Here is a 144179-nt window from a genome sequence, read left to right on the forward strand (position 1 = left end):
CCATTGACCAAAAAAAAAAAATATTATATAATTCTGTTAGTAAGGTGGGCGGCGGTGGCCATTTTATGCAAGCACCAGCACTGCATCTGAGCATTTGGGACATTGCAAATCACAATTTTTTGGGCAATCTACAACATCTTGATTAGTCAGTGTGCAATTTAAGCTAGAAATACACCCATTATTTTCTGGGGTTTGCAAAACACACTTTTTTGACAAAAAACACTATTTTCAGGCCTTGCAGCATCAGCACGTGTGAAATTACAGGCCTATATACTGCTGTCAAATTCAGTTGTTAAACAAACACTCGTTTGGGCACAAAAAATTTAGTTGGCAGCCTTTGATGCAGATGTCATTGTGAGATACACCCTTAATACATTTGGGTTACATTCAGAGATTTTAAATACCGCCATTTGGTGCACCAATATTGAATTCAGGCCTACACTGGTTCAGGCCCTGTGAGATACTACCTTTACATACAGGGGTTTGATTTAGGGATTTGAAATACAGCCATTTTAAATACAGCCATTTTGTGCAAGATATATTTACTTCAGGCCTACACTGGTTCAGGCACTGTAAGATACTCACTCTACATACAGGGGTTTGAATCAGGCAATTGAAATACAGCCATTTTGTGCAAATAAATATTTACTTCAGGCCTACACTGGTTCAAGCCCTGTGAGATACTACCTCTACATACAGGGGTTTGAATCAGGCATTTGAAATACAGCCATTTTGTGCAAATAAATATTTACTTCAGGCCTACACTGGTTCAAGCCCTGTGAGATACTACCTCTACATACAGGGGTTTGAATCAGGCATTTGAAATACAGCCATTTAAAATACAGCCATTTTGTGCAAAGAAATTTTTACTTCAGGCCTACACTGGTTCAGACCGTGTGAAATACCTCCTCTACATACAGGGGTTTGAATCAGGCATTTTAAATACAGCCATTTAAAATACAGCTATTTTGTGCAAAGAAATATTTACTTCAGACCTATACTGGTTTAGACCGTGTGAGATACCCCCTCTACATACAGGGGTTTGAATCAGGCATTTGAAATACAGCCATTTAAAATACAGCAATTTTGTGCAAAGATATATTTACTTCAGGCCTACACTGGTTCAGACCATGTGAGATACCCCCTCTACATACAGGGGTTTGAATCAGGCATTTGAAATACAGCCATTTTGTGCAAATAAATATTTACTTCAGGCCTACACTGGTTCAGACCATGTGAGATACCCCCTCTACATAAAGGGGTTTGAATCAGGCATTTGAAATACAGCCATTTAGGGCAAATAAATATTTACTATAGGCCTACACTGGTTCAGGCCTTGTGAGATACTCCCTCTACATACAGGGGTTTGATTCAGGGATTTGAAATACAGCCATTTGAAATACAGCCATTTTGTGCAAAGATATATTTACTTCTGGTGTACACTAGTTCAGACTGTGTGAGATACCCCCTCTACATACAGGGGTTTGAATCAGGCAATTGAAATACAGCCATTTAAAATGCAGCCATTTTGTGCAAATAAATATTTACTTCAGGCCTACACTGGTTCAGACCGTGTGAGATACCCCCTCTACATACAGGGGTTTGAATCAGGCATTTGAAATACAGCCATTTGAAATACAGCCATTTAGGGCAAAGAAATATTTACTTCAGGCCTACACTGGTTCAGACCCTGGGAGATACTCCCTCTACATACAGGGGTTTGATTCAGGGATTTGAAATACAGCCATTTGAAATTCAGCCATTTTGTGCAAATATTTACTTCAGGCCTACACTGGTTCAGGCCCTGTGAGATACTTCCTCTACATACAGGGGTTTGAATCAGGCATTTGAAATACAGCCATTTAAAATACAGCCATTTTGGGCAAAGAAATATTTACTTCAGGCCTACACTGGTTCAGACAGTGTAAGATACTCCCTCTTCATACAGGGGTTTGATTCAGGGATTTGAAATACAGCCATTTGAAATACAGCCATTTTGTGCAAAGATATATTTACTTCAGACCTACACTGGTTCAAACCGTGAGAGATATTCCCTCTACATACAGGGGTTTGAATCAGGCATTTGAAATACAGCCATTTTGTGCAAAGATATAGTTACTTCAGGCCTACACTGGTTCAGACCGTGTGAGATACCCCCTCTACATACAGGGGTTTGAATCAGGCATTTGAAATACAGTCATTTTGTGCAAAGATATATTTACTTTAGGCCTACACTGGTTCAGACCTTGTGAGATACCCCCTCTACATACAGGGGTTTGATTCAGGCATTTGAAATACAGTCATTTTGTGCAAAGATATATTTACTTCAGGCCTACACTGGTTCAGACCGTGTGAGATACACCCTCTACATACAGGGGTTTGATTCAGGCATTTGAAATACAGCCATTTTTGGCAAAAAAATCTTTTATTGAGGCCTAGTCTGGTTCAGGCCCTGTGAGATACACCGTTTACATACTGTCGTTCTATTCTACTATTAATTAAACACCCATTTAGGGCAAGATCCTAAATTTGAAAAATATGAGGAGAGCGTCAAATAAGGAACGTGGCCCAGGTCGTGGTGCTGCTGGTGGAGCTTGGGAGAGTTATTGGTTGCAGGGAGAGGACGTGGTCGATCTGTGCCAGCTACACGCACAAGTGAAACCCCTTCCTCAGGTGCGAGTAGGCGACAAAACCTGCAGCGGTATTTGGTCGGGCCTAATGCGGCTCTCAGAATGGTGAGACCTGAACAAGTACAGGTGATAGTAGATTGGGTTGCTGACAGTGGATCCAGTTCCTTCACATTGTCTCCCACCGAGTCTTCTGCTAAAAGAACACAATTGGCACCTGCAGCCCAGTCTTTCACCTCACCCCCTTGCAAATCAGCCAAGCATTCTGAGCTCCAAGTCATGCAGCAGTCTCTTCTGCTTTTTGATGACTCTGTTAGCAGGGATTTCCAGGGCCATCCACCTAGTCCTGCACCAGAAGTGGAAGAGATTGAGTGCACCGATGCCCAACCACTTATCTTTCAAGATGAGTACATGGGAGGACCATCGCAGCACGTCTCGGATGATGATGAAACACAGGTGCCAACTGCTGAGGCTTTTGAAAGTGTGCAGACCAACAAGGAAGTTAGAGGTGAAGACTGGGTGGAAGATGATGTGGAGGACGATGAGGTCCTCGACCCCACATGGAATCAAGGTCATGTGAGTGACCTATGTAGTTCGGAGGAAGAGGCGGTGGTCGCACAGAGTCACCAGCACAGCAGAAGAGGGAGCAGGGTGCAAAAGCGGAGCGGCCATCCTCTAGACAGTACGCCTCCTACTGCCCACCGCAGCAAGGGACCAAGCACACCAAAGCCAGCTCCAAGGAGTTCCCTGGCGTGGCAGTTCTTCCGACAATGTGCAGACGACAAGACACGAGTGGTTTGCACGCTGTGCAATCAGAGCCTGAAGCGAGGCATAAACGTTCTCAACCTGAGCACAACCTGCATGACCAGGCATTTAAGTGCAAAGCATGAGGAGTAGACACCTCAAAAACCAAGAAAGGTCTCTGGCTCCTCCTGCTTCCTCTTCTGCTGCAGTCACGGCCTCTTCATCCACCTCTGGAGTGACAGTGCCACCTGGCACCCAACAAACAGAGGATCTGCCAGCAACACCAACACCTGGGTCACCAAGCATCTCCATAATGTCCCACGGAAGCGTTCAGCTCTCCATCTCCCAAACGCTGGAGAGAAAGAGGAAATACCCCCATACCCACCCGCGATCCCTAGCCCTGAATGCCAGCATTTCTAAATAACTACAAAGAAAAAATGTGGGGAATTGGGTCAGCACAACCTGTATGTGGTGCACATCACTATGGCGAAATACATATACAAACGAAAAATACAAATGTGATAGCACTCTACATCCAGCAATTTGCCTCCATGCTGGATGAGGCATTGGTGTACATTTTGGCCAAAGCGTAGTAAGCCACTGACCACGTCAAGGTCGCCTCTATTTGAGTGGTCCCTAACACTAGTTCCTACCTGTTTATGGGCCATGACAGCCACACAAAATCCAGGGAATGCAGGTCAGCGAGCACGCCAAGCACACTCTGCTTTTAACCCCGTCCGGTGCCATTACAGCTTTCATGGGATCCAGGGATGCAAGAACCAACATGCACGCTGAGCCCACCATATACTTCTCCTGGAGCCAAATGGCTACTGGTAGGCTCTATATAAGCAGACTCAGTTTTATACTGACTTTAAAACCAGCCTCCAGGACAGATTGACTGGTCAGGTGTGCATGACTCAAAGGAGATCGCCACGCCTCCAATATATACTGCAAAGAAAAAATGTGGGGAATTGGGTCAGCACAACCTGTATGTGGTGCACATCACTATGGCGAAATACATATACAAACGAAAAATACAAATGTGATAGCACTCTACATCCAGCAATTTGCCTCCATGCTGGATGAGGCATTGGTGTACATTTTGGCCAAAGCGTAGTAAGCCACTCACCACGTCAAGGTCGCCTCTATTTGAGTGGTCCCTAACACTAGTTCCTACCTGTTTATGGGCCATGACAGCCACACAAAATCCAGGGAATGCAGGTCAGCGAGCACGCCAAGCACACTCTGCTTTTAACCCCGTCCGGTGCCATCACAGCTTTCATCGGATCCAGTGATGCAAGTACTTGCATCCCTGGATCCGATGAAAGCTGTAATGGCACCGGACGGGGTTAAAAGCAGAGTGTGCTTGGCGTGCTCGCTGACCTGCATTCCCTGGATTTTGTGTGGCTGTCATGGCCCATAAACAGGTAGGAACTAGTGTTAGGGACCACTCAAATAGAGGCGACCTTGACGTGGTGAGTGGCTTACTACGCTTTGGCCAAAATGTACACCAATGCCTCATCCAGCATGGAGGCAAATTGCTGGATGTAGAGTCATAGGCGTGCGCACGGGGTGTGCCTGGGCACACCCTAATCACACCCCTGTGCTCCGCCTGCTTCATTAATAAAGTGGGAGGAGCATGCGCGTGTGGCGTGACGGAGTGAGTGACGTCACATTACGCTGCCGCCGGCTGCCAGTGCCTATTTTGAATGTTTGAAGAGCGGGAGCCTGCCTGCCCGCGCCCAGTGTGCCTAACTGCCCCAGTGAATGGATTCTGATCTGGTCTACAGTCTACAGTAAGTTAGTGAAGTGATAGATAATGATTATTAGATAGTAGTAATACTAGTACATACTTTGCACAAGTTTATTATTTACAACTTAAGCTCACTTACATAAGGAACGCGGGGTCCGTCTTACAATAGTTGCCGGCCTCCACCCCCTGTTGGGGGTCAGTCACTGTCAGGGACACTGTTATGGGGGGGGGGTAGATATCTGTGGATGATCATGACACATATAGCACAAGATGCTGGCGCTGCTATATATGTGTGTCATCCACAGATCCCCCCGGCCCCCCATAACAGTGTCATCCACAGATCCCCCCCCCCGCATCTGTGTCAGATTCCACACAAATGATCATGCCCTCATAACAGTGCCATCCACAGATATCCCCTTAACAGTCTATTAAGGGGATATCTGTGGATCACTGTTATGGGGGGATCTGTGGATGACGCACTGTTAATAACAAGGCATCATCCACAGATGCCCCCATAACCGTGTGTCATTCACTTATGCCCATAACCGTGCGTCATCCACAGATGCCCATAACAGTGCGTCATCCACAGATGCCCCCAGAACAGTGCGTCATCCATAGATGCCCCCATAATAGTGTCACCCACAGATGCCCATAACAGTTTGTCATCCACAGATGCCCCCATAATAGTGTCATCCACAGATGCCCCCATAACAGTGCGTCATCCATAGATGCCCCCATAATAGTGTCATCCACAGATGCCCATAACAGTGCGTCATCCACAGATGCCCCCATAATAGTGTCATCCACAGATGCCCCCATAATAGTGTCATCCACAGATGCTCATAACAGTGCATCATCCACAGATGCCCCATAATAGTGTCATCCACAGATGCCCCCCCCCCCGCATCTGTGTCAGATTCCACACAAATGATCATGCCCTCATAACAGTGCCATCCACAGATATCCCCTTAACAGTCTATTAAGGGGATATCTGTGGATCACTGTTATGGGGGGATCTGTGGATGACGAACTGTTAATAACAAGGCATCATCCACAGATGCCCCCATAACCGTGTGTCATTCACTTATGCCCATAACCGTGCGTCATCCACAGATGCCCATAACAGTGCGTCATCCACAGATGCCCCCAGAACAGTGCGTCATCCATAGATGCCCCCATAATAGTGTCACCCACAGATGCCCATAACAGTTTGTCATCCACAGATGCCCCCATAATAGTGTCATCCACAGATGCCCCCATAACAGTGCGTCATCCATAGATGCCCCCATAATAGTGTCATCCACAGATGCCCATAACAGTGCGTCATCCACAGATGCCCCCATAATAGTGTCATCCACAGATGCCCCCATAATAGTGTCATCCACAGATGCTCATAACAGTGCATCATCCACAGATGCCCCATAATAGTGTCATCCACAGATGCCCGCATAATAGTGTCATCCACAGAAGCCCATAACAGTGCATCATCCACAGATGCCCCCATAATAGTGTCATCCACAGATGCCCATAACAGTGCGTCATCCACAGATGCCCATAACAGTGCGTCATCCACAGATGCCCCCATAATAGTGTCATCCACAGATGCCCCCATAATAGTGTCATCCACAGATGCCCATAAAAGTGCATCATCCACAGATGCCCCCATAATAGTGTCATCCACAGATGCCCATAAAAGTGCATCATCCATAGATGCCCCCATAATAGTGTCATCCACAGATGCCCATAACAGTGCATCATCCACAGATGCCCCCATAATAGTGTCATCCACAGATGCCCATAAAAGTGCATCATCCACAGATGCCCCCATAATAGTGTCATCCACTGATGCCCATAACAGTGCGTCATCCACAGATGCCCATATGTCACGCCCTGCCCTGTGGGTGTTCTGAGACGATCTGTCAGAGTTGCTGCATGTGACTCGATCTGACTGTTTTGGGTTTGAACAGAATCCCACCTCCCATCAGGTGTGGTTCGTTGGGTAATTGGTGAGGCTATTTATTCCTCCCGCTCCCTATAGCCTTTGCGGGTTATAGTGCTGGAAGTTTTGGTGGATTGTCTGCGCCAGCTCATCTAAAGATAAGTCCTTTTTCCTTTTGTGTCTGTTTTTACTAGGCCCCTAGAGTGATGCTAGCTCCTTTGGTGGTTGAAGGAGCTGGTAGTCTTTTTCCCTTTTCCCTACTGCTGAGGGTTTGGTCCAGTGTGTTTCAGCTTAGGTATGTGGGCATGTACAGTATATGTGTGTGTATATATATATATATATATATACATACATACACGCACACGCGCGCGCGCGTGGGGCGTGTGTTAGTGCTTTAGGGTGCACACCCTAATGCAATAGGCTGCGCACGCCTATGTGTAGAGTGCTATCACATTTGTATTTTGCGTTTGTATATGTATTTCGCCATAGTGATGTGCACCACATACAGGTTGTGCTGACCCAATCCCCCACATTTTTTCTTTGTAGTATATATTGGAGGCGTCGCGATCTCCTTGGAGTCATTGCACACCTGACCAGTCAATCTGTCCTGGAGGCTGGTTTTAAAGTCAGTATAAAACTGAGTCTGCTTATATAGAGCCTACCAGTAGCCATTTGGCTCCAGGAGAAGTATATGGTGGGCTCAGCATGCATGTTGGTACTTGCATCCCTGGATCCGATGAAAGCTGTAATGGCACCGGACGGGGTTAAAAGCAGAGTGTGCTTGGCGTGTATGCTGCACCTGCATTCCCTGGACTTTGTGTGGCTGTCATGGCCCATAAACAGGTAGGAACTAGTGTTAGGGACCACTCAAATAGAGGCGACCTTGACGTGGTGAGTGGCTTACTACGCTTTGGCCAAAATGTACACCAATGCCTCATCCAGCATGGAGGCAAATTGCTGGATGTAGAGTGCTATCACATTTCTAAATAACTGGCCTTTGAAATGCTGTCAATCCGTCTAGTGGAGACGGAGAGTTTTAAAGGCCTTATGGCGGTGGCTGTCGCACAGTACGTCGTGCCCAGCCGCCACTACTTTTCAAGGCGAGCCATCCCTTCCCTGCACAACCAAGTGGGGGACAAAATCAGGTGTGCACTGCGCAACGCCATCTGTGGCAAGATGCACCTGACTACGGATACATGGACCAGTAAGCACGGTCAGTGCCGTTATATCTCCATAACAGCACACTGGGTAAATGCAGTGGCGGCTGGGCCTGAGGCGGATAGCAGTTTGGCGTATGTCCAGGGCGCTTCAGTTTGCCTCCTGTTGCTTCCTCCTCCTACTCTGCTTCCTCATCCTCTACCAGCTCCTCATCCGGTCAGCGTAACACCTTCAACCACCAACTTCAGCACAGCCCGGGGTAAACGACAGCAGGCAGTTTTAAAACTTATCTGTTTGGGGGACAAACCCCACACCGCGCAGGAGCTGTGGACGGGCCTTGAATAACAGACCGACGAGTGGTTGCTGCCGGTCAGCCTCAAGCCCGGCCTGGTGGTGTGCAATAATGGGCGAAATCTCGTAGCAGCTCTGGGACTAGCCGGTTTGACGCACATCCCTTGCCTGGTGCATGTGCTGAATTTGGTGGTGCAGAGATTCCTTAAAAATTACCCCTATATGTCAGAGCTGCTGCATAAAGTGCGGGCCGTCTGTGTGCGCTTTCGGCGTTCTCACCCTGCTGCTGCTCGCCTGTCAGCGCTGCAGTGTAACATCGGCCTTCCCGCTCACGGCCTCATATGCGAGGTGCGCACAAGGTGGAACTCCACCTTGCACATGCTGGACAGACTGTGCGAGCAGCAGCAGGCAATAGTGGAGTTTCAGCTGCAGCACGCACTGGTGAGTCGCTCGGCAGAACAGCACCACTTCACCACCAATGACTGGGCCTCCATGCGAGACCTGTGTTCCTTGTTGCGCTGTTTCGAGTACTCCACCAACATGGCCAGTGCCGATAACGCCGTTCTCAGCGTTACTATCCCACTTCTATGCCTCCTTAAAAAAAACGCTCCTGGCGATGATGGAAGAGGATGTGGCACAGGAGGAGGAAGAGGAAGAGGGATCCTTTCGTAGGGTTTCCAGCCAGTCATTCCCAAGTGGCTCCGAGGGTGGGTTCCTGCACCCACAAACCCAAGGTACACAATTGTCCAGCCAGGGCACAGTTCTGGAGGATGAGGAGGTGGAGGATGAGGAGGAGGAGATGCAGGAGGAGGAACCATGTTCACAGCAGGGTGGCACCCAGACCAGCTCATGGCCATCACTGGTGCGTGGCTGGGGGGATACAGAGGACACAGACGATACACCTCCCACAGAGGACAGCTTTTCGTTGCCTCTGGGCAGCCTGGCACACATGAGTGATTACATGCTGCAGTGTCTCCCACATTTGCCCACATTCTAACTTGTGCTGATTACTGGGTGGCCACGCTGCTGGATCCCCGTTACAAGGACAACGTACCATCCTTAATTCCGTCACTGGAGCGTGATCGTAAGATGCGTGAGTACAAGTGCACGCTGGTAGACGCGCTGCTGGTGGCATTCCCACCTGATAGCGCGGGCACAGTGGAAGCACAAGGTGAAGGCAGAGGACGAGGGAGAGGTCGCCAACGCAGCTGGGGCACCACCAGCACCTCAGAAGGCAGGGTTAGCATGGCCCAAATGTGGAAAAGCGTTGTCAGCACGCCACAACAACCAGCACCACCAGCTGATATGGAACGTCTTAGCAGGAGGCAGCATTTCACCAACATGGTGGAGTAGTATGTGTGCACACGCCTACACGTACTGAATGGCGGGTCTGCCCCCTTAAACTTCTGGTTCTCCAAATTGGGCACATGGCCTGAGCTTGCCCTTTACGCCTCGGAGGTGCTGGCCTGCCCTGCAGCCAGTGTATTATCTGAACGTGTATTTAGCACGGCAGGGGGCGTCATCACAGACAAGCGCAGCCGCCTGTCCACAGCCAACGTGGACAAGCTCACATTCTTTAAAATGAACCAGGCATGGATCCCTCAGGACTTGTCCATACATTGTGCAGAAAAACGAACTTTTATTAATATGCAAATGAGCACTCGCAAGTGCCCATGGGCGGCGTTCACTGTGTTGGTGCCCAGGCTGCCCAGCCTTTTTTCATTGTTCCCCCGCCCCAGCCTCTGCATATGCCCGCCCTCCTATTCCATTGCGTCATCCTAAGGTCCGGCCGAGATCCCGCGACTGTGCACTGCCTTGCCGGCCCGGAATATGCGCACTGCGATGCCTATTGTTGGCACGGCATCGCTTTAACTACTGCGCATGCTCCGGCGAACGGCTGGTTTTGCAGTGCGCATGCTCTGGCCCGGCGAGGCAGTGCACAGTCGCGGGATCTCGGCCGGACCTTAGGATGACGCAATGGAATAGGAGGGCGGGCATATGCAGAGGCTGGGGCGGGGGAACAATGAAAAAAGGCCGGGCAGCCTGGGCACCAACACAGTGAACTCCGCCCCTGGGCACTTGCGAGTGCTCATTTGCATATCAATAAAAGTTAGTTTTTCCAGCTTCTGCAAATCTAAAGACAAAGACAAAGACAAAGGTACCATTATATTCAAGTATTGGTGTGCTATAGGGCAATGTAAGCACTGTATATGGCCATATGGAGGTGAAAGACTCCCTTTAAATACTTTTTAATGTTTTGTGGAGGACATTATGTTCCATAGTTATACAGTATGTAAAAAATGTGTGATTATATGCTTGCATCTTTATCCTGCAGCGTATGTTGGAGTGTGGCTACGACTGCACCCGTAAACATGCTGAGAAGCAGCGTATTGTGTTGGAGATCCGTTCCGACCTCAAAAGATTCTGTCATCAAAAAATGTTCGGATCTGAAGTGGAGGAACCCGAAGTTAATCCAAGAGATGTGAGACCGCACATGCCCAGGTACAATGCTTACATTACTTTCGTTCCATTAGTTTCTATTATTGAACTGACAGGAGTGGTACGGCTGATCTGCTTAAGTTTTGGGATTGCTAGAGGATCTATTTGAGGCCAGAGCACTTGATGGAAGACAGGTTTATTGGGAAAAATTCATTTTAAGTAGTTTGTTAAGCCAGCCTAAAAAATATGTGTTTTTAATGCATGTTTGAAGGTGTCGAATTTGTGAATTGACCTGATATTCCGGGTAGAGTATTCCATAGAGTAGGTGCAGCTCTAGAAAAGTCTTGAAGATGGGGGACAGAGATACGACTTAAGGAGGTTATGAATCTTCAGTCGCTAACAGAACGGAGAGCACGAGAGGGGTGGTAGATGGACATGGGGGAGGAGATGTTTGGAGGTGCAGGACTGTGGAGAACTTTGTGGGTGAGGGTGACAAGTTTGAACTGTATTCTCTGGCGGATGTGCAACCAGTGAAGTGACTGGCACAAATTAGTAGCATCAGTGTAGTGGTTGGATAGATAGATGAGCCTGGCTGCAGCATTTAGGACAGACTGAAGGGCGGAGAGTTTAGAAAGAGGGAAAGAGGGAGACTCATTTGTAATGCGTTGCAGTATTCCAGATGAGAAAGAATCAAGGCAGCAACGATAGTTTTTGTGGTTTCCACCATAAGAAAAGGGTGTATTCTGGCAAAATGTAAGGTGCAGACGACCAGATCGTGTAATTGATTGAATATGTTTAAGAAGGTTAATGTCAGAGTAAAATGCATCCCAAAGTCGGGCGGCATGTTGCACCACAGTTCTGCATGCCCAAATTGAAATATCAAGTTTAGATGGGTTAGGAGATGGGGGAAAGACAACAAGTTCAGATTTAGATACAGAGAGTACGTGGTGGTACAGCCCGTTGCCAGACAATTGCTGGTGTTGTGGAGTAAAGCAGGGGTGATGTCAGGGGATGAAGTGTATAGTTGGGTGTCGTCAGATTAGATATGTGTATATATATATATATATATAAACTGCAATCATCATTCTGTATTCCAGGAAAAGGGTACGTCCATCATTACATTAGATACATCACCCACTTAAAGGGGTTGTCCGGGTTCAGAGCTGAACCCGGACATACCTCCATTTTCACCCAGGCAGCCCCTCTGACTTGAGCATCGGAGCAGTTTATGAAATTATGGGTATGTCAGCTCTGAAAAATGTGTGATTACAGGGGTTCCCGTTCCATCAATATGCAGCAGGGCTTCCCTCAAGTGTCGGCAGGTGGTCGAGATCTCCGCCGAGGAGGAGGGAGAGCAGGCTGGACCCTCCCAGGAGCTGCGGCCTCAGGCGACAAACACACCTGATGTGGGCGAAGACAGTGGACCCTCCCAGCCACCACAAGAACCCCCCACCGCTCCTGATGATGACGATGAAAGGGAGGAGGAGGTTGTTACCAACCCCCGCCAAGAGGGTAAATATGTGCTCATAGCAATATAATTCTGTATCTATGCCACGTAATCTGAATTGCAAGTAAGTTTCATATATTTTTTAATCCTAACAGTACTGATGTCTTTGGAAAAAAATTTGCGAATGATTCAGCGGGAGAATGATGCCAGCATGAAAGAAATGTAGAGGCTGATGGCCAAGATGAAGGCGCAGCACCTTAAACAGACGAGGGACATGTTTAGAATTTATAACCAACTAAAAAAGTTGCCATAGAGGCATGTTTGTTAATAAATTAGTTTTTGGTTCTGTTGTAATGTCTGACTGCATTCTTTCATATTGTTCTGCATTCTTTCCTATTGAGTTTAGTGTAGGCTGTTTACTTACCTTAACCTGCTGCTGCTGCTGCTGTCTGTCCTGATCCAGATGACTTTGTCCCAGGACTTAAAGGGAACCTGTCATGTGGATATTTGATTATAATCTAACTAATTATATACAATCATTAACTACTAAAAAGTGCCTTAGATGTATTCACTTGCTGGTGTGACAGATGGTTACATCATAATATACACACAAAGATGCCGCATGCTAATGAGCTGATTGGAGTCCGGCGTGATGTCATTGAGTCCAGCGTATATTTAATTCAGAGCTATAGCCACTCCTCCGCCCACCTGCTGCTAATTCCTATGGAAACAAACTGTCATTTAGCAGCAGGTGGGCGGGGAGAGTCAGGAGCTCATAAATATTCATTACTCATCATTATCAGCTGGAGCTTTTCAATACAAGATGTTGGCAGATTGACTGGGTCAATTAAAGAAAGTGACCCAGCATTGTGCTAAGAGAATCAATCACTTATTTATGTTGCCCTTAGTTAGGACACCATAAAACTGGTGACAGGTTCCCTTTAAGGAACCTTCCTGCAACCTTATAACTTAAAATTGATGTATAAAATAACAATATCAAACATACGAGGGCAAACGTTTAAACGTAACAAAATATTTATTAACAATAACAAAGTAGTGCAAATAAAAAAAAAAGGCCACTAAGGCAAAGTGTGGAGTTCTTTCTGGATGTCCAGCACTTCCTTGTTCCAGTTCTTACACTGCTCCTCCAGGTTCATTACTTTTTTATCCAGCTTAGGGTACTTTCACACTAGCGGTTTTCTTTTCCGGCATAGAGTTCCGTCACAGGGGCTCTATACCGGAAAAGAACTGATCAGTTTTATCCCCATGCATTCTGAATGGAGAGTAATCCGTTCCGCATGCATCAGGATGTCTTCAGTTCAGTCGTTTTGACTGATCAGGCAAAAGATAATACCGCAGCATGCTACGGTTTTATCTCCGGCGAAAAAAACTGAAGACTTGCCTGAATGCCGGATCCGGCATTTTTTCCCATAGGAATGCATTAGTGCCGGATCCGGCATTCAGAATGCCGGAATGCCGGATCCGTCCTTCCGGTCTGCGCATGCGCAGACTGAAAAAAAGGTGAAAAAAATAAATGCCGGATCCGTTTTTCCGGATGACACCGGACGGATCCGGCAGTTCAATGCATATTTTCGACTGATCAGGCATTTTTAAGACTCATCAGGATCCTGATCAGTCTTACTAATGCCATCAGTTGGCATACGTTTTGCTTGATCCGGCAGGCAGTTCCGGCGACGGAACTGCTTGCCGGATCTCTCTGCCGCAAGTGTGAAAGTAGCCTTACGCTGCTGCTGGTGTAACCTCCGTAGAAGTACCCTTACTTCTTTTTGCTATTCTTTTATAGCCAGCATTGCCTTAGCTTCAGCATGTTGATGTTGTATGATTTTTCTTTTTAGTTTTCGAACAACTGTTAGGATAAAAAAATATTACAATGATTTTCGATTAAGATTAAGGCAGTTAGTGGTTTGTGTGGAGTTTTTGTTACAGTACTGACGATTTACCTAACAATAATTAGTTTTATTACATTTATGATAATTATATAATTGGTTAGTTAGTGATAGTTCAATATAGTATAATGTTATTTAGTTGGTTAGCTATTGCAAGTTCAGTAGAGTATAATAGTATTTAGTTGGTTTCTTTGAGATAAAAGAAGAATCTACACTTTCCTGTGGCTAAGCATTTCTGTTGGCCATGGACACTATGAAAAACATATGAAAGTTCTCATATTAAAAGATAACTTCAAATCCAAAAGAGCTAGATTTTTGGAATACAAATTTAAACCACTACTTGACACTTTGAATCCTGGACTGAATTTTTACCCGGGATTTATGACACACTACAAGATCTACTGTAAATAGTCTTCTATGACATGTCGTGGCACCAGGTCTCGGAGATAACATCAATTTAAAGACCATAAAACTTACTCAGCCCCTTATCTGTAAGATAATTACAGACTTATTATGATGGTCTTTAATATGCTTTTATCTTATATTTCAAATGCCCATTCCTTCCCCCATGTCTCAGTTTTTATTATTCGTCTTGGAAGCTCGCTATGTGACATAAAATTATTTTTTTGCCATTTAAAAGGTATCAAGCCGGCAAAACTCTTATTTTGTATCTCTTAATGAGAGCACTGATTTACTTTGTTATAGTTATATAAAGTATAATGTGATTTAGTTGGTTACTTTATGGTTTTAATGTAGATTACATAGATATGGTGTTTTTATTGTTTTTTTTTTTTCTATTTCTGTAGTGTTAGTTTTTTAAAATCATTTTTGGCCCTTTTTTTCTAAACATCTTATGGATATTTAATTATATTGCTGTGTGCACATATTTATCCTCCTGGCGGGGGGTGGTGATAACCTCCTCCTCCTTGTCTTCTTCCTCATCAGGAGCTGCTGGGGGGGAAATGCGCCTGGTGACCAGTCTCTTCGGCCACTACCTCAACATTTTCCCCAACATCTGGTGGTGGTGGTGGAGCATCTACATGCTGGGAGGGTCCAGCCTGCTCTCTGTCATCGTCTCCTCATCTGCTGAGACCACCTGAATGTCCAATTCTTTCGTGGCCCGGCGGCGCACAGAGGGAAGTGGCACCCCTGTAATTACACAATGTTCATAATTTGTTAACCATTTGTAAAGAGTAGAAATTCTAATTTTCATAACTGTATATATAACATTACTGCATGTTGGCGAGAGATACAAAAGTAATTTAAGCATTGTACCAGGGCACAATCTATCACGGATCTCTTTGATGATATTCGAATGCTGTCTTTTGAGATCCGACTATTTCTTCATCATGGCACTCCTGTCATGTTCCATGTTAAATTTCTCTTTTATCTCGGACATGACCTCCGCCAATATGCTTTGTTTCTCCGCCATGAGCCGGGTACGGTCGTAGCCCCGCTCCAACATCCGCTGCTGGAAAAAGACACACACATATAATCCAAATTTTTTATAATGCAAGTATCGAAAAACATGTTGACAAGAAAAAAAGTATTGAACTTTTTGCAGGGAAAATATTCGATTCAATGTTTCCGTTATAAGATGGGATTGTATTGCGATTGTATGTGTGTGTGGTCTGAGCAATCAGATATTGGCAAGCTGAGCAGTGATGAACCTGTCTAGTGAAGTTCAAGTAACGGTACAGTATGGGGTGTAAAGCTGGTTCGCCTCCCCGTGGTGCACCCTGGATAACTCTAAATCAACAGGCAGATACTGGTGGTAATACAAATAAAGCTTCAGTCCCAACCAACATGACACAAACTCTAATCTATACACTGTGTGTATGTGTGGGGAGGTAGGGAGGTATGTAGTGTGCGGCAGGAAAATGGATGTGCAATGTGCATATAAGATGTTTTTCTGATGTCCATACATACCTGCTACTGACATTGTGCTGTGATGTCAGAACAATACTTATTTCAACAATCAGTAATATCTACTTAGACCAGATTAAATATGATTTTTTTTGTTTGCAAAAAGAATTTCGAATCAAAAAAGTGATTTTCGCAATTGCGAACATTTTCTAACACTCTATCTGCATATAAACGGAATGTTCGACATGCATGTGACATGTTATCAAATACAATCCTGTCAAATTACTTACATGGATCATTAGTTCTTCCTTGGCGTAGTGAAAGTTGTTTTCCACTATCTCTAACGCTCTTTTCAACCTTCGATTTGTTCGGATTAACGCCATGCCTTATTATGCCTTACGCAATACACCCGCGCTTTATGCAAAAGTTCTTTCCAGATTTTTAAATACAAGAAAATTTCACGAATATAGCGAATTTACAATATATATCCATCCATATATTCGTGAAATATTGCAAATTCGAATATTGCCCATGATGCTCATCACTACTCCTCGATGGCTTGATCAATGATACGACGCAATGCACGCTCCAGAAAGAAGGCGCAAGGTACGATGTCACTGATAGCGCCCTTGCTGTGACTGACCATTTTGGTGATCTCATCAAATGGCCGCAGAAGTCTGCATGGGTCGTGCATTAGCAGCTACTGGCGCGGTGAAAAAAAACCAAGCTTCCCAGAACCTGTCCTGCTGCAGAGTTTGTACAGGTAGTCATTAACGGCACGTTGCTGCTAAAGCAGCCTATCAAGCATATACAAGGTAGAGTTCCAGCGCGTCGGGCTGTCACAAATCAGACGTCTGACGGGCAAGTGGTGTTGCCGCAGAAAGTCAGCAAGGCAAGCCATGGTCGTGTAAGATCTTCTAAAATGGCCAGAGATTTGCCTGGCCTGCCGCGAGACATCCTGGACCCCGGGATATTTGATAACGAATCGCTGCACGACTAAGTTCAGGACGTGTGTCATTTTGCCTTGTTTCAGTGCGCTCAGCAGATTGGCACCGTTGTAGCACACCACTTTACCAACTGTCAAATTGAGCGGGGTTAGCCACTGATCAGCCTGTGACTGCAGATCTGAAAGCAGTGCAGGACCGGTGTGTCTCTTGGCTTCCAGGCACAATAGCCACAGCTCAGCATGGCAACGTCTCACCTGGCACGTCGAATAGGTTCTGGGGAGCTTGGGGGGTGCAGCGGAAGAGGCGGTAGCAGTGGAAAAGGAGGAGTCAGCCATGGAGGATGGAGTAGGAGGAGGAGAAGAAGAGGCAGGCCTGCATGCAATCCTTGGCGGTAACACCAAATCCACACGGGAGCCACGGCTACATGCTTGACGACCGTCAGAAGGTTCACCCACTGGGCAGTAAAAGTGATGTATCTTGGCACTGAAACTGTGTGCCAGAGATATATTCACTTGCCGCTGAACGTGGCCATATAGCTCTGGGATGCCCTTCTGGGAGAAATATTTCCTTACGGGGACCTTTCATTGTGGTGTGCCAATGGCCACTAATTTTCTAAAGTCTTCTGAGTCCACCAGTTTATATGGCAGTAGTTAGCGGGCTAGCAGGTCCGACAAGCCAGCGGTCAGCCGTTGGGCAAAAGGGTTATCCGGTGTCATCAACTTTTTGCGCTCGAACATTTGGGCCACGGAAGCCTGCCTTCTGCAAGATGCACGCGACGACAGCACGGTGGAAGGTGGAGTGGAGGACAAATGGGAGGAAGAACCAGAGAATGCCCTGGAGGGAAAAACTGGTGCACCCTTCCCGTCACTGCATGCCGGCTCAGGGAGCTTCAGGAAACCGTGAGTACGACTACTGCACCCATCCTGCCACCTGCACTCACGTGCGCCCCTGCGGCCCAGTTGCTCTTTCTCTCTCTCTCTCTCTCTCTCTATATATATATATATATATATATATATATATATTGTAACACAGTGAGAGGTTTTGTCTGGGAAAACTGTTATTTTCCTCACAGCATGTGCTGCTGGACTGATTTACAGCCAGGTGAGGTCAAATACCGGACCGGATTTTAAGTGCCAGTCCGGGTTTTGGCAGGACCTGGCTGTCCTTAAATAGGCAGCTGGACTCAGAAGCCGTGTCTCTGTGTTGGGATCTGGGAGCCTTGTGTCTGGATGAAGGCTTGCTACCTGTTTGGTGTGAAAACAGGTTGGTGCTGCTATGCTCAAGGACTCTTTGAGGCAGAATTGCTGCATGGTGTGAATTACCACCAACACCGCAAGGTGACTTTTTGCTTGTTTATGACTGCTTGTTTTGCCTAAAGTGTGAATAAAACACTGAACTGTTTGATCCAAAGAACTTGTTGTTGTCTCTATACTGCGTCTGCTTATCCTGTCTACCAGAGCGAAACCCCACAAAATATATATATATATATATATATATATATATATACACTGCTCAAAAAAATAAAGGGAACACAAAAATAACACATCCTAGATCTGAGTTAATTAAATATTCTTCTGAAATACTTTGTTCTTTACATAGTTGAATGTGCTGACAACAAAATCACACAAAAATTAAAAAATGGAAATCAAATTTTTCAACCCATGGAGGTCTGGATTTGGAGTCACATTCAAAATTAAAGTGGAAAAACACACTACAGGCTGATCCAGCTTTGATGTAATGTCCTTAAAACAAGTCAAAATGAGGCTCAGTAGTGTGTGTGGCCTCCATGTGCCTGTATGACCTCCCTACAACGCCTGTGCATGCTCCTGATGAGGTGGCGGAGGGTCTCCTGAGGGATCTCCTCCCAGACCTGGACTAAAGCATCTGCCAACTCCTGGACAGTCTGTGGTGCAACGTGACGTTGGTGGATAGAGCGAGACATGATGTCCCAGATGTGCTCAATTGGATTCAGGTCTGGGGAACAGGCGGGCCAGTCCATAGCATCAATGCCTTCGTCTTGCAGGAACTGCTGACATACTCCAGCCACATGAGGTCTAGCATTGTCTTGCATTAGGAGGAACCCAGGGCCAACTGCACCAGCATATGGTCTCACAAGAGGTCTGAGGATCTCATCTCGGGACCTAATGGCAGTCAGGCTACCTCTGGCGAGCACATGGAGGGCTGTGCAGGCCCTCCAAAGAAATGCCACCCCACACCATTACTGACCCAATGCCAAACCGGTCATGTTGGAGGATGTTGCAGGCAGCAGAATGTTCTCCACGGCGTCTCCAGACTCTGTCACGTCTGTCACATGTGCTCAGTGTGAACCTGCTTTCATCTGTGAAGAGCACAGGGCGCCAGTGGCGAATTTGCCAATCTTGGTGTTCTCTGGCAAATGGCAAACGTCCTGCACAGTGTTGGGCTGTAAGCACAACCCCCACCTGTGGACGTCGGGCCCTCATATCACCCTCATGGAGTCTGTTTCTGACTGTTTGAGCAGACACATGCACATTTGTGGCCTGCTGGAGGTCATTTTGCAGGGCTCTGGCAGTGCTCCTCCTGTTCCTCCTTGCACAAAGGCGGAGGTAGGGGTCCTGCTGCTGGGTTGTTACCCTCCTACGGCCTCCTCCACGTCTCCTGGTGTACTGGCCTGTCTCCTGGTAGCGCCTCCATGCTCTGGACACTACGCTGACAGACACAGCAAACCTTCTTGCCACAGCTCGCATTGATGTGCCATCCTGGATAAGCTGCACTACCTGAGTCACTTGTGTGGGTTGTAGACTCCGTCTCATGCTACCACTAGAGTGAAAGCACCGCCAGCATTCAAAAGTGACCAAAACATCAGCCAGGAAGCATAGGAACTGAGAAGTGATCTGTGTTCACCACTTGCAGAACCACTCCCTTATTGGGGGTGTCTTGCTAATTGCCTATAATTTCCACCTGTTGTCTATCCCATTTGCACAACAGCATGTGAAATTGATTGTCACTCAGTGTTGCTTCCTAAGTGGACAGTTTTATTTCACAGAAGTGTGATTGACTTGGAGTTACATTGTGTTGTTTAAGTGTTCCCTTAATTTTTTTGAGCAGTGTATATAAACACAATATACTGTCCTGTAGTATATATACAGTATACTGTCCTCTGTAGTATGTGTGTGTGTGTGTGTATATATATATATATATTACAGTATACTGGTATATGGTGACCCCTCCAGTACTGACCCCTTTGGTACCCCACTAGTAACATTGACTCCTCTAATTCTGGACCCCACTAAGTGATGGTGACCCATTAATAACAGTCTTCTGCTTTTTATCGCTGAACCAGTTACTTAAGATGGGTTTCATAACTATCATCTTCTAATGTGTCTGAAAATAACCAAGTAAGACAAGTTTGATGGGGGGTGGGGGGCAGCTTTTATCCAAACACTCACTCAACTGACACAATGAATTATCTTATTCAGTCATGTAAGTGGTTCTCATGGAAGCAAGAGTGTAGACACCATAAAAACAGTCCATGCAGCTGCTACAGGGCCTGTCAAGAGAGATGTCCCATCCCTGTTTTGGCCCATAGGTGGTGTGAAGAGGACCAAGACCTTCTTCTTCCCAAGGAGGAATTGCATTAGTAGAAAGAAAAAGAGTGGGGAATTGGCCCAAGCATCATAGAAATGGATGGAGGGGGAAACAAACACTAAGGTTTTGTCTTTCAGGACAGAAGAACCAACACCATGCTGGGGGGGAGGGTGTTTGGTCATTGATATCAGGCCTCCTATCTCTGTGCACAGAGTATATCTAAAAGGTTTGTCACTTTCTAAATGTTATTTCCTCTCATCAGATTCTATGGACGTCACAATACACTGCCAGCCTGACTTGACTTATGACCATTAATCCAACTTGGTCCATCACTCTTCTTCTTGCCCAACAACTTGGGGCTACAAAGCAGCTCCATCGGACTATTAAAATCCCATTATGGAGAAGACATGAGGTTACCATATACTCTCTGCCCTTGTGGCATAAGCAGGCAGGATCCGTGAGCCAGCTACCTCTGAATTCCTTGTCCTTTCACCATCTTTATTTTGTCTTCTGCAAATAGCAATGTTCCCGTCATATCTCCCCAAAGATATGAAATACACGGAGTAATGTCATTGGAAATGACTTAATCATATTACAGCGTTCTCTTGAGGAAACTGATGACAGATATTACAAATAGAATAAATATAATGCAAGCTTTACCTAATTACACAGATTTTCCTGTATATCTATGAAATATCCTCATTCACTTCTCGCATGTCGAGTGGTACAGGACAGGAAATGAAAGGTATTGTCCTTATCACGTCAGAGATGGAATAGAATGGGGTCATTGTCCTCTTGGGATTATTTCACTGCATGTATTGTTCTGTGTTTTTTTTTTTTATCATATAGGGACAATTGTCTGATATCATAGGCTGGAAATTGTATATCAGTTGTCATTACTTACTATAAAGTCACAGCCACATCCAATGGATCATTCATTCCCGATGACTATTCCATGAATGTCTAAGACTTGCCCAGAGGTTATAGGGTGAAAACTAGGATAGTGCCGGAATAATGCCATTAGGGTTAGCCCTACACCAACCTGGTTAGTTGGCACAGTGGGTCCTCACTTGCGGATCCGTAAGACTTCCCCATACTTGGCCAAGCATGCATGTTTTCTCAATGGTGAGAGAGGAGTAAGCCACTTGCAGACACCTCTGGTAGCAGCTTAACTCCAGGGAAAACAAAAGGATTTGGAATGGTGAATTTCAACTGTCCAATCTTTCTTCCTCAAATCGACGATTATGGAGCAGATTCAATGGTTGGCAGCGTTCAGTTGTCTTTGCTCTAATGTGTATGTCCAGCTTTAGTATAGGGGGCACTATATAGAAATTACGTTCTGCCTGTCACCTAGTCAGAAGTCCCAGGAAATGTCCTATGTAGGCATTCCCAACCATTTGAAGTGATTTGCCCTTTAGGGACCATTTACTAGGGTCTGCTCATTAAGGACATAAAAGCACAATTATACATTTTTTCTATGCAAATTGCCACCTTATCTTTACATTTTTCTCACAGACTTTTGTTTTCATTGAAATCAAGCATTCATGTGGGCTGTCACGTGGATTTTAGCTTGTAAGTTCTATATTGTCTATGTAAAAGATGGATAATGGGGAATCAAATCTCCCCCCCCCCCCCAATCAAGTGTCTCCAGTGTACCAGGGTGTTGGCTCCTCTTTTGGGTGGCAGCACTAACCGTTCTCATTACCATTACCGTATGCATCGCGCTCATCAACATGGTGGGTGGCAGGTGCTTATACATCAGCCCCTCCTTTCTATTTCAGAGAGGTGACGCTGGCCACCATGTCACAGCTTGCATCATCAAGGAAAGTAGTGACGAGCAGGGCTGCATATCTAGAAGGAGGCCAAACTTGTCTCTCCACTCATTGAATGCCAGAGTGGTGGCATCTCGCTGCACTTTAAGGGGCTATGCTGCCAGGCAGCAAAAGGAGCTGCAGTGCCCTTCCAGACTTTCAGGGAACTGTTGTACCCCAACCTTATAAGAGTTACAGAAGACATCCTTCCATACTGTCCAAGACTAAAGTTCACTTTAAGAAATTTCCGGGAAATTTCTGTGTTTTAATAGCCTTTGTCAATCTTTTCCTTTGTGAAACCTTCAATGGAAATATCTGTATTATATTCTATAAAAGGGACATTTTATTGGGAATTTAAATAAACCACTCAAACTGTATTTAATGGGATCACTATACAATTTGATGTCGTTTCTATTAAAAAGTCTTTTGGACATATAAATGTCTCCTTTTGTCCTACTTAATCCTTTCGTCTTTTTTTCTTTTACGGGAGAAGGACGTTTTAATTTTTGTTCTCTGTTCTCTTTCGACAAGGCAATTTTTTTGTACTTTATCATTTGAAATTTTAACTTCGAAATGAATACCCAAAAAAGTCAACATTGTAAACTCTGGAGACAACTGACAGCTAATTACCCAAACCGCTAATCATTTAATTAAAGCATGTTTCAGAAGTCAATGGCCAGAACAGTCAGTCTTTATTCCTGGAAAATTCAGAGAAAGAGACAACTGGATGGAACTATTTCTACTACAGACATGTTCACCCTTACCTTTCTGCAAATTATATTAAGGTCTCTAATTTCTCACGCTATAAATTCAATGTGTTAACTTGGCGTCCTGGCAAAAGCCTTTGCTGCAAGGCTGCAATTTTCATCACAACCACTAGGTGACCACATTTAGACACACACACACATAGCATAAACAACTCCCTACAGAGTATCCCAAAATAATGTTTCTTTTTTAAAGTTGGTCATCTTGCATAACACATCTTGGGATATGTTGGGCTAAGAGGAGTGATAAGAAAGGACAGGTCTGTATAGCACCTTCCCTTTTCATGACTTTAGTTAAGTTTGAGGTACTTGGCTACTCCAAGGACTTTACTATCCCTATGTGTAGAGAAAAGAGGATCCAGCACTCGTAGTCAAAGTTTTTCGGTCCCGGTCTTTATTCCACCAAAGGTATCATGTACAAACACAGTAGCACCTTCTCCCACTCTCCCCCGATTTACGCGTTTTGAACACTTCTGTTCTTACTCATGAGTAAGAACAGAAGTGTTCGAAGCGCGCAAATCGGGGGAGAGTGGGAGAAGGTGCTACTGTGTTTGTACATGATACCTTTGGTGGAATAAAGACCGAGACCGGAAAACTTTGACTACGAGTGCTGGATCCTCTTTTCTCTACACATACGTGATTATCTGGACTTGCTTGGGTCTGTTCCGTGCACCTATCCCCAGGATTGATATGGGTGAGCTGGATAATATTCAATTTCTATTTACTATCCCTAGTTGTTTTGGTTTTTGATCCTCTGACTAATGTCTAGCAGGAGGGTAATCAGACCATGGAGCAACAACATAAGCTATGGGTAATGACACGAACAAAGGTCAATAGGAACATGCCTTGAAAGGTAGCAGTTTTATTGGTAATCAGTAACAGAGATCTGTCAGGTTTGGTATATGATACGGAAATAAAATGTAAGCTTAGTCCCACAAGTCAGGGGAAAGGGAGAAGAGTTCAAACAGAGCCAGGTATGTTGTGCCATGTACCACGAGTAGAGAGTAGGCTGACAAGCAATGGTTCAGATAATGGGGGTCAGGCAGAGCCAAGGTTGGCAGTACTGGAGGGCAGCCAAAAAAGGAAGGCAGGGTCACAAAAATAAAGTTCAAATAAAGAAAAAAAAGCAATACCGAACTAAGGTAACATGTAAAAAAGAAATTTTCCATTACTAACAACTCCCTAATGGCAACTTTTTTTTTTCAAAGTTAGTCATCTTGTGCCACTCGTCTTGGAATATCTCAAGCCAAGAGGAAAGATAAAGAAGGACTCCTGCAAGAAAAGCGGAAAAGTAAGGTAGGACAAATCTGTGTCCATTGCCCAGTTCATTTAAATAAGCTGATTTCTCTGTGCCGAACATCCCTGCCAGCCGCCTACCGGAAAACTGTCAGGAGGCAACGGGAAAGTGGAAAAGACAGAGCATGGCAATTTAAGTACATTACAATAAATAACAGTATGGGTGTCACGACAGAGGGGGGATAAGTGCTTCCCTAAACTCCACCCCACCTCTGTCCCTGCCTACTTGCACGTCCTATCCTAACCAACGGCGTACAACTTGGCGGAAGTCCCTCGCTTAGATACGTGCAGGGGCCTAAGAAGGTAAGAGTTATACCGTAACAGAGTCAGGCAAGCCAAAGTCAAAGCTAGGAGGTCATGCGGGTACACAAGGAGCAAAACAATAATGAGGTCAAAACACAATCTGGAGTCAGAAGCCAAGAGGTCACGTCAAATCCAAGGAGGTCACAAGGTCGAGGTCAAACACAGTGCTGAGGTAAAAAACACACAGAGTACACAATATACACAATGCTGGTGAGGTTAGCAAGACCAATCACAGGCAACCTGTGGCCAGCAGGTTACCTGTTTAAATAGGTCCTCCTGTTGGGTCATATGACGTGGCCAGTATCACATGACCCGCCCCCCGCAACTCAGAACAGCTGAGCGCCGACTCATCAATATGGACGCTCAGTTCCCCACCTGCTCGTTGCCTAGGGGATGGAAGAAGCCGGCTACGCCGAGGAAGAGTGTTCGGCCGGGTCCTCTCCGCTCTCTGGTCGCTATGGAGATGAGGACGCGTCCTCACTCCTCTTCACTACCGGGATGCCAGCGGCGCTGCAGAGGGGAAGCGCGTCGCCAGCTCCCCGCTACAATGGGACCCATAGATCATATATTTTAAATATGGAAAACATCATAAATGTCAAGGATATTAGGATTACAAATGGTTAGTAATTTTAGTGAAGGTGCATTTCCAACATTGGGTAGGTTACAGTCTAATGAAAATTAGGAGAAACTGGATTAGAAACACAGTTACATTAGATAAAAATTGATAAAATATCTAGAGAAAAACAGGAGGCAGATTGGTATGGATCATATTGACCCATGAACCCAATCTGAGTATCATAGTCACTCATATGAGGGACAAAACTAATTCAGTCTAGTAAAAAAGAGTCAAAAAAGTTCTGAGAACAGGGTCTGAAATCACCCATTATGCTTTGGACCCAGATGATCCATGACAGGTATGCAAAATAAATCTGCAATAGGATTACATAGTGTCCGGGGCTAGCTGGTGGTAGAAGTCCATGCCCAAAAAAAAATAATTATTCAATTTACCTTTTCTGCAGCATATGATCACTTCTGTAAAAGCTCCATTCAAAGCTGTGCTCCACAATCAATGGTTAGCTCCTTGCAACTTCACAGTTTTGAGGAGCATTGGTCTAAGTTGGTTTCTTACTTCTTCAACTGTATTCCAGATCTCACGTACCTTATTTAGGAAAAATTATGAAGCTAAAAATTGGAGGTGTTGCACCAAGGATACACCATGGGCTTCAGTACAGCCTATGGAGAAGCATGGAGCCTTATGAAGAATGGTGGAGTTGGAAACCATTTACTATGTAGATGGTTATGGGAGCTCTGGAGCAAAAGTTTATTTATTTTTAAAATTTATACCTCTTGACGTGTCCCAAATAGAAGTCTTGTGGCCAAAAATAAATCATCTATCCCTTTGTTCTTGTAAATCAATGACAATGAGATCTGTTGAAGCTCAGTTCAAGAGAAATAAAGGAGAATAGCCGTCTACAGGGGCCAGAGGCTTGACATACGGCAACAGCTCAAAGGGAGTTTTATCCTTTAAAGAAAACAATAGTGGAAGGTGCTCAGAATATTTTATATCACCAGAACAAATCTTACGCTATGTGTATGCTTCTTTTCAGAGTAGTCGTTTATTATATTTTATGTTTCCCTTGCACACAAATATCCCTGGGTCATCAACTAGTCAAAGGCAAAAAGTCTTAATTCTGTTGAATCAGTCTTTGCTGTACTGAAGTGTTTGTGGCACCTAAAGCTCAAACAGAACCTGCATGCCTGGCTCACACCAGGGAAGATGACTAAATAGCCCACAAGTGGTATACGTGCCTCCCAACTCAAGGATGATGAAGAGAAATGGTCAGCCACAAGAACAGTGGCTTTCACTAGTCTCATTTGAGGCAACTAGCTTTCAGCTACAGTCTCATGAGGGGAAACAAAGTTATGGTTAAATAAGTTTCTCAATGAGGTGCACAGTCTTAGTCAGTGGCAACAGGGTTGGTGAATATACACTTTCTTTAAGTGGCAACAGGCCCTCCTCAGGCATTGCACCCAACTTTATAGCAATGAAGATTGCTTTGTGGCTTTACAGTCCATGGCAACTCCTCTCATGGCACAAACCACACACTCTACATCGGCGTCTTTACAGGTCGTGGTACCTCTGTCCCACACATTAACGCACACTTTGCACAGGCATAAGTCATGATATCTCTTCTCCTCTTGATGCACTTAACACACACAATCCACGTGCCACTATTTACACATGCATTGCACTTGTCACAAACTGTCTGTATCTTCTGACCTGGCTTTTATCACAGGTCACCTGCTGTTTCAGGGTGAGAATGTTAGGAAGGTCAAGTCGGCTACCTCTGCTCAAGGCTACCCTACTCTGCTGCGGGTGTTCAGCTGCTTCTGCTGCCCTAACTAGGCTTTGAGGTGGTGCATCAATTAGTAACCTTCTATGAAGGTTTGGATGACACATCCTATACTCCACTCCAGCACCTCCTTGCCACTATGTATTCTGCCTATGCCTCCTCTTGAGGTCTGGAGGACACTGCTGAGCACATATAGGGCATTCCACCCACATAGTGTGATAACATCTGTGAAGGTTCTCATTCATCAAGGACATGGTATATCAGTAGTAATAAGTCAGAGCAAGTGGCCTTTTACTTTCTCTTGAAAATATTTGGCTAGTCATCTGACTTTCTCAATCAGAATGACTTGTACAAGGAATCTCTGGCATTAAATACTGGTGATTCATGCTTCAGTCAGCAAATTCTGTTAATGACAATGAACATGAGGTCAAGCACATCATGGAGGTAAGATGTTGATTCCAATTTATATGACTGAAGTTATTAGGTTTGATTGAATTGCCTTGGGAGAGTTGTTGGAACAGCATTGTAAGTGCCAATCAATATCTGTCACGGAACCATGAACCAGACGTACAACAAGAGATAAGTGAAAATAAGAAGGCTTTATTGAAAATAAAGCTGTAAAGCAAAAGTCCAAACGGATGGTGAAACCGAAGCAGAGTCTTTGAGAGGCCAGGGGTCAGGAACCAGAAGGGTAGTCAGACGAAGCCAGGATCAGGAACCAGCAGGGTAGTCAGACGAAGCCAGGATCAGGAACCAGAAGCAGCAGCAGTCTTAGAAGCATGTGAACACAGGGGGACCAAGCAAGGAACTGAAGCCACAGACCTCCTATATATATGAGCTAGGCATCCAGCTCCTCCCAGTGGGAAGGAGGAGCCGCAGGGTGGAAGGCTACAAGAAACCCAGAAACCAAGATGGCCGCCAGCACATGTCAAACGAAGGAGAACAGCAAGAAGGTAAGACCATGACAATATCTTGGGGGGAAATTATCTTAAGGGGAATATTTGAAGTCAGTTTTGCGTGAGCCTACATTGGTTTACCTTGTGTCACATTTAGTAAATGTATCATGTTTGATAAATTTGTCTTATCCTTAAACCTAACACTTTTGTGCAAAAAAAAAGTTACTCCAGTTACTCTACTTCACCGTACTGTTGGAGTGAGACTTTTTAAGAAAAGTCTCACTGATAAATCTGGAGTGAAACTCATTAACATAGCTAACCACACCCACTTTTCCACCCACATTACAAAACTGGAGTGAGTGGTGTAGAAATTCAAAAAGTCACAAAATTTTGTGCAAGCCGTTTGCAAAAAGTCACAAAAGTCCTATTTTTGCGACTTTATGATGCCAACATTCTAGAGTGAAGGTATGATAAATTATGGCCCTTAACTCTTTCAGCTCCTAAACCTCATATTACAATAAACAGATTTTGCTGACTGAAGCATGTGTCACCATCGTTAATGCCGGATATTCCTTCCTTTGACAAGTCACGCTAATTGAGAAAGTCAGTCCGATTACTAGTGAAACACCCAGTTTCTTTGACCTATTACTACCGATATAATGCAATTGCATCTCACTAATTCTTTTGCGTCTTACAGAAGCGTAAGGCACATAAGAGCATATTATATGGCGCATGTCATCACATACATGGCACACTTAGGTGCTGGGAGAAATCATGAGGGTACCTAACAGTTACACATGTGGTAATGCTGCCGAAACAGTGTGAAGAATAACCCATAGCAATAGACATAAGTGCAACCTTTGTTATTCCTGCTATCAGCCAATCTGTACTTGTTTTTTTTATACATGCTGTCTAAGCAGTTGCACCTGTGACATGCTGGACTTTATGACTTATATAAAAGTCTATACACCATCAGCTAGAAAACCCTGATCTATTACATTTTATCAGCTATTTTCTACCTCTGCAGAAATAGGCACTGACAAAAGAAAATAAATAATTGCTTCGAAGAACTGTGTTTCAAAATGTGGCTTTTCTTTTGATCCAGTGATTAGTACTACAATTGACTCTCAGATACTTTTTCTATAGTTCTGTGACAGGCCACAGCGATTATATCCACAACTGAGACTGAAATCCCCGCAAGTTCCAGCTTAAAAGATTACCAAAAAAAATGGAAAATGGAACAGCAAAAACACCTCCTATTGTTTGAGGTCTTCACAAGCCTGGATCTATGTGATACATTGTATCTAACACCACGCAGTGAGGAGACCCGGCAATGAGAGAGGTTTGGCTGCTGACAATACCTTGTAACATTCTCTAAAAAATGTTTCCCGTATTTTCCTTTACATCATGTTCCCCACATCCCAAGCCTGTGATGATTCAAACGTTCAATGCTGCTCTGTGCGGGCGCCAGTCCAGATTGCGAGGGACGTGTATTTAATCATACGTGTTCATGCTGGCATCAGAGCCCTTTTTTGCCAAACTAGAATTCCCATGCTATCGTTCACGAGATGAGAATGGATTACAGCCTCGAAAATCCTCAAGTAAAACCAATTGCCTGTAAAGCGACAAACAAGGAACAATTAGCGAGTTGCCAAAAATAACTGTAATTATGAGGAAAGTTTATGATTAGGGCAAAATGTTTTTGAAGATATGTTAAGAAAAGCATAGCCAATAACTTGGAATGCTGTGGACTATTAAGGTGGACTATCGAAAATTTTAAGGTATCGGAAGAGTTTTCAGAATATTCTACACAGATAATGAGTTAGCCACCAGGACGATGTATTTGCTGCTTTCCAACAGGTTGAAGTAGGTGGTTCCTGTGTGTTACAACAGTGGGTGTTGGACCACTGTGTCAACCAACTGGATTGACTTTAGGCTAAACCTAAGTGCATTATCCTTGCTGTCCCCTAGTATTCCCTGTACAGGGATCTGGACTTCACTGCAGGGGAGCCACCAGGCCACTAGAGAGGAGGGGAGTGGTAGTGAAGGCAAAAATGGAGGTGGTAGTTGTTCAATAAGTAATGATCCTAATAGACACAGCAAAGCAGAGACATGCACAAGCCACCGATATAAGACTGTGGCATCATGTATATCTTATGGGCAGGTTAGCAAAATTTACAGACTTTGGGATATCAGATTAAAAGACTTTCACCGGAATGACGTGCTGATGCCAGTCAAAACTGCTGGGTCTAAATAGACATGGATCATATCTGATTGTAACTAATATGCCAATATCGGGGGTATAAAGTTGAAATTGGAGGCATACTAGAAGTATAGCTATAGGGGGTACAAAGATAGCAGTTGCCCCTGGGTTCTGCTACTCGAGGGTGTCCAAAGTCCAAATCAGTTCAAAAGTAGCAAATATGCAGTAATAACAACCTAATACACTAACATGACCCAAGGATCCTTTTGTTCAGTAAAGGTTGAACGGTTCAAGGCAGGAATAAATATTTTGAAGTCACATAATAAGAACACAAGATCCATCAACAGCAGCTTGCTAAATGTTTCCAGAGCTAAATAAAAATCCCTTTAACATTAGAATGCTAATGTAAAAAATAACATCATAGAGGAAGGTCTTTAGCTCATGACCCTGTCTATGAACCAGGACAGAAAAAGTGTAAGCACACTGGACTAGGTTGCTTCTATAACAGACTATTCTAAGCTAGAATTTACAATTCGTCTTGTCAGATCTGAGCATATGACTAGAATCCTAGAACTTTTCCACATAGACAAGCATCTTCTCATTGAAATCTCTCAGCTCCAATAAAACTCTTTCCATCTTGGCTGCTATAGATTCCTACATAAAAATGTAAAGCAAATCTATAATTAGGATCTGCATTCTTTATTCTGTTCTTGTGTGCCGTGACTCTTGATGTAAACGGCTTATTGTTTTTGCCATAAAAAAGAAAGTGCCGAGATATTTTATCATACAAAATTGAAGCACAATTTCATTAACTGCTGTAAATGATGTCTCTTTATGTAGGGCTAATAAAATAAATATAATAAACAGATAGATATACACTGCACTTGTTGGCATTGGGTTTGTTCCGCTGCTGTTAGTAGCATTCATTTTTAAGAGCAATGAAGGCTTTTCATAAATTGTATGTGCCGGGTAGGACAAGCAGTCTGGGTCATAGTCGTCTATAAATCTGGAAATCTCTATACAGAGGAGCAAATGAATTTGCAGAATTTGAGGGTTTGTTTTTGTAAAGATAACTCATTGTGCACCCTGAACAAATTGCCTAGACCTGAGGTGGACAGAGTTAAATTCTCATGCTGTAGTCAAACGTTCCTATTGGGGATCGGAAAATGCAGTATGAGAATCTGTGATAGAACTAATGGTTCCTCTAGCTGTCTGATTAGTTATCTTGAGAAGGTGAGAAATAGACTTTCTAGTGGAATGATAATTGTAAAAAATGCCATGGTTTCCCCAGGTCATTCTCACACTGCCCCTTTGCTTGATAGGAGAGTGAGAATGGCCTGCTAAATCTACTCGTTTCTTTTTCTTATCCCCTGATTACCTTAGTTATCTTAAGAATGTGAGGAACTGATATACTGGCTAAATAAGCAATGAAAACATGATAGAGTTAAACCAGGTCATTGTCAAATTGATCCATTGATTGATAGGAGAATAGGAATAGCCTCTTATATCTTCTTAATTCTTCTTACTTTCTAATCATCTTACCTATCTTGATCATGTGAGAAACTAACTTTCTAACTCAAGGAACAGTGTAATGTCAAAGTTTTCCCAGGTCATAGAAGAGTGAGAATGATCTGTAGTATCTACTTGACCACCTTCTGATGACCTATCTTGATAGTATGGGTAGTTGACATTCTGTCTAAATTAATAATGTTACAAATATAACTCCAGGCCATTCCCATATTGATCCACTGATTGCTGGAAGAGGGAGAATGACCTGTTATTTCTACTTGGTTGTCTTGGTTTTCTTTACCATTTGATTAGCTGAACCATCTTAATAGAGTGGAAAACTGAGGTTCTGGATGAAAATGTGCAGAGTAAAACATGATTGGGTTACCTCAATTCATTCTCACATTGCTGTATTGATTGATAAAACAGTAGAAAACACATGCTGTTTCTACTTGGTTATTTTCACCTTCTGATCAGCTACTGGCAGAATAGGAATCTGATATTCTTTCTGAATGAGCAGTTATAAATGTATATGGTACCCAAAGCAATTTGCATATTGATCCACTGATTGACAGGAGCGTGAGAATGACCTATTGTATCTACTTGGTTCTCTTGGTTCCTCCACCTTCTGATCAGCTACCTTGACAATATGCCATTCTGTCTGAATGAGCAGTGTTAGAAATATCACTCCAGGTCATTCTCTCATTCATCCATTGACTAATAGAAGGATGAGAAGGACTTGTTTTATCTATTTGGTTCTCTTGGGTCGTACTATTATCTGATCAGCTTAGCTATCTTACTGTAACAAAGTTGGAAGCTGCCTGAATGAGCAGTGGTACATTTTAAATTGCTGAACTAATTGACTGTGGAGTGAGAATGACCTGTGGTATGTATTAATTATTCAATTAAAAATTTTTAAAGCTACATAAAGGGTTTCTTAAAATTGGAAATATGAATGTCTTTGTACCTTGTATGCATTATAAATATATTACTCTGTGGTAATAACCACTTGTGGATCCATCTTAGAGGACCTAACACATTGAAAAAATCTGTAACAGGGCCTTCAACCTTTAAAGTACCGGCTACAATACAAGTGCCAGAAGGGTTTCAACTAGTGATGATCGAGCATACTCGGCCGAACACCAGTTCGGCTCGAGCATTGCGATGCTCGGCACATTGTGATGTTCGGCCGAATACTGCATGTGCTCGAGCGCCATGCTCGCGTCTCCTCCCCGCACGTTTATTGGCTGTGCAGGTAAGTACTGCCACTCACTGTAATGCCGTAGCCATGTTGGTTACTGGCATTACAGTGATTGGCTGGCCGGAACACGTGGTTCGGCCAGTCTTAGTCAGGGAGAGCTGTGATGTAGAAGGGACAGATAGTGTAGGGAATTGATAAAATTTTTTGGTTAGGCAGGGTTGGTGTTAGAGACCCAAAGTCAGTTTAAGGACTATTGTTGTATCTGGCAGCAATATATATTATTAGCGCAACCTGCGCTAAATAGCTTGCAATTGTTTGGCCGCTGCAGACAGCGACATTATCTGCGCTGCATCTCCTGTTTAACGTGTGCGCATACTAAAAATATCTGTGGCATCCAATGTACTTTTTACATAGACGGTGTCCGCTGCGGACAGTTACATTACCTGCGCTACATCTCCTGTATAACATTTGCGCATCCTAAATATCAGTGACATTCAGTTTAATTTATTTGCGCATACACTTACAAAACCTGCGCTACTGTATGTGTGACATATTTGCAAGCATATATACCATTTAATATGCAAAAGGCGAGCAGTAAGGGACGAGGAAGTGGCCGTGCTGCTGAAGGTGCACGCAGAGGCCGTGCCCCTGAGCGCTGTGAAACTGTGCCTGCTGCCAGAGCACAAGAAACACACTCATCCACTATACCTAGCTTCATGTCCCAGTTTGCAGGGCGGCACAGGACACCACTCTCGAAGTCACACCAGTGCGACCAAGTGGTGGGTTGGATTGCAGCAGATAATGCTTCCAGTCGGTTAAGCACCGCCCTGTCTTCCACAAAGTCCATTCTCACTAGCCAAGAGTCTGGTCAATAGAATCCTCACCCTGATCCTCCTTCCTCCCACCATGGACAGTTTTGGCAAACACTCTGAGATATTCCGAGAAGCTCTTTTCATCGCCATTCCTTGATTTGGGCCTCTCGCCAAGCCAGCTTGAAGAGGGACATGAGGAGATTGTGTGCACTGATGCCCAAACTCTTGAGCATCCACAGTCACAAGAAGATGACGGTGGGGAACGGCAATTAGTGTTTCACGAGGTAGATGATGATGATAAGACACAGTTGCCAATAAGTCAACAGCAATTAGTGTCTCAAGAGGTTGATGATGAGGATAAGACACAGTTGTCAATCAGTGAGGTTTTTGTTAGGTGAACAAGTCATGAGGATGACCAGAGTGAGGAAGTGGAAGAGGAGGTGGTGGACGATGAAATCACTGACCCAACCTGGGAAAGTGGCAAGCCGAGCGAGGAAAGCAGTACAGAGGGGGAGGAATCTGCAGCACCGCAACAGGCTGGAAGAGGCAGTGGGGTGGAAAAAGGGAGAAGGCGGGCCACACCAAACAGGCCCGCAACTGTTCCCCAGAGCACCCCTTTGCGGCAATTTCCCTCGCCAAGGGCTAGGTGTTCCGCAGTCTGGCGCATAACTTAGTGGTTCAGCGGTTTCTCAAAACCTACCCCATTTTACCTGAGCTACTGGTGAAGGTGCGCCGCATGTGTGCCCATTTCTGAAAGTCATCTACAGCTGCCGCCGGTCTGTCAACGCTGCAGCAGCGCTTGAAATTGCCAGCTCACCAACTGTTGTGTGACGTGAGCACGCGCTGGAACTCCACGTTCCACATGTTGGCCAGGCTTTGTGAGCAGCAGAGGGCAGTAATGGAATACCAGCTGCAACATGGTCATTGCCTTTCCAGTCAGCTTCTGCTCTTCACAAGCGACGAGTGGTGAGCTGTGATGCTGGTATTATCAGCGTAACCATCCCACTTCTGTGTTTACTGAAATGCTCGCTGCTCACAAAAAAGGAGGACGCTTTGCATGTGGAAGAGGTGTAAGACAGTACACAGGATGATAGCCAGACCACCCTATGTTCGTCTTCTCAGCGTGAATTGGATAATGAGGAGGATGAGGAGGAGACGGTTGCCTCCGCTACAGAGGGTAGTACCCACAGCAGGTTTATTCCATCTGTTAAGCGTAGATGGGCTGAAAAGGAGGAAGAGGATGAGGAGATTGAGAGTCATCCTCCTGATGAGGACAGCGAAGTCTCGTCTGTTGGGACTCTGGCACACATGGCTGACTATGTTATGCTGCCTTTCCTGTGACCCTCGCGTTTTACACATTTTGGCCAACACGATTACTGGTTGTTCACCCTTCTCGACCCCCGCTACAAAGAGAACTTCTTATCTTTCATTCCTGTGGTGGAGAGGACTAGCAAAATGGTGCAATACCAGAAGGTCCTTGTGGAAAAATTGCTCCAAAAATATCCAGCTGACAACGCTTGCAGCAGAGTACGTAGTTCCTTGGGCAACAGAGGAGGGGAGACGAGGGGAACACACAGCAGTTCCAGCAGAGGCAGGGCAACACTCTCCAAGGCCTGGGACAGTTTCATGACACCCCACCAGCCCCCTCACCCTGATGCGCGGCCTAGTGTCACAAGGAGAGAAAAGTTTTGGAAGATGGTGAAGGAGTACGTAGTAGACCGTGTCAGCGTCCTCAATGATCCCTCTGTGCCTTACAACTATTGGGTGTCCAAGCTGCACACGTGACACGAACTGGCACTCTACGCCTTGGAGGTGCTGGCCTGCCCTGCCCTTTTTCAGAGCGGGAATTTTGTACTGCTGGGGGATAATAACTGATATGTGCATCTGACTGTCAACTGAAAATGCTGACAGGTAGTGATGGCCTTGCGGTTCGCCCGGTGGTTTGTTCGTGGCAAACTTTGTGCGTTTGCGATCCGCCGAACATGCGAACATATGGCGATGTCCGCGCGCGCCAAATTCTTTTGCATTGTGCCGAACTTTGACCCATGACACATCCATCAGGTGGGACAGGACAGCCAGTTGAGACGTTTCAGCACATGGACACACCCCCACCCTATAACAGATCCCGATCTGGCAGCCATTTCACATTCTTTGTTTTGTAGGGAGAGGTTGCATTTTGGAGCTGGGACAGGCTGTTAGGAACTTAGGGACACCAAACGCTAGCTAATAGGGCCACAAAAGTCCTTTTAAGGACTGGTAACGTTGTGCTATCGATAGGTGTGATATAAAGGGGTGTGATATACTTATAATATACTTTCTAACATAGAAAGTATATTATAGTGCATTTGTATGCTTCCAGAAAATACTGATTGAGGCCTGCCATATAGCAGCTTCCACAAAATAGTGATAGAGGTTTTCCATATACCCGTGTCCACAAAATTACTGCTTGAGGATGATATACCAGCTTCAACTAACAGCTGATTGAGGCCTGCCATATATCAGCTTCCACAAATACTGCTCTTCTCTAGGGACTTTGGCACAGGGTCATTTTGAAAATGACAGGCAGAGGAAGAGGCAGGCCATTCCGCAGGGGTGGTAGGGGTCAGGCAGGTGCACTAGGCCGGAGCCTAAGTGGGAAGTTGGAAAAGGTGCGTGCGATTACGTCAAAGGACGCACCAGAGTTGGTTGAGTGGCTCACTCAGCCTTCCGCTTCTGCACCCTCCTCATCCTCTCTATCTGCACCCTCCTCACTCTCTGCTGTGTGCACCCCCAAAGACACCACCACCACCATAGCCCCTCCAATCGAGTTAGAGGAATTATTTTCCCATCCATTCCCAGACCTTACTGATGCGCAGCAATTCTTGTCATCGGATGAGGCAGAGGAGGTAGCAACGGCCGTCACCCAGCGGTCTGACGACAGTACCCAGATCAGCCCAAGGAGGGTGGTCCCTGCTTTTGCTGCCGACTCCGAGATCTCTAGTGTCAGTGGTGGTGAAGGTGACGATGATAACGTGTCTATGGACGTCACATGGGTGCCCACAAGAGAGGAAGAGAGTTCAGAGGGAGAGACGGAGCAGCAGATAGAGAGGAGAAGGAGGAGAAGCAGGCAGAACTTGCAGTGCACAGAAGGCAAAAAGCAGACTGCAAATGTATCTGGAGTGAGCCATCCACCATACACAGTCACATCTTGCGCTCCCAGGACGCCGGCACATGGCTCCACAGTGCCCGCGGCTTTTTTTAACGTGTCAGCTGCTGACAATAGTGTTGCCATCTGTAGCCTGTGCTGTCAACGCATAAGTCACGGTAAGCCCAACACTCACCTAGGGACGACCGTCTTAAGAAGGCACCTGGCCTGCCATCACCGAGCCTAGTGGGAGCAACGCTGTCAGAACCCACAAAGCCACACTCCCAGTGGTCCACATCCTGCCTCTTCTCCTTCTCTTCCCATTTGTCCTCCACTCCACCTTCCACCGTGCCATCGTCGCGTTCATCTGACACAAGGCAAGCTTCTGTGGCCCAAATGTACGAGTGTATGTGCTGCGGCTGTTGTACCTGGAAGCCAAGAGCCACACCGGTCCTGCACTGCTTTCAGCTCTGCGGTCACAGGCCGATCAGTGGCTAACCCCACTCAATTTGACAGTTGGTAAAGTGGTGTGCGACAACGGTGCCATTCTGCTGAGCGCGCTGAAACAGGGCAAAATGACACACGTCCAGAACTTAGTCGTGCAGCGATTTGTTGCCAAAAATGCGGCAGGCCATTTTAGATCTTACACGGCCATGATTCACCTTGCTTATGTTCAGCGGCGACACCAATTGCCCGTCAGACGTCTGATTTGTGACTGCCCGACGCGCTGGAACTCCACCTTGTATATGCTTGATAGGGTGCTCTAGTGGCCATTTGATGAGATCACCAAACTGGTCAGTCGCAGCCAGGGTGCCATCAGTGACATCGTACCTTACGCCTTCTTTCTGGTGTGTGCATTGCGTTGTGTCATTGATCAAGCTGTCCAGGAGCAGGAGCTGGAAGATGATGACGTCTTAATGCTAAATGAATGCCCAGGGGGGCTACTCCATCTGAGACACGTCAGCAGGAGTCTGAAGAGGAGTCAAAGGAGGATGGTGGCTGGGGGGAGTTGGAGGAGGTGGAGGAGCAATAAGTGCAGGCTTTAAACTTTTCGAGGATCCCTGGTGTTGTCCGTGGCTGGGGAGAGGAGACCGAGGACGACATTCTCCTTGGTGATGAGCAGGAGCCAGAGCGCTCCACCGCTTCCTATTTAGTGAAAATGGGGGCCTTCATGCTCCAGTATTTGAAGAGAAACCCCCATATAAAAAGCATAAAGGTCAAGGACCTGTACTGGGTGGCAATGTACTTAGACCCCCGGTACAAACACAAAATGGCGGACATGTTACCAGCATCACAGAGGGCTGTCAGAATTCAGCATTTCCAGGCCTTGCAGCAAGAGATGCTGCATTCTGCTGTTGCAGGCTTTAGCAGAGGAATTTCCACCCACAGCGAAACAGGTGCGGGTACCAATCCTACAGCGCATACAAGAAAAGGGCAGTTTGAAGATGTGTTGGTCACTTCGGATATGAGATCAATCTTGCAGCCAACCCATCGACAGCTTCCCTCTCTCTGGGAAGTGAGGAACCCCTTGACTACTGGGTGTGCAGGCTTGAACTGTGGCCAGAGCTGGCATAATTTGCTATGGAACTCTTGGCTTGCCCCTCGTCAAGTGTCCTGTCCGAAAGGACTTTCAGCGCAGCAGGGGGGATCGTGACCGATAAGCGCACTTGCCTAGCTCACGACGTGTGTGGGCTACCTCACATTTTTAAAAATGAATGAGGCATGGATTTCGGAGGAATTCAACACCTGTGATGACCACGTGTAATTGAAGTTTATCATGCCAGCCCACACATATCCGCCACCACCCAGAACAAAGAATGGTCCTTGCCTTATGTACAGTCGTGGTCAAAAATTTTGAGAATTACATAAATATTGGAAATTGGAAAAGTTGCTGCTTAAGTTTTTATAATAGCAATTTGCATATACTCCAGAATGTTATGAAGAGTGATCAGATGAATTGCATAGTCCTTCTTTGCCATGAAAATTAACTTAATCCCAAAAAAACCTCTCCACTGCATTTCATTGCTGTAATTAAAGGACCTGCTGAGATCATTTCAGTAATCGTCTTGTTAACTCAGGTGAGAATGTTGACGAGCACAAGGCTGGAGATCATTATGTCAGGCTGATTGGGTTAAAATGGCAGACTTGACATGTTAAAAGGAGGGTGATGCTTGAAATTATTGTTCTTCCATTGTTAACCATGGTGACCTGCAAAGAAACGCGTGCAGCCATCATTGCGTTGCATAAAAATGGCTTCACAGGCAAGGATATTGTGGCTACTAAGATTGCACCTCAATCAACAATTTATAGGATCATCAAGAACTTCAAGGAAAGAGGTTCAATTCTTGTTAAGAAGGCTTCAGGGCGTCCAAGAAAGTCCAGCAAGCGCCAGGATCGTCTCCTAAAGAGTATTCAGCTGCGGGATCGCAGTGCCACCAGTGCAGAGCTTGCTCAGGATTGGCAGCAGGCAGGTGTGAGCGCATCTGCACGCACAGTGAGGCGAAGACTTTTGGAAGATGGCCTGGTGTCAAGAAGGGCAGCAAAGAAGCCACTTCTCTCCAAAAAAACATTAGGAACAGATTGATCTTCTGCAGAAAGTATGGTGAATGGACTGCTGAGGACTGGGGCAAAGTCATATTCTCCGATGAAACCTCTTTCCGATTGTTTGGGGAATCTGGAAAAAGGCTTGTCCGGAGAAGAAAAGGTGAGCGCTACCATCAGTCCTGTGTCATGCCAACAGTAAAGCATCCTGAGACCATTCATGTGTGGGGTTGCTTCTCATCCAAGGGAGTGGGCTCACTCACAATTTTGCGCAAAAACACAGCCATGAATAAAGAATGGTACCAAAACACCCTCCAACAGCAACTTCTTCCAACAATCCAACAACAGTTTGGTGAAGAACAATGCATTTTTCAGCACGATGGAGCACCGTGCCATAAGGCAAAAGTGATAACTAAGTGGCCCGGGGACCAAAACGTTGAAATTTTGGGTCCATGGCCTGGAAACTCCCCAGATCTCAATCCCATTGAGAACTTGTGGTCAATCCTCAATAGGCGGGTGGACAAACAAAAACCCACTAATTCTGACAAACTCCAAGAAGTGATTATGAAAGAATGGGTTGTTATCAGTCAGGAATTGGCCCAGAAGTTGATTGAGAGCATGTCCAGTCGGATTGCAGAGGTCCTGAAAAAGAAGGACTGACTCTTTGCATAAATGTCATGTATTTGTCGATAAAAGCCTTTGAAACGTATGAAGTGCATGTAATTATATTTCACTACATCACAGAAACAACTGAAACAAAGATCTAAAAGCAGTTTAGCAGCAAACTTTGTGAAAACTAATATTTGTGTCATTCTCAAAACTTTTGGCCACGACTGTATATATAGCGGCATAAAAGGCCTTTTATGTCAGGTGAATGCCTAATTTTTGGGGCTTGTACTGGCTGACAGTTACATATTTATCCTGTGACCGCCTAATCTACTTCCAGCCACAGAATGCCTATTGGCTAATTTTTGGGGCCTGTACTGGCCGACAGTTACATTTTTTTATCTTTAGCCACATAATCACACCCTTGTCTCACTCCTCTGCCTCTCATTATGGTGGCGTATGAACCGCATTCGCCATAAGGACCTTTTAATGTCACAGGGTCTTGTGACTGTGCCCCTCACCCTGTGCTGTGCCCCCTTATACCCTGCATTGTGCCCTCTTACCACACCCTGTGCAGTGCCCTTAGTCATTCCCTGTACTGTGCCCTCTTATACTCTTTTTTCCAGTCATGGTATGGCGGTGTTATCCGGTCACGGTATGGCGGTGTTATCCGGTCACTGTACAGAGGTGTTATCTGGTCAATGTATGCCAGTGGTATCCAATAACTGGATGGCCATAACTGTATCCCTGCCCACGCCATCCTTTTTTAGACCTGGCATGAGCGGGAAAAATATGCAGATTGCGGTGATAAGGACCTTTGCGCCACAATCTGTGTCAGAAATACGCCTAACATAGATGCTTTTCTATATAATAAATGACTACCTCATTGTATTATTATTCAGGGGTAGGGCTAATATCTTTATATTATATAGATTCTAGTGTATTATACTGTGCCCTGTATTTCCCAGTAGAAAATGATCCTTGGGAAGCACAGTCCTCATCCCTGACCACCAGGACCAGGTAGCGCTCTGTCAGTACATGGCGGCCTCCCCTCTCCGCCACGCTGCTCCGCTGTGTAGTGGTGCTTATTCTGACACTAGGGTTTGGTTCACATTCTATTTTTGCCATCCATTTAATGCATACCAAAAATGTATGCGTTAACAGATGCCTCAGACTGATGCTGTACAGTGGCGTCCGTTCACCATACAGTTCCATGGTAGAAAAAATTTAAGTTAACGTATGCATTTTTTTATGGACTCTGCAGGATACAAAAACGTGGAGTGCTGCACATTCATCAAACCGATAGGAAATAAAAAATTTCTAGGCTCCAGCCGGGCACATTTTTGAGAGTTTCCCTTTAAGACGCATAAAAATGACCCCTGATTAATTACATATTTTTTGTTGGAATTTTTGCCAATGACCCCCCTCTGGTATATTACTGTCCATGTTGTGGGACTATTTGTGTACTTCTAGTAAGTGTCTGCTGGCTGCAAATATGACCTGAAGGTTTTTCAGGTTTGCTTGCCATTACAGTGAATGGGGTCCGCCGCAAACGCGTTCGCGAATCGTCCCGGCCGATGTTCGTCCACCACTACTGACAGATTGACTCTTATCAAAATGACCAAGGCCTGGATTGCCCCTGGCTTCTCTACTCCACCAGAGGAAAGCGGCTGAAAATAAAGGCACTTGAAATGTGGCTTTTATGGTGTATTGAATACACTGTATTCCCATGCACCCCTTCCACCACAAAAAAGGGTATATGGTTCAATCTCCCTTTTCTCGTCGTCCTCCTCCATCATATCAACATGCTTATTAGGCTGCCCTCGCTCCTAATGTTTTAGAGGGTCAGCTCAGCAGGAGACCCTCACCCCTAATGATTTAGATGGTAGGATCAGCAGCAGACCCTCACCCCTAATGTTTTTGAGGCTCACCAGCAGGCCATCAGTCATAATTTTTCAAGGCTGTGTATGATGCCCTCCTTTATGTGTAACAAAGGGTGTATTGTAGTGCCGGTTCCTTGTAATTTTTGGCAGCACTTTCACTTAGTGCATAGGCTTTATGAGTGTAGGAGTCCCACCACCTGAACAATTGTACCACAATGTGAATGAGGCCCTCCTTTATGTGATATACAGGTTGTATCGGAGTGCCTCTTCCTTGCAATTTTTGGCATCACTTGCACTTTATATTCAAGTAAATATACAGGAAAGAATGATTCCTAACAATTTTCCTCTAAAATCGATTTTATCTTCGGTTTTGTGCGTATTATTGTCCATCTGTAAAAGTGGCGTACTACTCGGACAACATCGTTCTCAGCAGCGACCTGGGAGTCCAAGATGCATCCAGACATCCTCCCCATTATGTTCCCGAACCATTTCTTTCGTGTTTCCATCAATTTCTGACCTTTTCCTATGAACCAGACACCCTCCCCTCTTCAGAGCAGGGGGCGCCTGGTTTAATGCTCGGGTTCTCCCATTGACTTCCATTGTGCTCGGGTGCTCAGTAGAGCACCCGAGTATCCCGAGGTGTTCGACCCGAGCACCCGAGCACTTTGGTGCTCGATCAACACTAGTCTCAACTGTTGATCACAAAGTTATTGTCTTTTTTACCTCCTGGTGAAGGAGGAACCCTTCTGTATTCTGCCTTTGACTAGGTTCACACCATGTTTTTCATCCTGTTAAAATGTACTATATCTGGAGGACAATAGATGTTAGCAGAAATATACATGAAATACATTTAAAATAATTGCATGATCATTGGATATGGTGTACGGTGATTATGAAAGCTATATATGCCCAATATGGACCAGTTGTATATTATGAATCATTTATTAAAAGAGTTGTCCCACGAGCACATATCCCCTATCCACAGGACAGTATAAGATAGAGGATAAGTGTTTGATCTGAGGAGGCACCAGAGTTTGGTCCCTCACTTATCAAACACTTATCCCCGATATCAACTCTATAGGACTACCAAAAACCATGGACCAGGGGTGGACATCCATGACCATCCACTACTTTCAAACAGGACAACATAAGTCCCCTGTTCTCATGATGGGCAGGGGCCCCATAGCTAGACTCCCCACGCTAACCCCTATTCTGTCCTATCCTGTGGACAAAGGATACATGGGACCACCACTATAGGTCTTATTACCATTTACCAAATGGTGGCATATAAGTGGTGTCCAACATCCACCAATCCTTAAAATAAATGGGCCAATGAGTCCCCTTCTAAAGTTATCCTGTACAGAAGCATCTTTGCCACTAGGCTGTGCAGGGAACAGAATGGGACAGGGGTTCCCTGCACAGTGGGTGGCCAGGGTGTTGCTCTGCAGAGAAGAAGGTGCAGCACTATCCTACTGTCACGGTACCTTCTGTGACAGAGGTTAGAAGATCGGAGAGACTGACTGCATGTGAGGTTAACTGACAGTCTCTTGATTCTCAGTGTTGTGGTTTGGTAATGACCACACCTCTTGTCAGGTGCAGCCCGTGGTCATTACTGCATTCCCTACTTAGTTTGGTCTCACACTTTATACCATGCGGTTGATATTCTCTGCTTGGATTTGGAAGAATTGGTGTGTGGACCTTACCTGTGTTCCTACTCATCCATTTTCTATATGATAAGTTGTACTGCTCTTTGTATTTAGTTGTTTCCCCTGTGCTTGTTGTTACTAGGCCTCAGGGAGACGCTGGTTCGTTTACCTGGGAAGGAACCAGTAGTCTCATTCCCTGCCACTACCTAGGGCATCTCAGGCATCCTAGGGTCTAGGTTCCGGCGTATGTATTTTCCCACCTTCAGGGTCTATACATACTGACAGGAGTCAGGGAAAGGTTTAGGGGCTTCCTAGGAGGTGACCTTTTCCCTCTCCCTAGCCTTGAGGCCTATTTCTGTGTCCCTCCCCTCCACTGTATTCGTGACATTAATAACCGCCCAAAACTGCCATTTTGTTCGGATCAGTACAGCTATGAATCCTATGTCTGCACTGGTCGGACAGCTGCAGGGTCTGTCTTTGGAGGTAGCTGACCTCCACGCGACCGTCTTGCAGATTCAGAGACCACAGGCGGCTGGGTCCGGTGGTGAGTACCTGGCCTGCCCTAACCCATGGGTTACCCTACCGGACAGATTTTCCGTGGGTATCGACAATTTCCTTTGGTTCAGGGAGTCATGTAAACTATACTTTAGGCTGCATCCATACTCTTCTGGGGATGAGAGTCAACGTGTGGGTATGTTTATTTCTTTGCTTAAAGATGATGCTCAGCCTTGGGCTTTTTCTCTGCCGACTGGATCACAGTCCCTCCAGTCGGTAGATTAATTTTTTAGAGCCTTGGGTCTTATTTACGATGACCCGGATCGGATCTCTCAGGCCGAGACCAAATTATGTGGTTTACGGCAGGGAGAGCGCTCCATGGAGACCTAATGCTCTGAATTTAGGAGATGGTCTAAGGATACAGAGTAGAATGATCCTGCTCTCCGTAGCCAATTCTGTCAGGGGCTCTCTGAGAAGCTGAAGGATGCGTTGGCCTTTCATGAAAATCCTGAGTCACTGGAAGCAGCTATGTCTCTTGCTGTACGTCTTGATAGATGCCTGAGAGAGAGATCTAGGGATCCTCACCCTGAGGACGTACTGTCGAATAATGTGGCTGCTTCCTTTGACACTTATGGTGGAGAGACACCTGTGGTTACGCCTTGTGAGGAGCCTATGCAGTTAGGAGGAGCTACTCCTGGAACTGCTGGCAAGAGCTTTGGTTATATGAAGGGAGTCTGTTTTTGTTGTAGAAAGAAGGGACATTTTGTGAACATATGTCCGTACGTTCAGCGTCAAGGTGAAAACAAAAAAAAAATGTTTAATCCCCAACTTACTATTGGTGGTGTGGGTGGGGAGACAGAAAACTTACTTTTTTCATTTACTGGTAGTACCCGATTTCTCCTGTCGGCCGAGGTGGCGCTAGACTCCAAAACTGTAGGAATTGAGGTGTTTATTGACAGTGGGGAAGGGGTTAACCTAGTTGATGGTCAGTTTGTTCGTATGCATGGTTTGACAACAAATGCATTAGACAAAAATATTTCAGTGTTTGCAATTGATTCCGCTCCACTCACTCAAAAATGGTTATCACAACTTGTGCAGGACATCTGTTTAAAAGTGGGTAATTTTCATCAAGAATCCATCTCGTGTTTTGTGCTGGAGGGTCTGCCTGCTCCGGTGGTGCTAGGTTTACCATGGTTAAGTAAACATAATCCTACCATCGATTGGCAAGCTAGACAGATTCTTGATTGGAGTGATTATTGCATAGACAACTGTCTTAGCACATCGCTTTCTGTTGTAACCACTAAATCTGTACCTTCCTTTATTTCTGATTTTGATGATGTATTCTCTGAAAGTGGAGACCAGGAGTTACCCCCACATCGAGAGTATGATTGCCCTATCAACCTTATTCCCAGAGCTAAATTGCCCAAATCTCGGTTGTATAATCTTTCTGAACCTGAAAGAGCAGCCATGCGAGAGTATATCACCGAGGGTTTGCCTAAGGGACATATTAGACAGTCCAAATACCCAGTGGATTCAGGGTTTTTCTTTGTTAAGAAATAGGAAGGAACTTGTCTGGATTTCTGTGAGCTTAATCGCATTACTGTCCGTGATCCCTATCTCCTTCCTTTGATCCCAGATTTGTTCAATCAGATTGTCGGTGCCAAAGTGTTCTCTAAGTTGGATTTTAGGGGGGAATATAATCTGGTAAGGGTCAAGGTGGGGGAAGACGGCCTTTAATTCCCCTGAAGGTCATTTTGAGAATTTGGTCATGCCTTTTGGGTTGACCAATGCTCCTGCTGTTTTTCAACATTTCATCAATGACATCTTTCATCATCTGGTAGGCAGATTTGTGGTGGTGTTTCTGGATGATATTTAAATGTATTCCCCCGACATGCAGAAGCATCAGGATCACGTGAGACAGGTCTTACAGATCCTAAGGGAGAATAAATTGTATGCTAAGATGGAGAAGTGTGTATTTGCTGTCCCGAAAGTGCAATTCCTGGGCTATCTACTCTCATCTTCGGGTTTTCGAATGGATCCGGAAAAGGTCCACGCTGTCTTAGACTGGAATCGACCCAAATATCTGAAAATGCTCATGTGATTTTTGGGGTTCACCAACTACTACCGTAAACGTATTACTCGACTGTTGTTAAACCATTAAAATTTATGACTAAGAAAGGTTCGGATGTCTCAGTCTGGTCTGATGAGGCATTACAAGCGTTTTCAGCGGTAAAGGAATGTTTTGCTTCTGCTCCTATACTGGTGCAGCTGGATGTGTCACAGCCATTTATTGTGGCGGTTGACGCATCCGAGGTAGGGGTAGGAGCAGTCTTGTCGCAGGGTCCTTCACCTAGTAAATGGCGCCCATGTGCTTTCTTCTCTAAGAAACTCTCGGCTGCTGAAAGAAATTATGACCTAGGGAGGCAATAGAGAGTTTCTAGCCATTAAGTTGGCTTTTGAGGAATGGCGTCATTGGTTGGAAGGAGCGGTTCATCCTATTACGGTAATTACCAATCACAAAAATCTGGCTTACCTGGAGTCGGCTAAACGTCTGAACCCAAGGCAGGCCAGATGGTCGTTGTTTTTTTACCAGATTTAATTTCATTGTCACCTATTGCCCTGGGATTAAGAACGTCAAGGCGGATGCCTTGTCGTGTAGCTTTTTCCTGGGGGAGGGGGGTGATTTGGAAGAAGCTGGTCCTATCTTGTCTGAAGGGGTAGTAATATCTGCTCTTTATCTCGACCTTGAGGCAGAGGTGTTGGAGGCCCAGGGAGATGCACCGGATTTTTGTCCTCCGGGAAAGTTGTTTGTTCTTTCTAAATTACGGCACAAAGTGTTTGAGGAACATCACCGTACGGTTCTCACAGGACACCCTGGGAGCAGACCCACTGTCGATCTCATCTCTCGTAGATTCTGGTGGCCGGGGTTGCGTAAATGTTTGGAGGGCTATGTGTCAGCCTGTAGTACTTGTGCACAAGCTAAGGTGACACATACTCTGCCTTCAGGATCTCTACTTCAGTTGTCCATCCCGTCCAGACCTTGGACTCATTTGTCCATTGACTTTATCACAGATTTGCCTAATTCCTCAGGAAAAACTGTGATTCTGGTGGTTGTTGATCGCTTCAGTAATGCACTTTATAGCATTACCAGGGCTACCTAATGATAAAACTCTCGCACAAGTGTTTTTTGACAACATCGTGAAACTACATGGTATTCCCTCTGATGTGGTGTCTGATAGGGGGACTCAGTTTGTTTCCAGATTCTGGAAGGCCTTTTGCACAGACAGACTAAGCGCACTAACCAGAATCTGGAGACTTATCTGAGATGTTTTGTCTCAGAGAATCAGGAAGAGTGGTCTTCTTTTTTGTCTTTGGCCGAGTTTGCCATAAATATCCATGGGCAGGAGTCCACTGATAAGTCGCCGTTTTTTGTGGCATATGGGTTCCATCCGCAGTTTGGCACATTTTCTGGTACTGAGATTTTCCTCTTCTTTGTCAACTATTTGGTGGAAAATTCAAAATAATCAGAAAAAGATGGGCAAGAAGTATAAACGAATGGCTAACAAGAGGCGTATGAGTGGTCCGGACCTAAGAGTGGGTGATTCTGTGTGGCTGTCCACAAGAAACATTAAGTTGAAATGACCTTCGTGGAAGTTGGGCCCAAAGTTTATTGGTCCATATAAGATCTCTGCCATTATTAACCCGGTAGCCTTTCGTCTTGACCTCCCGCAGGCTTTAAATATTCATAATGTTTTCCACAAATCATTACTTAAGAGATATGTCGAACCTGCTGAACCGTCCTCTCTGCCACCTCCTCCTGTCATGGTGGACAGTAATCTTGAATTTCAGATCGCCAGGATAGTGGACTCCCAAATTTTCCGTAGATCCCTCCAGTATCTCGTTTACTGGAAGGGTTACGGTCCAGAGGAGAGAATATGGGTTCCAGCGGCCGACGTTAATGCCAGTCGCTTTGTGAAAGCCTTTCACAGAGCTAATCCGGATAAGATTGGTCCTGGGTGTCCAGAGGTCACCCGTAGAAGGGTGGGTACTGTCATGGTACCTTCTGTGACAGAGGTTAGAAGATCGGAGAGACTGACTACACTTGAGGTTAACTGACAGTCTCTTGATTCTCAGTGTTGTGGTTTGGTAATGACCACACCTCTTGCCAGGTGCAGCCCGTGGTCATTACTGCATTCCCTACTTAGTTTGGTCTCACACTTCATACCATGTGGTTGATATTTTCTGCTTAGATTTGGAAGAATTGGTGTGTGGACCTTACCTGTGTTCCTGCTCATCCATTTTCTATAAGATAAGTTGCACTGCTCTTTGTATTTGGTTGTTTCCCCTGTTCTTGTTGTTACTAGGCCTCAGGGAGACGCTGGTTCGTTCACTTGGGAAGGAACCAGTAGTCTCATTCCCTGCCACTACCTAGGGCATTTCAGGGTTCCTAGGGTCTATACATACTGACAGGAGTCAGGGCCAGGTTTAGGGGCTTCCTAGGAGGTGACCTTTTCCCTCTCCCTAGCCTTGAGGCCTATTTCTGTGTCCCTCCCCTCCACTGTATTCGTGACAACTACCCCATTATTCTAAGGATCGGTGAGTGTCCAGAGGTTGGATCTCCTCCCATCATAGAGCAGTGCCATATCCTATTGATATTCTGCCCCTTTATAAGATAGGGATACCCCTTAAAGCATAAGGCCTAGTTCACACTGGCAATATATTTATCAGAATAATCCAATGAGTATTTTGCCAGTTGAACCCGCTGCAGAAAGCTGAGATTGAGACTTAAGGTTTCTCCCGTGGGTTTGGGTATGCATGCTGATTATCCCCTTATAAATAATGGGCTGGTCAGTGTTTGGCCACCACGGTCACAATCTCAGAGCTTGTTCCGGCATGGAAACCGCAGCAAAATAGGGCAGGATGCTTCTTTTTTCATTACGCACGGTTTCTGTGTGTTAACTAGCCCTAACAATATACGAAAACGAATTTCGTCTCCTTACCAAATTGCAGAAAAAGAAACATTGCATTCCTTCTTGGTTTGAGATCAATTGTTTACAACCACCATGATGACTGTGATTGGGTGTGATTGTCTAATCTTTGTCCAGCTCAGCAGTTTTTTCATACTAAATATATAATGAGATATGATATAAACCTCAAACAGTAGAGACTGACACACAATAACCCCATAAAGCCTGTGATAAAGTAGTGTTGTGCGTGACTCAAACATTTTCTGTTCCTTTTAAATACAATGTAAGTAGATGTCTGTAGAAGAAACGGAATGGTGAGTAATGCAGATTCCAGAAGACACAATGTTCTCTGTAATGAAATACATTTTATGGTGAAAAATTTGACTCATTTTGCAGCACATAAAAGTCCGATCATTTAAAAATGACTTTTCTTATTTTTCATCATTCTGTTATTCAAACAGTATTTTAGGCTTTGATCATGTTTGTGCGTGCGGTCTACGGAGGCGTCGGCAAATAAGCTGTTTGTGGAAAAGGAGATCGTGAGTTTAGCTCGTCCACATCTGCCTTTCGATCAGTGCTGTGCATCCCTCCAGCTCTTGTAAGACTACAACTTCTAGCATGCCCTAATAGCTGCAGGCTGTCCTGGCATACTGGAAGGGCCAAAGGGCCAAAGGTTGGGCGTCCCTACTGTAGAGAATATATAGTCAAAAACCCTGTTGGAATTCAGGACTTTCATTAATTAGGAAAATGGCACAACAGTGTCCACCCCTGGAGGCACTGTGTGTGGTACAATGGACACTATGTAATGGTTAATTTCACCTGTGGTGGTGTTGTGTAGAAATACTAGACACTTGCACTTGGTGTAGCTGGCCAGCTAAGACCTGTCCTAGGTTGCTAATATAGCTTATACACTCACCTAAAGAATTATTAGGAACACCATACTAATACGGTGTTGGACCCCCTTTTGCCTTCAGAACTGCCTTAATTCTACGTGGCATTGATTCAACAAGGTGCTGATAGCATTCTTTAGAAATGTTGGCCCATATTGATAGGATAGCATCTTGCAGTTGATGGAGATTTGAGGGATGCACATCCAGGGCACGAAGCTCCCGTTCCACCACATCCCAAAGATGCTCTATTGGGTTGAGATCTGGTGACTGTGGGGGCCATTTTAGGACAGTGAACTCATTGTCATGTTCAAGAAACCAATTTGAAATTATTCGAGCTTTGTGACATGGTGCATTATCCTGCTGGAAGTAGCCATCAGAGGATGGATACATGTTCTCATTCTGTTTACGCCAAATTCGGACTCTACCATTTGAATGTCTCAACAGAAATCGAGACTCATCAGACCAGGTAACATTTTCCAGTCTTCAACAGTCCAATTTTGGTGAGCTCGTGTAAATTGTAGCCTCTTTTTCCTATTTGTAGTGGAGATGAGTGGTACCCGGTGGGGTCTTCTGCTGTTGTAGCCCATCCGCCTCAAGGTTGTGCGTGTTGTGGCTTCACAAATGCTTTGCTGCATACCTCGGTTGTAACGAGTGGTTATTTCAATTAACGTTGCTCTTCTATCAGCTTGAATCAGTCGGCCCATTCTCCTCTGACCTCTAGCATCCACAAGGCATTTTTGCCCACAGGACTGCCGCATACTGGAAGTTTTTCCCTTTTCACACCATTCTTTGTAAACCCTAGAAATGGTTGTGCGTGAAAATCCCAGTAACTAAGCAGATTGTGAAATACTCAGACCGGCCCGTCTGGCACCAACAACCATGCCACGCTCAAAATTGCTTAAATCACCTTTCTTTCCCATTCTGACATTCAGTTTGGAGTTCAGGAGATTGTCTTGACCAGGACCACACCCCTAAATGCATTGAAGCAACTGCCATGTGATTGGTTGACTAGATAATTGCATTAATGAGAAATAGAACAGGTGTTCCTAATAATTCTTTAGGTGAGTGTAGTAGCTAATTAGATGATGATGCCACCAGAGGGAGGTTTTTTTCTCCCAGGCTGTGAGCTGTGCGCTGCGATTGGCCAGCGCTGCAGCCTAGGAGAAGGAGACGCCCACAGGACAAGGGAAGACCCGCCTACTATAACTTAAAAAGCAAAGGTACCAGAGCCTATAACGGGAGAACGGAGCGGCGCCCGGGGATAATAGTAAGTGCAGTGAGATCCCCGGGCGCCGCTCTATATGGCAGCATACTCGGTTCACATAGTTTATACAGGTGAAAGGTCCTCTTTAAGATTGATTATATGGATGTGAGGTAAGCTCAATGACACAGCAGAAACAACAGAAAGCATTGAGTCTTGACCAATCACAGCCAGCCTCACACACAGCAGGAGTTTTGACCAATCACAGCCAGCCTCACACACAGCCTGTGTGGGAAATCCCCCTAGCAGGAGCTGCTGGAATTATTCACCAAAGGAGAGAAGCTGAACAGACATTCACTCCAATAAGAGCTTTGTTTTATGGAAGCAGAGAGGCCACAATAGGTATTTAAAACAGTTATATAATGTTCCTACTGTTAATATAGTGATTAGAACTGTGTACTGAACCAGTTATATATGTGTTTACTTACAGTTCCACTAATTGCAAACTACAAAGTTCACAATCCAAATTCATAATTCCATATTGCAATCCAAATTGTACAACCATACCAGATCATACTCCACCAATCTGCAAATAGTTACTGCTAACTGCATACTGCAAATTGCGGCCAAATTCAGCAAGTAGAACTATTAGTTAGACCTCAGATATACCTCTCAGAGAGATCATAAAGTGCTTAAATAACTTAAAGTGAGAGTACAGATACTCAAGAGAGAAATATATCCACCATTTTATGTTGAATGGCATGTTTGAACAGTTGAACCACCATCTTATGCATACCGCCATTTTGTGATATCTTTTCAACACATGTTTTGTACATGGACTATCTTCTGCGGAGGCGGCAGTGTTATATATGAAGAAAAGTTGAAGTTAATAAAGAAGTTATTTCAAGCATTTGGTGTGCTCTTTAAACCTACTGCTTCCATAGAACGGTGCTAGAGGAGTAACAGACAGTCTGGTTAGACTAAAAGTTAGAGATACCAAAATTCTTCTAATGCCACAGCGCAAAAGGCACTTCATAGTACTGCGCCTGCCACACTTGGCATATGCAACCTCATTTGCATATGTCAAAAAAGATTTTTTTCTTCAATTTTCAGTCCACTACCCAGCACTGTAATTAGTTTAATGGGAAAGGAATAGACATTGTGAACTGTGTAATGCTTCATTTGACCTTCAGGGGTGCTGCAGGAAAATTGAACACTTGCTTGGTTTCCAAACAGAATAAAGCAGATCACTAGACGTCCCAGCACAGTGACATACCGTGATCAGCTTAGTGTTGATGGACCAAAGTACAAAACCTTCTAATGAACATTTTGATGGAGGGGTCAACTGTTCTACCATTCGAAGGAATAAACATCAACTGTGCAACCAGTCATATGAGGGAATAGACATCTAAAAGTTACTAGATATTATGTAAGCCACTCCATCCAGAGTTTTAGGATAAGAAATTGGAAGCAAAACAGTTATATAATGGACAGAATGGAGAGGGACTGTTGAGGAACAATTTGGGAGAAGAAGAGGAGGAGGTCTATGTTGGTGGATCATGTTGTCAGATTCAGATATGTCTATAACGGATGTCCTTATAACCAATATACCAGGAGATCTTAAAAAAACATTCTCTACTTCATTATTTAGACTTGGCAAACACTAAGCAAAAAAGGCATAGAAATTAAGATATAAATGTAAAGCATTGCACAAACCTTTATCTTCTGAATGTCCAACTTTTAAACATTCTCAATTCTTCTCCTTTGTTACAGATTTCACACCAACATGAGACTATTCTACAAATACTTTAGCAATGGGTCTTGTTCAAGTTGCAGACACAAAATATTACTTAAAGATGACAACTAGTGATAAACGAACATCGGCAGGGACGAATCGCGAATGCGATCAAATTTTCGTGAACCTCAAGTTCGCGGCGGACCCCATTCACTTTAATGGTAAGCGAACCTGAAAAACCTTCAGGTCATATTTGCAGCCACCAAATACTTACTAGAAGTGCAGAAATCGTCCCACAACATGGACAGTGACTTACCAGATGTATTATGCGAATTTGCGATCTCCATTCATTATTTTTTTCAGTGCAAAATATTGGCAATGTAATTTCCACGTATGCACAAAATAGGCATGGCCTACTACAGCAACTGGTTTCCACCAACCCGAAGTTGGATGAAATCAGAAAAGATGGTTGGCATCAATTTTCGCGACGTTGAGGAAGAACTCCTGATCACTGTAAGTAATTTGACATCAAAGCAGTGTATTTGATTACATTCCACATGCTTGTCAGACCAATCGCTTTACATGCAGATAGTGTGTTTACAAAAAATGCGCCATTGTGAAAATCCCTAATGATGCGATTTTTTTTTTTTTTTGCAGTAGACAGAACTTCACATTTTATCAGGTCTCCTGGTATCAAATGGCCACCAACTAATGCAATGAGAGTCCACCTTATACCTCTCCTGGTGCCAAAAGGCTTCCAGTGAGTAAGGGAGAGCAGGCTGGTCAGGAGTGCGCACCTGCGCATTGGGGAGGTGTGGAGTGGGCTTGGCATGCATGTTGGTACCTGCATTCCCTGGATTTAATGGAGGTTATTTTGGCACCAAAGATGACAAAAATTAAGGTGGGCCCAGCATGCATGTGGAACTTACACTCCCTGAATTGTATGGTAGTCGTCATGGCACATAACAGGTGGAATTTAGTGTTAGGTTCCCGTCTAACAGAGATCGCCTTGACGTGTGGCAGACGGGCCCAAATATTTTGTACAAAATGTATTTGCCAAGCATCTCTACTTTACATAATAAGCATAGCATTAGCATTAGAATACAATTTTTGTACTTTATTTGGTTTGCAGAGTGCTGTTGCATTGTATTTTTTACTTTGTGTTTTCAGCCACGGCAACGTGCACCTACGCATTGGGATGTGCTGACTGACCCTCTTTTTTTCTTTGCAGATTGAACATCCATTGTATTGCAACCCTCAATCAGTATTTGGTGGAAGAAGGTATATAGCAATAGCACCCCTCAATCAATATTTGGCGGAAACAGGTATATAGCACCCCTCAATCTGTATTTTGTGGAAGTAGGTGTATTGCAGCGCTCAATCAGTATTTTGTGGAAGAAGGTATTTGTCACTGGGCTCGGCGCATGCCCAGTGACACATTTGAAGCTATTGCCCTCAGGAGCTTCTACATCGCGCAGGCAGTCCGCGGTACTGCGCCTGCATGAGATTTCACATAGCGGAGGGGGGCGGCGGCAAAGAGTTCGGGTGTGGGCAGTTACTTATGCTGGAAGAGGTGTGCTTGGGAAGGTGGGACACTGTACGGGGGAGTTCCTGGACTCCAGAGAAGGATAATAACGCCCCTCTTGGCATCTTGGACACTCATTTGCATAACATAAAAAGTGGATTTTATCACTAATGAAACCACGAAACACAAAATGAAGACTACAGCAAGAAATAAGGTATCGTATTGTACATGGCAGTAGTAACACCTTAATATGCTCAAACCAGGTCACAGATTCCCTTTAAGATTAGGTGTTAATAGCAATAAGACTGTTCTTCAACCCACTGGTTGAAACATATGAACGTTTTAGCAAGATTTACACATAATGACACCAGAAATTGAGATATTGGTAAAGAATTTCTATGTGGTCATCAGTGGTAACCAGGGTGAAGAATATGGTCATGATAGATTTACATGATTCTGGCAACTTTCATAGAATAAACTACAGTATTTACAACAATCCAATACCATTGAGTTTGGGGCTACAATTATGGGTAAGTGACCTTAGCAGTTAGACAGGAGGTAGTTCAAGACCCCATATAGCAAGGAATTAGGGCTCTTTCACACTTGCGTTCTTTTCTTCTGGCATAGAGTTCCATCGTCGGGGCTCTATGCCGGAAGAATCCTCTATGCCGGTAGATCAGGATTATCCCCATGTATTCTGAATGGAGAGAAATCCGTTCAGGATGCATCAGGATGTCTTCAGTTCCGGACCGGAACGCTTTTTGGCCGGAGAAAATACCGCAGCATGCTGCGCTTTTTGCTACGGTCAAAAATCCTGAACACTTGCCGCAAGGCCGGATCCGGAATTAATGCCCATTGAAAGGCATTAATCCGGATCCGGCCTTAAGCTAAACGTCGTTTCGGCGCATTACCGGATCCAACGTTTAGCTTTTTCTGAATGGTTACCATGGCTGCCAGGACGCTAAAGTCCTGTTTGCCATGGTAAAGTGTAGTGGGGAGCGGGGGAGCAGTATACTTACCGTCCGTGCGGCTCCCCAGCGCTCCAGAGTGATGTCAGGGCGCCCCACGCGCATGGATGACGTGATCGCATGGATCACGTCATCCATGCACATGGGGCGCTCTGACATCATTCTGGAGCGCCCCGGGAGCTGCACGGACGGTAAGTATACTGCTCCCCCGCTCCCCACTACTACTACGACGGATCAGTCTTCAAATGCTTTCAGTTCACTTGCGGTGTTACGGATCCGGTGGGCACCTCCGGCAAATGGAGTACACGACGGATCCAGACAACGCAAGTGTGAAAGAGGCCTTAACAGTCCAATCGACTACCCAAATATCAATATATCCTATACCCAACATGTCAAATTCATATATACACTACTTACAGAAAGTTTGGGATATTTGGCTTTCATGTGAAATTTATGGAAAATGTAAAAAGTTCCCAGTACAGTAATATTATATCATGAAAATCGGGCATTTAAGTAGAAGCAGCCGTAGTGATTTCCTCATCTCAAACAATTTATTGAAACAAAAGCCAACACCAGTGCTGGGTATGCCCCCACAAAATGTCAGTGTCTCAAAAAGTTGTTATGTGGTCTTGAGCATCAATTACAGCTTGACAATGCCGTCTCCTGCTTTTCACAAGTCGATTTGTCCGCTGAGGCATGGCATCCCACTTTTCTTGAAAGGTGGTCCTCAGGTCATTGAGGTTCTGGGGTACAGAGTTACCAGCCTCTACACGGCGACTCAGCTGATCTTATCGGTTTTCAATGGGATTCAGGTCTGGTGAAAATGCAGGCCACTCCATTAGAGGTCCCCCAGTCTCCAGCAGCAGTTTCCTAATGATATGACGTTGATGAGCTGACGCATTGTCATCCATGAAGATGAAATTAGGCCTGTGTTGGTCATGCAGAGGCACAATGACTGGATTAATGATGTTCTTCAGGTAGTACAGGCTTTTCACTGGACCATTCACAAAGTGTAGGGCAGTTATGTATTGACTAGACACACCTGCCCACATTATAACATCACCACCACCAAAGGCTTGTCTGGTGAAACAGTGGCTGATGCATAATGCTCTCTTTGACGTCTCCAACATCGTTGGCGGACATCATTTCTGCTCAGCGTGAATTGACTTGTCCTTCGTAGATGATCCCTGGCCCGTGCAATATGATGACGCCTGTGCCTGGTGGTGTGGTCAGGTACCCTTCCAGGTCATCTAGCACACAGACCACGCTGATGTAAATGGTTTTGAATGGTCTGACGTGATACTTGGGTGCCTCTGACCTCCCTTAAATGTGCCTGGAGTTGTGTGGCATTCATCATCATCTGGTTCCACAGGGCATTGTTCACAATGAAGTGATCAGTGTGGTATGTGGCCAAAGGACGTCCACTTCTATGCCTTTCTGTGACTCTTCCAGTCTCTCTGTATCTGATACAACCTGCTGATGACACTGTGACACTCTAAGCTCAGTGGCCACTTCCATATGAGAACATCCTGCTTGAGGCTTCACAATGGTACTGTTGATCAGTTGCTAGGTGTTGTCTTGGTCTCGTGATGTCAAGATGTGAACAGCATGATGAGGAGGGCTGTTTCAATTCTTATTGAACTAGGAAATGTATTGGGCGTTCATTGATCAAACACCTGGTGTGAATTTTGCTGTTAAAGGGATTCTGTCATCAGGCCTTCACGCCCGCCTGTGAAAGAGCCCAGCACCGCCTATGTCCTCCGAATCTCCTCCTTTCATCACCGATAGATTGCCGTAATCTCGCGATGCACGAGCTCGCGCATGCGCAGTGCCAGTATAGTGTTCCTTCCCTGTGCTGGCATCAGCCTCAGGGAAAGAACTGCGCATGCGCAAGCTCGCGCATCGCGAGATTACGGCTATCTATCGTTGATGAAAGGAGGAGACATAGGCAGTGCTGGGCTCCATCACAGGCGGGCGTGGCTGGGCACAGCTGGGCACAACTAAGGTTAGTGCAGCCTCTTGGACACATTCAACACTCATTTACATATCTATAAAATCCTTTTTTAAAGAAATTAAATCCACACAGCCCTATAGGACCGGTATATTGCAGACATGCTAGCGGCGATCTAGCCGTGCATGTCCGTATCTCTATAGCCCCAAACCTGATGACAAAATCCCTTTAAGCTTCTTGTTAGAGAACAGCAAGTTGTGCAAAAAGTACTGTTGCACATGTGCATTCAAAAGTTTAGAGAAGGTCAAATTAAGTTCACCTGTAATGATTAGAGTGCATTTTAGGTTCACAAGCCAAATATCCCTAACTTTTTGTTGTGTATGTATTTGCGTGGCATAGTGGTTTTCCTTTACGTGGGTTGCCAGGCAGAGGTCTCCTCTTTGCATTTACAATCCTTTTGGAATTTCTTTGAAGGGTGATCGTGTCTTCTCTATTCACATAGAATATGTATGCAATATCTACAATGTCTGCACTAAATTAATGAGACAGTCTGCTCTTTTACATCACTTTGAGCAGTGCGATGCCTTTAGTCTCTGGAAATGTTCTTCAGAAGGAAATTCTTTTTGTGTTTCAGATCTTATGATAATAAAAAAAATCTGAAAGATGTCTAGAGGGGTTCAAAACATCTAAAAATCAAGTAAAAAGTTTATAGATTGGCAAATAAATGACATATCAAACTAAAGCTACTCAATTTACATCCTAGTGCAGAAGTCATCCTGCCTGGTAGGGTTGAACCTTTAGATTAAAATGATACTTGCCTTGTGGAAATTGGTTGTGATGTTCCCAAGAAAACAAGCTTTTTATTCTTTACTCAAATAAGGGCTTCACCTTTCCAGGTTTTCATTGCTGGCCAAGCCACTTGGTGAACCTCTGTTCCAGAGCTTTCCAGTGCTGGCCACACCTTTCGGTGCAGCTCAACTCCAGAGCTTTCTAGTGATGATCACACCATTCGATGCACCTACCACTCTGGAGCTTTCCAGTGCTGGCTACTACCCTTGGTGCAACTCATTCCAGAGCTATCCAGTGCTGGCTACTACCCTTGGTGCAACTCATTCCAGAGCTTTCCATTGCTGGCCACGCCCTTCAGTGCACCTCAACTCTAGAGCTTTCCAGTGCTGGCCACTCCCTTCGGTGCACCTCTGCTCCGGAGCTTTCTAGTGCTGGCCATGCCCTTCGGTGCACATCAGCTCCGGAGCTTTCCAGTGGTGGCCATGCCCTTTGGTGCACTAAATCCCTGATCTACATAAAGAATAAAAGTATTTTTTCTCAGGAACACCACAAACTGATTTTTTACAAGACCGGTATAATATTTATCAGCAATATCAACCATACCAAACAGTATGTCTGGTGTAGTAGGGCTGATCCTGCTGACTAGTGGTCTTTAAAGGATTAAAATTAGCAATCTTGTCTGGTAGCGAAGGAGTTCTAGGTTAAAATCCAACAGGCAACTATCGTATGGAGTTTGTAGATTCTTCCTGTGTTTGTTCCTCCTCCAATGCTTTTCAAAATGTTCTGATCTGTAACTTTGTAACTTAGATTGTGAGCTCCATTGGAGCCAAAGAATGATGTCAGTGATGACAATCTATGTACAGTGCTAAGGAATATGTTGGTGCTATATAACTGTTCAATAAAATTCTTGAAAAGATTGTGGGAAATAAAAATTGCATATATAAATTTGGAAATTGTGACAATTACTTTGTAACAGTTGTCATCCCTAATAAAAAAAAAATAGAACATTTACAGTTTAAATTGATGAATTCTCCAAAGATCCAGGAAGGATTTTTCCATCTTGCAGCCAGCGTTCTACCAGGCGACTCCTTAAAAGCTCTGAGGCATCATATCTCTCTTCCATGATATGCGGTGTCTCGGTGGATTACTTACCACGTTAGCAACACTTTTGGGGATAAGTGGGTAAGTGGCATTTTGTGTCCGACACTGAAATACCAAAGGGAGTTCAACCTGTGTCAGAGCTCATACACCCTGGTATAACTCAAACAATTATACAGGAAGACGGCAACAGATTTTAGATTTTCTTTTTACATTTTTCCACTTTTGTAATTTTAATATCTGGTTGTTGTTTTCCCTTTCATTAGGTCTTTTATATTTCATTTCTAAATTTAACAGATCATTGAGATTTCTTTTATGTTTGTTGAACCGGATTTTCTGTTTAAGGATTGACACACATACAACATAGAAAATGAACAGTAATTGAAAAAGCAAGTCCGCCTTTGAACAAGATTTTGTTTTTAGTTCCAACATACTGTACTGATTATATATAATATCTTTATAGTGACCAGAGCTCCATTTCCTGATACGCACATAACTCCAAATCCTCTGCATTCATACGATGCAATTCTGTCAGTAGTTACCACTAGGGGGAGCTCAGGAGATTACAACATACCGATATATACAGCCACCACTAGGTAGAGCTAAGAACATTACTGCATACAGCTATAAGCAGCCACCACTAGGGGGCGATAAAAAAAATCACTGCATACAGATGTATACAGCTGCCACTAGAAGGGAGCTCAGGAGATTACTGCATACAGATATATGCAACCACCACTAGAGGGAGCTCAGGAGATTACTGCATACAGATATATACAACCATCACTACAGGGAGCTCAGGAGATTACTGCATACAGATATATACAGCCACCACTAGAGGGAGCTCAGGAGATTACTTCATACAGATATATACAACCATCACTAGAGGGAGCTCAGGATATTACTTCATACAGATGTATACAACGAACACTAGAGGGAGCTAGGGAGATTACTACATACATATATATACAGCCACCACTAGAGGGAGATCAGGAGATTACTACATACAGATATATACAGCCACCACTAGGGGAGCTCAGGAGCTTCCTGCATAAAGATATCTACAGTCACTACAAGAGGGAGCTCAGGAGATTACTGCATACAGATATATACAGCCACCACTAGAGGGAGCTCAGGAGATTACTGCATACAGATATATACAACCATCACTACAGGGAGCTCAGGAGATTACTGCATACAGATATATACAGCCGCCACTAGAGGGAGCTCAGGAGATTACTTCATACAGATATATACAACCATCACTAGAGGGAGCTCAGGATATTACTTCATACAGATGTATACAACGAACACTAGAGGGAGCTAGGGAGATTACTACATACATATATATACAGCCACCACTAGAGGGAGATCAGGAGATTACTACATACAGATATATACAGCCACCACTAGGGGAGCTCAGGAGCTTCCTGCATAAAGATATCTACAGTCACTACAAGAGGGAGCTCAGGAGATTACTGCATACAGATATATACAGCCACCACTAGGGGAGCTCAGGAGATTACTGCATACAGATATATACAGCCACCACTAGGTAGAGCTCAGAACATTACTGCATACAGCTATAAACAGCCACCACTAGAGGGAGCTCAGGAGATTACTGCATACAGATATATACAGCCACCACTAGGTAGAGCTCAGAACATTACTGCATACAGCTATAAACAGCCACCACTAGAGGGAGCTCAGGAGATTACTACATACAGATATATACAGCCACCACTAGAGGGAGCTCAGGAGATTGCTACATACAGATATATACAGCCACCACTAGAGGGAGCTCAGGATATTACTGCATACAGATGTATACGACCAACACTAGAGGGAGCTCAGGAGCTTTCTGCATAGAGATATCTACAGCCACTACTAAAGGGAGCTTAAGAGATTACTTCATACAGATATATACAACCACCACTAGAGGGAGCTCAGGAGATTACTACATACAGATATATACAGTCACCACTAGAGCGAGCTCAGGAGATTACTGCATACAGATATATACAGTCACCACTAGAGGGAGCTCAGGAGATTACTACATACATATATATACAGTCACCACTAGAGGGAGCTCTGGAGATTACTGTATACTGTACATACAGTTACCACTAGAGGGAGCTCAGGAGCTTACTGCATACAGATATATATAGCCACCACTAAAGGGAGCTCAAGAGATTACCACATACAGATATGTATATATATATATATATATATATATATATATATATATATATCTCAAAAAGGAACTGGGCACTCTCAGGATATCTGTACCATAAGGGATTTATTAACACATGGATTAATTTCAGTTTTTTGGGGTAGCTTACTTACTATATAAGAAAGGATTCTATGAGGGGTCTGATAGCTACTGAGGAAGGGGTGACTTGATACCCCAAAACGCGTCTAGCTAGGACAGAACCCCCAAGTTTGTGACCACCTATGAAACGTGAATAGCCTGCCGGATTCGCATAAAGGCATCGTCCGCCGCGCGAATGGTAGTTTGAAATATAGAGCGCAAGACCGGTAACCAAAGTGAGAGTCTAGCTGCACGTGCCAAACAAATACCAGCGTGGGAGAGTTAGGACGAATAACGCTCGCATAAAATTGGTCTTTGCAGTCACAGGACCATCTAGTAGAGTGACTTTGGGATGCAAAAGTGATGCGGTAAGACTGTTTTAAACTTTTCCGGCAGGATCTTCATCATGATCACAGTGGAAATATTTCAGTGGGACGCCGCTGATATTTGCATATAGAGGGACGCCGCTATCTCTTGTTTGCACACATTGCTTCTACTGTGACACATAGGAACATTTGATGGTATTTTTACCAGTGTATCTCATTGGCCTCATCACAGGACATTGTAAATATTGCTGCTACTATAGATCTTTGGGACTATTTGGCATTGGAGCCTATGAACTTGATTTATTAATTGATACCATATCCACCAGGTTTTGATATCCACCTTCTTTATATACTGTATTTTATACATCATTATGTGTTGAGTATTTTAGTTTACCATTATTATATTAGGGTGCCATTTTATCTTACAGGTTGTGCTCATTATTATTATTTATTTATATTTTATATGTGTTAATAAATCCGTTATGGTACAGATATCCTGGGATTGCCCAGTTCCTTTTTGCTATACGTTTTTACATTTAGGTGGACAGGGTGAGTACCCTTTACTGAGTGCACCTCAACTGGTCAATAGTCACTCCTGTGCGCCAAAGCCACCTTTTTATTATATATATATATATATATATATATATATATATATACAGTTGCAAGAAAAAGTATGTGAATCCTTTGGAATTATATGGATTTCTGCACAAATTGGTCATAAAATGTGATCTGATCTTCATCTAAGTCACAACAATAGACAATCACAGTCTGCTTAAAATAATAACACACAAAGAATTAAATGTTACCATGTTTTTATTGAACACACCATGTAAACATTCACAGTGCAGGTGGAAAAAGTATGTGAACCCTTGGATTTAATAACTGGTTGAACCTTCTTTGGCAGCAATAACTTCAACCAAACGTTTCCTGTAGTTGCAGATCAGAAGTGCACAACGGTCAGGAGTAATTCTTGACCATTTCTCTTTACAGAACTGTTTCAGTTCAGCAATATTCTTGGGATGTCTGGTGTGAATCGCTTTATTGAGGTCATGCCACAGGATCTCAATCGGGTTGAGGTCAGGACTCTGACTGGGCCACTCCAGAAGGCGTATTTTCTTCTGTTTAAGCCATTCTGTTGTTTACTTCTATGCTTTGGGTCGTTGTCCTGTTGCAACACCCATCTTCTGTTGAGCTTCAGCTGGTGGACAGATGGGCTTAAGTTCTCCTGAAAAATGTCTTGATAAACTTGGGAATTCATTTTTCCTTTGATGATAGCAATTCGTCCAGGCCCTGAAGAAGCAAAGCAGCCCCAAACCATGATGCCCCCACCACCATACTTCACAGTTGGGATGAGGTTTTGATGTTGATGTGCTGTGCCCTTTTTCTCCACACATAGTGTTGTGTGTTTCTTCCAAACAACTCAACTTTGGTTTCATCTGTCCACAGAATATTTTGCCAGTTCTGCTGTGGAACATCCAGGTGCTCTTGTGCAAACTGTAAACGTGCGGCAATGTTTTTTTGGACAGCAGTGGCTTCCTCTGTGGTATCCTCCCATGAAATCCATTCTTGTTTAGTGTTTTACGTATCGTAGATTCGCTAACAGGGATGTCAGCATATGCCAGAGACTTTTGTAAGTCTTTAGCTGACACGCTAGGATTCTTCTTCACCTCATTGAGCAGTCTGCACTGTGCTCTTGCAGTCATCTTTACAGGACGGCCACTCCTAGGGAGAGTAGCAGCAGTGCTGAACTTTCTCCATTTATAGTCAATTTGTCTTACCGTGGACTGATGAACAGCAAGGCTTTTGGAGATACTTTTATAACCCTTTCCAGCTTTATGCAAGTCAACAATTCTTAATCGTAGGTCTTCTGAGAGCTCTTTTGCACAAGCCATCATTCACATCAGGCAATGCTTCTTGTGGAAAGCAAACCCAGAACTGGTGTGTGTTTTTTATAGTGCAGGGCAGCTGTAACCAACACCTCCAATCTTATCTCATTGATTGGACTCCAGTTGGCTGACACCTCACTCCAATTAGCTCTTGGAGATGTCATTAGTCTAGGGGTTCACATACTTTTTAGGGCATAAGATATATACAGCCACCTTTAGAGGTAGCTCAGGAGCTCACTGCATATAGTTATCTACACCCACCACTAAAGAGAGCTCAGGAGCTTTCTACATACAGGAGGACGTTACTGGAGAGTAGTCAGATGGAGCCAGTAGTCAGAACAAGAAGGATGTTACTGGAGCGTGGTCAAGAGGACTCAGGTACAAGTCAAAAGCCATAACCAGGAGATCACAGTCCAGCAACAGTACAGGGTTCCAAGACTTAGAAGTTATGGAACTGCTAGAAGTCAGTAACAGGAACACAGTGATCAGATGAAGCAAAAGCACAGCCAAGACATAAAAGAACCAACATTTTTTAGGCTAGTAGACAGGGACAGAGCAAGATGGACTGGAATGGAGCATGGTCGGATAGAGTAATGAACCAGAGCCAGGAGGACTGAAGTGTGGTCAGATGAAGCAAGTGGTCAGAGCCAGAAGGATGTTAGTGGAGCATGTTCAGGAGTCATAAACAGTAGACCAGAGTCCAGGAACAGAATATGAGTCAGTACCAAATACCCAAGGTTCACAAATCAAAACCAGGAACATGGCAACCAAGTGAGGCAACAGCAGAGTCAAAGCTGAAACCAGGAGACAAGGAACCAGGAACTAGAGAGTTTGAGGCAGAGTCAAAGGAACAGCGGCAGATGGGGGACCATAACATATCCTGGCTGTAGTCGTCCCGCAGCAGTTTTGGAAGCTCTGTAGTTCTGTTCATTAATCAGGAAAGATCAGGATAGAGGCCCTATTCACACAAATCTGCAATTGAATTGTGTGTACACAGATTTAAATTTGATTTCAGTAAGCAAGGGTGCATCTACCTGCATGGCAGCTGCTCAGGGGCTGGCAGCAGAGGATGCCCGCCTTTAAAAGTCCTCAGAGGGGTGGGCCTATTAATGACTGTGGGTTCAGTAGAGGGAGAGTGGATGTGCTGTACAATAGAGAGTCAAAGTTATAGACAATGACGTGCAGAGCACTGGAGGCCGTAAAAGAGGACAAGCACGGAGTAATGAACACACATTTACATTTTCTAACTCATTCACTTGCTGCTAAAGTTGTCATAGGAAGCGGGGCCCTGGGGTGAGTCATTATGGGGACCATAGTCGCTTCTCATGCTCCTGATCATCTGTAGGCAGTACTGCAAGTGTTATTACATTCTATGGTGCCTGGTGACCTAGTTCTTCCATTAATGGGGGTCTTTCAGCTGTAAATGTTTATGACATACCCTCTGGATATGCAATAAACGTCTGGGAGGTTAGGGTCATCAACCAGTTTCCAGACTGGGGGTGCCTTTACCACTGGTCCAGCATGTGACGGCCACTGCTCCTGCAGTATCTGGGTAAAGACTGAATTTTAAAGGATCTCACAACTGCATTAGTCCCAGATACTGGATTGTAAGCAGACGTATATGACATATCTCACAGCTATCCTGTAAATGCTTGAGATATGAGCATCTCCTGCTAATCATTGTCAACTTGACTTCATTATGCGGCTGCTTTACAAATGTGAAATTAGTATTTTGTCTAGTGTATGTGTATGTGTGTATGATTGTATGTGTTACAATGGCAGTCCATGGCTGCCACTGTCCTGTGCACATTAGGGCTTGTATTCATTGTCTTCAGCACTGCTAGGGTTAATCTCCTTGTGCTCTGTGAGCTGCTGCATGGCTGTGTCCAATTGCTGATCAGCTGCTCCTATATACTGTACATACCTGGCTGTTTGTGTCAGTCCTGGCCTGTGCAATTGGTGTCTACAGATCTTCTTAGGTCTCTATAGCTTGCTAGAGTCCGTGAAAGGGCTTTAATCTGTTTGCCTGCCTATGTACCTGACTTGTGCTTGTTCACTGTACTGATCCTGTATTTGCACAAACTTTGTCAGCCCTGACCTCGGCCTGTTACCTGACTGGATGTATTGCATGTTCAATCATGCCACGCCCCAGTGTCTCTGACCCCCATGACTATTCCAGGAGGTAGCGGCCTGGGGGTTATCCTGCGGAAAAGCCCAGATCCCTGTACAGGAGTTAAAGGGATTCTGTCACCTCGTTTTCGGTTATAGAACTGCGGACATGCACGGGTAGATCGCCGCTAGCATGTCCGCAATATACCGGTCTTATAGGGCTGTGTCCTTTTATTTTGTTTAAAAAATGATTTTAGAGATATGTAAATGAGCCTTGTAAGGTGCCCAAGGGGCTGTACGAACCTTCCTGGTGCCCATCCACGCCCGTCTGTGAAGGAGCCCAGCACCGCCTATGTCCTCCGAATCTCCTCCTTTAGTCACAGTCAGATTGCTGTAATCTCGCAATGCGCGAGTGCAGTTCCTTCCCTGAGGCTGATGCCAGCACTGTATGTACATACAGTATATGTATGTTGGCACATGTGTGTATGTATTTGAATATCTTTGTATGTATGTGTGTATATGTGTGCATGTGTGTATGTATGTGTGTGCACATGTGTGTATGTATGTGTGTGCACATGTGTGTATGTATGCATGCAAGTACATGCGTGTGCTTCAGTGTGTATATATATATATATATATATACTGTGGGGATTCGCTCTGGTAGACAGGACAAGCGGACGCAGTATAGAGGCAAAGACCAGTTTGTAATTCAAAAACTTCAGTGTTTTATTCACACTTATGGCAACAAAACAGTATGGCAGTCCATTTGCAGTTTTGGTGTTCATTCACACCTAGACAGTTCATACAGCAAAAGAGTCACCTGTTATCCTGGGTGTTAGTTCACACCCGATCGGCATTGCTCAGGACAGAGCAGACCTCCCAAACTCAGGCCTCCAGCCTTGCACACGGCTCAGATCCCAATCCAGCGATTGCCAGAACTCCTCTGTCAGAGAGAGAGGTAATTACCACCAGCTGACACTGCTGGCTGGGTTTTTTATATAGGCTAGTCAAGACCCGGCTTGAAACGTGGGGAGTATCACCCACCCAGCACTTTGACTACTCCCTGTAAGAGCCATCCAGGATCAGCTATTACAGCTATACTAAATAGCAAGGTGTCAAACAGCAACTGCTGCTGACACATGAAAACTGGCTCTTAGGCCTCATGCACACGACCGTTTTTTTTTGCGGTCCGCAAAAACGGGTTCAGTTTTTCCGTGATCCGTGACCGTTTTTTCGTCCGTGGGTCTTCCTTGATTTTTGTAGGATCCACGGACATGAAAAAAAAGTCGTTTTGGTGTCCGCCTGGCCGTGCGGAGCCAAACGGATCCGTCCTGAATTACAATGCAAGTGTCACGAGGGTGTCTAGAACCACGCCTGACTCCGTTATACCCGGGGTCAGGAAGTCGCAGCGGTTGGCTGCGCGCTCTATGTAAGATAGGGCTGTAAGATAGGGCTGTTTCCTTATGGTAACTTTCTGGGTTTGCTTTGCAAACCCTTTTGGCTCACTCAGGGATCCGTAGATCCTTCTCCTCAGCTGTTCCTTGTCCAGCACTCCCAAACCTCCTTATATTCCCCTCTCACACTTCTCTGGTTGCCAGATATAGAGCTTCCTGCCTGGACTTCCATACTGACCCTCTGGAGCTGTGTTGCTGCGTTCTCTGGTAGTTGGTCCAGAACGCTACCCTCCGGATCCCTGTTGGACCTTTGTGGTCTGCTGTGGTCGCCCACCTGGGTGTATGTGTTTGTCTGTATTGTCTGTCCTCTCCCTGGTGTTTCCCTCTTAGTGTCAGTGGTGCGGACTAGCGATCCCACCGGCCCGTTCACTATCTAGGGCTCATTTTAGGGAAAGCCAGGGTTTAGGCACGTGATCACCGCACGGGGGAGGAACCCATCTAGGGACGTCAGGGCAGTCAGGTGCCAGCCGCAAGGTGAGTCAGTGGTCACCACCTTTCCCTCTCCCTTGGGCAGGGCTTTCCCTTTTCCCTCCCTGTGCGTGTCGCCGGTCATTACATTATATCTGGCCCTTATTTTGTGTAGGTAAAAAAAGAAATATATATTTTTTTTTTTACCTACTTAGAATCCAGTATGGATCAAATTGCTGCTCTGTCCAAACAGTTTCATGGCCTGTCTTTGGAGGTGGCAGGATTGAAGGCGTTGGTCCTCCAGCAACAGCAGCAATTGCAACAGACCGCAAGTCCAGTGGTTGCTACAGGTAACCAGGTTGTTGCGGAACCCAAGGTCTCTCTTCCTGACAGATTTTCTGGGGGAAGGGACAAATTTGTGACGTTCCGTGAGGCCTGTAAATTATATTTTAAACTGCGCCCTTACTCCTCTGGTAATGAAGAACAGCGGGTGGGGGTTGTTATTTCCCTGCTGCAGGGGGACCCGCAGTCCTGGGCGTTCTCTTTACCTACTGATTCCCAGGCTCTTCGGTCAGTGGATGAGTTTTTCGGGGCCTTGGGTCTCATATATGACGACCCTGACCGAGTCGCACTGGCTGAATCAAGATTACGGAGACTCCTACAAGGAGAGCGGCCAGTAGAGGAGTATTGCTCTGACTTCCGTAGGTGGGCTACGGATACCCAATGGAACGACCCGGCTCTGGGTTATCCGAAAGGGTTAAGGATACGCTTGCATTATATGAGACCCCCTTTTCCCTTGATGGGGTTATGTCCCTTTCAATCCGAATAGACGGACGCCTTAGGGACAGGTTGAAAAAACCGGAGCCATTGGTAACCCCTCCCAAACAGCAGTTAGTCTGTACGGACTTAGACGAGCCTATGCAGCTAGGAGGAACTACTCGTCAGGTCCGTCCTCCTGAGGCTCGCCGTAGGCGTGGGGTTTGTTTTTCTTGTGGGGAGAGGGGTCATTTCATTAATGTCTGTCCTTCTTTCCTCAGAAACAAAATACCGTCGGAAAACTACTAACCCCAGGCTGTGTGGAGGATGTCAGCCGGGGATTATACGTTTCCTCCATACGTACAGTACAGACCAAAAGTTTGGACACACCTTCTCATTCAAAGAATTTTCTTTATTTTCATGACTATGAAGGCATCAAAACTATGAATTAACACATGTGGAATTATATACATAACAAACAAGTGTGAAACAACTGAAAATATGTCATATTCTAGGTTCTTCAAAGTAGCCACCTTTTGCTTTGATTACTGCTTTGCACACTCTTGGCATTCTCTTGATGAGCTTCAAGAGGTCGTCCCCTGAAATGGTCTTCACTTCACAGGTGTGCCCTGTCAGGTTTAATAAGTGGGATTTCTTGCCTTATAAATAGAGTTGGGACCATCAGTGGCGTTGAGGAGAAGTCAGGTGGATACACAGCTGATAGTCCTACTGAATAGACTGTTAGAATTTGTATTATGGCAAGAAAAAAACAGCTAAGTAAAGAAAAACGAGTGGCCATCATTACTTTAAGAAATTAAGGTCAGTCAGTCAGCCGAAAAATTGGGAAAACTTTGAAAGTAAGGGCTATTTGACCATGAAGGAGAGTGATGGGTTGCTGCGCCAGATGACCTGGCCTCCACAGTCACCGGACCTGAACCCAATCGAGATGATTTGGGGTGAGCTGGACCGCAGAGTGAAGGCAAAAGGGCCAACAAGTGCTAAGCATCTCTGGGAACTCCCTCAAGACTGTTGGAAGACCATTTCAGGGGACTACCTCTTGAAGCTCATCAAGAGAATGCCAAGAGTGTGCAAAGCAGTAATCAAAGCAAAAGGTGGCTACTTTGAAGAACCTAGAATATGACATATTTTCAGTTGTTTCACACTTGTTTGTTATGTATATAATTCCACATGTGTTAATTCATAGTTTTGATGCCTTCATAGTCATGAAAATAAAGAAAACTCTTTGAATGAGTAGGTGTGTCCAAACTTTTGGTCTGTACTGTACATCGCAATTTGTGTTGCCAGCGGTTATTGTTTTTGGTGATAAGACGGAGACTATTTCTTTCTTTCTAGACAGTGGAGCAGGGGGAAATTTGATAGATGCCCATTTTGCCCGCACTATGTGTTTGTCTCTCTGTACGCTACGGAGACCTATTCCCGTATTCGCTATTGATTCTGCTCCTCTGTCTCAGAGAAACCTCACCCACATTGTTCATAATTTACACCTTTGGGTAGGCGACCACCATAACGAGATGCTTTCATGTTATGTTCTGAAGGGGCTTCCCACTCCGGTAGTGCTGGGTCTTCCCTGCTTGGTAGCGTACAATCCAGTGGTGGATTGGCAGGCCAGGGAGATATTGGAGTGGAGTGAGCAGTGCAGAGAAAATTGCTTAAATAGCAATTGCTTAGTCGCCTCCATAACTACCCTACCTACATTTATTTCGGATTTTGAGGACGTTTTTTCTGAAAAGGGTTGTCAGAAGTTACCACCTCATCGTCCTTATGATTGCCCGGTTAACCTTATTCCCGGCGCAAAATTACCCAAGACCAGGTTATATAATATTTCGGGTCCAGAGAGACAAGCCATGAAAGATTATATCTCCGAGAGCTTGGCTAAGGGACACATCAGACCCTCTTTTTCACCCATGGCTGCAGGGTTTTTCTTCGTTAAAAAGAAAGATGGGGGCCTGCGTCCTTGCCTAGATTTTCACGAATTAAATCGGATAACCATCCGAGACCAATGCCCTCTTCCTCTCATTCCTGACCTGTTTAACCAGATTGCGGGTGCTAGGTGGTTCTCCAAACTTGATCTTAGGGGGGCCTACAATCTGATTCATATTAAGGAGGGGGATGAGTGGAAGACAGCTTTTAACACCCCTGAGGGGCATTATGAAAATCTTGTTATGCCTTTCGGTCTGACCAATGCTCCTGCCGTCTTTCAACATTTCGTTAATGACATTTTTAGTCATCTAATCGGCAGGTTTGTGGTAATATACCTAGATGATATTTTAATTTATTCGTCTGATCTGAGAACACATGAGGTGCATGTCAGACAAGTACTGCAGGTCCTACGGACGAATAAATTATATGCTAAAATTGAAAAATGTGTCTTCGCCGTTCAGGAGATACAATTCCTAGGTTATTTTTTATCTGCTTCAGGTTTCCGTATGGATCCTAGGAAGGTCCAGGCAATTTTAGATTGGGATCTTCCTGAGAACCTCAAAGCACTGCAACGGTTCTTGGGCTTCGCGAATTTCTATAGGAAATTCATTAAAAATTATTCACTTATTGTAAAACCCCTTACTGACATGACTAGGAAGGGGACTGATTTTTCTAAATGGTCTGACGCCGCTAAAGTTGCTTTTTCCTCTCTAAAAGAGAGGTTTACCTCAGCACCTGTACTAGTCCAACCTGATGTCTCTCAGCCTTTTATTGTTGAGGTCGATGCGTCAGAGGTGGGAGTGGGGGCGGTGCTGTCTCAGGGTCCGTCTCCTGGCAAATGGCGTCCTTGTGCTTTCTTTTCTAAAAAACTATCTGCAGCAGAAAAGAACTATGATATTGGCAATAGGGAACTATTAGCTATTAAACTAGCGTTTGAAGAATGGCGTCACTTTTTAGAGGGGGCACTCGTTGTTTCCCTGGAGGGGGTAATGTGAGTGATCCGGTACCCATTCTACAAAGAGGAGTGGTTGTCTCTGTGGTACACTCTGTTCTGGAGGGGAAGGTGTTAGAGGCCCAGGGGGACGCCCCGGTCTCTTGCCCCTCAGTGAAATAGTTTGTACCGTTGAACCTGCGTTTCGAATTATTAAAGGAACATCATAATTCGGCACTTGCTGGGCACCTGGGTAGTAAAGCAACCTTGGAGCTATTGTCTCGTCGTTTTTGGTGGCCAAGGTTGTGTCAGGATGTATTGGATTTTGTGTCTTCTTGTTCTACCTGTGCGCGCGCAAAAGTTTCACATACACGTCCTGCAGGGTCTCTATTACCACTCGTCATTCCCAATAGACCATGGACACATCTGTCAATGGATTTTATCACTGACTTACCTTTGTCTGCAGGTAAAACAGTTATTTTGGTAGTAGTGGACAGGTTTAGCAAAATGGTACACTTCATTGCGTTACCCGCACTACCTAATGACTCTTGCTCAGGTATTCGTCAGTGAAATCGTGAAGCTTCACGGGGTCCCCTCCGATGTTGTTTCGGATCGGGGTACCCAGTTTATTTCTAAATTTTGGAAAGCTTTTTGTTTCCGTTTGGGGGTACACTTGTCCTTTTCCTCAGCTTTCCATCCTCAGTCGAATGGACAGACTGAGCGTACCAACCAAAACCTGGAGACATATCTAAGATGTTTTGTGTCTAAAAACCAAGAGTTGTGGTCATCATATTTATCGTTAGCTGAGTTTGCCATAAATAATCGTCGTCAGGAATCCACTGGCAAGTCACCATTTCTTGGTGCATATGGTTTTCATCCCCAATTCTGTACTTTCAAAGAGGGGGGGTCTTCTGGGGTTCCCGAAGAGGAACGGTTTTCGTCATCTCTTTCATCGGTATGGCAGAAGGTGCAAGCTAACTTGAAAAATATGGGAGGTAAATACAAATGCATGGCTGATAAGAGACGGTCGCCAGGTCCGGACCTAGGAGTGAATGACTATGTGTGGTTGTCTACTAGGAATATTAAATTGAAGGTTCCCTCTTGGAAACTGGGTCCTAGGTTTATTGGTCCTTACAAAATTATAGCCATCGTCAACCCCGTGGCTTTTCGCCTGGAGTTACCTCAGACTTTTAAAATCCATAATGTCTTTCATAAGTCGTTACTCAAGAAATATGTTCCACCTCTAGAACCGTCACCACTGCCACCCCCTCCTGTTGTTGTGGATGGTAATCTAGAATTTCAGATATCCAAAATTGTTAATTCTCTTCGGGTCCGCCGCTCTCTTCAATATCTGGTGCATTGGAGAGGTTACGGTCCCGAGGAAAGAATGTGGGTTCCTGCGTCTGAGATAAACGCCGACAGGCTAGTTCGGGTTTTTCATGCCTCTCATCCTGAGAGACCTGGTCCTGAGTGTCCGGAGGCCCCTTGTAGAGAGGGGGGTACTGTCACGAGGGTGTCTAGAACCATGCCTGACTCTGTTATACCCGGGGTCAGGAAGTCGCAGCGGTTGGCTGCGCGCTCTATGTAAGATAGGGCTGTTTCCTTATGGTAGCTTTCTGGGTTTGCTTTGCAAACCCTTTTGGCTCACTCAGGGATCCGTAGCTCCTTCTCCTCAGCTGTTCCTTGTCCAGCACTCCCAACCTCCTTATATCCCCCTCTCACACTTCTCTGGTTGCCAGATATAGAGCTTCCTGCCTGGACATCTATTCTGATCCTCTGGAGCTGTGTTGCTGCGTTCTCTGGTTGTTGGTCCAGAACGCTACCCTCCGGATCCCTGTTGGACCTTTGTGGTCTGCTGTGGTCGCCCACCTGGGTGTATGTGTTTGTCTGTATTGTCTGTCCTCTCCCTGGTGTTTCCCTCTTAGTGTCAGTGGTGCGGACTAGCGATCCCACCGGCCCGTTCACTATCTAGGGCTCATTTCAGGGAAAGCCAGGGTTTAGGCACGTGATCGCCGCACGGGTGAGGAACCCGTCTAGGGACGTCAGGGCAGTCAGGTGCCAGCCGCAAGGTGAGTCAGGGGTCACCACCTTTCCCTCTCCATTGGGCAGGGCTTTCCCTTTTCCCTCCCTGTGCGTGTCGCCGGTCATTACAGCAAGTCAATGGGGACGGATCCGTTTGACGTTGACACAATATGGTGCAATTTCAAACGGATCCGTCCCCCATTGACTTTCAATGTAAAGTCAGGAGTTAATATACCATAGGATCGGAGTTTTCTCCAATCCGATGGTATATTTTAACTTGAAGCGTTCCCATCACCATGGGAACGCCTCTATGTTAGAATATACCATCGGATTTGAGTTACATCATGAAACTCAGATCCGACAGTATATTCTAACACAGAGGCGTTCCCATAGTGATATATATACTACGAACTGTGTACATGACTGCCCCCTGCTGCCTGGCAGCACCCGATTTTTACAGGGGGCTGTGATCAGCACAATTAACCCTTCAGGTGCCGCACCTGAAGGGGTTAATTGTGCGTATCATAGCCCCCTGTAAGAGATCAGGGGCTGCCAGGCAGCAGGGGGCAGACCCCCCTCCCCAGTTTAAATATCATTGGTGGCCAGTGTGCGGCCCCCCTCTATTGTAATATCATTGGTGGCCAGTGTGCAGCCCCCCCGGCCCCCCCTCTATTGTAATATCATTGGTGGCCAGTGTGCGGCCCCCCCCCCGCCCCCCCTCTATTGTAATATCATTGGTGGCCAGTGTGTGGCCTCCGTCGGCCCCCCTCTATTGTTATTTCATTGGTGGCCAGTGTGCGGCCTCCCCGCCCCCCCCCCTGCCCGATCATTGGTGGCAGCGGGGATTCCGATCGGAGTCCCAGTTTAATCGCTCTGGGGCTCCGGTCGGTAACCATAGCAACCAGGACGCTACTGCAGGCCTGGTTGCCATGGTTACTTAGCAATATTACAATATTAGAAGCATCATACTTACCTGCTGGCTGCTGCGCTGGCTGTGTCCGGCCGGGAGCTCCTCCTACTGGTAAGTGACAGATCATTAAGCAATGCGCCGCACAGACCTGTCACTTACCAGTAGGAGGAGCTCCCGGCCGGACACAGACAGCGCAGCAGCCAGCAGGTAAGTATGATGCTTCTAATATTGTAATATTGCTAAGTAACCATGGCAACCAGGCCTGCAGTAGCGTCCTGGTTGCCATGGTTACCGATCGGAGCCCCAGAGCGATTAAACTGGGACTCCGATCGGAATCTCCGCTGCCACCAATGATCGGGGGGGAGGCCGCACACTGGCCACCAATGATAATTCAATAGGGGGGGGCCGCACACTGGCCACCAATGATATTACAATAGAGGGAGGGGGGGCCGGGGGAGGCCGCACACTGGCCACCAATGATATTACAATGGGGGGGGCCGCACACTGGCCACCAATGATATTACAATAGAGGGAGGGGGGGCCGGGGGAGGCCGCACACTGGCCACCAATGATATTACAATAGGGGGGGGGGGGCCGCACACTGGTCACCAATGATATTCAAACTGGGGAGGGAGGGGGTCTGCCCCCTGCTGCCTGGCAGCCCCTGATCTCTTATAGGGGGCTATGATATGCACAATGAACCCCTCAGGTGCAGCACCTGAGGGGTTAATTGTGCGGATGACAGCCCCCTGTAAGAGATCGGGTGCTGCCAGGCAGCAGGGGGCAGTCATGTACACAGTTTGTAGTATATTCTAACTAGAAGCGTCCCCATCACTATGGGAACGCCTCTGTGTTAGAATATACTGTCGGATATGAGTTTTCACGAACTCATCTCTGAAAAAGCTTTTATGCAGACGTATCTTCGGATCCGTCTGTATGAAAGTAACCTACGGCCACGGATCACGGACGCGGATGCCAATCTTGTGTGCATCCGTGTTCTTTCACGGACCCATTGACTTGAATGGGTCCGTGAACCGTTGTCCGTCAAAAAAATAGGACAGGTCATATTTTTTTGACGGACAGGAAACGCGGATCACGGATGCGGCTGCAAAACGGAAAGTCAATGAAAGTCAATTGAAAGTCAATGGGTCCGCGAAAAAAAACGGAAAACGGCACAACGGCCACGGATGCACACAACGGTCGTGTGCAAGAGGCCTTACTCCGAGGCCAGGAACCTCGGTGACACATACCTTCCGTCAAGGACGGTCCCTTGCGTCTTCCTACAATATATATACAGTGCTGCCCATAATTATTCATACCCCAGGCAAATTTTGACTTAAAGTTACTTTTATTCAACCAGCAAGTAAGTTTTTGACGGGAAATGACATAGGTGTCTCTCAAAAGATAATAAGACGATGTACAAGAGGCATTATTGTGGAAAAAAATACATTTCTAAGCTTTTATTTACATTTGAGCAAAAAATATAAGATGTTCCGCACTGTGGAAAATCTCAAAGGACGTGGTCGGAAGCCAAACGTGACACCTGTGCTGGCCAGGAGGATAGTTAGAGAGGTGAAAAAGAATCCAAGTATCACCACCAAGGCCATCCTGGTGAATCTGGGCTCTGCTGGTGGCAATGTCTCAAGGCAGACAACCCAACGGACACTGCACACTGCTGGGTTCCACTTCTCCAGATAAGGCACACAAAAGCTCGCTTGGCCTTTACAAAAGCTCATCTGGACAAAGAAGAAGACTTCTGGTCTTCTGTGTTATGGTCAGATGAAACAAAAATTGTTTGGTCACAATGATGTTTCCTTCATTTGGCGTAAAAAATGAGAAGCCTTCAACCCAAAGAACACCATCCCCACTGTCAAACATGGTGGTGGGAACCTAATGCTTTGGGGGCGTTTATCAGCCAATGGACCAGGGAACCTAATTACAGTAAACGACACCATGAAAAAAGAGCAATACATGATGATTCTCAACGACAACATCAGGCAGTCTGCAGAGAAACTTGGCCTTGGGCACCAGTGGACATTTCAGCATGACAATGAGCCAAAACACAGCAAAAGTGGTGAAGAAATGGTTAGCAGACAACAACATTAACGTTTTGGAGTGGCCCAGCCAGAGTCCAGACTGGAATCCAATTGAGAATCTGTGGAGGGAGCTAAAGATCAGGGTGATGGCAAGAAGACCCTCCAACCTGAAAGATTTGGAGCTCATTGCTAAAGATGAATGGTCAAAAATACCTGTGGAGACCTGCAAAAAGATGGTCAGCAATTATAGGAAGTGTTTGATTGCTGTAATAGCCAGTAAAGGCTTTTCTATTGATTATTGAGAAGGGTATGAATAATTTTGGACTGGACACTTTTTGCTCAAATGTAAATAAAATCTGAGAAATGTTTTTTTTTCCACAATAATGCCTCTTGTCCATCGTCTTATTATCTTTTGGGAGACACCTATGTCATTTCCCGTCAAAAAAATTACTTGCTGGTTGAATAAAAGTAACTTTAAGTCAAAATTTGCCAGGGGTATGAATAATTATGGGCAGCACTGTATATATATATATATATATATATATATATATATATATACACAGTGGATATAAAAAGTCTACACACCCCTGTTAAAATGTCAGGTAGAGGGAAGAAAAAATATAAAAATAAAATAATATGGTTGCATAAGTGTGCACGCCCTTAAACTAATACTTTGTAGAAGCACCTTTTGATTTCATTACAGGACTCAGTCTTTTTGGGTATGAGTCTATCAGCATGGCACATTTTGACTTGGCAAGTTTTGCCCACTCTTCTTTGCAAAAACACCCCAAATCTGTCAGATTGCAAGGGCATCTCCTGTGCACAGCCCTCTTCAGATCACCCCACAGATTTTCAATCTTCTTCTGGTGAAGCCATTCCTTATTGATTTGGATGTATGCTTTGGGTCGTTGTCATGCTGAAAGAGGAAGTTCCTCTTCATGTTCAGCTTTCTAGCAGAAGCCTGAAGGTTTTGTGCCAATATTGACTGGTATTTGGAACTGTTCATAATTCCCTCTAGCTTAACTAAGGCCCCAGTTCCAGCTGAAGAATAACAGCCCCTTGGCATGATGCTGCCACCACCATGCTTCACTGTGGGGATGGTGTTCTTTTGGTGATGTGCAGTGTTGTTTTTTGGCCAAACATATCTTTTGGAATTATGGCCATAAAGTTCCACCTTGGTTTCATCAGACCATAACACCTTTTCCCACACGCTTTTGGGAGACGTCAGATGTGTTTTTTGCAAAATGTAGCCTGGCTTGGATGTTTTTCTTCGTAAGAAAAGGCTTTCGTGTTGCCACTCTACCCCATAGCCCAGACATATGAAGAATACGGGAGATTGTTGTCACATGTACCACACAGCCAGGACTTGCCAGATATTGCTGCAGCTCCTTTAATGTTGCTGTAGGCCTCTTGGTCGCCTCCCAGACCAGTTTTCTTCTCGTCTTTTCATCAATTTTGGAGGGACGTCCAGTTCTTGGTGATGTCACTGTTGTGCCATATTTTCTCCACTTGATTTTGACGGTCTCCACTGTGTTCCATGGTATACCTAATGCCTTGGAAATTCTTTTGTACCCTTCTCTTGACTGAAACCTTCTAACAATGAGATCCCTCTGATGCTTTGGAAGCTCTCTGTGGACCACGGCTTTGCTGCGGGATGCGACTAAGAAAATTTCAGGAAAGACCAACTAGAGCAGCTGAACTGTATTTGGGGTTAATCAGAGGCACTTTAAATGATGGCCGGTGTATGCTGACTCCTATTTAACCCCTTAAGGACATAGGACGTACCGGTACGCCCTATTTCCCGAGTCCTTAAGGACCAAGGACGTACCGGTACGTCCTGACTTAAAATCGGAATTCCGGCGCCGCGGGGGTTAATCGGAACGGGACGCCGGCTGAAATCATTCAGCCGGCATCCCGTAACAACGCAGGGGGGGGTCATTTGCCCCCCCCCCCCCGTATCGGACCTGCGGTTTTCTGCGTTTCCGGTCCATTCGGGTGTCCTGTGACCCGATGAACTGGAAAAAGACTGCGATCGGTGGCGTAATTATACACCACCTATCGCAGTCCGAGGATTTGGAGAGGCGGTGCTGGCCCTGGTGCTGAACGCCGCTGTCCAGGGTGCTGATTGGTGCAGGGGAGAGAGGCACGAGATTCAAACATCCTGCGCTCCTCTCTCCCCTCCTCTTCCTGTCCAGCACCCTGACCGTGCAGCATCGCCAGCACCAGCTCCTGCGTCCCCCTAATCGGCATTCATCCCCCTCCTGCACCCATCGCCACCCAGGTAGGTTAAGGTCAGTGAGGGAGAGGCACCGTTAGGCAGGGAAAGAAGGGAAAAGTAAGTTAGGAAAAAAAAAAAGAAAAAGTACTTTTATTCCAAACTTCCATCTATCCATCTAACCCTAACCCAGACCCCCCCTGCCACTTGCCACAGATTCCCACAGTGGGGTTTACTGAAATAGACTATTTTAGTTTTTTTTTTCAGTAACCCACTGGTGAATTTGATGGTGGAGCAGACGAATCTGTACGCCCAACAGTTCGTCGCTCAAAACCCGGGCTCATTTTTGGCTAGACCCGGTGGCTGGACGCCGGTCAGTGCAGCCGAAATGAGGACATTTTGGGGCCTCATGCTGCATATGGGTCTAGTCCAAAAACCCAGTGTCAGGCAATACTGGGGTGGGGACGTCCTATACCAGACCCCACTGTACAGTATGGTCATGACACGTACACGGTTTGAGGCCATCCGGAAATGTCTGCATTATTCCGATAATGCAGCATGTCCACCCCGAGGTGATCCTGCCTATGACCGTCTGTATAAGATACGGCCGGTCATCGATCACTTTGGGGCCAAATTCATGGAGGCCTACGTACCTGGAAGGGAGGTCGCGGTTGATGAGTCTCTCGTTGCGTTTAAGGGGAGACTCAGTTTCCGCCAATACATTCCCACAAAGCGGGCGAGGTATGGCGTGAAGCTATACAAAATTTGTGAGAGTACCTCAGGGTACACTTACAAATTTCGTGTGTACGAGGGGCGAGATTCCCGTATTCATCCCCCAGAATGTCCCCCCACTCTGGGTGTTAGCGGGAAACTCGTGTGGGACCTTATGTACCCACTGCTAGATAATGGTTACCACTTGTACGTGGATAACTTTTATACCAGCATTCCCTTGTTCAGGTCCCTTGCCGCCAGATCCACGTTCGCTTGTGGGACCGTGCGGAAAAATCAACGCGGCCTCCCTACCTACCCCCTCCAGGTACCTATCCCCAGGGGTGAGACCCGTGCCCTTACCAGTGGAAGCCTGTTGCTGGTCAGGTATAAGGACAAGAGGGATGTCCTTATGCTGTCCACAATCCACGGTAACGGCACCACCCCTGTCCCTGTGCGAGGTACCGCGGCAACGGTCCTCAAGCCCGATTGTATCGTCGACTACAATCGGTATATGGGAGGAGTTGATCTCTCTGATCAAGTCCTCACGCCATATAACGCCATGCGCAAAACCCGGGCATGGTACAAAAAAGTTGCGGTCTACTTGGTGCAGGTTGCCATGTACAACTCTTTTGTACTATCCCGAAGCGCTGGCAGCACAGGGACATTCCTCCAATTCTATGAGGCAGTCCTCAAGGACCTGATCTTTTCGGCCCCGGGAAAGAGCAGGCCGGAGTACCTCGGGAATTGGAGGCGCCCGGATCGTCCCTGGCCAACACTTTCCAGGTGTGGTCCCCCATACTGGAAAGAAGGGACGAACCCAAAAAAAGTGCAGAGTGTGTCGCAGGAGGGGGATACGGAAGGACACCACTACTCAATGTGACACTTGCCCCGATCATCCGGGCCTCTGCATTATCAATTGCTTCAGGGAGTATCACACTTCCATGGAGTACTAAATTTTTATAATCCCCAACAGTCCACTAGAGAACATAAAACACTATGGCTCTCAGACTTTGGAGACACGGAAACAATTTTTCTTTCCCCAAAAAATATTAGTTTTAGTGCAGGCATCCTCAAACTGCGGCCCTCCAGATGTTGTAAAACTATAACTCCCAGCATGCCCAGACAACCTACAGCCATCAGCAGGGCATGGTGGGAATTGTAGTTTTACAACATCTGGAGGGCCGCAGTTTTTAGGATGCCTGCTTAGTGTCTCCAAAGTCTGAGAGCCATACATATTGGGCATCGTCGCGTGCGTAAAAGTCGTCGCTATAAAAATAACTTTTGACCAAACGCCTCGGATGAACGGTGTTAAAAATATAAAATGAAAACTGTGCCAAAATACCCATTTTTGGGCAAAATTTCAATTTGAATCCATTTTGCCGGTAATAAAGCAAGGGTTAACAGCCAAACAAAACTAAATATTTATTGCCCCGATTCTGTAGTTTGCAGAAACACCCCATATGTGGTCGTAAATGGCTATATAGCCGCACGGCAGGGCATAGAACGAAGGGAACTCCATACGGTTTCTGGAAGGCAGATTTTGATGGACAGTTTTTTTTTTTACACCATGTCCCATTAGAAGCCCCCCCTGATGTAGCCTAGACTAGAAACTCCAAAAAAGTGACCCCATCAAAGAAACTACACCCCTCAAGGTATTCAAAAGTTACTTTACAAACTATGTTAACCCTTTAGGTGTTCCACAAAACTAAATAGCGAATGTAGAAACAATTTTAGAATTTCATTTTTTTGTTACATTGCCTCAAAAAAGAGTAAAATAGAGCAACCAAAAATCAAATTTACCCCAAAAATAGTCCCAAAACAACAACCACCTTATCCCGTAGTTTCCTAGATGGGGTCACTTTTATGGAGTTTCTACTCTAGGGGTGCATCAGGGGGCTTGAAAGGGTACATGGTGTAAATAAACCAGTCCAGCAAAATCTGCCTTCCAAAAACCATATGACGTTCCCCTCCTTCTATGTCCTGCCGTTTAGCCAAATAGTAGTTTACGACCACATATGGGGTGTTTCTGCAAACTACAGAATCGGGGCAACCCATTTTGAGTGTTGTTTGGCAGTTAACCCTTGTTTTACTCCTGGAAAAAATTGATTATATTGGAAAATTTTCCAAAAAATAGAAATTTCAAAATTGTTTCTCCATCTGCCATTAACTCTTGTGGAACACCTAAAGGGTTAACAAAGTTTGTAAACCCAGTTTTGAATACCTTGAGGGGTGTACTTTCTTAGATGGAGTCACTTTTTTGAAATTTTTATTCTAGGGGTGCAACAGGGGGCTTCAAATGGGACATGGTATAAACAAAACCAGTCCTGCCAAATCTGCCTTCCAAAACCCATATGGTGTTCCCCTCCTTCTATGTGCTACCGTTCGGCCAAACAGTAGTTTACGACCACATATGGGGTGTTTTTGCAAACTACAGAATCAGGGCAACCCATTTTGAGTATTGTTTGGCAGTTAACCCTTGTTTTACTCCTGGAAAAAAATGATTATATTGGAAAATTTTCCAAAAAATAGAAATTTCAAAATTGTTTCTCCATCTGCCATTAACTCTTGTAGAAGACCTAAAGGGTTAATAAAGTTTGAAAAAACAGTTTTAAATACCTTGAGGGGTGTAGTTTCTAGAATGGGGTCATTTTTGGGAGGTTTCTATTATCTAAGCCTCACAATATGACTTCAAACCTGAACTGGTCGATAAAAAGTGGGATTTTGAAGATTTCTGAAAATTTCAAAATTTGCTTCTAAACTTCTAAGCCTTGTAACATCCCCAAAAAATAAAATATCATTCCCAAAATGCTACAAACATGAAGTAGACATATGGGGAATGTAAAGTTATCACAATTTTTGGGGGTATTACTATGTATTACAGAAGTAGAAAAACTGAAACTTTGAAATTTGCTAATTTTTCCAATTTTTGGTAAAAATTGTATTTTTTTATGCAAAAAAATTTACTTTTTTGACCCAATTTTAGCAGTGACATGAAGTACAATATGTGACGAAAAAACAATCTCAGAACGGCCTGGGTAAGTCAAAGCGTTTTAAAGTTATGAGCACTTAAAGTGACACTGGTCAGATTTGCAAAAAATGGCCTGGTCCTTAAGGTGAAAATGAGCCCGGTCCTTAAGGGGTTAACATGATTGCGAATGTGATTGCTTAATTCTGAACACAGCTACATCCCCAGTTATAGGAGGGTGTGCACACTTATGCAACCACTTTATTTTATTTTTTTCTTCCCTCCACCTAAAAGATTTCAGTTTGTTTTTCAATTGCGTTGTACAGTTTATAGGTCACATTAAAGGTGGAAAAAGTTCTGAAATGATTTATTTTTGTCTCATTTTTTTTATAGCACAGAAACCTGACATTTTAACAGGGGTGTGTAGACTTTTTATATCCACTGTATATCTATTTGAATATATGTGGATATATGTATGTGCATGTAAGGCCGAATGCAGACGACTGTGTTCCACGGCCGTGAACGGTCCGTGGTATCCCGGCCTGGATTCCTGCTGACAGCAGGAGCGCATGGCGTCATTGGTTGCTATGACGCCGTACGCTTCATGCCGCCGCTGCACTACAGTAAGTATGATCTATACGAGTGTATTACTGTAGTGCAGCAGCGGCATGAAGCGCACGGCGTCATAGCAACCAATGACGCCGTGCGCTCCTGCTGTCAGCAGGAATCCAGGCCGGGATACCACGGACCATTCACAGCCGTGGAACACGGCCGTGTGCATTCGGCCTAAGTGTGTATGTACAGTATGTGTGTATATGTGGGCATATGTGTATGTATGTGTGCACATGTATGTAAGTGGTTATATGTGAGTGTGTTATTATGTGGGTATATGTATGTATGTGTGTGCATGTGTGTATGTATTGTGAGGCAGTGACAGGCCTTATATATGAAGGAAGGTATGTATCTCCCAGAATGGTGCAGGAAACCTATTAAGGAGATACATATTGTGGTTTTTCTGTGGTGCACCTGAGACGTGCCACGAAGCCAGAAGCCACTAAGATAGATAGTGGATGCTATTGTTACCTAGTATAGCTGGTAACAGCTTATCCGGGCCTGGCTTTTACTGGGAGTAAGCAAAGAGCTGGGTGGGTGCTTACTCCCCACGATCCACTCCGGAGTTTATACGTGGCCCATGTCCACTATTGCATTCAAAAGTCAGCAGCATGAGGCAGGGTGTGTCTGTTGTGTGAGATCACACCCTGCAAGGGGCGTGTGAAGCAAACACTGGCCTATGGACACTTCTAAAGGAGCCCCGAGACTGCAGGACTTTATTGTGGACGACACGAACCGATTACTTGTCCCGGCTGCGATCAAGCAATAAAATGTACTGAAGTAACTTTGTTGTGTCCCTGCCTGTCTGTAAAACTGGTCATAGGAGCCCACGGCATTACAGTATGTGTACGTGTGTGTATGTATATGTGTGTGTATGCGCATGTGTATACATATGTGGGTGTGTATGTGTGCATGTGGGCATATTTGTATGTCTGTGAGTACATGTACTGTATGTGCTTGTGTGTATGTATGTTGTATGTATGTGTGTATATCTGGGGGCATGTGTGTATGTATTTAGGTATATGTGTGTGCATGTGGGTATATGTGTAAGTATGTGGATATATGTGTGCATGTGGGTAAATGTGTATGTACTGTATATGGGTATATGTGTACATATGTGTACATATGTGGGGATTTGTATGTATGTGTGTGTACATATATGTGGGTGTATATATATGTGGGTATGGGTCACCCCATACATTGGCGGAGATAAGTACAGAGCCGGTGTAATGAGGTCCGGTCAGTGTCCATTCTGTGACAACAGACATTGCAGCGACACAGATTTTGTACAGAAAATCTTCTTTCGCAAACATTTGATGAGCGACACAATGTGACTGTGCGTTGTCATAGCAACATGAGGCAGAAAATAGCACACAGCTCGCTACCGCATCGCACGCAGCCACGGAAAGAGCGCGTTCCATCCCGGTGTTACAATGAGGTTAATTACAAAGATTATAGACATGACATTCTCTCCGAAGATTACAGTTATACAACATGCCGGGCGCAACAACTACAACTGACAACATGGGGGCACAACGACCGCAGCTGACACCAAGGGGGTGCAACAACTACATCTGACATCATGGGGGCACAACGACCGCAGCTGACACCAAGGGGGCGCAACAACTACATCTGACCTCATGGGGGAACAACGACCGCAGCTGACACCAAGGGGGCGCAACAACTACATCTGACAACATGGGGGCACAACGACCTCAGCTGACAACATGGGGGCACAACAACCTCAGCTGACACCAAGGGGGCGCAACAACTACATCTGACAACATGGGGGCACAACGACCTCAGCTGACACCAAGGGGGTGCAACAACTACATCTGACATCATGGGGGCACAACGACCGCAGCTGACACCAAGGGGGCGCAACAACTACATCTGACAACATGGGGGCACAACGACCTCAGCTGACAACATGGGGGCACAACAACCTCAGCTGACAACATAGGGGCACAACAACCGCAGCTGACAACATGGGGGGCACAATGACCGCAGCTGACAACATGGGGGGCACAACGACTGCAGCTGACAACCGCAGCTGACAACATGGGGGCACAACGACCATAGCTGACAACATGGGGGCACAACGACCATAGCTGACAACATAGGGGCACAACAACCGCAGCTGACAACATGGGGGCACAATGACCGCAGCTGACAACATGGGGGGCACAATGACTGCAGCTGACAACCGCAGCTAACAACATTGGGTACAACAACTACAGCTGACAACTGCAGCTGACAACATGGGAGCACAATGACCTCAGCTGACAACATGGGGGCACAACGACCATAGCTGACAACATGGGGGCACAACAGCTACAGCTGACAACATGGGGGTGCTACAGCTGACAACATGGGGGAACAACGACCACAGCTGACAACATGAGGGCACAACAACCACAGCTGAAAACATTGGGCACAACAACTACAGCTGACAACCACAGCTGACAACATGGGGGCACAATGACCTCAGCTGACAACATGGGGGCACAACGACCTACAGCTGACAACCACAGCTGACAACATGGGGGCACAACGACCATAGCTGACAATATGGGGGCACAACAGCTACAGCTGACAACCGCAGCTGACAACATGGGAGCACAACGACCATAGCTGACAACATGGGGGCGCTACAGCTGACAACATGGGGGCACAACAGCTACAGCTGACAACATGGGGGCACAACAACCACAGCTGACAACATGGGAGCACAATGACCTCAGCTGACAACATGGGGGCACAATGACCATGGCTGACAACATGGGGGCACAACAGCTACAGCTGACAACATGAGGGCAAAACAACCACAGCTGACAACATTGGGCACAACAACTACAGCTGACAACCGCAGCTGACAACATGGGGGCACAACGACCTCAGCTGACAACATCGGGGCACAACTGCTACAGCTGACAACATGGGGGCACAACAATCACAGCTGACAACATGGGGGCACAATGACCTCAGCTGAAACTGCTGCTTTATTTTTTTAAAAAGCAGAAGGGAAGGGAGAAGAAAAGGAAAGGGAAATTAAGGAAATAAATGGAAAACAAAAAGTGAAGGAAAAGAAGAAAAAAAGGAAGACAACAAATGGATAAAAGAAATAGAAAGTTAATGGAAGAAATAAATGACGCCATTAGTTGATTTAATTCTTAAGCTTAGATAATTTAGATCAAAAAGAGCAGAAAGCAATCCATAGTAATTTAGCATCAAGAACAGAGGTGTAAGTATAATTCATAGGGCCCCATAACAAAATAAGATGGGGCCCACACCCCCTAGTGTAAGCAATTTTAAAACAGCAGAATAAGTAAAGGTATGTATAATAGCACCATATATCAGAAAACCCACATTATAGCAAAAAGCCACCATATTGGTATTCCTCACAAAAAAGTACAATGTTCTTGACCAGATTGGGCCCCCTTGACTTCTGGGCCCCACAGCATGTGATATTTCTGCTATGGCTATAGTGACACCCATGATCAGGAAGACAAAGCATCTCACTTAGGGCTTTTGCACACGGCCGTAGCAGTTTTAGCGGTCCGCATATACATCTATGGGGCCATATTGTTTTTCTATATGCCACAAAGACGTTACTGGAAGCTCCCAGGTCCAATGCAAAATCTATAACAGATCCTCAAATACCATATGCCATTTATACTGGTGCAGAACCAATGGGCCACCACCAGCAACATGCAAGGCTTCTACTTCAGCACTCCTATGACGTGAGACCTCCAATTTCATATTGACCTACTCCATCGGACCCCGGACTGTCATACTATGCACTCCTGTGTATGGATCCATAGGGATTCCACATGCCTCCATAGAGGCTCTACAAACATGAGGTCAAACTCTCCGCTCAAAGAAGAATAAATCGGCAGAAAGAAGTTGTGAGATCACATTTAATTCTTATAAATGCATGACAGGGTACTGGTTACTTACACTCGACCCCTTCTTCAGGCTGCTTTCCACCCCATCCCTCCTCTACTTCACCTCCAACCTTCCCCCAAATAACACACCGACACCTGGATGGATAAATTGGCCACAGCAGCCTTTTATTAAACAAAACATACATATATAGTTGTCACATTAACCTAACCCAGGGGGAGGTCCTTGAAGCCCGGAAACCTTGGAAACCATGCCGGGGTGGCCAACCTTACCTCCAGCCGTTGCACCTTAGCTCGGAAGCACCACGGTTGACACACCCCAACAATCCCGCCACAGCCGCCAAGCAACCATGGGAGTCCAGCCCCCACCGTGGGGCCCTCCCATCCTCGTCCTCTGATAAACCCACCGACTCCAAGGACCTCCCACCGCCAAACTAAGCCGCCGCGACAATAACCTTCCTTCTTCTTCCTTCTTCATTCTTCGCCTTTTCTTCTTCCCTTCTTTATTCTTCCCCCTTTTCCATTTTTTTTTTTTTTTTTATTTAATTCTTTTTTTTTTTTTTTTTTTAAAGAACCCTCAATATGCAGACAGCACGCAACCCCAACCCATACCAACAGCTATTTCCAAAGGGGGGCCCAGCCCCCTCTCTCCCCCCCCCAAAACAAGGGTGGGTGGGCGGGGGTCAGTACGCACAAAATGGCCCCTGTCTCCTACCACGCGTCCCCTCTTAACCCCTTTGTTCCCCTCCCACCAACTCAAACCTACCAATCCCTAACCATGACCAGGGAGGGGTCTCCTTAAACCACCCCCTGTCATGTTCGCCTCCCCCTATGCTACGCCTTCAGTCCGGCTTCTTCTATTCTTGGAACGTCCAGAGCGTGTCTAGTGCCTCATTCAGCACAAATTAATTTTCAGCTTTGTGTCTGCAATTGGCCATTTTTGCTTGTTCATAAGTTAAATATTGAGCCCAGTGGACTCCGACTCTGTTCTTTTTGCAATGTACATTACGGTGCCTGAGGAGAGACTTTTCACGGCCTTAAAACAAACCAAGGCTAGGTTTCCTATTAGCCGTGATTTATTATAAGTAAATTAAAATCATTGATGTGGCCGCATCATCACGGCCGTTAATTGGAAAGCCACAAAAGCTCAGGATCTGATTTGCAAAATGTTTTTTTTTTGTTCACTGGGAGAAATAGCAAAATCACCTAGGCAGTTTCACCTATCATTGGTTCACATCGATTTCTGCAGGAGAACTCATTTTTCATTTCGGCTATGAGAAGTAGACAAGGCTCGCTGCTATTAAGCTATCAAGGGCCACATTGTGAAATATGTAAAGAAAGCCAACACTTTGCCTGAAACGAGCCGAGCGAGCATCGGTTACAGGTAATGAGCGGGTCTGCTGATGACTCAGAGTGTATCTAAACTTTATGTGTCTGATCTTTATGCCTCAAGAAGGTCCGGTTCACATGAGGACATGGAAGGTGGATAAAAAGACAGACAGGTATTGCATATAGCCTACAAAGCAAATGGGGAATGGTGTCAATTGTCGGCAAGTTGTCAGAGAGTTGTTATCAATACCCTCAATTATTGAATTGCGTAATTTGTTTGGAACGGACATGGTTTATCCAAGAGGAGATTGTGCAGTTGGTGTCCAAGGTTTGCTCCATTGCAAAAAGTAGGGCAAAAAAAGTGATGGATTAAGTAGCCCATTGGACATGGACTGTTCCTAAAGCCTGGTCCCCACCTTTACCCTGCCTCAGTGTGTCTATGGATATGATGAACACTGTGTGCTAGGATTGACAACTGACAGTGACCATTCTCCTTGTCAAATGGCTGTGTCCCTACACACCGACAGCACCCAATCATTATGTAGAGACTCATCCTCTCAACAAGGGAAATGATAATGTTCAGATGTCAATTGCCTGTTTACCACACAGGTGAAATCTCCTCTGATTGTGGACAGTTTCTATTCTTCTCCTCTCCATCTGGTTCAGGCTACCATGATAACTTCTCCTGATGACTATAGAGCTTTTTGCTAAGACACCCTTTTCCTCTCACCAGACTCTAAGACAACATGAATAAATTCAGACGCCAGACTGAAACCTTAGGAAGATGTTCTAAATGAATTAAGATCCCTGCCCCACTAAATTCAAACACAGGACCCCCTAAACTAAGGCAGACCCAAGACCAGAACTCATATACTTACTACTTTGAGCTCACAATCATCCTTCTGCTTCCATGATGCTCTCCTCAGTGGCTTGAGGACCTGTGGAGGTCAGGTGAAATGAATTCAGATCCTTTAAACAGACCCCAGACCCTCAGCCAATTGGCAACCCTAGCACACAGTGGTGGTGATATCTATAGACACATGGTGGCAGGGTAAATGTGCAGACCAAGTTTTACGAGCAGTCCATGTCCAATGGTCTACTAAATCCTTTTCTCTTTTTGCCCCAGAAGCCCTAAACTAATACAGATCCCAGACCAGACACCATATACTTACTACTTTGAGCTCGCATATTCATCCTCCTGCTTCCATACTGTTCTCCCCAGTGGCTTTAGGACCTGTGGAGGTTGAGTAAAATTTATTTAGATCCCTGAAACAGAACTCTAGATCCCAAGACACCCTAAACTAATATGAACCCCAGACCAGAGCCTATATAAATACTATTTTGAGTTTGCATACTTATCCCCTTTGCTTTCTTGCAGCTCTCCTTTGTGGCTTTAGGACCTCTATGGGTTATTATGAAATGAATCCACTTCTCAAATCCCAATATTAAGACACAAACACCCTAAACTAATACAGACCCCCATATACTTACTACTGTGAGATTGCATACTCATTCCCTTGCTTCCTTACTGCTCTCTCTTGTGGCTTCAGGACCTGTAGAGGTTATGTGACCTCACGCAGGTCCTTTTGCAGGTCCTTCAGATCACTGCCCAAATCAGTTTTGTCATAGGTAATTCAGCAAAAATAGTGATAAAACTGCAATGTGCATTATGCTTTTGGGCATTTTGAGTATCCGCCCAGACTGCCACTATTTTAGTACCTCATGGTGCACAAAAATTGTGTTTTTTATCTTAAACAATAAGATGGAGTGGTTGACTCTTCAATCGAGAAACTGCATCTCTAGTTAGGTGATGTCACCCCTTAAACTCAATTCCTATTCATGGTCAACTGTTGACATGATCAACCATGGAGAGTATGTATACTGTAAATGCATCACAAAACTTGTCTAGAAATTTCACTAATTTGTCATATAAGTTCAGAAGTTTCCAATATTTTAATGAAAGACACATCCTCTATGTTACTCATGGTTTTTCTAAAGTTACAGTCAGGTCCATAAATATTGGGACATCAACACAATTCCAACATTTTTGGCTCTATACACCACCACAATGGACTTGAAATCATGTGAACGGTGCAGGAATTACAACAGTTTGCATATGTGCCTCCCACTTGTTAATGGACCAAAATTAATGGGACAATTGGCTTTTCAGCAGTTCCATGGCCGGTGTGTGTTATTCCCTCATTATCCCAATTACAATGAGCAGATAAAAGGTCCAGAGGTCATTTCAAGTGTTCTATTTGCATTTGGAATCTGTTGCTGTCAACTCTCAAGATGAGTTCCAAAGAGCTGTCACTATCAGTGAAGCAAGCCATCATTAGGCTGAAAAAACACAACAAACCCATCAGAGAGAGAGCAAAAACATTAGGCGTGGCCAAAACAACTGTTTGGAACATTTTTAAAAAGAAGGAACGCTCCGGTGAGCTCAGCAACACCAAAAGAACCGGAAGACCACGGAAAACAATTGTGGTGGATGACCGAAGAATTCTTTCCCCGGTGAATAAAACACCCTTCACAACAGTTGGCCAGATCAAGAACACTCTCCAGGAGGTAGGTGTATGTTTGTCAAAGTCAACAATGAAGAGAAGACTTCACTAGAGTGAATACAGAGGGTTCACCACAAGATGTAAACCATTGGTGAGCCTCAAAAACAGGAAGGCCAGATTAGAGTTTGCCAAACGACATCTAAAAAAGCTTTCACAGTTCTGGAACAACATCCTATGGACAGATGAGACCAAGATCAACTTGTACCAGAGTGATGGGAAGAGAAGAGTATGGAGCAGGAAAGGAACTGCTCATGATCCTAAGCATACCACCTCATCAGTGAAGCATGGTGGTGGTAGTGTCATGACGTGGGCATGTATGGCTGCCAATGGAACTGGTTCTCTTGTATTTATTGATAATGTGACTGCTGACAAAAGCAGCAGGATGAATTCTGAAGTGTTTTGGGCAATATTATCTGCTCATATTCAGCCAAATGCTTCGGAACTTATTGGACGGCGCTTCACAGTGCAGATGGACAATGACCCAAAGCATACTGCAAAAGCAACCAAAGAGTTTTTTAAGGGAAGGAAGTGGAATGTTATGCAATGGCCAAGTCAATCACCGGACCTGAATCCGATTGAGCATGCATTTCACTTGGTGAAGACAAAACTGAAGGGAAAATGCCCCAAGAACAAGCAGGAACTGAAGACAGTTGCAGTAGAGGCCTGGCAGAGCATCACCAGGGATGAAACCCAGAGTCTGGTGATTTCTATGCGTTCCAGTCTTCAGGCTGTAATTGACTGCAAAGGATTTGCAACCAAGTATTAAAAAGTGAAAGTTTGATTTATGATTATTATTCTGTCCCATTACTTTTGGTTCCTTAACAAGTGGGAGGCACATATGCAAACTGTTGTAATTTCTGCACCGTTCACCTGATTTAGATGTAAATACCCTCAAATTAAAGCTGACAGTCTGCAGGTAAAGCACATCTTGTTCGTTTCATTTCAAATCCATTGTGGTGGTGTATAGAGCCAAAAATGTTAGAATTGTGTTGATGTCCCAATATTTATGGACCTGACTGTATATTCATTGGTCATATTCAGTATCTGCAGATATTCAAAGTCCATAATGTTCACTAGTAACCTCTACAAGAAACTACTAATGGACTAGTAATGGCTTATGATGCTGTAATAGGAGGAATTTGTAGGAATCTGACAAGAGAAACTGATGTGTCATAAACATAAATACAACTTTTTGTAATTGCAGTGTTGGTTTAGAACATATGGTTTTCAGCCAAGACATGACTTTCCCATATATGAGATAATCTGACTAATAAAACATATTTACAGCAATGAAAATTTAGTAGGTAATTTTCTTCTGACTGACAAGAAATTCTCATTAACCTGGTCCCCTCGGGAAACAAGTCCTCACTCTCATTATAAAGAATACAAATCTACAACGGCCTAATTATTATTGGAAAGTTTATGGTGTCAAGTTATCAACCAAGAAGAAACAATATAACAGCTTTAAAAGAGTGGTGCACAAGGCGCAATCAGAGGAAAAGTGATACATGGCAAGATGAGGTGAAGGTCAGATGTTTTATAATCTTGTAAAAAATCATGAGATTTAAAATGATGATGCTGAAAATAATCTTCATTCTCCTTCAATATCTTGGTCATAGTCGATATATTTTTTTACGTAGGAGACAGTATTATAGTAGTTACATTATTGTACATAGGAGCAGTATTATAGTAGTTATATTCTTGTACATAGGAGGCAGTATTATAGTAGTTATATTATTGTACATACTAGCAGTAATATAGTAGTTATATTCTTGTACATAGGAGCAGTATTATAGTAGCTATATTCTTGTACATAGGAGCAGTATTATAGTAGTTATATTCTTGTACATAGGAGCAGTATTATAGTAGTTATATTCTTGTACATAGGAGCAGTATTATGGTAGTTATATTCTTGTACATAGTAGCAGTATTATAGTAGTTATATTCTTGTACATAGGAGCAGTATTATAGTAGTTATATTCTTGTACATAGGAGCAGTATTATAGTAGTTCTATTCTTGTCCATAGGAGAGGATAGACGTGTGCTGTTGAGCTCCCTGCAGGGAGGGGGCATGGCTTCTGACCCAGGTGGAGGGGAGGGGAGCTGGGCTGATGATCCTGGGAAAGCCCAGAGCTTGGAGTGTGGCCTGCAGCATGGAGATCTTGGAAGCGATGATCTGGAAGTGGTGGCTGGTGAGTCAACTGAAACTTGTAGTGCTTCTGGATTTAGTACAACTGTGACAAAGACAAGTTTATTTAAACTGGAAAGGCGCATTTCTAAGTTGAGAGATGAGATAAAGACAGAGGCTGATCCCAAGAAAAAGCTGATGAAGTATGAATGCCTGGATGACTGCACACGTGAACTGGATATATTAAAAGATAAACTAGATAAAGGTAAAAACACAATACCTAAAGTGGAAAGCTGGGCAATGGAGAAAAAGAGGGAGGCCAGAGCCCAGAATGTGAAGATGAAAGAAATCATAGAAATAAAAAAGAAAGATTACAGCAATGTGCATAATATGGTGAAGCAAGGACACCCTCAGAGATGTGTGGGTGCAGCGCCTGGAGGGTCACTGCTTTCAGGGTCACTATGTATGGGGTCTGAGCAGTCAGTCTCTGAAAATGCTGGGAATACTATAGAGCAAAGTGAGCCATCCAACAAGGAGTTAATTGCAGTGGACTCAGCTTGTAACTCTGCTGAAGTGAATGAGAGCAGCAATCCTGTGTGTGAGCAGGAGACTGCTTCATGTATGGACATTGTGGATGGGACCCCGCTCAGTGCTGTGGAGGAGACCCCGCTCAGTGCTGTGGAGGAGACCCCGCTCAGAGCTGTGGGGGAGACCCTGCTCAGTGTGGTGGATGGGACCCCGCTCAGTGCTGTGGAGGGGACCCCGCTCAGTGCTGTGGGGGAGACCCTGCTCAGTGCTGTGGGGGAGACCCTGCTCAGTGCTGTGGGGGAGACCCTGCTCAGTGCTGTGGAGGAGACCCTGCTCAGTGCTGTGGAGGAGACCCTGCTCAGTGCTGTGGAGGAGACCCCGCTAGGTGCTGTGGAGGAGACCCCGCTCAGTGCTGTGATTGAGACCCCACTCAGTGCTGTGGATGAGACCCCGCTCGATCAGCTTTCAGAGGAGACGACTACACAGACTGGAGCAGACATGGAGGTCAGTATACAGGACCCTCAGCCGTCCGCAGTGTCAGGTGCACAGCAGTCTGGAGCAGACACAGGTGGATCTGCAGGACAATCTGGAGTCAGTAAGACTGTAGAGGAGAGGCCCAGCACTGATCCTCCTGCTGACCGTCCACAATTCAGGAGACTGTTCTCCAATGTTACAAGGCCGGCTAACCCTCCACCTCAGAGAAGGAATGCTGTACGGATTAAGTATACGGGTCCAGAAGATAGCCTCCCCTCCAGACTGTACATAGGGAAAGTTCTTCTGAAGGACTTTATGAAATTTAAGGCCTCTGAGGTGTACGCCCTGATCCATATCCCCTCCAGCAGGATCTATGACATCAGCTTTAAGCTTCAGTATGATCTGGACTTATTCTGGAACATATACAATGACACGAAGGAGCAGTCAATCTGGGAGCATCTACAGGTGATCCAGCTGTCCAAGCCTCAGGTAGTGAAGGCCACCATCTTGTTCCAGTCTGAGGTGGTGGCGCTGGCAGATCTGGAGCATTGGCTGAGCAGACAGTGTCTGGTGAAGAGTCATCCGGAAAAAATCTATGATGAGGAAGACATCTGGAATGGCGGATACACCGTGATGGTACAACTAGCGCAGAACAATGGTGTGACCAGACATCTGCCGCACTCCTTCTACCTGGGCTCAGAGAGAGGGATATGCTACTACCCCAGTCAGCCGCGACTGTGTCACAGATGTGGGGGCAGGCATCTCGCCATCAACTGCTCCCGTATAAAGTGCTCATTTTGTGGACAGTTTGGTCATTCAAAGGACGACTGTACAGGTCCGGTCATCTGTAACCTGTGTTTAGGATCTGGTCATACGTTCCGGGAATGTCCGCATGCAGATCATAATAAAGGCAGTGTTGAGATCTTCTCAGAGGCCATGGAGGAAGGTCAGGAGGATGTCACTGCAAGAGCAGATACAGCCCCAGAAACTGGTAATCGTCCTGCTGAAGTAATGCAAAGTACTAGTGACCCTGCTGTAGAGAGTGTTGACCCTGCTGATGCACTACAAGTACCGGCAGAGTTGGAGACTGATAGCCAAACTACTCCATTACAAGTACCAACATCTGCTGAACCACAAGTACCAGCTATTGAAAAGACTTTGAAATCCAGAAATCCTGCTGTGGAAGCTAAAGTACCATCTGTAGCACTACAAGTACCAGCCACTGAAGAGAATTCTCATCTGCAGAGTAAAGTGACCAGTAAACCAGTTGCCAAACCACCTAAAGAACTGCCCTCTACGTCTACAAAGCCTGATGGTCCAGCTGCAGGGCTCAGGAAGCTCAGGAGGTCCTCTGTGGATGAAGACGGGTTTCAGACTGTAAAAAGAAAGAACAGCGCTACAGCAAAGAAAACCCCGGATCCGCCAGTGCTGGCCATAACCTCCGGGCAGTATGGTGCGCTAGGGGAAGAAGAGTCAGAAGAAAAGATTGAAATGGACTATGTTTCTTCACATAACCCTGATGATGACCCTCTGGAAGATGAACCTGACCCTTCAGTGTCCACCAAAAGATGGGGTTCTAAAGGTCACAGTATTGGGAAGAGGAAAAAGAATAAGAAAACCTAAGTGTTCTGGATGAGGCTGAGAATCAGCTCTATAAATGTGAACAGTGTCAAGACTAAAAACAGGCGGCAGGCGATCTACCAGCGTCTGTCTCAGGAGAGATCTGATATCTTCTTCTTACAGGAGACTTATTTGAAGAGCAATGCTCAGGTGTTTGCAGCCAAGAGAGACTGGAGACATGGAGCATCTTTCTGGTCCTTCGGGCTGGAGAGAAATGACGGTGTGGCGATTCTCTTCAATAAGATAGAAGTTGAGGTGGAGAGAGTCCTGGAGATCTGTTCGGGCCGCTGCTTGATGCTGGATTTTATACTGGACACTGTGTACTATAGAGTCATTAATGTCTATGCTCCTCAGACTAGAAAGGAGAGGAGGGAATTATTCCAGCAGATGAAGCCATATTGTTTTACATCCAGGGTGTTTATAATGTGTGGGGATTTTAATAGTGTCTCCTGTAATGTGGACCGTTCCAGTAGTCATAAGCAACTGAGATATGATGAGAACTTCCTTAACAATATTGTCCAGCAGGCTCATTTAGTGGATCCTTATGGTTTGCGTGGCTCCAATAGAGCCTACACTTACCATAAGGCCGGTAACGCCAGTAGAATAGACCGGGTGTATATAAAACGAGAAGTGAGGAGCTCTGACTACAGGACGAGTCCCATAGAGTTCTCTGACCATTGTATGGTGAGTGTCACGTTGGATCTGGCCGGGGCCGTGGTCTGTGGTAGGGGCTACTGGAAGGTGAACAGCTCGGTGCTGCAAGATCCAGGGTTCAGAGAGGCCTTTACCACCTTCTATAATGACCGGAGGACCACCCAGTGTATGTGTGATGACGCAGCGGAGTGGTGGGAGTGTATGAAGGGTGATATCAAGCAGTTTCTGATACGTGCTGCGAGGAGGCATAGTAATGTGGAGTATATGAGGTATTCTGCACTGAGGCTGAAGTTAAGCAGGTTATATGGTAAGATCAATAGTGGTGAGAAGATAGATGGTAAGTACGTCAGCCAGATAAAGCAGGAGATGCGAGAGCTGCAGTATGACCGCCTCAAGTCTCTCAAAGCAGAGGGGCAGTTCGATAATTGGGGGGTTCACAACCCAGACCCCTATATTGCCTGTAAGAACAGGGTTAATAAGAAGCTTATGACCAGCCTGTTAGATGAGGAGGGGACAGAGCAGTCAGATCAAAGTAAACTGCACAAGATTATTGGAGATTATTACAAAAATCTGTTTAATGACCGTCAGATAAGTGGTGACAGTATCAGAACTTACCTGAAAGGTGTCAAACTCCCTAAACTAGATCATGCACAAGCAGATGGCTTGGCCGAGCCCATAACTGAGGAGGAGGTGAAGAGGAGCATTGACTCCTTAAAAACCAAGAAGAGCCCGGGCCTGGATGGTCTGACCAGTGAATTCTATAAGGAGTTCAGAGATATGTTAGCCCCAGACCTGGCGCAGGTCTATAATGATTGTCTCTCTGCCAGGGAACTTCTACAGTCACAGTATAAATCTGTTCTGGTTCTCCTGGCAAAGAAAGGAAATCTAAAAGACTTAAAAAATTGGCGTCCATTGTCTTTATTAAACACTGATTATAAAGTCTTGGCCAAGATCTTGTATCACAGGCTGAGTACGGTGGCAGATGACCTGATCATCTCCAACCAGACGTGTGGTGTGAAAGGCCGGACTATAGAGGACTCATTGCTGCTGGTGAGGGAAGCGGTGACCTACATCAGGCAGCACAGTGGAGGAGCATATGTGGTGGGGTTAGACCAGAGCAAGGCCTTTGACAGAGTCCATCATGACTACCTGTACCAGGTGTTGTTGGAGTACGGCCTTCCTGCACGCTTTGTACAATGGCTGCAGGTTCTCTATAAGGAGGCAGTAAGCCAGCCTCTGATTAATGGTCACTTGGCAGAGCCCTTTAGGATCATGTCTGGTGTAAGGCAGGGCTGCCCTCTAAGCCCATTATTGTACGTCTTCAGTCTGGATCCTTTTTTAAGAAAGTTGCAGGATAATAGAAATCTTTTGGGGTTGGAATGTCATCTACAGAGTAAAAGAGTGAACATAAAGTTCTGTGCTTATGCGGACGATGTGACGGTTCTGGTCTCGTCAAGTGAGGACTGTGTGGCCCTACAACAGGAGATAGCAGCTTTCTCTCTAGTGTCGAATTCTGCTGTGAATATGGATAAGAGCGAGGCGTTGTGGCTGGGGGGTGACCGTGGGGTCTTCTCAGTGCCCTTTAGAACAGTGCAGGGCAAGATAAAGATTTTGGGGGTTCATTTTGGAACTGTAGATGATGGGAAGGTGAACTGGGAGGAGAAGCTGGCGGTGTGTGAGCAGAAGGTGCAGTGCTGGAGGCACTGGAAGCTGACTTATCAGGAGAAGATCCGCCTGCTGAAAAGCTTCCTGCTCCCGCTATTCCTCTATGTCAGTGTGGTGTTCCCAGTGCCCGATAAGTTACTTACCAGACTGACCAATATCTTCTTCCACTTCTTGTGGGGTAATAGGGTGAATATAGTCAGGAGGAACATTGTCTATCTCCCCCAGAAGGAGGGCGGCCTGTCCATGCCCTGCCCAGAGCTGTTCTTTAACCTCATGTTTCTGATGAAGAATTTCTCATTTTGTAAGAGTTTAGAGGTGAAGCCGTGGAGTCGTCTGTTTAAGAACCAGATCCAGCAGTTTGTCTCTGTGTGGTCGGTAGGTGACCCCATTAAGAGGATCTCGGGGCGCATTAAGAATAACGTTTCTTGGCATGCGGTACAAGCAATTAGCAAGATCATTAAATGGAAAATCTTATATGGTGAGGTAAAGCAGTTCAGTAGGAAAGAGATGTATAAGAACCTGCTGATATCTCAGTTTAGTGCCCATATCCAGCTGAGGAATGCCCTGAACCTGGATGTAAAACAGGCTGTGAAAATCCTGGAGGACCCCAGAGTCCCCGCTCACATGAAGGATGTGTCATGGCTGGCATTTCATGGAAAAATGTATGTCAGGGAAAATCTAAAGTGTAGAAATGTGCCAGACAGATCCTGCCCTAGAGAGCAATGCCATCAGGTACTGGAGACCATGGAGCATCTTCTGCTGGACTGTCCGTTCAGTGTCCAGGTATGGGAGGCCGTGTCACTGTCCCTTCAGTTACCACATCTAGTGGGACAGCCGTATAAACAGCTCTTGTATGGAGACTTCCCCCCAGATCTCAGACAATACAGCAGAAGTTCCCTGTATGTAGTGAATGTGGTGACCATGTACCATCTGTGGTGTGCGCGGTGCTGCCTGGTCATCAACAGAGAGCTCCTGACCTGTGATAAAATCTTATATAATATCCTGGAAAGTCTGAAGACGATATATAAGAAAGACATGAAAAATAACCGCAATAACGTCTACTGGAGGAACATCCATGTGTCAGCAATTGTATAATGTGTTGTGATGTCACTTTATATTTATTCTTTTCTATGATTTTATTGTAAGTGTATTGTAATATTTTGTTGCCTGTTTTAAAATAAAAAGATCATTATGGTAGTTATATTCTTGTACATAGTAGCAGTATTATAGTAGTTATATTCTTGTACATAGGAGCAGTATTATAGTAGTTATATTCTTGTACATAGGAGCAGTATTATAGTAGCTATATTCTTGTACATAGGAGCAGTATTATAGTAGCTATATTCTTGTACATAGGAGCAGTATTATAGTAGTTATATTCTTGTACATAGGAGCAGTATTATAGTAGTTATATTCTTGTACATAGGAGCAGGATTATAGTAGTTATATTCTTGTACATAGGATAAGTATTATAGTAGTTATATTCTTGTACATAGGAGCAGTATTATAGTAGTTATATTCTTGTACATAGGAGCAGTATTATAGTAGTTATATTCTTGTACATAGGAGCAGTATTATAGTAGTTATATTCTTGTACATAGGAGCAGTATTATAGTAGTTATATTCTTGTACATAGTAGCAGTATTATAGTAGTTATATTCTGGTACATAGGAGCAGTATTATAGTAGTTATATCCTTGTACTTAGGAGCAGTAATATAGTAGTTATATTCTTGTACATAGGAGGCAGTATTATAGTAGTTATATTCTTGTACATAGTATCAGTATTATAGTAGATATATTCTTGTACATAGGAGCAGTATCAGGGGCGTAACTAGAAGTGACTGGGCCCCACAGCAAATATTTGTAAGGGCCCCCCCAGCGCGCTTCGCACCTCCCTCCTCCTGTGTAAACCCCACTCCTTTGGCACAGTGTAGCGGTATACTGTATATTGTGTGGCACAGAGTAGCGGTATACTGTATATTGTGTGGCACAGTGTAGGCTATATGTGTATAACATAAACATATTTCACATGAAAACTTACAGTTACTTGACTTGGCCCTTGGGGATCTCGGACACCACTTCAACACTTTGGCCGGGGGCTCGGCGGAGCTGATGTTGTGCTTTATCCTAATGAGAAAGATTTCATAATAAGGATTTGGAGAAGGGGATCATACCATGGGGAGTAATAAAGCCCACCATAATGCCCCCCCCCCAGTAGTAATAATTCTCCTTATAATGTGACAGTGCAAAAATACCCCCTTGTAATGCCCCCAGTTGAGCTAATGTTCCCATAGTGCCCCCATAATGTCCCAGTATAAAATACCCCTATATAGTGTCCCCCAGTAAATTCCCCCATAGTTCTCCTCTCCCCCCCCTTCCTGCTAGTGCCCCCCATAATGTACCAGCCCCATATATAGTGCCCCAGTAGATGCCCCTCAGTGTCCGGCCTCTGATAGGCTGCCGGCCTAGTGTCCCCCATAATGCCCCCCAATAAGGTGCCAGTAAGTGTCCCCATAAATGCCCCCCATCATGTGCCAGTATCAAGTGCCTCTCTCCTCCCCCCCACATGTCCCAGTATCATAGTGCCACCCCCCCCCCCACAAAAAAGTGCCAGTATCAAGTGCCTCTCCCCCCCCATGTGCCAGTATCAGGTGCCACCCCCCCCCCCCCCCCCAGGTGCCAGTATCAGGTGCCAACCCCTCTCCCCCCCATGTGCCAGTACCAGGTGCCTCTCTCCCCCCCATGTGCCAGTATCAGGTGCCAACCCCCCCTCCGCCCCAGGTGCCAGTATCAGGTGCCTCCCCCCATGTGCCAGTATCAGGTGCTCTCTCCCCCCCCCCCCATGTGCCAGTATCAGGTGCCAACCCCCCTCTCCCCCCAGGTGCCAGTATCAGGTGCCTCTCCCCCCCCATGTGCCAGTATCAGGTGCCAACCCCCCACCCCCCCCATGTGCCAGTATCAGGTGCCAACCCCCCCTCCCCCCCAGGTGCCAGTATCAGGTGCCTCCCCCCATGTGCCAGTATCAGGTGCCTCTTCCCCCCCCATGTGCCAGTATCAGGTGCCAACCCCCCCTCCCCCCCAGGTGCCAGTATCAGGTGCCTCCCCCCATGTGCCAGTATCAGGTGCCTCTCTCTCCCCCCCCCATGTGCCAGTATCAGGTGCCAACCCCCCCTCCCCCCCAGGTGCCAGTATCAGGTGCCTCCCCCCATGTGCCAGTATCAGGTGCCAACCCCCCCCCCCCTCCCCCCATGTGCCAGTATCAAGTGCCCCCCCGCTCCCCCCATGGCAGTAACAGTCGGGTATTAAAAAAAAAAATAATAAACACTTCTACTTACCTCCATGTCAGCGATGCGATGCAGCCTCTTCCTGTGTCCCGCCCTGTATGTCCATATATGGAGTCAGTGCTTGTATTTCAGAAAAGTTTCTGCTGGGATGCGAACCCACAACCTTCTGTATCAAAGGCAAAGCATTTAACCACAAGACCATAACAGCTACCTTGCTGCTGACTGAAAAAATATGAGACTTCTACTGTTCAGACACATCAGAAGACTTTAGGAGACAGTAAGATTAGATCACATTAGCGAGGGGGCCTGGTCAGCTGCTGCTGTGAAGGGGCCCTGAACCTTAAGACATCGATATTTAACTAACTTGAAAATAAACTGTCACACACGCAACCAGGACGCTGGGCCCCCTTGGTAGCCCGGGCCCCGAAGCAGCTGCTTCCCCTGCTTCCCCGGTAGTTACGCCACTGAGCAGTATTATAGCAGTTATATACTTGTACATAGGAGGCAGTATTATTGTAGTTATATTCTTTGTAGAAAGGCCCAAGAGTCCATTGTTGACGGAAGGTATGTGTCACCGAGGTTCCTGGCCTCAGTGAAGTAAGAGCCGGTTTTCTCAGGTGTCAGCAGCAGCTAATGCTGATTGACACTTGGCTATTTTAGTATGGCTGTATAGCTGATCCGGGAGGGCTCTTATTGGGAGTAGTCAAAATGCTGGGTGGGTGACTACTCCCCACGTTCCAGACCGGGTCTTGACTGGCCTATAAAAAACCCAGCCGGCAGTGTCAACTGGGAGAGATTAGCTCTCTCTGACAGAGGAGCTCTGGCAATCGCTGGTGTGGGAACTGAGCCTTGTGCTGGGCTGAAAAGCTGAGACCTCTGTGTTGGGAGAGCAGGCCACCTAAAGCCTGCATTTGGACTGCTGGAGGCAGAACTGCCGACAAGGTGATGTTTTTTTGTTATGCACGTACTTTCTACTCAGTGTGAACAAACACCAACCCTGCAAAGAGTGTTTTTTGTTTGACCTTATGGTTGCAGTGAGGCTGGCGTGAAGGCCGAAATATTTTTTGTTTTTCCGGGCACGGTTGTATGTCTTACATCAAACCAGCGAGATTGCAACCCGTGTCCCTCGACAAAATAGAAGCTGTCGTGAAAGCCCTCGTGGAAGCTAACCTGCTGTGACGGTAACGTACACGACACACAGGGGGGAGGATAGTGAACACTGCGCTCCACCCTCACCCCTGGCCCTGCCTACTTGCCTCGCAAGTCCTAATGACAGGGGACAACTAGACGGCAGTCCCTAACTTAGGATACATGCTGGGAAGACAGACAAGACAAATATCGGAATGTGAACGGACCGGGTCAATACCTAGAGAGCTACGCAGTACTAAGGAATGAGCAGAGAATAGTCAGGAAAAGCCGAGGTCAAATACCAGGAGAGAAACAAAGTACAACAGGAGTCTGCAAAGAATCGTCAGGTAGAAGCCGGGGTCAGGATACCAGGAGAGATGCGCAGTACAGGAGGAGCAGGCAGAGAATCGTCAGGGAACACAGGATCAGGTAAGTATGCAGGAACAAAACAATCACCAGATACCTAAAATTAACAGGCAACCTGTGGCCAGCAGGCTGCCTGTATTTATAGTGGGGAGTGAGGGTCATGTGACATGGCCAGCGTCACATGACCGACAGACAGACAAATCGAGCACCAAGTGATCAGCTCGGAACTCAAGGCAGACCTAGGAGCAGGGAGCCTCCCAGCTAGCAAAGCCGCCCTGGGAACGAGGCCAAACACAGATCCTCACTCCCGAAGCTAAGCAGCAGGTCTGCGGCTGATGGGAGACCGAGTGCGCCTTTGGCGCCCCGTGACAGTACCCCCCCTTTTACGAGGAGCCACCGGACCCAAGACTTCAGGCGATGGCCTTTCAGGGTGTTCTAAATGAAATTTTCGAACAAGTCTAGGAGCATGAACCTCCCTGGCAGGTACCCAAGATCTCTCTTTAGGTCCATATCACTTCCAGTGAATCAGGTACTGCAAGGAATTACGCACCTTCCTGACATCCACTATTTTAGACACCACATACTCAACAGCATCATTAACAAGAAAGTCAATGGGGGACGGATCCGTTTGCAATTGCACCATATTGTGTCAACGTCAAACGGATCCGTCCACATTGACTTGCATTGTAAGTCAGGACGGATCCGTTTGGCTCCGCACGGCCAGGCGGACACCAAAACTACTTTTTTTTTCATGTCTGTGGATCCTCCAAAAATCAAGGAAGACCCACGGACGAAAAAACGGTCACGGATCACGGAAAAACGGAACCCGTTTTTGCGGACTGCCAAAAAAAACGGTTGTGTGCATGAGGCCTAAGAGGGAACATTTCTCAGAGTGGCACACCCCCACAGTTAAAGAAATCTCTGAGGTACATGACCTCACCTTACCAGCTACCAGGGGAGTGGCGTCAATTGCCATGACATGGATAGGTGTAGGAAGAGAAAAAATTGGAATACCCAGTCTAATGGCGTACTCAGAGTCAATAAAGCTAGCCGCTGAACCAGAGTCAATAAAGGCCTTACCCGGCCATTTATTAACCCCCAGAGATATTGTTATAGGTACCAAAAGCTTACATTTCGTAATATCAGGGTGTACCTGGTCTTTAGGTTGCCTTGCCTTGGGAGACTTAACGGAGAAGGCCTTCTTAGGACACTGGTTGATCCAATGGTCAGGATCTCCGCAGTAAAAACACACTCCACGTCTGTGGCGCAGATTCCCTTGAGTCGTGCCGACCTGCATGGGTTCTTCGGTAGAGACCTCAGCGTTGTTTCTGGGATAGACTTCAGGCTGGACCACCATCTGAGAAGAGAACTGTCGTTCCTGTCGTCTCTCTCTAACCCGTCGGTCAAGTCGGACTACAAGGGTCATCATCTCCTCTAGAGTCTCTGGAAGCTAATAACTCACTAGAAGATCCTTTAAGTTATCAGACAGACCTGATCTGAACTGACTCTTAAGTGCTGGTTCATTCCATCCTGAGGGAACACACCACCATCTGAATTGGGTGCAATACTCCTCCTCAGGTAGATCGCCCTGAACCAGAACCTTTAGAGCAGTCTCGGCTACCAGTGTCCTGTCTGGTTCATCATACAGGGTACCCAGGGCCTGAAAAAACCCCTCCACTGATGTTAAACAACTGGCATCAGCAGGTAAAGAAAATGCCCAGTCCTGGGGATCACCCTGTAACCAGGAAATGTCAATGCCCACGCGTTGACTCTCAGGGCCAGAGGATACGGGGCGCAAACGGAAAAAAAGTTTACAATTTTCTTTAAAGGAAAGAAACTTCTTCCGATCTCCAGAAAAGGGCTCAGGAAGCTTAATCTGGGGCTCTAAATGTGGACTGGAGGCCTGAGGGATGGAAGTACCTTGTCCTAGCTCAAAAGAACAGAGTTTCTCCCCTAGCTCCTGCACCATCTGTGTCAGGTTAGAGACATGGTCAGTCAGGGTCACTAGAGGATTCATGATACAGTGGTTAGGTTAGGGCCTGTTAATCTGTGATGGTAACGTACACGACACACAGGGGGGAGGATAGTGACCACTGCGCTCCACCCTCACCCCTGGCCCTGCCTACTTGCCTCGCAAGTCCTAATGACAGGGGACAACTAGACGGCAGTCCCTAACTTGGGATACATGCCTCCCAGCTAGCAAAGCCGCCCTGGGAACGAGGCCAAACACAGATCCTCACTCCCGAAGCTAAGCAGCAGGTCTGCGGCTGATGAGAGACCAAGTGTGCCTTTGGCGCACCATGACACCTGCAACAGCAGGAAACGAACCAGCTGCTGTTACAACATGTAATGGCTTTACAAGCAGCAGGAGCATCCCAGAGCATCCACGATGCCCGGAAAGCCCGTGCGGCGATCCACAAGATGACCCCCGCAGACGATGTTGAGACCTATTTGGTGATCTTCGAGAAGGTAGCTGTGAGAGAGAAGCTACCCCAAGAGCAATGGGCTGAGGTTGTTGCTCCGTTCCTGGCGTCTGGACCCCAGCAGGTGTATTTTGACTTACTGGATGATCAAGCGGCTGATTACCCGACAGTAAAGGGTGAGATCCTGGCGAGACTGGGGGTGAATGTATTAGTCCGGGTGCATCAGTGGAAGTTAGACCCGGCTTAGCCAGCGAGGCCCCAGTATTATACCCCATTACACCTGTTGCAAAAATGGCTGCAACCTGACGTGTTGAGTCCTACTACTATATTGGACCATCTGTTGGCTAAAATATGTTCTGGAGGGCTTTGCTGTACCCCTTCCAGCACTGGATCGGCCAGGTGTCTCCTGGTAATGCCCTTGAGATGGTGGACCTGGTGGAACGCTATGAGGCTACCAGGAATTTAAAAGGGGGTTTGTTTGGGAGGGGGGGCAGCCAAACCCCAGCAATCTCTATCCCAGACCCAGAGACGTGTGCCAACCAAGCCCGCTCGGGGTGTACCCCCAGTAGACCCGGCTCCGATAGTATGCTGGCAGTGTCAGGAGCCTGGCCACGTAAGGGACGACTGTCCCCATCGGGACGAACCCATGGAGACTAACTATGGATACTGCAACTCGATGTATGCCAGGAAGCTGTGTGCATCAGGTATCCCAGAGACTATAAACAATAACCACCTGTGCCAGGTAGAAGTGGGAGACACTCTGGCAGTGGCTTTGTTGGACTCAGGGAGTCTGATGTCCCTGGTAAGAGCTACCCTGGTGCGGCCCGACGAGTATACTGGCCGTAAAATCGGGGTCGTGTGCATACATGTAGATTTAAAGGACTAGCCCACCGCCCTGGTGTCTCTATCCACGGGAGGCGGTAGGTGGACCCACAGGGGGCTGTTGCCACCACTTTGCCTTATGAACTAATAATAAGGAGAGACTTTACGGGCTTATCGGCCCTGTTGCCGGCTGTGAGAGTTGTTGATGCCCCTGAGTCAGGGGTAACTTCAGCAGAGTGGCCTGGCTCGGGCGGGAGGTCAGAACCCTGGGAACCCGAGGCCGAAGGGCCAGCAGTAGGGGTGACCGCCACTTCGGTGGAAGAGGGCGAGACAACCCCGATAAGTGTGTTGGTAGGAGATCTTGAGGACTTGCCGCCAGGTCCTGAATTGGCAGACCTCTTGTCTCCGGTGAAAATTTCAGAACCGCACAACACCGGGACCCAACCTTATCCCGGGCCTGGGAGAATGTTGTAATAATTGATGGGGAACCACAAAAACCTGGGGCCGAGTCGATGTTTCCCTGTTTTGTCTTTCACCAGGAAATGCTGTATCGGGTAAACCAACTAAGGGGTGAGCATATTCAACAGCTGGTGGTGCCGAAGGCGTATCGCATGCTCGTATTGGAGCTTGCCCACCAACATGTTTTTGGGGGTCACTTAAAGTGCCAGAAAATGCAGGATCGGATACTACAGCGGTTTTATTGGCCCAGTTTGTTCAGAGAGGTAGAAGAGTTTTGTAAGTCTTGCCCAACCTGCCAGATAAGTAGCCCCCAGCCACATTTCCGGAGCCTCCTGGTGCCTCTCCTGATTATCATGGTCCCGTTCGAGCGAATCTATATGGATCTCATAGGCCCAATGCCGATGTCCGCTAGAGGGCACCAACACATCTTGGTCGTCCTAGACTACGCCACTCGGTACCCGGAGGCGGTGCCACTGTGACATACATCAGCCAAACTCATAGCTAAGGAGTTAATGGAGATGTTTTCCCAAGTGGGACTACCTAAAGAGGTTCTGACTGACCAAGGGACCCCTTTTATGTCCAAGGTCATGAGGGAACTCTGTAAGTTGCTCCACATAAAACAGCTACAGACGTCCGTGTATCATCCGCAAACGAATGGCCTGGTAGAGAGATTTAATCAAACATTAAAAAACATGTTAAAAAGAGTGGTGTCTAAGGATGGGAGGGACTGGGACTTTCTTCTGCCCTATCTCATGTTCGCAGTGCGAGAGGTGCTCCAGGTCTCTTCTGGGTTCTCGTCCTTCGAACTGCTATATGGCAGACACCCTCGCGGTCTGTTGGACAAGTAGAATGGGAACAACAACCCACACCGCACAAAAGTGTTATTGAGTACGTCACCCAGATGCAAGGACAGATGGAGACAGTATTGCCTCTGGTCAGGGAGCATACGGAGGCAGCGCAGAGAGCCCAGAGTAGGGTCTATAATCCGCAGGCTCGGGTCCGGAACTTTAACCTGGGTGATCAGGTTTTGGTTCTGGTGCCAACCGTAGACAGTAAGTTCCTAGCTAGGTGGCAGGGTCCCTACGAGGTACTCGAGAAAGTGGGAGAGGTAAATGACAAGGTACACCGGCCGGGGTGGCGAAAGCCGGAGCAGGTGTACCATATGAATTTACTAAAGCTATGGAAAGATAGGGAGTCCTCTACTGAAGACAGCCGGCGGCCAGGTTTTGTAGGAGAGAAGGTTTAGGCTCCTCTGTCTGATGCAAGAGAATCAGTTGCTACAGTAAAAATTGCTGATAGCCTCTACTCTAAACAGGCCCAGAAAGCCAGGGAGTTCATTAGTCGGAACACGGATGTGTTCTTGGACCTCCCTGGACGCACTTCCATAATTCAGCATGACCCTCAGGCAAAAATCAGGTTAAAAAAATACCGGGTATCCGAGGCTCGGCGACAAGCCATCGCGGAGGAAGTACAGCTAATGCTGCAACTAGACGTCATTGAGGCGTCCAAAAGTGAATTGGCCAGTCCGATAGTATTAATACCTAAGCTGGATGGGACGTTACAGTTCTGTAACGATTTTCGCAAACTAAACGAAATCTCCAAGTTCGATGCGTATCCCATGCCCCGGGCAGATGAGCTTATCGAGAGGTTAGGACAAGCCCGATATTTTTCTGTTTTGGACCTCATGAAGGGCTACTGGCAGGTGACCTTAACGGATACTGCCAAAGAGAAAACTGCCTTTGTCACCTCTGAGGGGCTATATCAGTATAAAGTGTTACCCTTTGGTCTGCATGGTGCCCCCGCCACGTTCCAACAATTTATGAACATTGTACTTCGTTCACATCGGCTGTACTTTTTGGCTTACCTGGACGATATCGTCATCCACAGTACCGACTGGGAAAGTCATCTACCCAAAGTGCAGGCTGTAGTAGACTCCATTTAGGAAGGCGGGACTGACCACTAACCCAAAGAAATGTGCGATAAGGTTAGAGGAGACTAAATACCTGGGGTACATCATTGGATGTGGAGTTATCAAACCCCAAGTGAATAAAATAGAGGCGATTCGGAATCGGCCACGACCTGTCACCACGAGGCAAGTAAAGTCGTTCCTGGGAATGGTTGACTATTATATGAGGATCGTTCCCCATTTTGCCACTTTAGCGGCTCTGTTGACAGGGCTCTTGAAGGGATAGAAGTCCATTATGGTCTGCTGGAATGACAAGGCGGAAGAGACTTTTTCTCGTTGAAGTCGGTCCTGTGCGGGTCACCGGTTTTGGTGACGCCCGACTTCAAGAGGGAGTTTGTGGTACAGACCGATGCCTCTGAAATAGGCCTCGGATCTGTACTCTCTCAGGAAATCAATGGGGAGGAACATCCCATTGTTTTCCTGAGCCGCAAACTCACCCCGGCCGAGACTAGGTACAGTATAGTGGAGAGAGAGTGCCTGGCCATCAAGTGGGCACTCGAGTCTCTCCGATATTATCTGTTGGGGAGAAAGTTCCGTCTGGTGACCGACCACTCCCCTCTCAAGTGGATGAGCCAGATCAAAGAGAGGAATGCTCGGGTCATCAGATGGTTCTTGTCATTATAGAACTTCAAGTTCTCAGTGGAACACAGGGCAGGCCGCTTGCAGGGAAACGCGGATGCCCTGTCCCGGGTACACTGTCTGGCAAGTGTTCACCCCCTCAGGGTGGAACAAAGGGGGAAGGTATGTAGGAAGGCGCAAAGGTCAGTTGTTCACAGTAGGTATGTGTCACCGAGGTTCCTGGTCTCGGTGAAGTAAGAGCTGGTATTCTCAGGTGTCAGCGGCAGCTAATGCTGATTCACACTTTGCTATTTTAGTATGGCTGTATAGCTGATCCGAGATGGCTCTTATTAGGAGTAGTCAAAGTGCTGGGTGGGTGACTACTTCTCACGTTCCAGCCCAGGCCTTTACTGGCCTATAAAAAACCCAGCCGGCAGTGTCAGCTGGGAGTGATTACCTCTCTCTGACAGAAGAGCTCTGGCAATCGCTGGTGTGGGAACTGAGCCTTGTCCTGGGCTAAAAAGCTGAGACCTGTGTGTTGGGAGAGCAGGCCAACTAAAGCCTACATTTGGACTGCTGGAGGCAGAACTGTAAACAAGGTGATGTTTTTTTGTTATGCACGTACTTTCTACTCAGTGTGAACAAACACCAACCCTGCAAAGAGTGTTTTTTGTTTGACCTTATGTGTGAATAAACAGGGACATTTGAATTATGAACTTGTACTTTGCCTCTGTGCTGTACCCGCTTATCCCAACTACCAGAGTGAATTCCCACATCTTGTACATAGGAGCAGTATTATAGTAGCTATATTATTGTACATAGGAGGCAGTATTATAGTAGTTATATTCTTGTACATAGAAGCAGTATTATAGTAGTTATATTCTTGTACATAGGAGCAGTATTATAGTAGTTATATTCTTGTACATAGGAGGCAGTATTATAGTAGTTATATTCTTGTACATAGGAGCAGTATTATAGTAGTTATATTCTTGTACATAGGAGCAGTATTATAGTAGTTATATTCTTGTACATAGGAGCAGTATTATAGTAGTTATATTCTTATACATAGAAGGCAGTATTATAGTAATTATATTCTTGTACATACGAGCAGTATTATAGTACTTATATTCTTGTACATAGAAGCAGTATTATAGTACTTATATTCTTGTACATAGGAGCAGTATTATAGTAGTTATATTCTTGCACATATGAGGCAATATTATTGTAGTCAACGGAAGAAATTTCCTGCCACTAGTAAAACAGCTTTGGATATTTATTGTAATTGCTTAGATAAAATCCACAGGTAAGCCATTATTTATAATACTTAGGCCTCTTGCACACAAATGTTTTTCTTTTCCGTTTACATTCCGTTTTCTGCATTCTATATACGGACTGTATACGGAACCATTCATTTCAATGGATCTGCAAAAAAAAAGGAAGGTACTCCGTATGCCTTCCGTTTCCGTATTTCTGTTTTTTCCGTTCCGTTCAAAGATAGAACATGTCCTATTATTGTCTGCAAAAAACGAAATGCACACAGACGGCATCTGTATTTTTCGCGGATCTGTTTTTTGCAGACCACAAAATACTGAAAAAGCCATACCGATTCTCTTTTACGACATTCATTCACCTAATAGGGCATATGGACAGTAGTTGTCCTAAATAATATCATTATCAAGCATCGCTATGCTCGGCACACTGCAGTGTTCGGCCAAATACTGCGGGTGCTCGAGTATAATTTAATACAATGAAACTCAATGGGAGACCCGAGCATCAAACCAGGCACCCCCTGCTCTGAAGAAGAGAGGGGGTCTGGTTTACAAAAAAAGGTTATAAATTGATGGAAACCCCATCAAAATGGTTTGGAAATCTCATTAAGAGGATGGCTGGATGAGTCTTAGACTTCTATTATCTACGACATACAAAAGACAACCACACAAAGGCTATATGCCAAAAGTCAGGTATGTGGAAGCCAAAAATCTATCCATGAGACGGATAACAGTCCACATACCCTACAATGGCAGCCTTGTGCACTATGAGATATTCCAAACCAGCTCTCATCTGACTGAGAGCCAGTAAGCCTCAAAGTTGCTTTACATCTGTTGGATGGCTTGGGTGGACCTGCACACCTAGATCAATATCATTAGAGTGACAAAAAGTTTTCTGATTGTCCTAACATAATATTTAATAACCTTTCTATACAGTTTTGTCATGTAAAAACTAATTTGCATAAACATGGGCATATGGGAAAGACATGCAAAATTCGCGATCTACACTACTCATTAACAGCACCACCTATTGGATTCATAGTCTTGTCATAAGATTATGAAACCAATAGATGGCGCTGTTCATGAGTCATGAACAGTGCCATCTATTGGTTTCATAGTCTTATGACAAGACTATTAGTCTTGTCATAAGACTATAAAACCAATAGATGTGTCACGGCTGAGGATGGGGGAAACCCTCAGCCGTGCGATGGCAGAAGATAATGGTTGCTGCTAGGCCAGGACAGGAATCAGGAAGCAGGTCACCTCCTATCACATCCCTAATTCTGACCCTGACTCCTAGCTGTATGAGCCAACCCTGATGGTAGGAGGGCTCATACTCCAGAACCTAGGGTCCCTACTAGCTCTCAGGGTAGCCCTGGACTAGGAGCAGGGTAAAACGACCTGTTCCTCCTAGATGCGGATAAACAGGAGTCTCACAGGCCAAGCTGCAAGGAAAGGGGAACAAATACAACATATGGATATGGCAGGTGAACTAAAACAGTTCCAAACCTACCTGCCACAGACACGCTGACTGGAACCCGTGCATGACTACTGATGTCCACACAATACTAAGGGACACAGCACACAACACATATCACACAGGTAACCAGGACATCCATGGCTGCAATAAACAGATAGACCAAAAAGACACCTTCTAACATCAGACATATAGTTTTATGACCACAAGGGTGGCCCTCACTGGAAGATGGTATAATACCAGGAGGATGACTCCAGCATATGGCTGAAGTACCCCTCAGCTACAGGCATCCAGCAGAGGCTAAATAGCCCAAGTAGCCACTCCCACACAGACACACACTGAAAAGGGAATTAACCCTTCCAATACCAGACAGGGTAGTGAAGCCACTTAAAGGGGAAGTGCACACATACATAAAACCCAGTGCACTCCAAACAGACAGAAGGGACACCTACAAAGACAGGTTGCCAGGTGCAACCGCATGCACTTGACAGCAAGCTGCCTAACCTATACTGCCAAAACAATCATGTTGCCAGCGGCAACCACACGTGAGGCAAACATACTTCAGCCCTCACCTGTGATTGACAACGATACCAAACCGCGGGCAACTGCATGCGGGTCCAGGAGTCACGACCATGCCCATGGTCATGACAAGATGGCGCTGTTCATGACTCATGAACAGCACCATCTATTGGTTTCATAAATGACAAGACTATGAATACAATAGATGGCGCTGTTCAGGAGTAGTGTAGATCGCGAATATTCTAATCGCTAATTTTCTTTGCAAAAGGCTGAGTGCTACAAGTGTGTGGACTCTGTTGAGCAGGGTGCCCCACTTACTAGCGCCCCAACAAGATAAACAGCGCCATTTATTGGTTTTATAGTCTTATGACAAGAATAATAGTCTTGTCATAAGACTCATAGTCTAATGGTCTTGTCATAAGACTATGAAACAAATATATGGCGCTTTTTCATCTTGTTGGGGCGCTAGTAAGTGGGGCATCCTGCTCAACAGAGTCCACACACTTGTAGCATTCAGCCTTTTGCATGGAAAATTTGCAATTAGAATATTCGCGATCTTCACTACTCATGAACAGCGCCATCTATTAGTTTCATAGTCTTATGACAAGACTAATAGTCTTGTCATAAGACTATGAAACAAATAGATGGCGCTGTTCATGACTTAGGAACAGCGCCATCGTCTGGTTTCATAGTCTTATGACAAGACTGTGAAACCAATAGATGGTGCTGTTCATGAGTAGTGTACATTGCGAATTTCCCATGCAAATGGTTTTTCAGCCGAAAAACAAGGCAGATTCTGCTCATTTGCATGTTTGTCCCATATGCCCATGTTTATGCAAATGAGTTACATGACAAAACTGTATAGAAAGGTTATTAAATATTATGTTAGGACAATCAGAAAACTTTTTGTCACCCTAATGATATTGAACTAGGTGCGCAGGTCCACCCAAGTCATCCAACAGATGTGAAGCAACTTTGAGGCTTACTGGCTCTCAGTCAGATGAGAGCTGGTTTGGAATGTCTCATAGTGTACAAGGCTGCCATTGTAAGGTATGCTGCCTGTTATCGGTCTCATGGATAGATTTTTGGCTTCCACATACCTGGCTTTTGGCATATAGCCTTTGTGTGGTTGTCTATTGTATGTCATAGATAATAGGAGTCTAATACACATCGAGCCATCCTCTTAATGCTGTTTCCAAACCATTTTGATGGGATTTCCATCACTTTCTAACCTTTTTTTGTGAGCCAGACACCCTCTTCTCTTCCGAGCAGGGGGTGCCTGGGGTTCTCCCCATGACTTCCATTGTGCTCAGGTGCTCGGTAGAACACACAACCATTCCGATGTGTTTGGCCAGAGCACCCGAGCACACGAGTGCTTTGGTGCTTAATCAACACTAATCATTATGCAATTAAAATTGTACCAACATATCTAGGGCCTGAACCTCACTCACATAGTAATAGATGAAGAAAAGAAGGCGGCACTCACCACTGTTGCAGTTACATTCATTTATTCTTCCATATACAAACGAGTATAAAAAATAGGGCTGGGGCAGACCTGTTCTCACATGGGGCTGAATGGCGACAGCCGTTTTGCGATGCCACGCTTCCTCGGGTCACTGAACCTCACTCACATACTTCACTTAAGCCTAAATTAAATCTGAACACGCGGCTTAATTAAAAATTTATTGGCTTAATCTTTATTCTTGTAAATCTCAGTATGTGGTTCAGCGTTTTATTAAAAAATCCAATGTGTATAATTATCATTCTAAAGAGACGGTCGGTTCAGATATCACAGCAAAAAATCATAATAATAATGAAATTCTTGTGTGAAATGTTGTGACAAGTGAGCAGAAACAATATTTAGAATTAATGAAACATCATCATCATTATGGAGACATGTGACGACGCTCAGAGAGCACACACCGCTAATTACGTGACAATATCTCCAGCTCATTGCCGACCGTCACGGATCCTCTTACCACGAGTCCTCATTAGTAGCACATTTTACAATTATTCCAATAAAGGTTGCCATATCATTGCGCTTTTATAATATTCCAACTCACTGTGCGCAATATTATTGAGTCTTCTCCAGGATCTAAATTTTGCTACATAATTGTTCTGTGCCGTATACGTCACGTATTTTTGTGCACCGGGCGACTGCCCACATCCGAAATTACCATAGTAAAAGTTATGTGTATTAGGGCCATGTAGCTTCCAAAGCTGCATCAAGAAATGTGACTGTACCTTTATAGGACATATGCAGGGGCGGACTGGGAACGTAAAGTGGTCCTGGAAAAATATCTAAAAGTAGCCCCATGTTGTAGGTGTGTCAAAACTGAAAGAACGTAGGGCAATACAAGAAGCAGGGACAACAGAAGTAGGCGGGGCCAGCAACACTAGCACAGCACAAAATACTGCCCCAGCAGAACCATATACCACAGTGCAGCACAAAATACTGCCCCAGCAGAACCAGATACCATAGTGCAGCACAATATACTGCCCCAGCAGAACCAGATACCACAGTGCAGCACAATATACTGCCCCAGCAGAACCAGATACCACAGTGCAGCACAATATACTGCCCCAGCAGAACCAGATACCACAGTGCAGCACAATATACTGCCCCAGCAGAACCTGATACCACAGTGCAGCACAATATACTGCCCCAGCAGAACCAGATGCCACAGTGCAGCACAAAATACTGCCCCAGCAGAACCAGATACCACAGTGCAGCACAATATACTGCCCCAGCAGAACCAGATACCACAGTGCAGCACAATATACTGCCCCAGCAGAACCAGATACCATAGTGCAGCACAATATACTGCTCCAGCAGAACCAGATGCCACAGTGCAGCACAAAATACTGCTCCAGCAGAACCAGATGCCACAGTGCAGCACAATATACTGCCCCAGCAGAACCAGATACCACAGTACAGCACAATATACTGCCCCAGCAGAACCATATACCACAGTGCAGCACAATATACTGCCCCAGCAGAACCAGATACCACAGTGCAGCACAATATACTGCCCCAGCAGAACCAGATACCACAGTGCAGCACAAAATACTGCCCCAGCAGAACCAGATACCACAGTGCAGCACAATATACTGCCCCAGCAGAACCAGATACCACAGTGCAGCACAATATACTGCCCCAGCAGAACCAGATACCACAGTGCAGCACAATATACTGCCCCAGCAGAACCAGATACCACAGTGCAGCACAAAATACCGCCCCAGCAGAACCAGATACCACAGTGCAGCACAATATACTGCCCCAGCAGAACCAGATACCACAGTGCAGCACAATACACTGCCCCAGCAGAACAGATACCACAGTGCACCACAATATACTGCCCCAGCAAAACCAAATACCACAGTGCAGCACAATATACTACCCCAGCAGAACCAAATAACACAGTGCAGCACAATATACTGCCCCAGCAGAACCAAATATCACAGTGCAGTACAATATACCGCCCCAGCAGAACCAGATACCACAGTGCAGCACTATATACTGTCCCAGCAGAACCAGATACCACAGTGCAGCACAATATACTGCCCCAGCAGAACCAGAAACCACAGTGCAGCACAATATACTGCCCCAGCAGAACTAAATACCACAGTGCAGCACAATATACTGCCCCAGCAGAACCAGATACCACAGTGCAGCACAATATACTGCCCCAGCAGAACCAGATACCATAGTGCAGCACAATATACTGCTCCAGCAGAACCAGATGCCACAGTGCAGCACAAAATACTGCCCCAGCAGAACCAGATACCACAGTACAGCACAATATACTGCCCCAGCAGAACCAGATACCACAGTGCAGCACAAAATACTGCCCCAGCAGAACCAGATACCATAGTGCAGCACAATATACTGCCCCAGCAGAACCAGATACCACAGTGCAGCACAATATACTGCCCCAGCAGAACCATATACCACAGTGCAGCACAAAATACTGCCCCAGCAGAACCAGATACCATAGTGCAGCACAATATACTGCCCCAGCAGAACCAGATACCACAGTGCAGCACAATATACTGCCCCAGCAGAACCAGATGCCACAGTGCAGCACAAAATACTGCCCCAGCAGAACCAGATACCACAGTGCAGCACAATATACTGCCCCAGCAGAACCAGATACCACAGTGCAGCACAATATACTGCCCCAGCAGAACCAGATACCATAGTGCAGCACAATATACTGCTCCAGCAGAACCAGATGCCACAGTGCAGCACAAAATACTGCCCCAGCAGAACCAGATACCACAGTACAGCACAATATACTGCCCCAGCAGAACCAGATACCACAGTGCAGCACAAAATACTGCCCCAGCAGAACCAGATACCACAGTGCAGCACAATATACTGCCCCAGCAGAACCAGATACCACAGTGCAGCACAATATACTGCCCCAGCAGAACCAGATACCACAGTGCAGCACAATATACTGCCCCAGCAGAACCAGATACCACAGTGCAGCACAAAATACCGCCCCAGCAGAACCAGATACCACAGTGCAGCACAATATACTGCCCCAGCAGAACCAGATACCACAGTGCAGCACAATACACTGCCCCAGCAGAACAGATACCACAGTGCACCACAATATACTGCCCCAGCAAAACCAAATACCACAGTGCAGCACAATATACTTCCCCAGCAGAACCAAATAACACAGTGCAGCACAATATACTGCCCCAGCAGAACCAAATATCACAGTGCAGTACAATATACCGCCCCAGCAGAACCAGATACCACAGTGCAGCACTATATACTGTCCCAGCAGAACCAGATACCACAGTGCAGCACAATATACTGCCCCAGCAGAACCAGATACCACAGTGCAGCACAATATACTGCCCCAGCAGAACTAAATACCACAGTGCAGCACAATATACTGCCCCAGCAGAACCAGATACCACAGTGCAGCACAATATACAGTCATGGCCAAAAGTTTTGAGAATGACACAAATATTAGTTTTCACAAAGTTTGCTGCTAAACTGCTTTTAGATCTTTGTTTCAGTTGTTTCTGTGATGTAGTGAAATATAATTACACGCACTTCATACGTTTCAAAGGCTTTTATCGACAATTACATGACATTTATGCAAAGAGTCAGTATTTGCAGTGTTGGACCTTCTTTTTCAGGACCTCTGCAATTCGACTGGGCATGCTCTCAATCAACTTCTGGGCCAATTCCTGACTGATAGCAACCCATTCTTTCATAATCACTTCTTGGAGTTTGTCAGAATTAGTGGGTTTTTGTTTGTCCACCCGCCTCTTGAGGATTGACCACAAGTTCTCAATGGGATTAAGATCTGGGGAGTTTCCAGGCCATGGACCCAAAATGTCAACATTTTGGTCCCCGAGCCACTTAGTTATCCCTTTTGCCTTATGGCACGGTGCTCCATCGTGCTGGAAAATGCATTGTTCTTCACCAAACTGTTGTTGGATTGTTGGAAGAAGTTGTTGTTGGAGGGTGTTTTGGTACCATTCTTTATTCATCGCTGTGTTTTTGGGCAAAATTGTGAGTGAGCCCACTCCCTTGGATGAGAAGCAACCCCACACATGAATGGTCTCAGGATGCTTTACTGTTGGCATGACACAGGACTGATGGTAGCGCTCACCTTTTCTTCTCTGGACAAGCCTTTTTCCAGATGCCCCAAACAATCGGAAAGAGGCTTCATCTGAGAATATGACTTTGCCCCAGTCCTCAGCAGTCCATTCACCAAACTTTCAGCAGAAGATCAATCTGTCCCTGTGTAGTGTCCCACTAGATAGGCGTGGGCACTACACAAGGGTCAATTGGTGTGTGCGTTACTCATCCTCACTAGGGACAGAAATGTCATATTTAATTGTGCATCTTTTCTATTTTCTAATGTAATTGTTGTATGCAATGTTCCCCTGTAATATGCAATAGCAGGCCTAGTTGGATGCAGTTAGTCATCCCAGACGTTAGATGGAGTTAGAGAACCCCTAGTATAAAGGTCCAGGCCCAGACAGGGAGAGGGAATTCAAGGTCAGGATTCTGCAGAGGCAAGTTAGAAGGCACAAGCCAGAGCCTTCTCCTGACATGCAACTAGACAGCCCAGGCTTCTAGTTGTTCCCAGGAGGCTAGTAGAGGGATCCTAGCCTACCTGCTGATCAAGAGAGCCATGGTTAGCTCAGAAGATTCACCCCAGGGGAAGAGTTTGCCTCCTGGGAGAAAACCTGCAGTTCCCACCAAGTCAAGCAGAGTCAGCATGTCCAGCTAGTACAAGTAAGCTGAAGGGCAGAAAGGGTAGTAATGTAAAGCAAGGATGAGTACCTGAGGAAGATTGTTACCAAGGATAAAAGCCAGCATTGAGGCATCCGGGCCTTGGGATTGAAACCAGACAGGAGTTCTAAGGAACAGTGTACACTATCTCCGAGGAGAAGGTACAGCCTGATTCTGAGTGTGTTGTTGTTTACCCTCTGAGTATCTTGCAAGGAAACAGTATACCTGCCATAATTGTGAAAGCCTGCTTGCGAAGTGTACTTGATATGTGGAACTGAGTTGACATCCAACTGTATAAAGTTGAATTGATCACAGTAAAGCAAAGTTTGGTTCACCATACCATCTGTGTACCTCACTTATTAATACTACCAACCGGTGTGCCGCCGTTACAGGCACTGGCGTCACGAACCTTAAAGGGACCTTGCCCCAGGCACCTAAAACACCTGCAACATCCAGGGCACCTCATCCACCACCAGGCCTGGTCCCTAAATACGGAGCGTGCCCCAGAGGACTCCTGTGCCAGCCTCTCCTTCACTGCTGTACGCCTGCCCAGGGTTTCCCTCCAGAACTGTGAGTAACCCTCGCTTGCTGTTCACCGTGACCTCACAATCGCAATACCCTGTAGGTCTGGCGTGCTGCACCTGATGTTTTTTTTGGAGAGAAGTGGCTTCTTTGCTGCCCTTCTTGACACCAGGCCATCTTCCAAAAGTCTTGGCCTCACTGTGCGTGCAGATGCGCTCACACCTGCCTGCTGCCATTCCTGAGCAAGCTCTGCACTGGTGGCACTCCGATCCCGCAGCTGAATCCTCTTTAGGAGACCATCCTGGCGCTTGCTGGACTTTCTTGGACGCCCTGAAGCCTTCTTAACAAGAATTGAACCTCTTGGAAGAACAATGATTTCAAGCATCACCCTCCTTTTAACATGCCAAGTCTGTCATTTTAATCCAATCAGCCTGACATAATGATCTCCAGCCTTGTGCTCGTCAACATTCTCACCTGAGTTAAGAAGACGATTACTGAAATGATCTCAGCAGGTCCTTTAATGACAGCAATGAAACGCAGGGGAAAGTTTTTTTTGGGATTAAGTTAATTTTCATGGCAAAGAAGGACTATGCAATTCATCTGATCACTCTTCATAACATTCTGGAGTATATGCAAATTGCTATTATAAAAACTTAAGCAGCAACTTTTCCAATTTCCAATATTTATGTAATTCTCAAAACTTTTGGCCACGACTGTACTGCCCCAGCAGAACCAGATACCACAGTGCAGCACAATATACTGCCCCAGCAGAACCAGATACCACAGGGCAGCACAATATACTGCCCCAGCAGAACCAGATACCACAGTGCAGCACAATATACTGCCCCAGCAGAACCAGATACCACAGTGCAGCACAATATACTGCCCCAGCAGAACCAGATACCACAGTGCAGCACAATATACTGCCCCAGCAGAACCAGATACCACAGTGCAGCACAATATACTGCCCCAGCAGAACCAGAAACCACAGTGCAGCACAATATACTGCCCCAGCAGAACTAAATACCACAGTGCAGCACAATATACTGCCCCAGCAGAACCAGATACCACAGTGCAGCACAATATACCGCCCCAGCAGAACCAACTACCACAGTGCAGCACAATATACTGCCCCAGCAGAACTAAATACCACAGTGCAGCACAATATACTGCCCCAGCAGAACCAGATACCACAGTGCAGCACAATATACTGCCCCAGCAGAACTAAATACCACAGTGCAGCACAATACACTGCCCCAGCAGAACCAGATACCACAGTGCAGCACAATATACTGCCCCAGCAGAACCAGATACCACAGTGCAGCACAATATACTGCCCCAGCAGAACCAGATACCACAGTGCAGCACAATATACTGCCCCAGCAGAACCAGATACCACAGTGCAGCACAATATACTGCCCCAGCAGAACCTGATACCACAGTGCAGCACAATATACTGCCCCAGCAGAACCAGATACCACAGTGCAGCATAATATACTGCCCCAGCAGAACCAGATACCACAGTGCAGCACAATATACTGCCCCAGCAGAACCAGATACCACAGTGCAGCACAATATACTGCCCCAGCAGAACCAGAAACCACAGTGCAGCACAATATACTGCCCCAGCAGAACTAAATACCACAGTGCAGCACAATATACTGCCCCAGCAGAACCAGATACCACAGTGCAGCACAATATACCGCCCCAGCAGAACAAACTACCACAGTGCAGCACAATATACTGCCCCAGCAGAACTAAATACCACAGTGCAGCACAATATACTGCCCCAGCAGAACCAGATACCACAGTGCAGCACAATATACCGCCCCAGCAGAACCAACTACCACAGTGCAGCACAATATACTGCCCCAGCAGAACTAAATACCACAGTGCAGCACAATACACTGCCCCAGCAGAACCAGATACCACAGTGCAGCACAATATAGTGCCCCAGCAGAACCTGATACCACAGTGCAGCACAATATGCTTCCCCAGCAAAACCAAATACCACAGGGCAGCACAATACACTGCCTCAGCAGAACCATATACTACAGTGCAGCACAATATACTGCCCCAGCAGAACCAGATACCACAGTGCAGCACAATATACTGCCCCAGCAGAACCAGATACCACAGTGCAGCACAATATACTGCCCCAGCAGAACCAGATACCACAGTGCAGCACAATATACTGCCCCAGCAGAACCTGATACCACAGTGCAGCACAATATACTGCCCCAGCAGAACCAGATACCACAGTGCAGCATAATATACTGCCCCAGCAGAACCAGATACCACAGTGCAGCACAATATACTGCCCCAGCAAGACCAGATACCACAGTGCAGCACAATATACTGCCCCAGCAGAACCAGATACCACAGTGCAGCACAATATACTGCCCCAGCAGAACCAGAAACCACAGTGCAGCACAATATACTGCCCCAGCAGAACTAAATACCACAGTGCAGCACAATATACTGCCCCAGCAGAAGCAGATACCACAGTGCAGCACAATATACCGCCCCAGCAGAACCAACTACCACAGTGCAGCACAATATACTGCCCCAGCAGAACCAGATACCACAGTGCAGCACAATATACTGCCCCAGCAGAACCAGATACCACAGTGCAGCACAATATACCGCCCCAGCAGAACCAACTACCACAGTGCAGCACAATATACTGCCCCAGCAGAACTAAATACCACAGTGCAGCACAATACACTGCCCCAGCAGAACCAGATACCACAGTGCAGCACAATATACTGCCCCAGCAGAACCTGATACCACAGTGCAGCACAATATGCTTCCCCAGCAAAACCAAATACCACAGGGCAGCACAATACACTGCCTCAGCAGAACCATATACTACAGTGCAGCACAATATACTGCCCCAGCAGAACCAGATACCACAGTGCAGCACAATATACTGCCCCAGCAGAACTAAATACCACAGTGCAGCACAATACACTGCCCCAGCAGAACCAGATACCACAGTGCAGCACAATATACTGCCCCAGCAGAACCAGATACCACAGTGCAGCACAATATACTGCCCCAGCAGAACCAGATACCACAGTGCAGCACAATATACTGCCCCAGCAGAACCAGATACCACAGTGCAGCACAATATACTGCCCCAGCAGAACCTGATACCACAGTGCAGCACAATATACTGCCCCAGCAGAACCAGATACCACAGTGCAGCATAATATACTGCCCCAGCAGAACCAGATACCACAGTGCAGCACAATATACTGCCCCAGCAGAACCAGATACCACAGTGCAGCACAATATACTGCCCCAGCAGAACCAGAAACCACAGTGCAGCACAATATACTGCCCCAGCAGAACTAAATACCACAGTGCAGCACAATATACTGCCCCAGCAGAACCAGATACCACAGTGCAGCACAATATACCGCCCCAGCAGAACAAACTACCACAGTGCAGCACAATATACTGCCCCAGCAGAACTAAATACCACAGTGCAGCACAATATACTGCCCCAGCAGAACCAGATACCACAGTGCAGCACAATATACCGCCCCAGCAGAACCAACTACCACAGTGCAGCACAATATACTGCCCCAGCAGAACTAAATACCACAGTGCAGCACAATACACTGCCCCAGCAGAACCAGATACCACAGTGCAGCACAATATAGTGCCCCAGCAGAACCTGATACCACAGTGCAGCACAATATGCTTCCCCAGCAAAACCAAATACCACAGGGCAGCACAATACACTGCCTCAGCAGAACCATATACTACAGTGCAGCACAATATACTGCCCCAGCAGAACCAGATACCACAGTGCAGCACAATATACTGCCCCAGCAGAACCAGATACCACAGTGCAGCACAATATACTGCCCCAGCAGAACCAGATACCACAGTGCAGCACAATATACTGCCCCAGCAGAACCTGATACCACAGTGCAGCACAATATACTGCCCCAGCAGAACCAGATACCACAGTGCAGCATAATATACTGCCCCAGCAGAACCAGATACCACAGTGCAGCACAATATACTGCCCCAGCAAGACCAGATACCACAGTGCAGCACAATATACTGCCCCAGCAGAACCAGATACCACAGTGCAGCACAATATACTGCCCCAGCAGAACCAGAAACCACAGTGCAGCACAATATACTGCCCCAGCAGAACTAAATACCACAGTGCAGCACAATATACTGCCCCAGCAGAACCAGATACCACAGTGCAGCACAATATACCGCCCCAGCAGAACCAACTACCACAGTGCAGCACAATATACTGCCCCAGCAGAACCAGATACCACAGTGCAGCACAATATACTGCCCCAGCAGAACCAGATACCACAGTGCAGCACAATATACCGCCCCAGCAGAACCAACTACCACAGTGCAGCACAATATACTGCCCCAGCAGAACTAAATACCACAGTGCAGCACAATACACTGCCCCAGCAGAACCAGATACCACAGTGCAGCACAATATACTGCCCCAGCAGAACCTGATACCACAGTGCAGCACAATATGCTTCCCCAGCAAAACCAAATACCACAGGGCAGCACAATACACTGCCTCAGCAGAACCATATACTACAGTGCAGCACAATATACTGCCCCAGCAGAACCAGATACCACAGTGCAGCACAATATACTGCCCCAGCAGAACCAGATACCACAGTGCAGCACAATATACTGCCCCAGCAGAACCAGATACCACAGTGCAGCACAATATACTGCCCCAGCAGAACCAGATACTACAGTGTAGCACAATATACTGCCCCAGCAGAACCAGATACCACAGTGCAGCACAATATACTTCCCCAGCAAAACCAAATACCACAGGGCAGCACAATACACTGCCTCAGCAGAACCATATACTACAGTGTAGCACAATATACTGCCCCAGCAGAACCAGATACCACAGTGCAGCACAATATACTGCCCCAGCAGAACCAGATACCACAGTGCAGCACAATATACTGCCCCAGCAGAACCAGATACCACAGTGCAGCACAATATACTGCCCCAGCAGAACCAAATACCACAGTGCAGCACAATATGCTTCCCCAGCAAAACCAAATACCACAGGGCAGCACAATACACTGCCTCAGCAGAACCATATACTACAGTGCAGCACAATATACTGCCCCAGCAGAACAGATACCACAGTGCAGCACAATATACTGCCACAGCAGAACCAAATAACACAGTGCAGCACAATATACTGCCACAGCAGAAACAAATATCACAGTGCAGTACAATATACTGCCCCAACATAACCAAATACCACAGTGCAGTACAATATACTGCCCCAGCAGAACCAGATACCACAGTGCAGCACAATATACGGCCCCAGCAGAACCAGATACCACAGTGCAGCACAATATACTGCCCCAGCAGAACCAGATACCACAGTGCAGCACAATAAACTGCCCCAGCAGAACCAGATACCACAGTGCAGCACAATATACTGCCCCAGCAGAACCAGATACCACAGTGCAGCACAATATACTGCCCCAGCAGAACCTGATACCACAGTGCAGCACAATATGCTTCCCCAGCAAAACCAAATACCACAGGGCAGCACAATACACTGCCTCAGCAGAACCATATACTACAGTGCAGCACAATATACTCCCCCAGCAGAACCAGATACCACAGTGCAGCACAATATACTGCCCCAGCAGAACCAGATACCACAGTGCAGCACAATATACTGCCCCAGCAGAACCAGATACCACAGTGCAGCACAATATACTGCCCTAGCAGAACCAGATACCACAGTGCAGCACAATATACTGCCCCAGCAGAACCTGATACCACAGTGCAGCACAATATACTGCCCCAGCAGAACCAGATACCACAGTGCAGCACAATATACTGCCCCAGCAGAACCAGATACCACAGTGCAGCACAATATACTGCCCCAGCAGAACCAGATACCACAGTGCAGCACAATATACTGCCCCAGCAGAACCAGATACCACAGTGCAGCACAATATACTGCCCCAGCAGAACCAGATACCACAGTGTAGCACAATATACTGCCCCAGCAGAACCAGATACCATAGTGCAGCACAATATACTGCCCCAGCAGAACCAGATAGCACAGTGCAGCACAATATACTGCCCCAGCAGAACCTGATACCACAGTGCAGCACAATATGCTTCCCCAGCAAAACCAAATACCACAGTGCAGCACAGTATACGGCCCCAGCAGAACCAGATACCACAGTGCAGCACAATATACCGCCCCAGCAGAACCAGATACCACAGTGCAGCACAATATACCGCCCCAGCAGAACAAACTACCACAGTGCAGCACAATATACTGCCCCAGCAGAACTAAATACCACAGTGCAGCACAATATACTGCCCCAGCAGAACCAGATACCACAGTGCAGCACAATATACCGCCCCAGCAGAACCAACTACCACAGTGCAGCACAATATACTGCCCCAGCAGAACTAAATACCACAGTGCAGCACAATACACTGCCCCAGCAGAACCAGATACCACAGTGCAGCACAATATAGTGCCCCAGCAGAACCTGATACCACAGTGCAGCACAATATGCTTCCCCAGCAAAACCAAATACCACAGGGCAGCACAATACACTGCCTCAGCAGAACCATATACTACAGTGCAGCACAATATACTGCCCCAGCAGAACCAGATACCACAGTGCAGCAAAATATACTGCCCCAGCAGAACCAGATACCACAGTGCAGCACAATATACTGCCCCAGCAGAACCAGATACCACAGTGCAGCACAATATACTGCCCCAGCAGAACCTGATACCACAGTGCAGCACAATATACTGCCCCAGCAGAACCAGATACCACAGTGCAGCATAATATACTGCCCCAGCAGAACCAGATACCACAGTGCAGCACAATATACTGCCCCAGCAAGACCAGATACCACAGTGCAGCACAATATACTGCCCCAGCAGAACCAGATACCACAGTGCAGCACAATATACTGCCCCAGCAGAACCAGAAACCACAGTGCAGCACAATATACTGCCCCAGCAGAACTAAATACCACAGTGCAGCACAATATACTGCCCCAGCAGAAGCAGATACCACAGTGCAGCACAATATACCGCCCCAGCAGAACCAACTACCACAGTGCAGCACAATATACTGCCCCAGCAGAACCAGATACCACAGTGCAGCACAATATACTGCCCCAGCAGAACCAGATACCACAGTGCAGCACAATATACCGCCCCAGCAGAACCAACTACCACAGTGCAGCACAATATACTGCCCCAGCAGAACTAAATACCACAGTGCAGCACAATACACTGCCCCAGCAGAACCAGATACCACAGTGCAGCACAATATACTGCCCCAGCAGAACCTGATACCACAGTGCAGCACAATATGCTTCCCCAGCAAAACCAAATACCACAGGGCAGCACAATACACTGCCTCAGCAGAACCATATACTACAGTGCAGCACAATATACTGCCCCAGCAGAACCAGATACCACAGTGCAGCACAATATACTGCCCCAGCAGAACTAAATACCACAGTGCAGCACAATACACTGCCCCAGCAGAACCAGATACCACAGTGCAGCACAATATACTGCCCCAGCAGAACCAGATACCACAGTGCAGCACAATATACTGCCCCAGCAGAACCAGATACCACAGTGCAGCACAATATACTGCCCCAGCAGAACCAGATACCACAGTGCAGCACAATATACTGCCCCAGCAGAACCTGATACCACAGTGCAGCACAATATACTGCCCCAGCAGAACCAGATACCACAGTGCAGCATAATATACTGCCCCAGCAGAACCAGATACCACAGTGCAGCACAATATACTGCCCCAGCAGAACCAGATACCACAGTGCAGCACAATATACTGCCCCAGCAGAACCAGAAACCACAGTGCAGCACAATATACTGCCCCAGCAGAACTAAATACCACAGTGCAGCACAATATACTGCCCCAGCAGAACCAGATACCACAGTGCAGCACAATATACCGCCCCAGCAGAACAAACTACCACAGTGCAGCACAATATACTGCCCCAGCAGAACTAAATACCACAGTGCAGCACAATATACTGCCCCAGCAGAACCAGATACCACAGTGCAGCACAATATACCGCCCCAGCAGAACCAACTACCACAGTGCAGCACAATATACTGCCCCAGCAGAACTAAATACCACAGTGCAGCACAATACACTGCCCCAGCAGAACCAGATACCACAGTGCAGCACAATATAGTGCCCCAGCAGAACCTGATACCACAGTGCAGCACAATATGCTTCCCCAGCAAAACCAAATACCACAGGGCAGCACAATACACTGCCTCAGCAGAACCATATACTACAGTGCAGCACAATATACTGCCCCAGCAGAACCAGATACCACAGTGCAGCACAATATACTGCCCCAGCAGAACCAGATACCACAGTGCAGCACAATATACTGCCCCAGCAGAACCAGATACCACAGTGCAGCACAATATACTGCCCCAGCAGAACCTGATACCACAGTGCAGCACAATATACTGCCCCAGCAGAACCAGATACCACAGTGCAGCATAATATACTGCCCCAGCAGAACCAGATACCACAGTGCAGCACAATATACTGCCCCAGCAAGACCAGATACCACAGTGCAGCACAATATACTGCCCCAGCAGAACCAGATACCACAGTGCAGCACAATATACTGCCCCAGCAGAACCAGAAACCACAGTGCAGCACAATATACTGCCCCAGCAGAACTAAATACCACAGTGCAGCACAATATACTGCCCCAGCAGAACCAGATACCACAGTGCAGCACAATATACCGCCCCAGCAGAACCAACTACCACAGTGCAGCACAATATACTGCCCCAGCAGAACCAGATACCACAGTGCAGCACAATATACTGCCCCAGCAGAACCAGATACCACAGTGCAGCACAATATACCGCCCCAGCAGAACCAACTACCACAGTGCAGCACAATATACTGCCCCAGCAGAACTAAATACCACAGTGCAGCACAATACACTGCCCCAGCAGAACCAGATACCACAGTGCAGCACAATATACTGCCCCAGCAGAACCTGATACCACAGTGCAGCACAATATGCTTCCCCAGCAAAACCAAATACCACAGGGCAGCACAATACACTGCCTCAGCAGAACCATATACTACAGTGCAGCACAATATACTGCCCCAGCAGAACCAGATACCACAGTGCAGCACAATATACTGCCCCAGCAGAACCAGATACCACAGTGCAGCACAATATACTGCCCCAGCAGAACCAGATACCACAGTGCAGCACAATATACTGCCCCAGCAGAACCAGATACTACAGTGTAGCACAATATACTGCCCCAGCAGAACCAGATACCACAGTGCAGCACAATATACTTCCCCAGCAAAACCAAATACCACAGGGCAGCACAATACACTGCCTCAGCAGAACCATATACTACAGTGTAGCACAATATACTGCCCCAGCAGAACCAGATACCACAGTGCAGCACAATATACTGCCCCAGCAGAACCAGATACCACAGTGCAGCACAATATACTGCCCCAGCAGAACCAGATACCACAGTGCAGCACAATATACTGCCCCAGCAGAACCAAATACCACAGTGCAGCACAATATGCTTCCCCAGCAAAACCAAATACCACAGGGCAGCACAATACACTGCCTCAGCAGAACCATATACTACAGTGCAGCACAATATACTGCCCCAGCAGAACAGATACCACAGTGCAGCACAATATACTGCCACAGCAGAACCAAATAACACAGTGCAGCACAATATACTGCCACAGCAGAAACAAATATCACAGTGCAGTACAATATACTGCCCCAACATAACCAAATACCACAGTGCAGTACAATATACTGCCCCAGCAGAACCAGATACCACAGTGCAGCACAATATACGGCCCCAGCAGAACCAGATACCACAGTGCAGCACAATATACTGCCCCAGCAGAACCAGATACCACAGTGCAGCACAATAAACTGCCCCAGCAGAACCAGATACCACAGTGCAGCACAATATACTGCCCCAGCAGAACCAGATACCACAGTGCAGCACAATATACTGCCCCAGCAGAACCTGATACCACAGTGCAGCACAATATGCTTCCCCAGCAAAACCAAATACCACAGGGCAGCACAATACACTGCCTCAGCAGAACCATATACTACAGTGCAGCACAATATACTCCCCCAGCAGAACCAGATACCACAGTGCAGCACAATATACTGCCCCAGCAGAACCAGATACCACAGTGCAGCACAATATACTGCCCCAGCAGAACCAGATACCACAGTGCAGCACAATATACTGCCCTAGCAGAACCAGATACCACAGTGCAGCACAATATACTGCCCCAGCAGAACCTGATACCACAGTGCAGCACAATATACTGCCCCAGCAGAACCAGATACCACAGTGCAGCACAATATACTGCCCCAGCAGAACCAGATACCACAGTGCAGCACAATATACTGCCCCAGCAGAACCAGATACCACAGTGCAGCACAATATACTGCCCCAGCAGAACCAGATACCACAGTGCAGCACAATATACTGCCCCAGCAGAACCAGATACCACAGTGTAGCACAATATACTGCCCCAGCAGAACCAGATACCATAGTGCAGCACAATATACTGCCCCAGCAGAACCAGATAGCACAGTGCAGCACAATATACTGCCCCAGCAGAACCTGATACCACAGTGCAGCACAATATGCTTCCCCAGCAAAACCAAATACCACAGTGCAGCACAGTATACGGCCCCAGCAGAACCAGATACCACAGTGCAGCACAATATACTGCCCCAGCAGAATCAAATACCACAGTGCAGAACAATATACTGCCCCAGCAGAACCAGATACCACAGTGCAGCACAATAAACTGCCACAGCAGAACCAGATACCACAGTGCAGCACAATATACTGCCCCAGCAGAACCAGATACCACAGTGCAGCACAAAATACTGCCCCAGCAGAACCAGATACCATAGTGCAGCACAAAATACCGCCCCAGCAGAACCAGATACCATAGTGCAGCACAATATACTGCCCCAGCAGAACCAGATACCACAGTGTAGCACAATATACTGCCCCAGCAGAACCAGAAACCACAGTGCAGCACAATATACTGCCCCAGCAGAACCATATACCACAGTGCAGCACAATATACTGCCCCAGCAGAACCAGAAACCACAGTGCAGCACAATATACTGCCCCAGCAGAACCAGATACCACAGTGTAGCACAATATACTGCCCCAGCAGAACCAGATACCACAGTGCAGCACAATATACTGCCCCAGCAGAACCAGAAACCACAGTGCAGCACAATATACTGCCCCAGCAGAACCATATACCACAGTGCAGCACAATATACTGCCCCAGCAGAACCAGAAACCACAGTGCAGCACAATATACTGCCCCAGCAGAACCAGATACCACAGTGTAGCACAATATACTGCCCCAGCAGAACCAGATACCACAGTGCAGCACAATATACTGCCCCAGCAGAACTAAATACCACAGTGCAGCACAATATACTGCCTTAGCAGAACCAAATAACACAGTGCTGCACAATATACTGCCCCAGCAGAACCAAATACCACAGTGCAGCACAATATACTGCCCCAGCAGAACCAGATACCACAGTGCAGCACAATATACCGACCCAGTAGAACCAGATATCACAGTACAGCACAATATACTGCCCCAGCAGAACCAAATAACACAGTGCAGCACAATATACTGCCCCAGCAGAACCAGATACCACAGTGCAGCACAATATACTGCCCCAGCAGAACTAAATACCACAGTGCAGCACAATATACTGCCTTAGCAGAACCAAATAACACAGTGCTGCACAATATACTGCCCCAGCAGAACCAAATACCACAGTGCAGCACAATATACTGCCCCAGCAGAACCAGATACCACAGTGCAGCACAATATACCGACCCAGTAGAACCAGATATCACAGTACATCACAATATACTGCCCCAGCAGAACCAAATAACACAGTGCAGCACAATATACTGCCCCAGCAGAACCAGATACCACAGTACAGCACAATATACTGCCCCAGCAGAACCAAATATCACAGTGAAGCACAATATACTTCCCCAGCAGAGCCAAATATCATAGTGCAGCACAATATACTGCCCCAGCAGAACCAGATACCACAGTGCAGCACAGTATACTGCCCCAGCAGAACCAGATACCACAGTGCACCACAATATACTGCCCTAGCAGAACCAGATACCACAGTGTAGCACAATATACTGCCCCAGCAGAACCAGATACCACAGTGCAGCACAATATACTGCCCCAGCAGAACCTGATACCACAGTGCAGCACAATGTACTGCCCCAGCAGAACCAAATACCACAGTGCAGCACAATATACTGCCCCAGCAGAACCAGATACCACAGTGCAGCACAATATACCGACCCAGTAGAACCAGATATCACAGTACAGCACAATATACTGCCCCAGCAGAACCAAATAACACAGTGCAGCACAATATAGTGCCCCAGCAGAACCAGATACCACAGTGCAGCACAATATACTGCCCCAGCAGAACTAAATACCACAGTGCAGCACAATATACTGCCTTAGCAGAACCAAATAACACAGTGCTGCACAATATACTGCCCCAGCAGAACCAAATACCACAGTGCAGCACAATATACTGCCCCAGCAGAACCAGATACCACAGTGCAGCACAATATACCGACCCAGTAGAACCAGATATCACAGTACAGCACAATATACTGCCCCAGCAGAACCAAATAACACAGTGCAGCACAATATACTGCCCCAGCAGAACCAGATACCACAGTACAGCACAATATACTGCCCCAGCAGAACCAAATATCACAGTGAAGCACAATATACTTCCCCAGCAGAGCCAAATATCATAGTGCAGCACAATATACTGCCCCAGCAGAACCAGATACCACAGTGCAGCACAGTATACTGCCCCAGCAGAACCAGATACCACAGTGCACCACAATATACTGCCCTAGCAGAACCAGATACCACAGTGTAGCACAATATACTGCCCCAGCAGAACCAGATACCACAGTGCAGCACAATATACTGCCCCAGCAGAACCTGATACCACAGTGCAGCACAATATACTGCCCCAGCAGAACCAGATACCACAGTGCAGCACAATATACTGCCCCAGCAGAACCTGATACCACAGTGCAGCACAATATACCGCCCCAGCAGAACCAGATATCACAGTACAGCACAATATACTGCCCCAGCAGAACCAAATATCACAGTGCAGCACAATATACTGCCCCAGCAGAACCATATACCACAGTGCAGCACAATATACTGCTCCAGCAGAACCAAATACCACAGTGCAGCACAATATACTGCCCCAGCAGAACCAGATACCACAGTGCACCACAATATACTGCCCTAGCAGAACCAGATACCACAGTGTACCACAATATACTGCCCCAGCAGAACCAGATACCACAGTGCAGCAGAATATACTGCCCCAGCAGAACCAGATACCACAGTGCAGCACAATATACTGCCCCAGCAGAACCAGATACCACAGTGCAGCACAATATACTGCCCCAGCAGAACCAAATACCACAGTGCAGCACAATATACTGCCACAGCAGAACCATATACCACAGTGCAGCACAATATACTGCCCCAGCAGAACCAGATACCACAGTGCAGCACAGTATACTGCCCCAGCAGAACCAGATACCACAGTGCACCACAATATACTGCCCTAGCAGAACCAGATACCACAGTGTAGCACAATATACTGCCCCAGCAGAACCAGATACCACAGTGCAGCACAATATACTGCCCCAGCAGAACCTGATACCACAGTGCAGCACAATATACTGCCCCAGCAGAACCAGATACCACAGTGCAGCACAATATACTGCCCCAGCAGAACCTGATACCACAGTGCAGCACAATATACCGCCCCAGCAGAACCAGATATCACAGTACAGCACAATATACTGCCCCAGCAGAACCAAATATCACAGTGCAGCACAATATACTGCCCCAGCAGAACCATATACCACAGTGCAGCACAATATACTGCTCCAGCAGAACCAAATACCACAGTGCAGCACAATATACTGCCCCAGCAGAACCAGATACCACAGTGCACCACAATATACTGCCCTAGCAGAACCAGATACCACAGTGTACCACAATATACTGCCCCAGCAGAACCAGATACCACAGTGCAGCAGAATATACTGCCCCAGCAGAACCAGATACCACAGTGCAGCACAATATACTGCCCCAGCAGAACCAGATACCACAGTGCAGCACAATATACTGCCCCAGCAGAACCAGATACCACAGTGCAGCACAATATACCGACCCAGTAGAACCAGATATCACAGTACAGCACAATATACTGCCCCAGCAGAACCAAATACCACAGTGCAGCACAATATACTTCCCCAGCAAAACCAAATACAACAGGGCAGCACAATACACTGCCCCAGCAGAACCAAATACCACAGTGCAGCACAATATACTTCCCCAGCAAAACCAAATACCACAGTGCAGCACAATATACTGCCTTAGCAGAACCAAATAACACAGTGCTGCACAATATACTGCCCCAGCAGAACCAAATACCACAGTGCAGCACAATATACCGACCCAGTAGAACCAGATATCACAGTACAGCACAATATACTGCCCCAGCAGAACCAAATAACACAGTGCAGCACAATATACTGCCCCAGCAGAACCAGATACCACAGTACAGCACAATATACTGCCCCAGCAGAACCAAATATCACAGTGAAGCACAATATACTTCCCCAGCAGAGCCAAATATCATAGTGCAGCACAATATACTGCCCCAGCAGAACCAGATACCACAGTGCAGCACAGTATACTGCCCCAGCAGAACCAGATACCACAGTGCACCACAATATACTGCCCTAGCAGAACCAGATACCACAGTGTAGCACAATATACTGCCCCAGCAGAACCAGATACCACAGTGCAGCACAATATACTGCCCCAGCAGAACCTGATACCACAGTGCAGCACAATATACTGCCCCAGCAGAACCAGATACCACAGTGCAGCACAATATACTGCCCCAGCAGAACCAGATACCACAGTGCAGCACAATATACTGCCCCAGCAGAACCTGATACCACAGTGCAGCACAATATACCGCCCCAGCAGAACCAGATATCACAGTACAGCACAATATACTGCCCCAGCAGAACCAAATATCACAGTGCAGCACAATATACTGCCCCAGCAGAACCATATACCACAGTGCAGCACAATATACTGCTCCAGCAGAACCAAATACCACAGTGCAGCACAATATACTGCCCCAGCAGAACCAGATACCACAGTGCACCACAATATACTGCCCTAGCAGAACCAGATACCACAGTGCACCACAATATACTGCCCCAGCAGAACCAGATACCACAGTGCAGCAGAATATACTGCCCCAGCAGAACCAGATACCACAGTGCAGCACAATATACTGCCCCAGCAGAACCAGATACCACAGTGCAGCACAATATACTGCCCCAGCAGAACCAAATACCACAGTGCAGCACAATATACTGCCACAGCAGAACCATATACCACAGTGCAGCACAATATACTGCCCCAGCAGAACCAAATATCACAGTGCAGCACAAAATACTGCCCCAGCAGAACCAGATACCACAGTGCAGCACAATATACTGCCCCAGCAGAACCATATACCACAGTGCACCCCAATATACTGCCCCAGCAGAACCAAATACAACAGTGCAGCACAATATACTGCACCAGCAGAACCATATACCACAGTGCAGCACAATATACTGCCCCAGCAGAACCAAATACCACAGGTCAGCACAATATACTGCCTCAGCCGAACCAGATACCACAGTGCAGCACAATATACTGCCCCAGCAGAACCAGATACCACAGTACAGCACAATATACTGCCCCAGCAGAACCAAATATCACAGTACAGTACAATATACTGCCCCAGCAGAACCAGATTCCACAGTGCAGCACAATATACTTCCCCAGCAAAACCAAATACCACAGGGCAGCACAATACACTGCCTCAGCAGAACCATATACTACAGTGCAGCACAATATACTGCCCCAGCAGAACAGATACCACAGTGCACCACAATACACTGCCCCAGCAGTACCAGATACCACAGTACAGCACAATATACTGCCCCAGCAGAACCAAATACCACAGTGCAGCACAATATACTGCCCCAGCAGAACCAAATACCACAGTGCAGCACAATATACTTCCCCAGCAAAACCAAATACAACAGGGCAGCACAATACACTGCCTCAGCAGAACCAAATACCACAGTGCAGCACAATATACTGCCCCAGCAGAACCAAATACCACAGTGCAGCACAATATACTTCCCCAGCAAAACCAAATACAACAGGGCAGCACAATACACTGCCCCAGCAGAACCAAATACCACAGTGCAGCACAATATACTGCCCCAACAGAACCAAATACCACAGTGCAGCACAATATACTGCCCCAGCAGAACCAAATACCACAGTGCAGCACAATATACTGCCCCAGCAGAACCAGATACCACAGTGCAGCACAATACACTGCCCCAGCAAAACCAAATACTACAGTCCAGCACAATATACTGCCCCAGCAGAACCATATACTACAGTCCAGCACAATATACTGCCCCAGCAGAACAGATACCACAGTGCACCACAATATACTGCCCCAGCAAAACCAAATACCACAGTGCAGCACAATATACTGCCCCAGCAGAACCAAATAACACAGTGCAGCACAATATACTGCCCCAGCAGAACCAAATATCACAGTGCAGCACAATATACTGCCCCAGCAGAACCATATACCACAGTGCAGCACAATATACTGCCCCAGCAGATCCAAATACCACAGTGCAGCACAATATACTGCCCCAGCAGAACCATATACCACAGTGCAGCACAATATACTGCCCCAGCAGAACCTGATACCACAGTGCAGCACAATATACTGCCCCAGCAAAACCAAATATCACAGTGCAGCACAATATACTGCCCCAGCAGAACCAAATACTACAGTGCAGCACAATATACTGCCCCAGCAGAACCATATACCACAGTGCAGCACAATATATTACCCCAGCAGAACCTGATACCACAGTGCAGCACAATATACTGCCCCAGCAGAATCAAATATCACAGTGCAGCACAATATACTGCCCCAGCAGAACCATATACCACAGTGCTGCACAATATACTACCCCAGCAGAACCAGATACCACAGTGCAGCACAATACACTGCCCCAGCAGAATCAATTACCACAGTGCAGCACAATATACTGCCCCAGCAGAACCAAATACCCCAGTGCAGCACAATATACTGACACCCACGCTGCAGTATTCAACTCTATTATCATCCTGAAAACTTGAATTCAGGAGGGCATCCACGGTCAAAGGCCAGGTGCATAAGTACCTGATGCTCCTACATTAATCAATGCTGAGAGCATCAGATGATTATTAGTGTTGATCGAGCACCAAAGTGCTTGTGCGCTCGGGTGGTCTGGCCAAACACATCGGTATGCTTGTGTGCTCTACCGAGCACAAAGGAAGTCAATGGGAGAACCCCAGGCACCCCCTGCTCGGAAGAGAAACGGGTGTCTGGTTTACAAAAAAAGGTTAGAAATTGCTGGAAACTTTATCAAAATGGTTTGGAAACAGCATTAAGAGGATGGCTGGATGCGTCTTGGGCTCCTATTATCTATGACACATAATAGACAACCACACAAAGGCTATATGCCAAAAGCCAGGGATATGCAAACCATCCATCTATCCATGAGACAGATAACAGTCCGCATACCTTACAATGGCAGCCTTGTGTACTGAGACATTCCAAACCAGCTTTTTTTTTTTTTTCCTCAGATAGGAACATTTCCGATCTATCACTCATAAACGTTCCATCCCATCATCATCAGACTTTATTGCATACTTTCTTATCAAGTTATATCACTCCTAAACGTTCCATCCCGTCTGAGGCATTCCAAACCAGCTCTCATCTGACTGAGAGCCAGTAAGCCTCAAAGTTGCTTCACATCTGTTGGGTGGACTTGCACACCTAGATCAATATCATTAGGGTCACAAAAAGTTTGATTGTCCTAACATAATATTCAATAACCTTTCTATACAGTTTTGTCATGTAAAAACAAATTTGCATAAACATGGGAATATGGGAAAGACATGCAAATGAGCAGAATCTGCCTTGTTTTTAAGCTGAAAAACTATTTGCATGGAAAAATTGCGATCTACACTACTCATGAACAGCACTGTGGCAAACCCAGCCACTGTATATTGTCATTCCTGTATGTACGATGTTATTGCATATGTGTATGCCACTTTAAAGAACCAAGCGTATATATGTTCTGTGTAATATGGTTCAGGTGGGCTGTAACGTTCCTATGCTGGCTGCATGAAAACCGCCAGCATTCATGCAATTGTATGTTGTTATGTGAGGGGACCCAGATAGCTAATTGTATTGTATTTGTGTATTCTGAGCGGCATTCACCTAATGATATGCCCTCAGACTGGAGCTATCTGGGATATGTTAATGTCTGTGTTTGCTGGGAGGGTGTGACATTGTGTGTTTGAGTAAGTGATGTCTGTTCCATTGTCCCCACATGTGTATTCGTCTGTCTGTGATGATTGCATCAACCCAGTGTGAGGTAATTCTATCACGGACAGAGGGGAGGATTTTGTGGGGATGTGTTGTAAAATATTGATTGGTTGTACTTCAAACCCCTGTGGGCAGTACTATGTTTTTGGTTTGTGAATAAAAGAGGCTGTACGTGAAGTACAGGGAGTTCATGTTTTAACCCTCAAAGTGAAGTATCGTCTCATTCTTGGGGGAGGATTTATTGTATGCTGTACCGGCCTATTTGGATCATTGCCTGCTTTTCCTGTCTACCAGCGGAGTCCTTGTGGATCGTGCTACCCCTCCGCTACAATTGGTGGCAAGCAACGGGATTTCAACTACCCAGCAAAGCAACTTTCGGCAGAATTCTAGCGAATAGAAGAAAGGAAGCAGCAATTCGTGAGTTTACTCATTCGGTTGAAAACGGAACCCGGGAACACGTGGAAACTCACGAAAGGCCGGTGAATGGGCACGAATTATGCACTTTTGAAACGAAGTACTTTGAAAGAGTTACTGGAGGCAAGGGGAACAGTAGCCAGCAACAAGACAAAGGTTATATTAATCGCAGAGCTAATGGCAGGAGACAGAGCCGCGGCTGCTGCAGCACCTCCAAGGGAGGAGGAGCCAACAGAATTTGAGAAGGAATACAGGAGCAGGATGGCTCTACTTCCACCAGCGCTATATGACCAGATGGCTGACCGAGTTTTTGGAGATGTGCAGGAATACATCATGCTTCGGAGGTCGCAGATGAACCAGCAGACTGGAGAAAGAGCCACGACGCCTGTTAACATCCTGCCAGGGAAAGCTAAAATTCCCTACCAAGCTTTTAAGAACTATTCGGAAGCGGAGGGTGAGGTAGATGACTACCTGCAGGATTTTGAACGGTTATGCCAGTTGCACAATATCAGTGCGGAGGATCGGGTACCCCTACTGGCAGGGAGACTATCTGGTCGCGCCGCAGAGGCATATCGTGCCGTACCTGACGAGGACAGTACAAACTATGCCAAGGTAAAACAGGCCATTTTAGCTAGGTATGCGATTACCTCCGAGGCCTACCGACTAAAGTTCAGAGACATTAAAAAGCTCGCCAGAGACACTCACACCGAATGGGCACACCGCCTACAACGAGCGGCAAAGGGGTGGTTGGAGGCCACCCAAGTTAACACCCTGGAAGACCTGTTTCAACTCATGGTAATGGAGCAGTTCTTTGACGGGATACCCGCGCACCTGCAGAATTGGGTGCGGGATCGGAAGCCACGCACCCTACAAGACGCAGCCAAGCTAGCAGATGAGTTCCAGGATACCAGGAGGGAACAGCGCACTCAATCGAAACCAACCTATGGATCTACCACACCAGTACCAACCGTAAACACAGCCGTTCCAGCACGCCCGGGGGTAAGCAATAACACCTACACCCCCAGGTATCAAGCTCGCCCCCCGATACGATGCCACACCTGTAACCAACAGGGACATATGCAGCGGGACTGTCCCCGCAACCGACCACGGCCCAGCTGGAACCCCCCGGTACCCAACAACCGGGCAGCGGTTCATTGTGCCCAAGCGGAACCCTACAGAGTACCCGAGGTCCTAGCTTCCACCGAGGAACCCCTGGGCACACTACATGAGGTAAACCCTATCCAAGCCGCCTCTGACAACCGCCAAGGGCACCGACAAGAGGTACAGATGGAAGGGAGAAAGGTACAGGGGTTACGAGACTCTGGGGCTACTATAACGCTGGTCCGCAACCACCTAGTACCCAAAGGCAACCTCACGGGGGAGTGTGTAGCAGTGCGTGTAGCAGGGGGAGCGATCTACAAGATCCCCACAGCCAAAGTCCACCTGAATTGGGGAGCGGGGAATGGGAATGTGGAGGTGGGCCTGATGCAGGACTTACCCGCAGATGTTATTTTGGGCAACGACCTGGGGGAGCTGACTTCAGCATTTGTTCCCCAGTCCATCAGCCATGAAGCTTATCCGGTTGTGACCCGGCAACAGGCTCGCACCACAGCACCACCTAACCACTCTGAGGCTCAGGTAAGCAATGTACCCCCCATGCCTAATGTCACCCCCTGGGCGTCCCCCCTAGAATTTGGGTCAGAAGTGGCCCTAGACCCTTCCTTACAGCTATACAAAGACCGTGTGGATAAGAATCAGGCAGGGTTAGAAGGGGAAAGGTACATCTGGGAAAAGGGACTCCTATACCGCCAAGCCGGAAAAGTAATAGCCGGAGCGATCCCTATATCCATGAAGCAATTAATTGTCCCCCGGAAATATTGATTGGAACTGCTGCGCATAGCACACGACATACCCCTGTCCGGACACTTAGGGATCAGTCGTACTAAACACCGGCTGACCCAGAATTTCTTTTGGCCTGGTATCTCCCAGGATGTACGGCGATATTGCCAGACCTGTGATACCTGCCAAAGGGTAGGGAAGAGGGGTGACCGATACAAGGCCCGGCTACGATCCCTACCCATAATTGAGGAACCCTTTAGCCGGGTCGCAGTAGATATAATAGGACCTTTAGCTAAACCCAGCCCTTCTGGCAAGAAATACGTGCTAACGGTGGTAGACTACGCCACCAGATACCCTGAGGCAGTGGCCTTGACCAATGTGCATGCTGAAACGGTGGCCGATGCCCTGATGCGAATATTCTCCCGCGTGGGAATCCCCCGGGAGATTATTTCGGATAGGGGCACTCAGTTCACCGCTGAAGTAATGCACCAGCTCTGGAAGATATGTGGGGTACAACAAATTTTGAACTCCGCATATCACCCCCAGTCCAACGGGCTCTGTGAACGCTTTAACGGCACTCTCAAACAGATGATCCGTACGTTCATGGATACCCAGAGAGACTGGGAAAGGTTCCTTCCCCACTTAATGTTTGCATATAGAGAAGTACCCCAAGAATCCACCGGATTCTCCCCTTTCGAACTTCTGTTCGGAAGGAGAGTGAGGGGCCCCCTCGATTTAATCCGAGAACATTGGGAAGGGGAGGGGACCATTAATGGTACACCTATCGTACCATATGTGCTGGAGTTTAGGGAACGCTTGGAGGCTCTAACTCAGACTGTACGCGACAACCTCCAGGCGGCCCAACGACGACAGAGCCAATGGTACGATAGGGGAGCCAGGGACCGCAGCTTTCAAGTCGGGCAAAAGGTATTAATCTTACGACCGGTCCACAAAGACAAGCTGCAGGCTTCCTGGCAGGGCCCATACAAGGTAGTAGAACAAATATGTGATACCACCTATGTGATCGGCCCAGCCACGGGCGCGGGGCCCAAACGCATGCTCCACGTAAACATGCTCAAACCTTACCAGGAGCGGACCGAAGAGGTCACCGCAATTTGCGCATCAGCGGCCGAAGACTTTGATAATTTACCTCTCCCAGACCTCCTAGATCAGGAGGGCCGGAACGGAGATTTGGGAGAGATACAGTTAGGAGAGCGGCTAAGCGCACAGGAACGTGCCCAAGTCCAAAACCTAATTAGGGAAAAAGGGGCCACCTTCTCTAACCTACCCGGGTACACCCCATTGACCACCCATAAGGTAGAAACCCTAGACCAGACTCCCCTTCGCCAACCGGCCTACCGTATCCCCGAATCAGTCAAAGGGAGTATGCATAAAGAGCTTGAGGAGATGCTACAGCTAGGAGTGATAGAGCACTCTGAGAGCCCTTGGGCCTCCCCAGTAGTCTTAGTGCCGAAACGGGACGGAACGACCCGCTTCTGCGTAGACTACCGGAGGCTCAACGACAAAACCACCTCCGATGCTTACCCGATGCCCAGGATAGACGAGCTCCTGGATAAAATGGCCAGAGGCCAGTACCTCACCACAATAGATCTGTGCAAAGGGTACTGGCAAATTCCACTAGCCGAGGACGCCATCCCTAAGTCGGCGTTTGTCACCCCGTTTGGCCTGTACCAATTTAAAGTCATGCCATTCGGGATGAAAAATGCCCCGGCTACCTTTCAGAGGATGGTGGATCGGCTACTGGATGGGTTTCAGGAGTATGCTTGCGCCTACTTAGACGATATCGCCATTTTTAGCTGCTCCTGGCCTGAACATCTGACCCACATAGGAGCCGTACTAGACCGGATTAGGGAAGCAGGGTTGACCCTCAAACCCAGCAAGTGCCACATAGGGATGGCCGAGGTCCAGTACTTAGGACACCGGGTAGGAAGCGGTCAGCAAAAACCCGAGCCGGCCAAAATAGAGGCTGTCGCCAAGTGGCCCACCCCTCGCACCAAGACACAGGTCTTAGCATTCCTAGGTACCGCAGGGTATTATCGCAAATTTGTACCCAACTACAGCGCCCTGGCCAAACCCCTCACTGATTTAACCCGCAAGAACCTGCCCAAGATAGTAACCTGGGCCCCAGAGTGTGAACAGGCATTCCAACAGCTCAAAATGGCACTTGTTAACTCTCCTGTACTTTCGGCTCCTGATCCAACTAAACGATTTCTCGTTCATACAGACGCTTCTATGTTTGGATTGGGAGCAGTACTGAGCCAAGTCGGAGCGGATGGCGGCGAGCACCCAGTGGCTTATTTAAGCAGGAAACTTTTACCCCGGGAAGTGAGCTACGCCGCCATTGAAAAGGAGTGCCTGGCTGTGGTGTGGGCCCTCAAAAAGTTGCAACCCTATTTGTACGGACAACCGTTTTCTTTACTCACGGATCACAACCCGTTGGTGTGGCTGAACAGGGTGTCAGGAGACAATGCCCGGCTGCTGCGCTGGAGTTTGGCGTTGCAGCCTTTTGACTATACCATCCACTACCGCCCTGGGAAGCAAAACGGCAACGCCGACGGGTTATCCAGACAAACGGACATTGGCAAGTGATCCGTGAGTACTCTCCCGGACATCCCCAAGCCGATCCGTTAGGATCAGACTGTGTATGCCGGCTTGGTTCTGGGGGAGCATTGTGGCAAACCCAGCCACTGTATATTGTCATTCCTGTATGTACGATGTTATTGCATATGTGTATGCCACTTTAAAGAACCAAGCGTATATATGTTCTGTGTAATATGGTTCAGGTGGGCTGTAACGTTCCTATGCTGGCTGCATGAAAACCGCCAGCATTCATGCAATTGTATGTTGTTATGTGAGGGGACCCAGATAGCTAATTGTATTGTATTTGTGTATTCTGAGCGGCATTCACCTAATGATATGCCCTCAGACTGGAGCTATCTGGGATATGTTAATGTCTGTGTTTGCTGGGAGGGTGTGACATTGTGTGTTTGAGTAAGTGATGTCTGTTCCATTGTCCCCACATGTGTATTCGTCTGTCTGTGATGATTGCATCAACCCAGTGTGAGGTAATTCTATCACGGACAGAGGGGAGGATTTTGTGGGGATGTGTTGTAAAATATTGATTGGTTGTACTTCAAACCCCTGTGGGCAGTACTATGTTTTTGGTTTGTGAATAAAAGAGGCTGTACGTGAAGTACAGGGAGTTCATGTTTTAACCCTCAAAGTGAAGTATCGTCTCATTCTTGGGGGAGGATTTATTGTATGCTGTACCGGCCTATTTGGATCATTGCCTGCTTTTCCTGTCTACCAGCGGAGTCCTTGTGGATCGTGCTACCCCTCCGCTACAAGCACCATCTATTGGATTCATAGTCTTGTCATAAGACTATGAAACCAATAGATGGCGCTGTTCATGAGTCATGAACAGCGCCATCTATTGGTTTCATAGTCTTATGACAAGACTATTAGTCTTGCCATAAGACTCTAAAACCAATAGATGGCGCTGTTCATCTTCTTGGGGCGCTAGTAAGTGAGGCACCCTGCTCAACAGAGTCCACACACCGTGTAGCACTCAGCCTATAATAGCCTGCGCTAACACTGAGGTGTAGGCTTGCTAGGGTGTATCTGAGGACTATTGCCCTGCTTGTAATGACTCATGAACAGCGCCATCTATTGGTTTCATAGCCTTATGACAAGACTCTGAATCCAATAGATGGCGCTGTTCATGAGTAGTGTAGATCGCGAATATTCTAATAGCAAATTTTTCATGCAAAAGGCTGAGTGCTACATGGTGTGTGTACTCTGTTGAGCAGGGTGTCCCACTTACTAGCGCCCCAACAAGATGAAAAGTGTCATCTATTGGTTTCATAGTCTTATGACAAGACTATGAATCAATATAACTAAACAATAACAAAGACAGGTGCACTCGGCAGTCTCACTAAACCCTCAAACTGATTTTAAAATTGAGAGATTAGTCAACATGTCCTACGGTGTAGAACATGTCTAAGCCCGGGCACCACGCCAAGGTTTCTCAAGTAGCCTGGGACCTAACACTCTCCTACCTGAGCCGTATGGGCGATACCAGGAGCCAGTGGGCAAATTACAGGAGCATAAGGCCGACTCGCAAACAGCTCACCAGTTACCTCCAGCATGTAGCCATGCTTGCAATGGGAGGAGGGAGGAGTCTGCGAGTCCCACTCAAGACTGGCTGACATGTCCCAGGCCTCACAGGTGCACCTAAATGTGGCCTGTAGATGGAAAACAGGCACATTTAAATTGGAGTTTATACACCTCCAGGAATCTATATATACAAACTAAGAAGACAGGTTGGCATTAGCAGGAGGTGCTCAGACCCACATGCAGTCGTGCATATATACAGGGGACCAAATCCTGCACTTGTGGCCCG

Source organism: Bufo bufo, chromosome 5 (genome assembly GCF_905171765.1).
Source record: "Bufo bufo chromosome 5, aBufBuf1.1, whole genome shotgun sequence".
Lineage (NCBI taxonomy): Eukaryota > Metazoa > Chordata > Amphibia > Anura > Bufonidae > Bufo > Bufo bufo.